This window comes from Anoplolepis gracilipes, unplaced genomic scaffold (assembly GCF_047496725.1).
Source record: "Anoplolepis gracilipes unplaced genomic scaffold, ASM4749672v1 Contig25, whole genome shotgun sequence".
Taxonomy (NCBI): Eukaryota; Metazoa; Arthropoda; class Insecta; order Hymenoptera; family Formicidae; genus Anoplolepis; species Anoplolepis gracilipes.
In genome coordinates this window covers 7,481-151,659 of record NW_027328670.1, presented here as the reverse complement: position 1 = coordinate 151,659, position 144,179 = coordinate 7,481, and the positions used below count along the sequence as shown (strand labels likewise).

The window sequence follows — 144,179 nt, the reverse complement described above, 5'->3', positions numbered from 1 at the left end:
GGTAGCGACGGCGTGTATTACGCGGGCTATCAGGGAGTTGGGCCTGAGGGTGGCGCCCCAGAAGACGGAGGCAATCATTTTCCGGCCAGGTGCTAGAGGTGTGCCGCCGAGCCTTTGGGTCATGGTAGAGGGGGTGGAGACGAAGGTGGAAAATACCTCTAAATATCTGGGGTTACTGCTGGACGGTGGGTGGCGCTTCGCCGCGCACTTTGCCCAGTTAGTTCCCCGCCTGGAGAAAGCAGCTGCCGCGCTGGGCCGTCTACTCCCGAACCTGGGAGGCCCTGACGGTCGAGTCAGGCGGCTGTATGGATGGACGGTTCACGCCATGATGCTGTACGGGGCACCCGTATGGGCCAAAGATATCAGCGGCAACCGGAGGACCTTGGGCATTTTGCACGGGGTCCAAAGGAAAATGGCATTACGGGTGGTACGTGCCTACCGTACAGTGTCGTTCGAAGCGGCGACTGCTTTGGCGGGGATTCCTCCCGTGGATCTCCTCGCGAAAATGTACACCGATGTGTACCGACGCATGCGAGGGCTCCGGGAGGCGGGGCGGAACATCGTCCCCCGGGCGAGGATTGCGGTGAGGCGGCAGCACCATAGGAAGATGCTGGAACGGTGGAAGCAGCAGCTGCTCTCTCCGTCTGGCAGAGCTGCGGGGCGTAGGGTGGCTGAGGCCATAGGGCCTCACTTAGAGGCCTGGGTGGAAAAAAGGAAGGGGGGAATGACCTTCCGTATGACCCAAATGTTTACGGGGCACGGCTGCTTCGGCGAATATCTGGACCGTATTGGGAAGGAGACTACGGGCAAGTGCCACCACTGCACTGATCCCCTGGACTCGGCGCAGCACACCCTGGAGATGTGCCCTGCGTGGGTGGAAAGCCGGGCGGAATTGTCCACGGCCGTGGGAGAGGCATAGTGAAGGCTATGGCAGAAGGGGAGGACAAATGGAAAGCGGTGGCCTCCTTCTGTGGAGTAGTCATCAGCACAAAAGAGGAGGCGGAGCGAGAAAGAGAGAGAGAAGGACGAGAGAGACGCGGGGGGAGAGAAGGTGAGACCCCTCCCCCTCTCCCGGGAATTTGGGCGAGAACCCCCAACATCAGACCCCCACCCTTGAAAGCCAACCACCACTAGTAAGTGGGCGGTCGGACCAGGGGGCCGGGGCAGGCAGTGGGGTGGACAAGGAAGTAGGACGAAGATGACGATGAAGGGGGAGACACGATTATCCCCCCCCCCCATTACGTCTCTGGTGTGGGAGAGACGCAGAGCCGGAGGTGGGTAGGAAACGGACATTCCACCTCCGTCTACTGCAATCTGGGAAGGAGAAGACCCCGGCTGGTATCCCGGGGTCGTAATAGGGAAGGGACGCTCCTGCGAGTGCTCGTTGGACCCAGGTCCAAGCGTGTGTGTGTACGAGACGGGCAGGAGGAGGGATAGTGCCGATGGCGAGGCCCTCCTTTCTGCATAAACCGTCTGGGAAGGATACCCGGGGGGGTTTTAGTGGGCATTCCGGTGCTTCCTCTATAGCGCCGGCGAGTCCCACATACCCCGGCCAACCAATACCAGGCCGGGGATGCGTAAAGGCATTTCCCCCTCGTAACAAAAAAAAAAAAAAAAAAAAAAAAAAAAAAAAAGGTTAGATTCTTCCCCGATGATGCGCCACCTTGACGTGGTGGGGAGGCTCTGTCCCGAAGCCCCGGGAAACCGGAGTGGAGGGATAGTTAAGAGCGCATCTTTAGCCGGATTTCCTCTTGGACCCCGGCTCGGGCAGGATGCATAGCACCGGCATGCATACCTGGGTGTCGGACGCGTACGAATCGGTTCCTGCTACAGACGCGACGGTCGCGGCAGAAATGATGGTGAGCGCCACATAGTACGCCGGGGGCGAAAGCCCTTAAGCCGGAGCGTGGCTGGGCGGGGGTTGAGGAGTAACGAAGACACTACGCGTGGGCCTTAGCGCGCCCGCCTGAAGAGCGTCCTCCCTTCCGGAGGAGTCCTTATTATAGATGACACCGTATAAAACGTTACGTATATTTATATATAAATGGATTGATAGCTACAATTAGAATTATGTATATGTAAGCTTATACATACTTATACACAATGCCTGCAACATTTTATGTATAATTATTAATAATTATATATAAAATGGACAAATTTCGTATATTTTCGTATAAATTTGTATAATTAGATACGACTATTTTTGTCTGATTATATATAAAAATTTTTTACCGGGTTTATAACACAATATCAATATCTGATCGAATTCATGGTTTGTCACAAATGAACTAACGAGCATTTAACTGTAAATTTACAATACTTATATAAAAATGTAACTAATTTACGGAAGATAACGTTATGCTGCGTAATATTACAAAAATTTAGATATCTTCATAAAATTTTTTTAAATATTAATGATTAAATTATACATATATTAATATTAAATATTAATTTAAAGTAAATTAAAAACTCTATTTATTTTCTTTTTTTTTATTTATTTTCATAAATACATATATATATTTTTATGTATAATTATATATAAAATATAAATATATATATGTTACGTCCAGGCCCGTAGAGAGGATGAGTCAGAGAAAGGGCGTAACAAGAACTGTTCCGATGTCAAAAGTCTTATCGACGAGTGACTCGGTCGAGCGAGCTGCAGGTTAGCAAACAAGTAAACGACGGGTGTCGTTATTACTCTGTTATGCGAACGTTCTCTCGGTGGTCCCTTTTTCGTAAGAGAATTGAATCTCTTTTACGCGGGACGGGACCTTATATGATCTTTTGCGTGGAGGGAGTGAGAGAGTTAAATAAGTTTACCGATCATTTTAATTTTTAGATTAATATTTATTCAATTAATTCTTACCATTTTACATATGATCTTATTAATATCGGCTTTAAAATTATTTGTATGAGTGTGTGCGTGTGTGTGTGTGTGTGTGTGTGGATCGCGGGTGTTACATAAGTACGGAGGTCATCAACCAGAAAAGAGGAGGAAAGAGTGCGATTCTAAAGATTTTATTCTGGTTGATATTTGTTACAATGGTTTATAATAAGAGGAAAAAAAATAATAATAAAGATTTACGAAAATGTAATATGTGTTACGGCGCGATTTCGCACACGGTCGTGTCGTCCGATCTATGGTCTCGGTTGGCTCGCGAGAATCGGCGGGTCGGTGCGATTTTAGGCATACTTAGTAAAAGAACAGGGTTGAATAAAGGAGAAAAGAGACGATGAGAAAAAAAAAACAAAACAAAAGAGAAGGAAATTAAACTTACTATTTAGGCAGATTTGTTGCGTTTTTTTTAGCTGCTGGTGTAGTTGTGGCTCCAGTTGTGGTCTTACTTGGCGGGTGGTCTTTGTTAAGCACTGACTCTAATAGATTTTAAGATGTAATCGGGACTCCCGCAGTGTAAAACGAATTGCTTGAATCAGCGAACGACCGAAAAATCTGTGCCGAATGAATCTGATGCTGTACTGTCGACTGATTTTAAATTTTTTGGTCTTCGTAATGCGCAAGTCTCCCCTTTTTATATTAAATCTTGAGGGCGTGTTAACAATTTGGGCGGGAGTATTTTTGAGATTTTGACGTGTAAAAAGCTATCGTTCGGTGAGATTCTTCTCCTCCTTATTTTTGATTGTTGCTGATTGGTGGGCTCTGTACGGCCTCTTAGGAAATTTGAAGATTCTTCATTTGGTTATCTCCTGGGATTATCCAGCTGTTTCTTTCCATTTATTTATTTAGGGGATCTCTCTATCGATCCTTTTCGGTCATTTCTTTGAACATCGATTTCAATGTTTAAAACATTTTTTTCGTTCCGCGGCCCTCTTATGACTGGTCGGGCAATTATTGCTTTATCTTTATAGGAGGTAAAGACGTGGAGCCGACAGTGCGTAGCGGCGTTATTTGTTTCTTTCTTAAGATTATGCAGCTGTGTTTGTCGATTTATTCATTTAGAGGATCTCACTATCGACCCTTTCCGGTCGTTTCTTTTAACATCGTTTTCAATATTTTAAAATATTTTTCGTCGCGCGATCCTTTTTATGATTAGTCGGGCGATTATTGCTTCATTTTCGTGGGAGGAAAAACGTGGAGCCGACAGTGCGTAGCGGCATTATTTGTTTCTTTCTTAAGATTATGCAGCTGTGTTTGCCTGTTTCGTTGTTTAGAGGATTTCGTTATTGATCCCTTCCGGTATTTGTTTAGATATCGTTTTTAGTAGGTCTAAACGTTATTTGATAATAACGGTTCTTTTCTATTGCGCGATCCGTTTTTTGTGACCGATCGGACGATTATTGTTCATTTCGTGGGAGGAAAAATGTGGAGCCGACAGGACGTAACACATATATATATATATATATATATATATATATGTTACGTCCGAAAGCAGACTCGTCTTCTTGCGACGCTCCTTTTTCTTTCAAACTTTTGACCGATCGATATATCAATTTTCTTATATAGCTGACACGGACGTAACAGTATATATAATTTTATATAATTATATATATATTGTATATATATTATATATATATATATATATATATATAAAATGTTTTAAGAACCTGCCATTAAAATATTTACCAGTCATTTCGGGAAACCTTGTATGTATAATATATGTATGTATGTATGTATATATACACATATATAATATAAAAATAAAAAATAATTATTGACTTAATTATTACTATACTACTTAATAGCAACAGTAATGGTATTATTAGTGAATTATATAAAAGATTATTTTATTAACACATTTTTTTAATAATGGAAGTATATAATATTTAATTAATTATAAATGTAATTATATATATATATATATATACATATGTGTCAAGAAATGACCAGCATCTCAGCTTTATAAGAAAATACCCGATTTTAGGGCAAAACAATTGTTTAAAAATTTGTTTAATTATTTTTATCATCAGAACTCTTTATGAAATTAATGTACATGACCAGAACTATACTAGACTGTTTTAAAATAAACAGAACTGTCGAAAATCGACCAGCATCTCAGCTTTATATTAAAAAATACGCGATTTTTGGAAAAATAATTGTTTAAAAATATTTTTAATTGTTTTTAACATGAGAACTCTTTATGAAATTAATGTACATGACCAAAACTATACTAGAACTGTCTTAAAATAAACAGAACTGTCGAAAATCGACCGGCATCTCACATTTATGTTCGAAAATATGAATTTTTTGGGTAAAATAATTGTTTAATCGTCAGAACTATTGACAGGACGTGTTTAGGCGATAGAACTCTTTTTATTCTTACTTCCCCGTAATCAGGTATTCGAAATATGGTGAGATGCTGTAAAGTGTTGTCGGAAGTTAGCATCTCATTTTTAAAAATTCGATTTTAATAATTAATTGGACGGAACTTTTGTTAAAACTTATCAGGAACTGTAGAACTATGCTGGATGCAAGTAAATATAAAGTTTATTTTTGAGATTCTAACATTTGAGATGCTAACTTCACACACCCAAGGACTGTCCGGCCAAGACCCCGAGCTGTTTGACTTGTGCAGGGCGCGGGCGGCCGTCCAACCATTTGATTGGACGGCAAGTCTGCCCCGTAACAAAACCTTAGCCGAAAAAACCGGCAAAGGAAGGGGGAGGGGCCGTGAGGACCAAACCCCCTGCCGTCCCCCTCTCCCCCAAAAAGAAAGAGAATATCCCGTTTGGATCGGCGTCCGCCCATCCTTACCCCGCAACCCCTGAGGTAGCTGTGCTACCCAAGTATAGAGAGGAAGTTACGGACGTCGATGCCAGAACTGGGAAGGAAAAAAGAAAAAGGTATGCGAGGGAGGACCCCGTATCCTTGACACAGGGAAACGCTTAAGAGGCCCAATCCCCACCTGTGAAGGTTAAGGTAGTAGAGGGCCCACGGGAGGAAGGAGGAAAAGGAAAAACACTTCTTCTCCCCTCTGTCCCCCTCCACCTTCCAACCCTGGAATCTGTAACAGAAGCGGCAACCACGTCGCCCTCACCCACCCCCACCTATTGTCTACTTACCGATTATCCCCTAGATGGGGAGGGTTGGGGGAATCTCCAGGTGGGGACAGAAGATTCCTTGAAGGACCTGATCGCCTTTAATAACCAAAATGAAGGCTAAAATCTTTCAGGCCAAACTGAACCACTGCCGCAAGGCGCAGGACGTTTTTGTCCACAGCCTCGCAGCAGAGGGTTATGGCCTGGGGGTGGCCGATTTGGGTGCGGGACGATCGGGGCTCCGTGTCCATAACATGGAGACCGAGGGCGGCGAATTCCGCTCTGGCCTCCATGTTAGAGAAAGAAGACGATTTGGTGGCCGTCCAGTGGGGGACCACCGTGGTGATGGGGTGTACCTTTTTTTTTTGACGCAGGAGAAATGCTTGATGCATACCACCACCCTCGGGAGAGGGATGGTGGTTATGTTGGACTCCCGGTGGTCCTGATCATATTGGACCACCGGACTACCAACTAAAACTCCTGCGGTGGCCTTCCGCGCGATGGAGGGGCAGGCAGGGACCCGGGACTCGCAGTTACATTACTTCGGTATCCCTGACTGTGGGTCCCCTTCGCGCTTAAGACTCGGCGACATTTGACTTTCGCTGAGTCTCCTTCCCAGATAGGACTGTTGATGTCCTACCTGATTTCTTCTATTTTTGTGAACGAGTGGGGCCACGCCGCCCGTTCACCTTCCTCTGGGACCCGACACAGGGCAATGCAGGCCCCCGCCTGCACTACCCAGGTCCCGAGGGAGAGACGCAACCGTCTCTAAAGCAGACGTTCGTCTCTGGTTGGGGGAACATCATTCCAGCCACCTTTCGTTGAGGTGTGGTTTTTATAGAGGGGCCTATTGGCCCCTCTCTTTTTTAATTCTCTCATTCGCGTTTAGCGACCATGAGGAGGGATCTTATTACCTCCTCGCCATCCTGTTTGTTACTAGGGGGGCTAATAAGGGGGAGGGGAGCACTTGGTGGAGACATCCAATCCCCAACCATGCCCCCCTCTAATGTCATCTTCTCCTTTGAGGAGAGGGCGACTGGATTGTCCCCCCTCAATTGCTCGTCAAGGCCTTAGCTTCATTGTCAGTGGGGGTAGCCGATGCAAGGAGGGACCCAAGCTCCCATCGGAGTCACTCTCCTTCTCCTGTTCCTCCTCGCTGCTGTCATCTACAACAGCCGCTGCAGCGGCCGCAATCGCCGCTTCTGCCGCCGCCTCTTCTTGTCGGCGTATGCGCTCGGCCGCCTCCTTCTGCGTCATAACTTGTTCGCAGAAGAAGGCAATCGCCTTCCAGGATCTCTCATCACCCAACATCTTTGTAACCATGGTTGGCAACGAGAGGTCGTTGCCAATCACTGAACAGAGATCACGGCGCAGCGTGTCCCACGCCGGACACTTCTCCAGCGTGTGCCGCGCCGTGTCTCTCACCTCCTTACAATGGTGGCAGGCCGTGGTACCTTCCTTGCCGATTCGATACAGGTACTCACCAAAGCACCCATGCCCGGTGAGCACCTGTGTCATCCTAAAGGATACCTCACCTCGGGCCCTGTCTAACCATTCTTGTAGACAGGGCCGGACGGCCTCAACGCGGGTTCTTTAACCCGCAGTCTTCGGGTCAGATAGGTGGGCACTCCATCTCTCCACCATAGACCGCTGGGCGTGGATCCGGATGGTCTTCTTGACCCTGGCTGGTAGAGGGCCATGACCCCTCCTGAGCCCCCTTTCCCAATTATACCGCTTCGCGTACATTGCGGTCAGGAACTCCAAGGGGGGCGAACCCGCCAGGACCGTGGCCGCCGCATGGGACACCGTGCGGTAGGCCCTTATCACCCTCACGGCCATGCTGCGCTGTATGCGTCGGAACTTGTCCTTTGCATAACGCATGGCCACGAGATCCGTCGCCCATATTGGGCATTCATACAGGGCCACCGCATTTACGGTGCCCATGTATATACGGCGGACTCAACCATCCGGTCCCCCAAGGTTTGGCAGGAGCCTACCCAACGCCGTGGAGAAGCGCTTCACCTTGGGGCAAGGACATTGAAGTGGTGTCCAAACTTCCACTCGCCGTCCAGTAGGAGACCGAGATATTTAAGCCGGTTCCCCACCGAGATAGAAGTATCTCCCACCCGGATATGAGTCCTTGGCGGTTTCCCAGAGGATTTACTGTGAAAGTAAAGAGCCTCGGTTTTTTGAGCCGCCACTCTAAGACCCATACCAGTGATGCTTTGTACCACAACTGCCACCGCTGTCTCGGCCTTGGCTGCTGTATCCCCCAGCTGCTCCCCGCGGCCACCACTAATGTGTCGTCTGCATAGCAGATGGCGTGGCAGCCACGAGGGAGAGGAAGGCAAAGGACTCGGTTGTATGTGAGATTCCACAGTAGGGGTCCTAAGACTGACCCCTGCGGAACCCCGCATCGAATTTCCCGTCGGCATTGGAGTCCGTCTTGTGTGACGAACTCCAGGCTCCTATCCCGGAAATATTGTCTATTGATGATCTCCACAAGGTAGGGAGGGACCCTGTATTGCAACAAGGCATCCATTACTCTATCCCAGGGCAGGGTGTTGAAGGCGTTTGCGATATCTAGTAATACCGCAAGTGCCACCCCGCCCCCTTCCACGGCTTCCTCCGTGAGGGACGTAACACGACTAATCGCATCCACAGTCGAACGTCCCTCGCGGAAGCCATATTGCTCCTCGTGGAGACCACCCTCTCGGGATATATGTCGAACAAGTCGTTTTGCAATGATCCTCTCAAAGATCTTGCTGACCTCGTCCAGCAGGCATATTGGTCTATATGCCGACGGGGTTCCTTCTTCCTTGCCTTCCTTGGGGAGCAGGACCAATTTAGCCTGCTTCCATTGCTGGGGGAAAGCGCCATGTCTGAGGCATTTATTAAATATGTACCTCAGACGTTCTCCCAGAAAGTCCAGTGCCCAGACCCATATCTTTCCAAGCACGCCGTCAGGGCCAGGAGCTTTTCTTGATCCTATTCTTTTGACGGCGCGCTGAAGTTCGTTGCTGGATATCTCCTCGTCCTCCTCTAGTTCATAAGGTCCCCCCAGGCCGGGACCCCAGTTGAGTGTGGACTCCTAAACCACTAGCGGGAAGAGGGTGTCCACAACATTCCTGAGGACGGGAGTATCCAGGGATTCCGTGACGGGGGGCGTGTCCAGTTCCTATACTTATTCAGAACTATTCTGTATGGACGCTCCCATGGGTCCGTGTTGAGGGATGACAGTAGCTCATCCCAACAACTGGCCCTGGACTTCCTGATAGTGGCGCTAAGGGCGCATCTTGCGGCCCTATAGGCAGCCAAGGCCTCCTCTCGGATCTCCGGGTTTCTTCTTCTGGGAATACGAAAGAGGGTGCGTCGCGCCTGGACAGAGGAGCGCCTTAATTGCGCTATTTCCTCCGTCCACCAATAGACGGCGTGACGTGGGCGGAGGACCCTGGCGCGTGGCATGGCTGCGTCGCAGACTTCGCGCATAACGCCCCGCAACCATTCCACATCCAGGTTAATGTCCCGCCTTTCCTCTCCCTCCGGGATACCCCACAAAATGGTCATTAAGGCCTCTTCTAGTTTCTTGGGGTCCAGCTTTGTGAGGGTCCACCTACCTGTGTCCCCGCCTCGAGGTGGGTGATGTACCCAGTAATGCACGGCGTCCAGGACAAATTCAATGTATTGGTGGTCCGAAAAGGTTTCCCCTCTCGAGTCACCCACCACGCGCCATCCTCGCACCATCCTCTTGGCCCCCTTGGAGCCGATCGTTATATCCACGATCGACTCCTCTTGGGGCCGGACACATGTGCTCACTCGGCCTTCGTTAATAACGTGAAGGCCGAGCGAATTCACCCACCTCACCAGGGTAGTTCCCCTGGTGTCCTGCCTCGACTCACCCAGTGCCGGAGACTTGACGTTAAAGTCTCCAGCTATTATGAGTGGATCGGCAGGGAGTATGTTTCTGACAACATCCCCCACCTGTTCAAGGAGTGAGTCAAACTGGGCAGGACTTCAACTAGGGGGGACATAGCAACTAATTATTGTTGTGGACCCCCACTTTGCTGCAACATATCCGTTCCCCTTTCCAATACATTTGAGAGGGGGGGTGTTATTTGTTGCAGCACCGACCTCGATTGCCGCCGTGCTTCTTGCATTCCCCAGCCACGTAAGCTTTGCTGAGATCTTATAGGGCTCAGCAACAATGGCCAGCCCGATGCCACGCTCAGCCAGGCTCTGAGAAAAGAAATTCTGTGCCTGACTGGCGTGGTTTAGGTTAGCTTGGAGGAACCTGACCGCCATTTATTTTGGGTGATCAAGCTCCTCCGGCTTTGCCTCTATCTGCGTACCCTCCCCATCATCTTTCGGCAGAGGGGTATCCTCGGGCTTTTTTTTAGAGCCTTTCCTTGGTACCCTCTGCTCGAGGGGTTCCCCCTCTTATCACCCCCTCTTTATCCGCGAGGACCTCTCGCATTCGGCTCGCCAACGCATCCGCCTTTTTTTTGTTGTCCGGACCCCCAACCTCAAATAGTTGGACACCGGTAACTGCCTTTCTGGCCTTCAGGCCATTAATTTCGAGACTGGCGAGATCTATACTGTCCATCGCCAGTCTCAGATTCTCCTTGTATTGGCCGGATGGGCATGTAAGCACCATCGCAGTTGTACGGGGGACTCTCCTACGTCCATTTTTCCCTCCCCTCTTTTTTGGTTGGGAGGGAGGATTGGACATCGCAGGCTTAGGTTGAGGGCCCTGTGGTTTATTGCCTGGCTCCTTTGCCTTCGCCTTAACATTCGTGGTTGCCGGAGCCCGATTGTCACCTTTTTTGGTGGTTTTTTTGCGAGCTTTACGCTCTACCACCTCCGACCATGTCTTTTTTTTCCCTGTGAGCGGGGGAGGCGAAAGTGTTGTCTTTTCGGTGGGTTTCGCCTTACCCTTGAGGGCTTGTGTCTGCCCTTCGACAGGGCAGACCTTGTCGGCCCCTTTTGGGTTTGGAGAAGGCAGCTTTTCCTTTTTTTTTGGGAGGCGGCTGGGGTCCCGCTTTCAGTGGATCTTGCCCTCCGCGGGCCTTTTCCCCTTTCCTCCTCCTCTTTCCACCCTCTCGCGGTCCCTCCGTTTTTGCGTCAGGGGCCGTGGGAGCGGGTCCCACGTGATTCTGCTCTTGTCTTCCCCGGGGATTAGAGGCCTTAGCCTCCTCTCCAGCGGTAGACGGGACAGGAAGCGGAGCCGGAACAAGCTTTTTTGGAGCAACCACCGCTCCAGAGAGCCTTAGCGTCTCCATCTGCTTCGCGATGGGATCCAGGAGTGCTAGAACTGCATCCTTTTGGTCCATCAGCTCATTATATTTTGCCCTCAGCTCCTCGGGCAGATTCGGAGGGAAGGCCTTCGATGGCCGCGGTACCCCTTTGATCGTCGATCCCGCCTGTCTTACGGGACCTGTCCTTGCCGGGGGGACTGCTGTGTCCATCTTCATATCCTCCCTTATATCCTTTTCCCCCTGTATAGGAAGGGGAGAGGGGGCAGTCCCTCCCGCTAAACAAGGAGAGGTGGGATTCCGATAATCCTCCTCATCCGACCTCACCACCAGCCTCTTCCTTCTTGTGTTCTTGGGTAATGTCCCTAGATGAGGAAGAGTATGGGGCGGGTAAAAATACAAGGGGAGGAAGAGGAGCTTTCTAGTTCGCACCTCCCTTTTCAACTCCGCATTTTCCTCCCGGAGCTTTGTCAGTTCCTTACGGAATTCTTTAAGCTCAGGGTTCTCTCCCTCCCTGATTTGTCTGGCCATAACTGTTGTAGCTGCTCTCAGCAGGACTACAGTGTCTTTGACCTTCCTGACCAGAGACCCTTTCATTCCGTTGGAGCAGTCCGCCACCTTATATAGGATGGTGGAATGCTCCATGAGTTGCGCCGCAATTACCTCGGTGGATTCCAGCAAGAGCAACTCTTCCATCTCCTTTTCATCGTTGAGGAGACGTTCCACCTCGCTGATTTAGAAGGATCCGGAAGCAGCGACTCTGCCGCCCTTCTATCTCTCTTCTCTTCTTTTCTGCGTCTTTGAGCTTCCTTCTTTTTTTGGCGCCTTCCGACATGTTTGCCGATGACCGGTTGATGGCCTTTGCCCCGTTTCTCCTTTTGCTCCTTGACTATATTTTCTGCCACCGAACTGGTGACAGAAATATTGTCATTCTCCTCTGCGATCTTATCGCGGATCTCCTCGCCATCTATGGAGTCTGCCTCCATATTCTCATCATGAGCGGAAGTCCTCTCCTTCTTGAGCCAGGAATGGTTGTATCCCAACACACGTGCAGAAAAATCTTCCGCAGCTGGCCTGACCTCGTTGTCCTTCGCACTCATCAACGGGGATGGAGGGGGGTCATGCCTCATCCCACTCGTGCTTGGAAGTGGGTTCTCCATCGTCCCTTCGGTTTCCTTCCGACGGGTGAGGGGGAGTTGGAAGTTAACATCTTCAATCCTAGTGATGCGCAACTTCTCCATCCTAACCACGTGTTCTCTGTTTGTTGCAGAGGCTAACCTCGCACTGCTCCTGTAGGGAACCTGACGTGGACGCCTAAGCGTCATCCTAACCGAAGAGGAATCTTCGGATATATCGCCCGAACGCAACGGACAGGTGGACCGCGACCAGATTCTTTCCCCAGCGTTTTTTCCCTCCTCGTTGTTATTATTTTTTTTATTTATAATATTATTTATTGATGGGTCCATTTGAAAATAATCCCACTTTCCCCTTGCAGCTCCCTCGACCAGGGTATATCTTCACCGCCGTCGAAAGCGCCCCGAAACATGACTCGTAACGCTCCCGACGAGGGGCCCCAAGTTTCCCCGGGGGGTCGAGATACACCACGGGCCGGCGGCCAAAGACAGCACCGGCACTGGATCTCAGCCCCTTACTGACCCATGGGGTTTTGACGTCCTCATGGGCTTTCAGGGGTTCTGTGTCTGACCTCGGACACTGCAAGGGGCGGCGCCACCCGGAGGGCCCCACGGACGGTTGGGACGGAGCAGCTGCTCCCCTACCCCGCCTTACCCGCCGTGGCGACCAGCATACCGTGTTAACACCCTCTCCTCGACAATCCTCGAGGAGGGCACCGGCGGTGCACCGCTTCGGAAAGGGGAACGGTCGCGATGCACCGCCGGTGGCACCCATCGCGCCGCCGGGCCCTGCCTCGGAATATGTCCGAGCGGCCCCGGCGGCAGGCCGATGCTGCACCTCCGGAGTAAGCCCTCGGCGCGCACACGGCCCACCCGCCGCTCCCCGGCCCGAGCTCAGAATACGTTCGAGTGGCCCGGGAGGCGGCCCTCCTCAGGGACGCTGAGACGAGAGAGCCAAGGCTCTCCACTAGCACCCTGAGGCACTGTTACCGGCCTGAGCTCAGAATACGTCTGAGTGGCCCGGCAACAGTCACCCCGCCTCTGTGCGCGTACAGAGAGGGCCACGTCCTTCCGCCGTTTGCACAGAAACAAAGGGTCTCTCACCCTACTGTGGGACGCTGTCTTCCCCCATGCCAGACCGCGAACGACGCAGAAGATCCCGCGCTGCCGTCCCGGCCCCAGGCACAAAAAGGAACGGCACCCACATCCCCCCCGTGGCCCCGAAAAGGGAGCTCTGAAAAGGGCTGAACCCCATGCTCGGCGGGAAAGACTGGAGCAGCAGCCCCGTGCAATGGTCTTTCCCTAACGGTGCCGTGCCACCGGGCGTTTAAATTTCGGGTTGCCGTCCCTTACCACATACGGGTCCCCTCGGAAGAGGGTTGCCCCTGCGGGGAAGTGGGCCCCGTCCCCCCAGGATGCAAAGAACTCTTCCACCCCAGGAGGAGCCCCCCCGAGACTGGGGAGCACTTCCCAGAACTTGGGGAGCAATTGTACAAAGTCCGAGGACTTCGTACTGACCGCTCTGGGCACCCAAAATGTCTTCGGGTGAGCCCTCCCACCACGACAAGGTGGCGGTCAAGGGAGGGGATGGGGGTGTACTTGCCTCTCCCTCTGGGGGAATTCAGGGAGCGGCTGGACACATTAACGGACTGGTTGGTCCGGTACAGCCGCTCCTGGCCGACCCTCACGCTGGGAACTTCAACGCATGGTCTTTAGCATGGGGGTCCGCCAGCACAAATCTCTGCGGGCATTTGGTAGAAGAGTGGGCGGCAGCAAACCGGTATTTAGCAACGACCTCCGGTTGCTAAATACCGGTGGCATGAGCACCTTTTTCCGCGGGGCGGAGAATCCATAGTGGACCTGGCTGACCCTGACCGAGAGCTAGCGGGGGACGTCGACCTGGACCGACGACCGCAAGTTGGTATTGCAACGAGTGGAGTAGTGGGCGCGCGAACCACGGAGTGAGAGGCGAGTGCTGGTTGGCGACGTGCGATTTGATTTTGTTCAAATAAATTTTATTTTCTGGTTTATGAAGGCATCGATGATATCTATATTTTGTTCTTTTTTGACATGGCCCTATGCCAAACTTTGTTTTTTATTTTTTTAATAAAGACAATTTGCGTTTGATGATTAACGTTGTTATACGTGGTTATAACAGGGCATTAAGCCGACTTAACTATTTAACTAAAATTGTAAGTGTGAAAGACCGAGTTCGATTTTTAGTTTTTGTTTACTATTGTTGTGCTGCTGTTGGATTTCGACCCGATCTGGTATCAAGTTTTGTTATCTGCGATGCGTTTAGAAACTAAGACGCATATATGTTAAAGTTATTTTCTTTTGTACTCTGGACATGGCCTTATGCTGAATTCTGTTTTGCGTTACTAAAATAAGTTGCGTTTGGTTACTCATACATTTATATCTGATTTTGACAAGACACTATTTTGAGTTTATTAATTAAGTAAATTGTAGGTGCGTTAAAACATTATCAAAAGGGTTATTTTAGTTATCAGTACCGGTTCTTTTTTTTGTGTTTATTCTTAATATTAAATTAAATGAGGATGGTACATATATCCATGTGTTAACGAGACGATAAACCAAGCAATGGGATTTGTAAGTTTGATCGGGTTAACATAGAATATGCGGTACGGCTGCGATTGGATAAAGCAGTGGCAGCAGAACAACGTTTGGCATCGCGCTGATGGTGCGAATGATCCGGGTGGACGTCGGGGTATTGTGCGCGAGCGGTGCTGTTTTCTGGCACAAGGTGCCTGGAGTCGGCATGCGATCGTTGGACGTTTGGACAAGCGAGGACCAGCGCTACTTTGATCAACCTGAGCAGACTTAAATTGGTCAAACTCGACCTGGCTAAAGTCGACCTACGCAAAAACATTAGATGGCGCGCACGCGGAAGTCGAAAAAGGGGAAATCACTCCTATAAAAGGCGAGAGCGGACTGACCTCGAGGTCAGTCGGTCGTTAGAATCAGTCGTTCTTAATAGAAGCTGGTCGGTTCGTAAATTGTAACCCGATCCTGTCTCCGTACAAAGCGGTTAATTTTGTAAATTGAAATACGCGTAACACGGAAAGACTTTTTGTAGAATTGTTGCACGATAAAGAAAGGAAAAGAAGAAGAAGTAAAATATTTAAATTCAATTCAATACTTACCTTGTTGAATACTTACTTCGTCAATTGCCTTTCTTGATCCGACATTGAGCGGACCGTGGATCGAATAGCGGTGCCGTAGACGCGAAGGCTGAAGCTAGAGGATCGTGAAGCTGTGGAGCTGCAGAAAACCTGGATATTTCGGAAAAATCCGGTCAGAATCAGTTCATTCGAAGAAGCTCGGGTCGAGTATTGACCCGGAAAATACTTACCTTTCCACTTGGCGGTTAAAGTGGATGACGACCGTGGCCTGCAATTCAGATGAGAGAGGTGTAGTGTAGGTCTTCGGGGTGTGCTCGGGTAGAGCGTCTTAATAGGCCCTATAGGGGACCAATAAATTTGAACGGTTTGGTCACAACCTAACGTAGGCCATTCCCTCCGCCCTGCGAAATGCAAGCAAATAGAGGGTCATCCTCGAGCGGGAATCGTTGTCCGATGACAGACACGTAGAGTTCCGCTCGGGGGTAGTCCCTCCACAGGTGTTCACTCGCCACCGCCAGGCGGCATGGATACTCTCTCCGCTGTGGTCCGTCCACAATCTTGTGGACGAGGACCTCCTGATGGCCATATTTCTCTCGGCTACTTAGCTCGAGAGACCGGCCGAGGGGTCGGACCTCCAGTTGGAGATGGAACGACTCCGGGGCATCATGACTGACGCCTGTTTAATAAAAACATGGTTTTTAGAAAATAATTAAAGATTTGTTCTGCTTAATGATGTGTATTAAATAGCCGCAGTAATTTGACTGTGCTAACGTAGCATAATCATTTGTCTTTTAATTGGAGGCTGGAATGAAGGAATGGATGAGATTTAAGCTTTTTAAATTAAATAATAAAAATTTAAATTTTGAATAAAAATGTTCAAATAATATTATGGGACGATAAGACCCTATAGAATTTAATATAATTTTTATTAAAATACATTAGTTTTTAAATTTAGTATAAAATTATATTTAGTTGGGAGGATTAAAAAATTTTATAAACTTTTTTAATTTTATTTAATAGATAATCATATATTTATGAAAATATGAATAAGTTTTAAAAAAAATTATTGAAAAATTAATTACCTTAGGGATAACAGCGTAATATTTTTTTTAAGATCATATTATAAAAAATGATTGCGACCTCGATGTTGAATTAAAATAAAAATTAGATGGAAAAATTTAATTATTTAGTCTGTTCGACTATTAAAATTTTACATGATTTAAGTTTAGATCGGCGTAAGCCAGATCGGATTTTATCTATAATTAAAGTGTAAATAAATTTGTACGAAAGGACTTTTTATTTGAAATTTTTTTTAAATTAAAGAATAATATTAATTTTATAAAAATTGTAGATTACTTTGGCAGAATAGTGTAATAAATTTAGAATTTATAAATATATAAAAATAATTTATATAAGTAATAATTAAAAATATTTATTATTATTTAGTTTTAAATTTATTAAATTTATTAATTTTATTATTAATTTTATTGTTAGGGATTGCTTTTTTAACTTTATTAGAGCGGAAATTTTTAGGATATGTACAAATACGTAAAGGTCCTAATAAGGTCGGGTTAGTTGGTATTTTGCAACCTTTCAGCGATGCTATTAAATTATTAAATAAAGAATTATTTTATGTTTATAAATCTAATTATCGATTATTTTATTTGACTCCTTTAATGAGATTTGTAACTATATTATCTATATGATTATTATATCCGTTTGCTACTAATTTTTATTATTTAAATTTTTCTATTTTATTAATAATTATTTTTATATCTATTGGCGGGTATTTCATTATTTTTATAGGATGGTCAGCAAATTCAATTTATTCAATAATAGGGTCTATGCGATCTGTTGCTCAAATATTATCTTATGAAGTAAGGTTTATTTTAATTATTTTAATTTTAATAATTATAAGAGAAAGATACTCTTTTTTGGATTTTTATAAATATCAAATTTATATTTGGTATTTAGTTAGTTTATATCCTTTATTTTTGTTATATTTTATTAGAATTTTGGCTGAGTTAAATCGTAGCCCTATAGATTTTATTGAGGGCGAATCAGAGTTAGTTTCGGGGTTTAATATTGAATATTTTAGGGGGGGATTTACATTAATTTTTTTATCTGAATATGGTATGATTATTTTTTTTAGATTTATTAGAATTATTTTATTTACTAATTTACTTTTATATTCTATGTTAATATTTGTTATAATTAATTTAATAAGATCTTTGATTATTTTTATGCGAGGATTATTACCTCGAATGCGGTATAAATAAAAATATATTATTAGATTTATTAAATTAATATAAACATAAATTAAAATGAAAGAATTTAAAATCATTAAAATAAAAATAAAGTAAAAATTTGAATTTAATAAAAAAATATAGATTATAGTTCATTTAAAAATAAAAAACGTTAGTGGGGGAATTCTGGCTAAATTAAAAATTAATAACAAACAAATTAAATTAAAATTAATTGAAGGAAAGTTATTACTTAAAGAAAATCTAAATGAAATTTTAAAATATATAAAAATTATAATAATAATTAATGGGATAAGTGTATAGAATATTAAATATGAAAATCAGATTAGGGTTTTAAAATAAATTAAAATTAATATTTATCCGGTTAATCGAAGAAAACATTTGGTTAATTGAAGAAAATCTTAATAAAATTTTAAAATTTATTGAATTAATTATTTTAAAGGCGGAGATAAATGCAGATGTTAAAATTATAAAATATAGTAAAAAAATTGGAGGGTTAATAAGTGAAATTATGTATAAAGGAATAATTTTTTGAATTGTTAAAAAAATAAATAATGAATATCAATCTAAAAAAATAGCTACAGAAGGGATTCATGAATGAAATGGGGGGATCCCTAATTTAATTATAATAGAGATAAAAAAATTGATTATAATAAAATTTATTTGTATATATATAAAATTATTAATAATTCAAGTTAACATTATTATTAAGGAAGCTAAAGCTTGAATGAGATAATATAAAAAAATAATTTTTTTATTTTTTAATTTAATTGATAAAAAACAAATGAATAAAAAATTATTAATTTCCATAATAATACAAATTATTAATAAATCGTATAAAAATAAAAAAATAAAAGAAAAATAAATTAAATAAGATATTAAAAAAAATTTTATGAATAAATTATGATGCATATAAATAAAATTAATTTTTTAGTTGTATTAAACTTTGAATAAATGTTGAATATTAATATTATATTTTAATGTATTATGAAGCATAAAAATTTTTGAAATTTTTTGAGATAGTTTAAATCTATTAAATATAAAAAAATTAATTTAAATGAAAACATATATAAATTATGTATGATTTATTCTATCAAAATAATCCTTTTATCAGGCATATCATTAAATAAATTTTTAGTTATTAATAAAATTTAAATAGCAAAAATAATTAATTAAATAAGAGAAAGATAAAATTTCTATATTATGAACCTAAAAGCTTAGAGAATTAGCTTACTTACTTTAATTAAATAAATATAAATTAGTATAATATTTTTGAAAATTGACTATTAATCATTAGTTAAAATTAAATATGATAAGTAAATTTAATTTAAAAAAAGGTTATAAGTAAATTTAAATAAATAATTTAAATTAAATTTGTATTAGTAAAAATAATAAAAGAATTTATTAAAATTAAAGTAGTTATAAAGATTAATTAATAAATTAAATAATAAAATATTATAAATAAAATTATTATAAAAATTGATTTTTTAAAAATAATTAGTTATTATAGAATTAAAAAAGTATAATTAGTTAAAATAAAATTCAGAGGGAGAGAGTAATTTTATTTAAATTTAATAATTGACTATTTTAATTATATGTATTTATAAAAAAAAAATATATTATTAAAATTAAAATTAAAAAACTTATCTATAAATAAAATAATTAATAATAATTAAAAATCTTATTTATATAAATTTAAGGAGAGTATTTTATAGAAAGAAAAAAAAATTAAAAATTTAAGTTTTTATTTATATATACATTAATATTATTTAATAATTATTATTTAATGTTAATAAAATATTTTAATTATTTTTATAAATATATAATTAATTATATATATTTAAAATATTTAATTAACATTAATTATTTAATATTAATTAATTAAAACTTATTAATCATTATTTTTAATTTAAAATATTAAAAACCTAAAATATATAAAAAAAAAATTATTTATTAATAAAATATTTTAATATTTTTAAATAATTATTAATAATTAATAATAATTATAATAATATAAAAAAGGGGGGGGGGAATATTATTTAATTTTTTTTTTATGTATATTATAAATTAAATTTTATATTCATATTAAATTTAAATTTAAATTATTTTTATAATTTGTTTTTAATAATTAATAAATATAATTACAAAATTAATTTTTTTTTTAAATTTATTTTATAATTTAAAGTATAAATAAAATTTTAAAAAATTATATAAAATTTAAATAATTTAATAATATATAAATTAGTATTTATAATAATTAATTAAATAAAAATTTATAATAGAAAATTATAATTTATTATTAATAAATAAAGTGCCAGCAATTGCGGTTTATACTTTAAATAAAAATAAATTTAAATAATTATATATAAATATAAAATATATAAATAAATAAATATATTTAACTAATTTATTTTTTTATGGTGAAATATGAATAGATATTAAAAGTTAAATAATTTTATTTAAATTAATAATAAAATTTAAAAAATGTATATAATAAATTAGGATTAGATACCCTATTATTTAAATGAAAATAAAATATAATTAAATATTAAATGTTAATCATTAAAAATAAAAAATTTGGCGGTATTTTATGATTTAGAGGAACTTGTTGATTAATTTGATAATCCACGAATAGAATTACTTAATTTAATTTTTATATATTGTTGTTGAAAAATTATATTAAAAGATTAATAATTTAAAAATTTAATTATAATTATAATTCAAATCAAAATGTAGAATAGTTAAGATTTAAATGAGTTACATTTAATTTAATTAATTGAAATAAATTTTTAAAGTTTTATAAATATTGAATTTAATTGTAAAGTTAAAAAAATATTTAAATTGAATTTTAATTAAAATATGTACAAATTGCCCGTCATTTTCATTAATAAAAATTTATGGAAAAAGTCGTAACAAAGTAAATATATTGGAAAATGTATTTAGAATAAAAAAAAATTTTAGTTTAAATAAAAATTTTTCATTTACATTGAAAAGATTAATTAAAAATTATTAAAATTTTATTATAATTAATAAATAAATTATTAATAATAAATAAATATAAGAAAAAATATTATAAATTATTAAATAAAATTATATTAAAAAAAAAAAAAGTTTTAGTAAAAAATTTTAAAATAATTATTTTAATTTTAATGATAATGTAATGTAAATGAAAATAAAAAAATTTTTAAAAGTAATTTTAGTTAAATGTACCTTTTGTATCAGGGTTTATTAAAAAAAATTATTGATAAATAAATTTCTCGAAAGAAAAAGAGTTAAATAAATAAATAAAATTTAATATAAAAAAATTATTTTTAATATTTATTTAGAGAAGATACTTTAATCAATTTTTTTGATATCTAATTTTTTTTTTATATAAATTTAATTTAGATATAAATTTAAATATGTAAATTTTTATTAAAGTTTAAAATAATTTTTATTTACAATAAATATATTGATTTATATTAAAAATTTATGGGATAATCTATAAATTAATTTTAAAATTTAAAAAATTTATTAATATTATTTATAAAAATTTTATAAAAATGGTTTTAAAATTTAAAATTTTTTGAAAAAATTTAATAATTTATTTATTTTAGCATAGTTTAATTATAATTTTAAAATTAAAATAAATTTAATAAATTAAAAAAATATTTTTATTAATTTAAATTAAAAATAATAACAAACAAATTAAATTAAAATTAATTGAAGGAAAGTTATTACTTAAAGAAAATCTAAATGAAATTTTAAAATATATAAAAATTATAATAATAATTAATGGGATAAGTGTATAGAATATTAAATATGAAAATCAGATTAGGGTTTTAAAATAAATTAAAATTAATATTTATCCGGTTAATCGAAGAAAACATTTGGTTAATTGAAGAAAATCTTAATAAAATTTTAAAATTTATTGAATTAATTATTTTAAAGGCGGAGATAAATGCAGATGTTAAAATTATAAAATATAGTAAAAAAATTGGAGGGTTAATAAGTGAAATTATGTATAAAGGAATAATTTTTTGAATTGTTAAAAAAATAAATAATGAATATCAATCTAAAAAAATAGCTACAGAAGGGATTCATGAATGAAATGGAAGGATCCCTAATTTAATTATAATAGAGATAAAAAAATTGATTATAATAAAATTTATTTGTATATATATAAAATTATTAATAATTAAAGTTAACATTATTATTAAGGAAGCTAAAGCTTGAATGAGATAATATAAAAAAATAATTTTTTTATTTTTTAATTTAATTGATAAAAAACAAATGAATAAAAAATTATTAATTTCCATAATAATACAAATTATTAATAAATCGTATAAAAATAAAGAAATAAAAGAAAAATAAATTAAATAAGACATTAAAAAAAATTTTATGAATAAATTATGATGCATATAAATAAAATTAATTTTTTAGTTGTATTAAACTTTGAATAAATGTTGAATATTAATATTATATTTTAATGTATTATGAAGCATAAAAATTTTTGAAATTTTTTGAGATAGTTTAAATCTATTAAATATAAAAAAATTAATTTAAATGAAAACATATATAAATTATGTATGATTTATTCTATCAAAATAATCCTTTTATCAGGCATATCATTAAATAAATTTTTAGTTATTAATAAAATTTAAATAGCAAAAATAATTAATTAAATAAGAGAAAGATAAAATTTCTATATTTAGGGTATGAACCTAAAAGCTTAGAGAATTAGCTTACTTACTTTAATTAAATAAATATAAATTAGTATAATATTTTTGAAAATTGACTATTAATCATTAGTTAAAATTAAATATGATAAGTAAATTTAATTTAAAAAAAGGTTATAAGTAAATTTAAATAAATAATTTAAATTAAATTTGTATTAGTAAAAATAATAAAAGAATTTATTATAGTAGTTATAAAGATTAATTAATAAATTAAATAATAAAATATTATAAATAAAATTATTATAAAAATTGATTTTTTAAAAATAATTAGTTATTATAGAATTAAAAAAGTATAATTAGTTAAAATAAAATTCAGAGGGAGAGAGTAATTTTATTTAAATTTAATAATTGACTATTTTAATTATATGTATTTATAAAAAAAAAATATATTATTAAAATTAAAATTAAAAAACTTATCTATAAATAAAATAATTAATAATAATTAAAAATCTTATTTATATAAATTTAAGGAGAGTATTTTTATAGAAAGTAAAAAAAATTAAAAATTTAAGTTTTTATTTATATATACATTAATATTATTTAATAATTATTATTTAATGTTAATAAAATATTTTAATTATTTTTATAAATATATAATTAATTATATATATTTAAAATATTTAATTAACATTAATTATTTAATATTAATTAATTAAAACTTATTAATCATTATTTTTAATTTAAAATATTAAAAACCTAAAATATAGAAAAAAAAAATTATTTATTAATAAAATATTTTAATATATTTAAATAATTATTAATAATTAATAATAATGATAATAATATAAAAAAGGGGGGAGGGGGAATATTATTTAATTTTTTTTTTATGTATATTATAAATTAAATTTTATATTCATATTAAATTTAAATTTAAATTATTTTTATAATTTGTTTTTAATAATTAATAAATATAATTACAAAATTAATTTTTTTTTTAAATTTATTTTATAATTTAAAGTATAAATAAAATTTTAAAAAATTATATAAAATTTAAATAATTTAATAATATATAAATTAGTATTTATAATAATTAATTAAATAAAAATTTATAATAGAAAATTATAATTTATTATTAATAAATAAAGTGCCAGCAATTGCGGTTTATACTTTAAATAAAAATAAATTTAAATAATTATATATAAATATAAAATATATAAATAAATAAATATATTTAACTAATTTATTTTTTTATGGTGAAATATGAATAGATATTAAAAGTTAAATAATTTTATTTAAATTAATAATAAAATTAAAAAAATGTATATAATAAATTAGGATTAGATACCCTATTATTTAAATGAAAATAAAATATAATTAAATATTAAATGTTAATCATTAAAAATAAAAAATTTGGCGGTATTTTATGATTTAGAGGAACTTGTTGATTAATTTGATAATCCACGAATAGAATTACTTAATTTAATTTTTATATATTGTTGTTGAAAAATTATATTAAAAGATTAATAATTTAAAAATTTAATTATAATTATAATTCAAATCAAAATGTAGAATAGTTAAGATTTAAATGAGTTACATTTAATTTAATTAATTGAAATAAATTTTTAAAGTTTTATAAATATTGAATTTAATTGTAAAGTTAAAAAAATATTTAAATTGAATTTTAATTAAAATATGTACAAATTGCCCGTCATTTTCATTAATAAAAATTTATGGAAAAAGTCGTAACAAAGTAAATATATTGGAAAATGTATTTAGAATAAAAAAAAATTTTAGTTTAAATAAAAATTTTTCATTTACATTGAAAAGATTAATTAAAAATTATTAAAATTTTATTATAATTAATAAATAAATTATTAATAATAAATAAATATAAGAAAAAATATTATAAATTATTAAATAAAATTATATTAAAAAAAAAAAAAGTTTTAGTAAAAAATTTTAAAATAATTATTTTAATTTTAATGATAATGTAATGTAAATGAAAATAAAAAAATTTTTAAAAGTAATTTTAGTTAAATGTACCTTTTGTATCAGGGTTTATTAAAAAAAATTATTGATAAATAAATTTCTCGAAAGAAAAAGAGTTAAATAAATAAATAAAATTTAATATAAAAAAATTATTTTTAATATTTATTTAGAGAAGATACTTTAATCAATTTTTTTGATATCTAATTTTTTTTTTTATATAAATTTAATTTAGATATAAATTTAAATATGTAAATTTTTATTAAAGTTTAAAATAATTTTTATTTACAATAAATATATTGATTTATATTAAAAATTTATGGGATAATCTATAAATTAATTTTAAAATTTAAAAAATTTATTAATATTATTTATAAAAATTTTATAAAAATGGTTTTAAAATTTAAAATTTTTTGAAAAAATTTAATAATTTATTTATTTTAGCATAGTTTAATTATAATTTTAAAATTAAAATAAATTTAATAAATTAAAAAAATATTTTTATTAATTTAAATTAAAAATAATAACAAACAAATTAAATTAAAATTAATTGAAGGAAAGTTATTACTTAAAGAAAATCTAAATGAAATTTTAAAATATATAAAAATTATAATAATAATTAATGGGATAAGTGTATAGAATATTAAATATGAAAATCAGATTAGGGTTTTAAAATAAATTAAAATTAATATTTATCCGGTTAATCGAAGAAAACATTTGGTTAATTGAAGAAAATCTTAATAAAATTTTAAAATTTATTGAATTAATTATTTTAAAGGCGGAGATAAATGCAGATGTTAAAATTATAAAATATAGTAAAAAAATTGGAGGGTTAATATGTGAAATTATGTATAAAGGAATAATTTTTTGAATTGTTAAAAAAATAAATAATGAATATCAATCTAAAAAAATAGCTACAGAAGGGATTCATGAATGAAATGGAAGGATCCCTAATTTAATTATAATAGAGATAAAAAAATTGATTATAATAAAATTTATTTGTATATATATAAAATTATTAATAATTAAAGTTAACATTATTATTAAGGAAGCTAAAGCTTGAATGAGATAATATAAAAAAATAATTTTTTTATTTTTTAATTTAATTGATAAAAAACAAATGAATAAAAAATTATTAATTTCCATAATAATACAAATTATTAATAAATCGTATAAAAATAAAGAAATAAAAGAAAAATAAATTAAATAAGACATTAAAAAAAATTTTATGAATAAATTATGATGCATATAAATAAAATTAATTTTTTAGTTGTATTAAACTTTGAATAAATGTTGAATATTAATATTATATTTTAATGTATTATGAAGCATAAAAATTTTTGAAATTTTTTGAGATAGTTTAAATCTATTAAATATAAAAAAATTAATTTAAATGAAAACATATATAAATTATGTATGATTTATTCTATCAAAATAATCCTTTTATCAGGCATATCATTAAATAAATTTTTAGTTATTAATAAAATTTAAATAGCAAAAATAATTAATTAAATAAGAGAAAGATAAAATTTCTATATTTAGGGTATGAACCTAAAAGCTTAGAGAATTAGCTTACTTACTTTAATTAAATAAATATAAATTAGTATAATATTTTTGAAAATTGACTATTAATCATTAGTTAAAATTAAATATGATAAGTAAATTTAATTTAAAAAAAGGTTATAAGTAAATTTAAATAAATAATTTAAATTAAATTTGTATTAGTAAAAATAATAAAAGAATTTATTATAGTAGTTATAAAGATTAATTAATAAATTAAATAATAAAATATTATAAATAAAATTATTATAAAAATTGATTTTTTAAAAATAATTAGTTATTATAGAATTAAAAAAGTATAATTAGTTAAAATAAAATTCAGAGGGAGAGAGTAATTTTATTTAAATTTAATAATTGACTATTTTAATTATATGTATTTATAAAAAAAAAATATATTATTAAAATTAAAATTAAAAAACTTATCTATAAATAAAATAATTAATAATAATTAAAAATCTTATTTATATAAATTTAAGGAGAGTATTTTATAGAAAGTAAAAAAAATTAAAAATTTAAGTTTTTATTTATATATACATTAATATTATTTAATAATTATTATTTAATGTTAATAAAATATTTTAATTATTTTTATAAATATATAATTAATTATATATATTTAAAATATTTAATTAACATTAATTATTTAATATTAATTAATTAAAACTTATTAATCATTATTTTTAATTTAAAATATTAAAAACCTAAAATATAGAAAAAAAAATTATTTATTAATAAAATATTTTAATATATTTAAATAATTATTAATAATTAATAATAATGATAATAATATAAAAAAGGGGGGGGGGAATATTATTTAATTTTTTTTTTATGTATATTATAAATTAAATTTTATATTCATATTAAATTTAAATTTAAATTATTTTTATAATTTGTTTTTAATAATTAATAAATATAATTACAAAATTAATTTTTTTTTTAAATTTATTTTATAATTTAAAGTATAAATAAAATTTTAAAAAATTATATAAAATTTAAATAATTTAATAATATATAAATTAGTATTTATAATAATTAATTAAATAAAAATTTATAATAGAAAATTATAATTTATTATTAATAAATAAAGTGCCAGCAATTGCGGTTTATACTTTAAATAAAAATAAATTTAAATAATTATATATAAATATAAAATATATAAATAAATAAATATATTTAACTAATTTATTTTTTTATGGTGAAATATGAATAGATATTAAAAGTTAAATAATTTTATTTAAATTAATAATAAAATTAAAAAAATGTATATAATAAATTAGGATTAGATACCCTATTATTTAAATGAAAATAAAATATAATTAAATATTAAATGTTAATCATTAAAAATAAAAAATTTGGCGGTATTTTATGATTTAGAGGAACTTGTTGATTAATTTGATAATCCACGAATAGAATTACTTAATTTAATTTTTATATATTGTTGTTGAAAAATTATATTAAAAGATTAATAATTTAAAAATTTAATTATAATTATAATTCAAATTAAAATGTAGAATAGTTAAGATTTAAATGAGTTACATTTAATTTAATTAATTGAAATAAATTTTTAAAGTTTTATAAATATTGAATTTAATTGTAAAGTTAAAAAAATATTTAAATTGAATTTTAATTAAAATATGTACAAATTGCCCGTCATTTTCATTAATAAAAATTTATGGATAAAGTCGTAACAAAGTAAATATATTGGAAAATGTATTTAGAATAAAAAAAAATTTTAGTTTAAATAAAAATTTTTCATTTACATTGAAAAGATTAATTAAAAATTATTAAAATTTTATTATAATTAATAAATAAATTATTAATAATAAATAAATATAAGAAAAAATATTATAAATTATTAAATAAAATTATATTAAAAAAAAAAAAAGTTTTAGTAAAAAATTTTAAAATAATTATTTTAATTTTAATGATAATGTAATGTAAATGAAAATAAAAAAATTTTTAAAAGTAATTTTAGTTAAATGTACCTTTTGTATCAGGGTTTATTAAAAAAAATTATTGATAAATAAATTTCTCGAAAGAAAAAGAGTTAAATAAATAAATAAAATTTAATATAAAAAAATTATTTTTAATATTTATTTAGAGAAGATACTTTAATCAATTTTTTTGATATCTAATTTTTTTTTTTATATAAATTTAATTTAGATATAAATTTAAATATGTAAATTTTTATTAAAGTTTAAAATAATTTTTATTTACAATAAATATATTGATTTATATTAAAAATTTATGGGATAATCTATAAATTAATTTTAAAATTTAAAAAATTTATTAATATTATTTATAAAAATTTTATAAAAATGGTTTTAAAATTTAAAATTTTTTGAAAAAATTTAATAATTTATTTATTTTAGCATAGTTTAATTATAATTTTAAAATTAAAATAAATTTAATAAATTAAAAAAATATTTTTATTAATTTAAATTAAAAATAATAACAAACAAATTAAATTAAAATTAATTGAAGGAAAGTTATTACTTAAAGAAAATCTAAATGAAATTTTAAAATATATAAAAATTATAATAATAATTAATGGGATAAGTGTATAGAATATTAAATATGAAAATCAGATTAGGGTTTTAAAATAAATTAAAATTAATATTTATCCGGTTAATCGAAGAAAACATTTGGTTAATTGAAGAAAATCTTAATAAAATTTTAAAATTTATTGAATTAATTATTTTAAAGGCGGAGATAAATGCAGATGTTAAAATTATAAAATATAGTAAAAAAATTGGAGGGTTAATAAGTGAAATTATGTATAAAGGAATAATTTTTTGAATTGTTAAAAAAATAAATAATGAATATCAATCTAAAAAAATAGCTACAGAAGGGATTCATGAATGAAATGGAAGGATCCCTAATTTAATTATAATAGAGATAAAAAAATTGATTATAATAAAATTTATTTGTATATATATAAAATTATTAATAATTAAAGTTAACATTATTATTAAGGAAGCTAAAGCTTGAATGAGATAATATAAAAAAATAATTTTTTTATTTTTTAATTTAATTGATAAAAAACAAATGAATAAAAAATTATTAATTTCCATAATAATACAAATTATTAATAAATCGTATAAAAATAAAGAAATAAAAGAAAAATAAATTAAATAAGACATTAAAAAAAATTTTATGAATAAATTATGATGCATATAAATAAAATTAATTTTTTAGTTGTATTAAACTTTGAATAAATGTTGAATATTAATATTATATTTTAATGTATTATGAAGCATAAAAATTTTTGAAATTTTTTGAGATAGTTTAAATCTATTAAATATAAAAAAATTAATTTAAATGAAAACATATATAAATTATGTATGATTTATTCTATCAAAATAATCCTTTTATCAGGCATATCATTAAATAAATTTTTAGTTATTAATAAAATTTAAATAGCAAAAATAATTAATTAAATAAGAGAAAGATAAAATTTCTATATTTAGGGTATGAACCTAAAAGCTTAGAGAATTAGCTTACTTACTTTAATTAAATAAATATAAATTAGTATAATATTTTTGAAAATTGACTATTAATCATTAGTTAAAATTAAATATGATAAGTAAATTTAATTTAAAAAAAGGTTATAAGTAAATTTAAATAAATAATTTAAATTAAATTTGTATTAGTAAAAATAATAAAAGAATTTATTATAGTAGTTATAAAGATTAATTAATAAATTAAATAATAAAATATTATAAATAAAATTATTATAAAAATAGATTTTTTAAAAATAATTAGTTATTATAGAATTAAAAAAGTATAATTAGTTAAAATAAAATTCAGAGGAAGAGAGTAATTTTATTTAAATTTAATAATTGACTATTTTAATTATATGTATTTATAAAAAAAAAATATATTATTAAAATTAAAATTAAAAAACTTATCTATAAATAAAATAATTAATAATAATTAAAAATCTTATTTATATAAATTTAAGGAGAGTATTTTATAGAAAGTAAAAAAAATTAAAAATTTAAGTTTTTATTTATATATACATTAATATTATTTAATAATTATTATTTAATGTTAATAAAATATTTTAATTATTTTTATAAATATATAATTAATTATATATATTTAAAATATTTAATTAACATTAATTATTTAATATTAATTAATTAAAACTTATTAATCATTATTTTTAATTTAAAATATTAAAAACCTAAAATATAGAAAAAAAAAATTATTTATTAATAAAATATTTTAATATATTTAAATAATTATTAATAATTAATAATAATAATAATAATATAAAAAAGGGGGGGGGAATATTATTTAATTTTTTTTTTTATGTATATTATAAATTCAATTTTATATTCATATTAAATTTAAATTTAAATTATTTTTATAATTTGTTTTTAATAATTAATAAATATAATTACAAAATTAATTTTTTTTTAAAATTTATTTTATAATTTAAAGTATAAATAAAATTTTAAAAAATTATATAAAATTTAAATAATTTAATAATATATAAATTAGTATTTATAATAATTAATTAAATAAAAATTTATAATAGAAAATTATAATTTATTATTAATAAATAAAGTGCCAGCAATTGCGGTTTATACTTTAAATAAAAATAAATTTAAATAATTATATATAAATATAAATTATATAAATAAATAAATATATTTAACTAATTTATTTTTTTATGGTGAAATATGAATAGATATTAAAAGTTAAATAATTTTATTTAAATTAATAATAAAATTAAAAAAATTTATATAATAAATTAGGATTAGATACCCTATTATTTAAATGAAAATAAAATATAATTAAATATTAAATGTTAATCATTAAAAATAAAAAATTTGGCGGTATTTTATGATTTAGAGGAACTTGTTGATTAATTTGATAATCCACGAATAGAATTACTTAATTTAATTTTTATATATTGTTGTTGAAAAATTATATTAAAAGATTAATAATTTAAAAATTTAATTATAATTATAATTCAAATCAAAATGTAGAATATTTAAGATTTAAATGAGTTACATTTAATTTAATTAATTGAAATAAATTTTTAAAGTTTTATAAATATTGAATTTAATTGTATAGTTAAAAAAATATTTAAATTGAATTTTAATTAAAATATGTACAAATTGCCCGTCATTTTCATTAATAAAAATTTATGGAAAAAGTCGTAACAAAGTAAATATGTTGGAAAATGTATTTAGAATAAAAAAAAATTTTAGTTTAAATAAAAATTTTTCATTTACATTGAAAAGATTAATTAAAAATTATTAAAATTTTATTATAATTAATAAATAAATTATTAATAATAAATAAATATAAGAAAAAATATTATAAATTATTAAATAAAATTATATTAAAAAAAAAAAAAGTTTTAGTAAAAAATTTTAAAATAATTATTTTAATTTTAATGATAATGTAATGTAAATGAAAATAAAAAAATTTTTAAAAGTAATTTTAGTTAAATGTACCTTTTGTATCAGGGTTTATTAAAAAAAATTATTGATAAATAAATTTCTCGAAAGAAAAAGAGTTAAATAAATAAATAAAATTTAATATAAAAAAATTATTTTTAATATTTATTTAGAGAAGATACTTTAATCAATTTTTTTGATATCTAATTTTTTTTTTTATATATAAATTTAATTTAGATATAAATTTAAATATGTAAATTTTTATTAAAGTTTAAAATAATTTTTATTTACAATAAATATATTGATTTATATTAAAAATTTATGGGATAATCTATAAATTAATTTTAAAATTTAAAAAATTTATTAATATTATTTATAAAAATTTTATAAAAATGGTTTTAAAATTTAAAATTTTTTGAAAAAATTTAATAATTTATTTATTTTAGCATAGTTTAATTATAATTTTAAAATTAAAATAAATTTAATAAATTAAAAAAATATTTTTATTAATTTAAATTAAAAATAATAACAAACAAATTAAATTAAAATTAATTGAAGGAAAGTTATTACTTAAAGAAAATCTAAATGAAATTTTAAAATATATAAAAATTATAATAATAATTAATGGGATAAGTGTATAGAATATTAAATATGAAAATCAGATTAGAGTTTTAAAATAAATTAAAATTAATATTTATCCGGTTAATCGAAGAAAACATTTGGTTAATTGAAGAAAATCTTAATAAAATTTTAAAATTTATTAAATTAATTATTTTAAAGGCGGAGATAAATGCAGAAGTTAAAATTATAAAATATAGTAAAAAAATTGGAGGGTTAATAAGTGAAATTATGTATAAAGGAATAATTTTTTGAATTGTTAAAAAAATAAATAATGAATATCAATCTAAAAAAATAGCTACAGAAGGGATTCATGAATGAAATGGGGGGATCCCTAATTTAATTATAATAGAGATAAAAAAATTGATTATAATAAAATTTATTTGTATATATATAAAATTATTAATAATTAAAGTTAACATTATTATTAAGGAAGCTAAAGCTTGAATGAGATAAAATAAAAAAATAATTTTTTTATTTTTTAATTTAATTGATAAAAAACAAATGAATAAAAAATTATTAATTTCCATAATAATACAAATTATTAATAAATCGTATAAAAATAAAGAAATAAAAAAAATATAAATTAAATAAGACATTAAAAAAAATTTTATGAATAAATTATGATGCATATAAATAAAATTAATTTTTTAGTTGTATTAAACTTTGAATAAATATTGAATATTAATATTATATTTTAATGTATTATGAAGCATAAAAATTTTTGAAATTTTTTGAGATAGTTTAAATCTATTAAATATAAAAAAATTAATTTAAATGAAAACATATATAAATTATGTATGATTTATTCTATCAAAATAATCCTTTTATCAGGCATATCATTAATAAATAAATTTTTAGTTATTAATAAAATTTAAATAGCAAAAATAATTAATTAAATAAGAGAAAGATAAAATTTCTATATTATGAACCTAAAAGCTTAGAGAATTAGCTTACTTACTTTAATTAAATAAATATAAATTAGTATAATATTTTTGAAAATTGACTATTAATCATTAGTTAAAATTAAATAAGATAAGTAAATTTAATTTAAAAAAAGGTTATAAGTAAATTTAAATAAATAATTTAAATTAAATTTGTATTAGTAAAAATAATAAAAGAATTTATTAAAATTAAAGTAGTTATAAAGATTAATTAATAATGATTTGAAATTATATTCGGCTCCAATATTTTCAAACATGATAAGTTATATTCGGCGATGTGAGCCCATGCGCGGATGTTGATGCGTAAAGAAACTGGGTAAAGAAATTAATTCCTTTCACGAAAGAATTTTTAATTAATACCCAGAGCACATATTTTCTAGATTCTCATTTTTGAGACCCCTAAAAAACCCGCTCTATAACCCCCCAAAGAGATGTAGACGAGAAAAAATATTCTTTACGCATCAACATCCGCGCATGGGCTCACATCGCCGAATATAACTTATCATGTTTGAAAATATTGGAGCCGAATATAATTTCAAATCATTTTTAAATCACGGGGCTGAAAAATCGTGTTCTTCGATTTATCTATCAGGAGGTTTATATAAACAAATAGACGAGTGAAGTATCGGTGTGGGGCTGAATAGCTCAGTGGTAAGAGCAGTCGCCCGGCAAGCGAAAGACTCGGGTTCAATTCCCGATTCAGCGACTTCGCCCCGATATTTTTTCTCGTCTACATCTCTTTGGGGGGTTATAGAGCGGGTTTTTTAGGGGTCTCAAAAATGAGAATCTAGAAAATATGTGCTCTGGGTATTAATTAAAAATTCTTTCGTGAAAGGAATTAATTTCTTTACCCAGTTTCTTTACGCATCAACATCCGCGCATGGGCTCACATCGCCGAATATAACTTATCATGTTTGAAAATATTGGAGCCGAATATAATTTCAAATCATTTTTAAATCACGCGGGGCTGAAAAATCGTGTTCTTCGATTTATCTATCAGGAGGTTTATATAAACAAATAGACGAGTGAAGTATCGGTGTGGGGCTGAATAGCTCAGTGGTAAGAGCAGTCGCCCGGCAAGCGAAAGACTCGGGTTCAATTCCCGATTCAGCGACTTCGCCCCGATATTTTTTCTCGTCTACATCTCTTTGGGGGGTTATAGAGCGGGTTTTTTAGGGGTCTCAAAAATGAGAATCTAGAAAATATGTGCTCTGGGTATTAATTAAAAATTCTTTCGTGAAAGGAATTAATTTCTTTACCCAGTTTCTTTACGCATCAACATCCGCGCATGGGCTCACATCGCCGAATATAACTTATCATGTTTGAAAATATTGGAGCCGAATATAATTTCAAATCATTTTTAAATCACGCGGGGCTGAAAAATCGTGTTCTTCGATTTATCTATCAGGAGGTTTATATAAACAAATAGACGAGTGAAGTATCGGTGTGGGGCTGAATAGCTCAGTGGTAAGAGCAGTCGCCCGGCAAGCGAAAGACTCGGGTTCAATTCCCGATTCAGCGACTTCGCCCCGATATTTTTTCTCGTCTACATCTCTTTGGGGGGTTATAGAGCGGGTTTTTTAGGGGTCTCAAAAATGAGAATCTAGAAAATATGTGCTCTGGGTATTAATTAAAAATTCTTTCGTGAAAGGAATTAATTTCTTTACCCAGTTTCTTTACGCATCAACATCCGCGCATGGGCTCACATCGCCGAATATAACTTATCATGTTTGAAAATATTGGAGCCGAATATAATTTCAAATCATTTTTAAATCACGCGGGGCTAAAAAATCGTGTTCTTCGATTTATCTATCAGGAGGTTTATATAAACAAATAGACGAGTGAAGTATCGGTGTGGGGCTGAATAGCTCAGTGGTAAGAGCAGTCGCCCGGCAAGCGAAAGACTCGGGTTCAATTCCCGATTCAGCGACTTCGCCCCGATATTTTTTCTCGTCTACATCTCTTTGGGGGGTTATAGAGCGGGTTTTTTAGGGGTCTCAAAAATGAGAATCTAGAAAATATGTGCTCTGGGTATTAATTAAAAATTCTTTCGTGAAAGGAATTAATTTCTTTACCCAGTTTCTTTACGCATCAACATCCGCGCATGGGCTCACATCGCCGAATATAACTTATCATGTTTGAAAATATTGGAGCCGAATATAATTTCAAATCATTTTTAAATCACGCGGGGCTGAAAAATCGTGTTCTTCGATTTATCTATCAGGAGGTTTATATAAACAAATAGACGAGTGAAGTATCGGTGTGGGGCTGAATAGCTCAGTGGTAAGAGCAGTCGCCCGGCAAGCGAAAGACTCGGGTTCAATTCCCGATTCAGCGACTTCGCCCCGATATTTTTTCTCGTCTACATCTCTTTGGGGGGTTATAGAGCGGGTTTTTTAGGGGTCTCAAAAATGAGAATCTAGAAAATATGTGCTCTGGGTATTAATTAAAAATTCTTTCGTGAAAGGAATTAATTTCTTTACCCAGTTTCTTTACGCATCAACATCCGCGCATGGGCTCACATCGCCGAATATAACTTATCATTATTAATTAATAAATTAAATAATAAAATATTATAAATAAAATTATTATAAAAATTGATTTTTTAAAAATAATTAGTTATTATAGAATTAAAAAAGTATAATTAGTTAAAATAAAATTCAGAGGGAGAGAGTAATTTTATTTAAATTTAATAATTGACTATTTTAATTATATGTATTTATAAAAAAAAAATATATTATTAAAATTAAAATTAAAAAACTTATCTATAAATAAAATAATTAATAATAATTAAAAATCTTATTTATATAAATTTAAGGAGAGTATTTTATAGAAAGTAAAAATATTAAAAATTTAAGTTTTTATTTATATATACATTAATATTATTTAATAATTATTATTTAATGTTAATAAAATATTTTAATTATTTTTATAAATATATAATTAATTATATATATTTAAAATATTTAATTAACATTAATTATTTAATATTAATTAATTAAAACTTATTAATCATTATTTTTAATTTAAAATATTAAAAACCTAAAATATAGAAAAAAAAAATTATTTATTAATAAAATATTTTAATATATTTAAATAATTATTAATAATTAATAATAATGATAATAATATAAAAAAGGGGGGGGGGAATATTATTTAATTTTTTTTTTATGTATATTATAAATTAAATTTTATATTCATATTAAATTTAAATTTAAATTATTTTTATAATTTGTTTTTAATAATTAATAAATATAATTACAAAATTAATTTTTTTTTTAAATTTATTTTATAATTTAAAGTATAAATAAAATTTTAAAAAATTATATAAAATTTAAATAATTTAATAATATATAAATTAGTATTTATAATAATTAATTAAATAAAAATTTATAATAGAAAATTATAATTTATTATTAATAAATAAAGTGCCAGCAATTGCGGTTTATACTTTAAATAAAAATAAATTTAAATAATTATATATAAATATAAAATATATAAATAAATAAATATATTTAACTAATTTATTTTTTTATGGTGAAATATGAATAGATATTAAAAGTTAAATAATTTTATTTAAATTAATAATAAAATTAAAAAAATTTATATAATAAATTAGGATTAGATACCCTATTATTTAAATGAAAATAAAATATAATTAAATATTAAATGTTAATCATTAAAAATAAAAAATTTGGCGGTATTTTATGATTTAGAGGAACTTGTTGATTAATTTGATAATCCACGAATAGAATTACTTAATTTAATTTTTATATATTGTTGTTGAAAAATTATATTAAAAGATTAATAATTTAAAAATTTAATTATAATTATAATTCAAATCAAAATGTAGAATAGTTAAGATTTAAATGAGTTACATTTAATTTAATTAATTGAAATAAATTTTTAAAGTTTTATAAATATTGAATTTAATTGTAAAGTTAAAAAAATATTTAAATTGAATTTTAATTAAAATATGTACAAATTGCCCGTCATTTTCATTAATAAAAATTTATGGAAAAAGTCGTAACAAAGTAAATATATTGGAAAATGTATTTAGAATAAAAAAAAATTTTAGTTTAAATAAAAATTTTTCATTTACATTGAAAAGATTAATTAAAAATTATTAAAATTTTATTATAATTAATAAATAAATTATTAATAATAAATAAATATAAGAAAAAATATTATAAATTATTAAATAAAATTATATTAAAAAAAAAAAAAAAAGTTTTAGTAAAAAATTTTAAAATAATTATTTTAATTTTAATGATAATGTAATGTAAATGAAAATAAACAAATTTTTAAAAGTAATTTTAGTTAAATGTACCTTTTGTATCAGGGTTTATTAAAAAAAATTATTGATAAATAAATTTCTCGAAAGAAAAAGAGTTAAATAAATAAATAAAATTTAATATAAAAAAATTATTTTTAATATTTATTTAGAGAAGATACTTTAATCAATTTTTTTGATATCTAATTTTTTTTTTTATATAAATTTAATTTAGATATAAATTTAAATATGTAAATTTTTATTAAAGTTTAAAATAATTTTTATTTACAATAAATATATTGATTTATATTAAAAATTTATGGGATAATCTATAAATTAATTTTAAAATTTAAAAAATTTATTAATATTATTTATAAAAATTTTATAAAAATGGTTTTAAAATTTAAAATTTTTTGAAAAAATTTAATAATTTATTTATTTTAGCATAGTTTAATTATAATTTTAAAATTAAAATAAATTTAATAAATTAAAAAAATATTTTTATTAATTTAAATTAAAAATAATAACAAACAAATTAAATTAAAATTAATTGAAGGAAAGTTATTACTTAAAGAAAATCTAAATGAAATTTTAAAATATATAAAAATTATAATAATAATTAATGGGATAAATGTATAGAATATTAAATATGAAAATCAGATTAGGGTTTTAAAATAAATTAAAATTAATATTTATCCGGTTAATCGAAGAAAACATTTGGTTAATTGAAGAAAATCTTAATAAAATTTTAAAATTTATTGAATTAATTATTTTAAAGGCGGAGATAAATGCAGATGTTAAAATTATAAAATATAGTAAAAAAATTGGAGGGTTAATAAGTGAAATTATGTATAAAGGAATAATTTTTTGAATTGTTAAAAAAATAAATAATGAATATCAATCTAAAAAAATAGCTACAGAAGGGATTCATGAATGAAATGGAAGGATCCCTAATTTAATTATAATAGAAATAAAAAAATTGATTATAATAAAATTTATTTGTATATATATAAAATTATTAATAATTAAAGTTAACATTATTATTAAGGAAGCTAAAGCTTGAATGAGATAATATAAAAAAATAATTTTTTTATTTTTTAATTTAATTGATAAAAAACAAATGAATAAAAAATTATTAATTTCCATAATAATACAAATTATTAATAAATCGTATAAAAATAAAGAAATAAAAGAAAAATAAATTAAATAAGACATTAAAAAAAATTTTATGAATAAATTATGATGCATATAAATAAAATTAATTTTTTAGTTGTATTAAACTTTGAATAAATATTGAATATTAATATTATATTTTAATGTATTATGAAGCATAAAAATTTTTGAAATTTTTTGAGATAGTTTAAATCTATTAAATATCAAAAAATTAATTTAAATGAAAACATATATAAATTATGTATGATTTATTCTATCAAAATAATCCTTTTATCAGGCATATCATTAAATAAATTTTTAGTTATTAATAAAATTTAAATAGCAAAAATAATTAATTAAATAAGAGAAAGATAAAATTTCTATATTTAGGGTATGAACCTAAAAGCTTAGAGAATTAGCTTACTTACTTTAATTAAATAAATATAAATTAGTATAATATTTTTGAAAATTGACTATTAATCATTAGTTAAAATTAAATATGATAAGTAAATTTAATTTAAAAAAAGGTTATAAGTAAATTTAAATAAATAATTTAAATTAAATTTGTATTAGTAAAAATAATAAAAGAATTTATTAAAATTAAAGTAGTTATAAAGATTAATTAATAAATTAAATAATAAAATATTATAAATAAAATTATTATAAAAATAGATTTTTTAAAAATAATTAGTTATTATAGAATTAAAAAAGTATAATTATTAAAATAAAATTCAGAGGAAGAGAGTAATTTTATTTAAATTTAATAATTGACTATTTTAATTATATGTATTTATAAAAAAAAAATATATTATTAAAATTAAAATTAAAAAACTTATCTATAAATAAAATAATTAATAATAATTAAAAATCTTATTTATATAAATTTAAGGAGAGTATTTTATAGAAAGTAAAAAAAATTAAAAATTTAAGTTTTTATTTATATATACATTAATATTATTTAATAATTATTATTTAATGTTAATAAAATATTTTAATTATTTTTATAAATATATAATTAATTATATATATTTAAAATATTTAATTAACATTAATTATTTAATATTAATTAATTAAAACTTATTAATCATTATTTTTAATTTAAAATATTAAAAACCTAAAATATAGAAAAAAAAAATTATTTATTAATAAAATATTTTAATATATTTAAATAATTATTAATAATTAATAATAATGATAATAATATAAAAAAGGGGGGGGGGGAATATTATTTAATTTTTTTTTTTATGTATATTATAAATTCAATTTTATATTCATATTAAATTTAAATTTAAATTATTTTTATAATTTGTTTTTAATAATTAATAAATATAATTACAAAATTAATTTTTTTTTAAAATTTATTTTATAATTTAAAGTATAAATAAAATTTTAAAAAATTATATAAAATTTAAATAATTTAATAATATATAAATTAGTATTTATAATAATTAATTAAATAAAAATTTATAATAGAAAATTATAATTTATTATTAATAAATAAAGTGCCAGCAATTGCGGTTTATACTTTAAATAAAAATAAATTTAAATAATTATATATAAATATAAATTATATAAATAAATAAATATATTTAACTAATTTATTTTTTTATGGTGAAATATGAATAGATATTAAAAGTTAAATAATTTTATTTAAATTAATAATAAAATTAAAAAAATTTATATAATAAATTAGGATTAGATACCCTATTATTTAAATGAAAATAAAATATAATTAAATATTAAATGTTAATCATTAAAAATAAAAAATTTGGCGGTATTTTATGATTTAGAGGAACTTGTTGATTAATTTGATAATCCACGAATAGAATTACTTAATTTAATTTTTATATATTGTTGTTGAAAAATTATATTAAAAGATTAATAATTTAAAAATTTAATTATAATTATAATTCAAATCAAAATGTAGAATATTTAAGATTTAAATGAGTTACATTTAATTTAATTAATTGAAATAAATTTTTAAAGTTTTATAAATATTGAATTTAATTGTATAGTTAAAAAAATATTTAAATTGAATTTTAATTAAAATATGTACAAATTGCCCGTCATTTTCATTAATAAAAATTTATGGAAAAAGTCGTAACAAAGTAAATATGTTGGAAAATGTATTTAGAATAAAAAAAAATTTTAGTTTAAATAAAAATTTTTCATTTACATTGAAAAGATTAATTAAAAATTATTAAAATTTTATTATAATTAATAAATAAATTATTAATAATAAATAAATATAAGAAAAAATATTATAAATTATTAAATAAAATTATATTAAAAAAAAAAAAAGTTTTAGTAAAAAATTTTAAAATAATTATTTTAATTTTAATGATAATGTAATGTAAATGAAAATAAAAAAATTTTTAAAAGTAATTTTAGTTAAATGTACCTTTTGTATCAGGGTTTATTAAAAAAAATTATTGATAAATAAATTTCTCGAAAGAAAAAGAGTTAAATAAATAAATAAAATTTAATATAAAAAAATTATTTTTAATATTTATTTAGAGAAGATACTTTAATCAATTTTTTTGATATCTAATTTTTTTTTTTACATAAATTTAATTTAGATATAAATTTAAATATGTAAATTTTTATTAAAGTTTAAAATAATTTTTATTTACAATAAATATATTGATTTATATTAAAAATTTATGGGATAATCTATAAATTAATTTTAAAATTTAAAAAATTTATTAATATTATTTATAAAAATTTTATAAAAATGGTTTTAAAATTTAAAATTTTTTGAAAAAATTTAATAATTTATTTATTTTAGCATAGTTTAATTATAATTTTAAAATTAAAATAAATTTAATAAATTAAAAAAATATTTTTATTAATTTAAATTAAAAATAATAACAAACAAATTAAATTAAAATTAATTGAAGGAAAGTTATTACTTAAAGAAAATCTAAATGAAATTTTAAAATATATAAAAATTATAATAATAATTAATGGGATAAGTGTATAGAATATTAAATATGAAAATCAGATTAGGGTTTTAAAATAAATTAAAATTAATATTTATCCGGTTAATCGAAGAAAACATTTGGTTAATTGAAGAAAATCTTAATAAAATTTTAAAATTTATTGAATTAATTATTTTAAAGGCGGAGATAAATGCAGATGTTAAAATTATAAAATATAGTAAAAAAATTGGAGGGTTAATAAGTGAAATTATGTATAAAGGAATAATTTTTTGAATTGTTAAAAAAATAAATAATGAATATCAATCTAAAAAAATAGCTACAGAAGGGATTCATGAATGAAATGGAAGGATCCCTAATTTAATTATAATAGAGATAAAAAAATTGATTATAATAAAATTTATTTGTATATATATAAAATTATTAATAATTAAAGTTAACATTATTATTAAGGAAGCTAAAGCTTGAATGAGATAATATAAAAAAATAATTTTTTTATTTTTTAATTTAATTGATAAAAAACAAATGAATAAAAAATTATTAATTTCCATAATAATACAAATTATTAATAAATCGTATAAAAATAAAGAAATAAAAGAAAAATAAATTAAATAAGACATTAAAAAAAATTTTATGAATAAATTATGATGCATATAAATAAAATTAATTTTTTAGTTGTATTAAACTTTGAATAAATGTTGAATATTAATATTATATTTTAATGTATTATGAAGCATAAAAATTTTTGAAATTTTTTGAGATAGTTTAAATCTATTAAATATAAAAAAATTAATTTAAATGAAAACATATATAAATTATGTATGATTTATTCTATCAAAATAATCCTTTTATCAGGCATATCATTAAATAAATTTTTAGTTATTAATAAAATTTAAATAGCAAAAATAATTAATTAAATAAGAGAAAGATAAAATTTCTATATTTAGGGTATGAACCTAAAAGCTTAGAGAATTAGCTTACTTACTTTAATTAAATAAATATAAATTAGTATAATATTTTTGAAAATTGACTATTAATCATTAGTTAAAATTAAATATGATAAGTAAATTTAATTTAAAAAAAGGTTATAAGTAAATTTAAATAAATAATTTAAATTAAATTTGTATTAGTAAAAATAATAAAAGAATTTATTATAGTAGTTATAAAGATTAATTAATAAATTAAATAATAAAATATTATAAATAAAATTATTATAAAAATTGATTTTTTAAAAATAATTAGTTATTATAGAATTAAAAAAGTATAATTAGTTAAAATAAAATTCAGAGGGAGAGAGTAATTTTATTTAAATTTAATAATTGACTATTTTAATTATATGTATTTATAAAAAAAAAATATATTATTAAAATTAAAATTAAAAAACTTATCTATAAATAAAATAATTAATAATAATTAAAAATCTTATTTATATAAATTTAAGGAGAGTATTTTATAGAAAGTAAAATAAATTAAAAATTTAAGTTTTTATTTATATATACATTAATATTATTTAATAATTATTATTTAATGTTAATAAAATATTTTAATTATTTTTATAAATATATAATTAATTATATATATTTAAAATATTTAATTAACATTAATTATTTAATATTAATTAATTAAAACTTATTAATCATTATTTTTAATTTAAAATATTAAAAACCTAAAATATAGAAAAAAAAAATTATTTATTAATAAAATATTTTAATATATTTAAATAATTATTAATAATTAATAATAATGATAATAATATAAAAAAGGGGGGAGGGGGAATATTATTTAATTTTTTTTTTATGTATATTATAAATTAAATTTTATATTCATATTAAATTTAAATTTAAATTATTTTTATAATTTGTTTTTAATAATTAATAAATATAATTACAAAATTAATTTTTTTTTAAAATTTATTTTATAATTTAAAGTATAAATAAAATTTTAAAAAATTATATAAAATTTAAATAATTTAATAATATATAAATTAGTATTTATAATAATTAATTAAATAAAAATTTATAATAAAAAATTATAATTTATTATTAATAAATAAAGTGCCAGCAATTGCGGTTTATACTTTAAATAAAAATAAATTTAAATAATTATATATAAATATAAAATATATAAATAAATAAATATATTTAACTAATTTATTTTTTTATGGTGAAATATGAATAGATATTAAAAGTTAAATAATTTTATTTAAATTAATAATAAAATTAAAAAAATTTATATAATAAATTAGGATTAGATACCCTATTATTTAAATGAAAATAAAATATAATTAAATATTAAATGTTAATCATTAAAAATAAAAAATTTGGCGGTATTTTATGATTTAGAGGAACTTGTTGATTAATTTGATAATCCACGAATAGAATTACTTAATTTAATTTTTATATATTGTTGTTGAAAAATTATATTAAAAGATTAATAATTTAAAAATTTAATTATAATTATAATTCAAATCAAAATGTAGAATAGTTAAGATTTAAATGAGTTACATTTAATTTAATTAATTGAAATAAATTTTTAAAGTTTTATAAATATTGAATTTAATTGTAAAGTTAAAAAAATATTTAAATTGAATTTTAATTAAAATATGTACAAATTGCCCGTCATTTTCATTAATAAAAATTTATGGAAAAAGTCGTAACAAAGTAAATATATTGGAAAATGTATTTAGAATAAAAAAAAATTTTAGTTTAAATAAAAATTTTTCATTTACATTGAAAAGATTAATTAAAAATTATTAAAATTTTATTATAATTAATAAATAAATTATTAATAATAAATAAATATAAGAAAAAATATTATAAATTATTAAATAAAATTATATTAAAAAAAAAAAAAGTTTTAGTAAAAAATTTTAAAATAATTATTTTAATTTTAATGATAATGTAATGTAAATGAAAATAAAAAAATTTTTAAAAGTAATTTTAGTTAAATGTACCTTTTGTATCAGGGTTTATTAAAAAAAATTATTGATTAATAAATTTCTCGAAAGAAAAAGAGTTAAATAAATAAATAAAATTTAATATAAAAAAATTATTTTTAATATTTATTTAGAGAAGATACTTTAATCAATTTTTTTGATATCTAATTTTTTTTTTTATATAAATTTAATTTAGATATAAATTTAAATATGTAAATTTTTATTAAAGTTTAAAATAATTTTTATTTACAATAAATATATTGATTTATATTAAAAATTTATGGGATAATCTATAAATTAATTTTAAAATTTAAAAAATTTATTAATATTATTTATAAAAATTTTATAAAAATGGTTTTAAAATTTAAAATTTTTTGAAAAAATTTAATAATTTATTTATTTTAGCATAGTTTAATTATAATTTTAAAATTAAAATAAATTTAATAAATTAAAAAAATATTTTTATTAATTTAAATTAAAAATAATAACAAACAAATTAAATTAAAATTAATTGAAGGAAAGTTATTACTTAAAGAAAATCTAAATGAAATTTTAAAATATATAAAAATTATAATAATAATTAATGGGATAAGTGTATAGAATATTAAATATGAAAATCAGATTAGGGTTTTAAAATAAATTAAAATTAATATTTATCCGGTTAATCGAAGAAAACATTTGGTTAATTGAAGAAAATCTTAATAAAATTTTAAAATTTATTGAATTAATTATTTTAAAGGCGGAGATAAATGCAGATGTTAAAATTATAAAATATAGTAAAAAAATTGGAGGGTTAATAAGTGAAATTATGTATAAAGGAATAATTTTTTGAATTGTTAAAAAAATAAATAATGAATATCAATCTAAAAAAATAGCTACAGAAGGGATTCATGAATGAAATGGGGGGATCCCTAATTTAATTATAATAGAGATAAAAAAATTGATTATAATAAAATTTATTTGTATATATATAAAATTATTAATAATTAAAGTTAACATTATTATTAAGGAAGCTAAAGCTTGAATGAGATAATATAAAAAAATAATTTTTTTATTTTTTAATTTAATTGATAAAAAACAAATGAATAAAAAATTATTAATTTCCATAATAATACAAATTATTAATAAATCGTATAAAAATAAAGAAATAAAAGAAAAATAAATTAAATAAGACATTAAAAAAAATTTTATGAATAAATTATGATGCATATAAATAAAATTAATTTTTTAGTTGTATTAAACTTTGAATAAATATTGAATATTAATATTATATTTTAATGTATTATGAAGCATAAAAATTTTTGAAATTTTTTGAGATAGTTTAAATCTATTAAATATAAAAAAATTAATTTAAATGAAAACATATATAAATTATGTATGATTTATTCTATCAAAATAATCCTTTTATCAGGCATATCATTAAATAAATTTTTAGTTATTAATAAAATTTAAATAGCAAAAATAATTAATTAAATAAGAGAAAGATAAAATTTCTATATTTAGGGTATGAACCTAAAAGCTTAGAGAATTAGCTTACTTACTTTAATTAAATAAATATAAATTAGTATTAATATTTTTGAAAATTGACTATTAATCATTAGTTAAAATTAAATATGATAAGTAAATTTAATTTAAAAAAAGGTTATAAGTAAATTTAAATAAATAATTTAAATTAAATTTGTATTAGTAAAAATAATAAAAGAATTTATTAAAATTAAAGTAGTTATAAAGATTAATTAATAAATTAAATAATAAAATATTATAAATAAAATTATTATAAAAATAGATTTTTTAAAAATAATTAGTTATTATAGAATTAAAAAAGTATAATTAGTTAAAATAAAATTCAGAGGAAGAGAGTAATTTTATTTAAATTTAATAATTGACTATTTTAATTATATGTATTTATAAAAAAAAAATATATTATTAAAATTAAAATTAAAAAACTTATCTATAAATAAAATAATTAATAATAATTAAAAATCTTATTTATATAAATTTAAGGAGAGTATTTTATAGAAAGTAAAAAAAATTAAAAATTTAAGTTTTTATTTATATATACATTAATATTATTTAATAATTATTATTTAATGTTAATAAAATATTTTAATTATTTTTATAAATATATAATTAATTATATATATTTAAAATATTTAATTAACATTAATTATTTAATATTAATTAATTAAAACTTATTAATCATTATTTTTAATTTAAAATATTAAAAACCTAAAATATAGAAAAAAAAAATTATTTATTAATAAAATATTTTAATATATTTAAATAATTATTAATAATTAATAATAATGATAATAATATAAAAAAGGGGGGGGGAATATTATTTAATTTTTTTTTTATGTATATTATAAATTCAATTTTATATTCATATTAAATTTAAATTTAAATTATTTTTATAATTTGTTTTTAATAATTAATAAATATAATTACAAAATTAATTTTTTTTTAAAATTTATTTTATAATTTAAAGTATAAATAAAATTTTAAAAAATTATATAAAATTTAAATAATTTAATAATATATAAATTAGTATTTATAATAATTAATTAAATAAAAATTTATAATAGAAAATTATAATTTATTATTAATAAATAAAGTGCCAGCAATTGCGGTTTATACTTTAAATAAAAATAAATTTAAATAATTATATATAAATATAAATTATATAAATAAATAAATATATTTAACTAATTTATTTTTTTATGGTGAAATATGAATAGATATTAAAAGTTAAATAATTTTATTTAAATTAATAATAAAATTAAAAAAATTTATATAATAAATTAGGATTAGATACCCTATTATTTAAATGAAAATAAAATATAATTAAATATTAAATGTTAATCATTAAAAATAAAAAATTTGGCGGTATTTTATGATTTAGAGGAACTTGTTGATTAATTTGATAATCCACGAATAGAATTACTTAATTTAATTTTTATATATTGTTGTTGAAAAATTATATTAAAAGATTAATAATTTAAAAATTTAATTATAATTATAATTCAAATCAAAATGTAGAATATTTAAGATTTAAATGAGTTACATTTAATTTAATTAATTGAAATAAATTTTTAAAGTTTTATAAATATTGAATTTAATTGTATAGTTAAAAAAATATTTAAATTGAATTTTAATTAAAATATGTACAAATTGCCCGTCATTTTCATTAATAAAAATTTATGGAAAAAGTCGTAACAAAGTAAATATGTTGGAAAATGTATTTAGAATAAAAAAAAATTTTAGTTTAAATAAAAATTTTTTATTTACATTGAAAAGATTAATTAAAAATTATTAAAATTTTATTATAATTAATAAATAAATTATTAATAATAAATAAATATAAGAAAAAATATTATAAATTATTAAATAAAATTATATTAAAAAAAAAAAAAAGTTTTAGTAAAAAATTTTAAAATAATTATTTTAATTTTAATGATAATGTAATGTAAATGAAAATAAAAAAATTTTTAAAAGTAATTTTAGTTAAATGTACCTTTTGTATCAGGGTTTATTAAAAAAAATTATTGATAAATAAATTTCTCGAAAGAAAAAGAGTTAAATAAATAAATAAAATTTAATATAAAAAAATTATTTTTAATATTTATTTAGAGAAGATACTTTAATCAATTTTTTTGATATCTAATTTTTTTTTTTATATAAATTTAATTTAGATATAAATTTAAATATGTAAATTTTTATTAAAGTTTAAAATAATTTTTATTTACAATAAATATATTGATTTATATTAAAAATTTATGGGATAATCTATAAATTAATTTTAAAATTTAAAAAATTTATTAATATTATTTATAAAAATTTTATAAAAATGGTTTTAAAATTTAAAATTTTTTGAAAAAATTTAATAATTTATTTATTTTAGCATAGTTTAATTATAATTTTAAAATTAAAATAAATTTAATAAATTAAAAAAATATTTTTATTAATTTAAATTAAAAATAATAACAAACAAATTAAATTAAAATTAATTGAAGGAAAGTTATTACTTAAAGAAAATCTAAATGAAATTTTAAAATATATAAAAATTATAATAATAATTAATGGGATAAGTGTATAGAATATTAAATATGAAAATCAGATTAGGGTTTTAAAATAAATTAAAATTAATATTTATCCGGTTAATCGAAGAAAACATTTGGTTAATTGAAGAAAATCTTAATAAAATTTTAAAATTTATTGAATTAATTATTTTAAAGGCGGAGATAAATGCAGATGTTAAAATTATAAAATATAGTAAAAAAATTGGAGGGTTAATAAGTGAAATTATGTATAAAGGAATAATTTTTTGAATTGTTAAAAAAATAAATAATGAATATCAATCTAAAAAAATAGCTACAGAAGGGATTCATGAATGAAATGGGGGGATCCCTAATTTAATTATAATAGAGATAAAAAAATTGATTATAATAAAATTTATTTGTATATATATAAAATTATTAATAATTAAAGTTAACATTATTATTAAGGAAGCTAAAGCTTGAATGAGATAATATAAAAAAATAATTTTTTTATTTTTTAATTTAATTGATAAAAAACAAATGAATAAAAAATTATTAATTTCCATAATAATACAAATTATTAATAAATCGTATAAAAATAAAGAAATAAAAGAAAAATAAATTAAATAAGACATTAAAAAAAATTTTATGAATAAATTATGATGCATATAAATAAAATTAATTTTTTAGTTGTATTAAACTTTGAATAAATATTGAATATTAATATTATATTTTAATGTATTATGAAGCATAAAAATTTTTGAAATTTTTTGAGATAGTTTAAATCTATTAAATATAAAAAAATTAATTTAAATGAAAACATATATAAATTATGTATGATTTATTCTATCAAAATAATCCTTTTATCAGGCATATCATTAAATAAATTTTTAGTTATTAATAAAATTTAAATAGCAAAAATAATTAATTAAATAAGAGAAAGATAAAATTTCTATATTTAGGGTATGAACCTAAAAGCTTAGAGAATTAGCTTACTTACTTTAATTAAATAAATATAAATTAGTATAATATTTTTGAAAATTGACTATTAATCATTAGTTAAAATTAAATATGATAAGTAAATTTAATTTAAAAAAAGGTTATAAGTAAATTTAAATAAATAATTTAAATTAAATTTGTATTAGTAAAAATAATAAAAGAATTTATTAAAATTAAAGTAGTTATAAAGATTAATTAATAAATTAAATAATAAAATATTATAAATAAAATTATTATAAAAATAGATTTTTTAAAAATAATTAGTTATTATAGAATTAAAAAAGTATAATTAGTTAAAATAAAATTCAGAGGAAGAGAGTAATTTTATTTAAATTTAATAATTGACTATTTTAATTATATGTATTTATAAAAAAAAAATATATTATTAAAATTAAAATTAAAAAACTTATCTATAAATAAAATAATTAATAATAATTAAAAATCTTATTTATATAAATTTAAGGAGAGTATTTTATAGAAAGTAAAAAAAATTAAAAATTTAAGTTTTTATTTATATATACATTAATATTATTTAATAATTATTATTTAATGTTAATAAAATATTTTAATTATTTTTATAAATATATAATTAATTATATATATTTAAAATATTTAATTAACATTAATTATTTAATATTAATTAATTAAAACTTATTAATCATTATTTTTAATTTAAAATATTAAAAACCTAAAATATAGAAAAAAAAAATTATTTATTAATAAAATATTTTAATATATTTAAATAATTATTAATAATTAATAATAATGATAATAATATAAAAAAGGGGGGGGGAATATTATTTAATTTTTTTTTTTATGTATATTATAAATTCAATTTTATATTCATATTAAATTTAAATTTAAATTATTTTTATAATTTGTTTTTAATAATTAATAAATATAATTACAAAATTAATTTTTTTTTAAAATTTATTTTATAATTTAAAGTATAAATAAAATTTTAAAAAATTATATAAAATTTAAATAATTTAATAATATATAAATTAGTATTTATAATAATTAATTAAATAAAAATTTATAATAGAAAATTATAATTTATTATTAATAAATAAAGTGCCAGCAATTGCGGTTTATACTTTAAATAAAAATAAATTTAAATAATTATATATAAATATAAATTATATAAATAAATAAATATATTTAACTAATTTATTTTTTTATGGTGAAATATGAATAGATATTAAAAGTTAAATAATTTTATTTAAATTAATAATAAAATTAAAAAAATTTATATAATAAATTAGGATTAGATACCCTATTATTTAAATGAAAATAAAATATAATTAAATATTAAATGTTAATCATTAAAAATAAAAAATTTGGCGGTATTTTATGATTTAGAGGAACTTGTTGATTAATTTGATAATCCACGAATAGAATTACTTAATTTAATTTTTATATATTGTTGTTGAAAAATTATATTAAAAGATTAATAATTTAAAAATTTAATTATAATTATAATTCAAATCAAAATGTAGAATATTTAAGATTTAAATGAGTTACATTTAATTTAATTAATTGAAATAAATTTTTAAAGTTTTATAAATATTGAATTTAATTGTATAGTTAAAAAAATATTTAAATTGAATTTTAATTAAAATATGTACAAATTGCCCGTCATTTTCATTAATAAAAATTTATGGAAAAAGTCGTAACAAAGTAAATATGTTGGAAAATGTATTTAGAATAAAAAAAAATTTTAGTTTAAATAAAAATTTTTCATTTACATTGAAAAGATTAATTAAAAATTATTAAAATTTTATTATAATTAATAAATAAATTATTAATAATAAATAAATATAAGAAAAAATATTATAAATTATTAAATAAAATTATATTAAAAAAAAAAAAAGTTTTAGTAAAAAATTTTAAAATAATTATTTTAATTTTAATGATAATGTAATGTAAATGAAAATAAAAAAATTTTTAAAAGTAATTTTAGTTAAATGTACCTTTTGTATCAGGGTTTATTAAAAAAAATTATTGATAAATAAATTTCTCGAAAGAAAAAGAGTTAAATAAATAAATAAAATTTAATATAAAAAAATTATTTTTAATATTTATTTAGAGAAGATACTTTAATCAATTTTTTTGATATCTAATTTTTTTTTTTACATAAATTTAATTTAGATATAAATTTAAATATGTAAATTTTTATTAAAGTTTAAAATAATTTTTATTTACAATAAATATATTGATTTATATTAAAAATTTATGGGATAATCTATAAATTAATTTTAAAATTTAAAAAATTTATTAATATTATTTATAAAAATTTTATAAAAATGGTTTTAAAATTTAAAATTTTTTGAAAAAATTTAATAATTTATTTATTTTAGCATAGTTTAATTATAATTTTAAAATTAAAATAAATTTAATAAATTAAAAAAATATTTTTATTAATTTAAATTAAAAATAATAACAAACAAATTAAATTAAAATTAATTGAAGGAAAGTTATTACTTAAAGAAAATCTAAATGAAATTTTAAAATATATAAAAATTATAATAATAATTAATGGGATAAGTGTATAGAATATTAAATATGAAAATCAGATTAGGGTTTTAAAATAAATTAAAATTAATATTTATCCGGTTAATCGAAGAAAACATTTGGTTAATTGAAGAAAATCTTAATAAAATTTTAAAATTTATTGAATTAATTATTTTAAAGGCGGAGATAAATGCAGATGTTAAAATTATAAAATATAGTAAAAAAATTGGAGGGTTAATAAGTGAAATTATGTATAAAGGAATAATTTTTTGAATTGTTAAAAAAATAAATAATGAATATCAATCTAAAAAAATAGCTACAGAAGGGATTCATGAATGAAATGGAAGGATCCCTAATTTAATTATAATAGAGATAAAAAAATTGATTATAATAAAATTTATTTGTATATATATAAAATTATTAATAATTAAAGTTAACATTATTATTAAGGAAGCTAAAGCTTGAATGAGATAATATAAAAAAATAATTTTTTTATTTTTTAATTTAATTGATAAAAAACAAATGAATAAAAAATTATTAATTTCCATAATAATACAAATTATTAATAAATCGTATAAAAATAAAGAAATAAAAGAAAAATAAATTAAATAAGACATTAAAAAAAATTTTATGAATAAATTATGATGCATATAAATAAAATTAATTTTTTAGTTGTATTAAACTTTGAATAAATGTTGAATATTAATATTATATTTTAATGTATTATGAAGCATAAAAATTTTTGAAATTTTTTGAGATAGTTTAAATCTATTAAATATAAAAAAATTAATTTAAATGAAAACATATATAAATTATGTATGATTTATTCTATCAAAATAATCCTTTTATCAGGCATATCATTAAATAAATTTTTAGTTATTAATAAAATTTAAATAGCAAAAATAATTAATTAAATAAGAGAAAGATAAAATTTCTATATTTAGGGTATGAACCTAAAAGCTTAGAGAATTAGCTTACTTACTTTAATTAAATAAATATAAATTAGTATAATATTTTTGAAAATTGACTATTAATCATTAGTTAAAATTAAATATGATAAGTAAATTTAATTTAAAAAAAGGTTATAAGTAAATTTAAATAAATAATTTAAATTAAATTTGTATTAGTAAAAATAATAAAAGAATTTATTATAGTAGTTATAAAGATTAATTAATAAATTAAATAATAAAATATTATAAATAAAATTATTATAAAAATTGATTTTTTAAAAATAATTAGTTATTATAGAATTAAAAAAGTATAATTAGTTAAAATAAAATTCAGAGGGAGAGAGTAATTTTATTTAAATTTAATAATTGACTATTTTAATTATATGTATTTATAAAAAAAAAATATATTATTAAAATTAAAATTAAAAAACTTATCTATAAATAAAATAATTAATAATAATTAAAAATCTTATTTATATAAATTTAAGGAGAGTATTTTATAGAAAGTAAAATAAATTAAAAATTTAAGTTTTTATTTATATATACATTAATATTATTTAATAATTATTATTTAATGTTAATAAAATATTTTAATTATTTTTATAAATATATAATTAATTATATATATTTAAAATATTTAATTAACATTAATTATTTAATATTAATTAATTAAAACTTATTAATCATTATTTTTAATTTAAAATATTAAAAACCTAAAATATAGAAAAAAAAAATTATTTATTAATAAAATATTTTAATATATTTAAATAATTATTAATAATTAATAATAATGATAATAATATAAAAAAGGGGGGAGGGGGAATATTATTTAATTTTTTTTTTATGTATATTATAAATTAAATTTTATATTCATATTAAATTTAAATTTAAATTATTTTTATAATTTGTTTTTAATAATTAATAAATATAATTACAAAATTAATTTTTTTTTAAAATTTATTTTATAATTTAAAGTATAAATAAAATTTTAAAAAATTATATAAAATTTAAATAATTTAATAATATATAAATTAGTATTTATAATAATTAATTAAATAAAAATTTATAATAAAAAATTATAATTTATTATTAATAAATAAAGTGCCAGCAATTGCGGTTTATACTTTAAATAAAAATAAATTTAAATAATTATATATAAATATAAAATATATAAATAAATAAATATATTTAACTAATTTATTTTTTTATGGTGAAATATGAATAGATATTAAAAGTTAAATAATTTTATTTAAATTAATAATAAAATTAAAAAAATTTATATAATAAATTAGGATTAGATACCCTATTATTTAAATGAAAATAAAATATAATTAAATATTAAATGTTAATCATTAAAAATAAAAAATTTGGCGGTATTTTATGATTTAGAGGAACTTGTTGATTAATTTGATAATCCACGAATAGAATTACTTAATTTAATTTTTATATATTGTTGTTGAAAAATTATATTAAAAGATTAATAATTTAAAAATTTAATTATAATTATAATTCAAATCAAAATGTAGAATAGTTAAGATTTAAATGAGTTACATTTAATTTAATTAATTGAAATAAATTTTTAAAGTTTTATAAATATTGAATTTAATTGTAAAGTTAAAAAAATATTTAAATTGAATTTTAATTAAAATATGTACAAATTGCCCGTCATTTTCATTAATAAAAATTTATGGAAAAAGTCGTAACAAAGTAAATATATTGGAAAATGTATTTAGAATAAAAAAAAATTTTAGTTTAAATAAAAATTTTTCATTTACATTGAAAAGATTAATTAAAAATTATTAAAATTTTATTATAATTAATAAATAAATTATTAATAATAAATAAATATAAGAAAAAATATTATAAATTATTAAATAAAATTATATTAAAAAAAAAAAAAGTTTTAGTAAAAAATTTTAAAATAATTATTTTAATTTTAATGATAATGTAATGTAAATGAAAATAAAAAAATTTTTAAAAGTAATTTTAGTTAAATGTACCTTTTGTATCAGGGTTTATTAAAAAAAATTATTGATAAATAAATTTCTCGAAAGAAAAAGAGTTAAATAAATAAATAAAATTTAATATAAAAAAATTATTTTTAATATTTATTTAGAGAAGATACTTTAATCAATTTTTTTGATATCTAATTTTTTTTTTTATATAAATTTAATTTAGATATAAATTTAAATATGTAAATTTTTATTAAAGTTTAAAATAATTTTTATTTACAATAAATATATTGATTTATATTAAAAATTTATGGGATAATCTATAAATTAATTTTAAAATTTAAAAAATTTATTAATATTATTTATAAAAATTTTATAAAAATGGTTTTAAAATTTAAAATTTTTTGAAAAAATTTAATAATTTATTTATTTTAGCATAGTTTAATTATAATTTTAAAATTAAAATAAATTTAATAAATTAAAAAAATATTTTTATTAATTTAAATTAAAAATAATAACAAACAAATTAAATTAAAATTAATTGAAGAAAAGTTATTACTTAAAGAAAATCTAAATGAAATTTTAAAATATATAAAAATTATAATAATAATTAATGGGATAAGTGTATAGAATATTAAATATGAAAATCAGATTAGGGTTTTAAAATAAATTAAAATTAATATTTATCCGGTTAATCGAAGAAAACATTTGGTTAATTGAAGAAAATCTTAATAAAATTTTAAAATTTATTGAATTAATTATTTTAAAGGCGGAGATAAATGCAGATGTTAAAATTATAAAATATAGTAAAAAAATTGGAGGGTTAATAAGTGAAATTATGTATAAAGGAATAATTTTTTGAATTGTTAAAAAAATAAATAATGAATATCAATCTAAAAAAATAGCTACAGAAGGGATTCATGAATGAAATGGAAGGATCCCTAATTTAATTATAATAGAGATAAAAAAATTGATTATAATAAAATTTATTTGTATATATATAAAATTATTAATAATTAAAGTTAACATTATTATTAAGGAAGCTAAAGCTTGAATGAGATAATATAAAAAAATAATTTTTTTATTTTTTAATTTAATTGATAAAAAACAAATGAATAAAAAATTATTAATTTCCATAATAATACAAATTATTAATAAATCGTAAAAAATAAAGAAATAAAAGAAAAATAAATTAAATAAGACATTAAAAAAAATTTTATGAATAAATTATGATGCATATAAATAAAATTAATTTTTTAGTTGTATTAAACTTTGAATAAATATTGAATATTAATATTATATTTTAATGTATTATGAAGCATAAAAATTTTTGAAATTTTTTGAGATAGTTTAAATCTATTAAATATAAAAAAATTAATTTAAATGAAAACATATATAAATTATGTATGATTTATTCTATCAAAATAATCCTTTTATCAGGCATATCATTAATAAATAAATTTTTAGTTATTAATAAAATTTAAATAGCAAAAATAATTAATTAAATAAGAGAAAGATAAAATTTCTATATTTAGGGTATGAACCTAAAAGCTAAGAGAATTAGCTTACTTACTTTAATTAAATAAATATAAATTAGTATAATATTTTTGAAAATTGACTATTAATCATTAGTTAAAATTAAATATGATAAGTAAATTTTATTTAAAAAAGGTTATAAGTAAATTTAAATAAATAATTTAAATTAAATTTGTATTAGTAAAAATAATAAAAGAATTTATTAAAATTAAAGTAGTTATAAAGATTAATTAATAAATTAAATAATAAAATATTATAAATAAAATTATTATAAAAATTGATTTTTTAAAAATAATTAGTTATTATAGAATTAAAAAAGTATAATTAGTTAAAATAAAATTCAGAGGGAGAGAGTAATTTTATTTAAATTTAATAATTGACTATTTTAATTATATGTATTTATAAAAAAAAAATATATTATTAAAATTAAAATTAAAAAACTTATCTATAAATAAAATAATTAATAATAATTAAAAATCTTATTTATATAAATTTAAGGAGAGTATTTTATAGAAAGTAAAAAAAATTAAAAATTTAAGTTTTTATTTATATATACATTAATATTATTTAATAATTATTATTTAATGTTAATAAAATATTTTAATTATTTTTATAAATATATAATTAATTATATATATTTTAAATATTTAATTAACATTAATTATTTAATATTAATTAATTAAAACTTATTAATCATTATTTTTAATTTAAAATATTAAAAACCTAAAATATAGAAAAAAAAAATTATTTATTAATAAAATATTTTAATATATTTAAATAATTATTAATAATTAATAATAATGATAATAATATAAAAAAGGGGGGGGGGAATATTATTTAATTTTTTTTTATGTATATTATAAATTAAATTTTATATTCATATTAAATTTAAATTTAAATTATTTTTATAATTTGTTTTTAATAATTAATAAATATAATTACAAAATTAATTTTTTTTTAAAATTTATTTTATAATTTAAAGTATAAATAAAATTTTAAAAAATTATATAAAATTTAAATAATTTAATAATATATAAATTAGTATTTATAACAATTAATTAAATAAAAATTTATAATAGAAAATTATAATTTATTATTAATAAATAAAGTGCCAGCAATTGCGGTTTATACTTTAAATAAAAATAAATTTAAATAATTATATATAAATATAAAATATATAAATAAATAAATATATTTAACTAATTTATTTTTTTATGGTGAAATATGAATAGATATTAAAAGTTAAATAATTTTATTTAAATTAATAATAAAATTAAAAAAATTTATATAATAAATTAGGATTAGATACCCTATTATTTAAATGAAAATAAAATATAATTAAATATTAAATGTTAATCATTAAAAATAAAAAATTTGGCGGTATTTTATGATTTAGAGGAACTTGTTGATTAATTTGATAATCCACGAATAGAATTACTTAATTTAATTTTTATATATTGTTGTTGAAAAATTATATTAAAAGATTAATAATTTAAAAATTTAATTATAATTATAATTCAAATCAAAATGTAGAATAGTTAAGATTTAAATGAGTTACATTTAATTTAATTAATTGAAATAAATTTTTAAAGTTTTATAAATATTGAATTTAATTGTAAAGTTAAAAAAATATTTAAATTGAATTTTAATTAAAATATGTACAAATTGCCCGTCATTTTCATTAATAAAAATTTATGGAAAAAGTCGTAACAAAGTAAATATATTGGAAAATGTATTTAGAATAAAAAAAAATTTTAGTTTAAATAAAAATTTTTCATTTACATTGAAAAGATTAATTAAAAATTATTAAAATTTTATTATAATTAATAAATAAATTATTAATAATAAATAAATATAAGAAAAAATATTATAAATTATTAAATAAAATTATATTAAAAAAAAAAAAAGTTTTAGTAAAAAATTTTAAAATAATTATTTTAATTTTAATGATAATGTAATGTAAATGAAAATAAAAAAATTTTTAAAAGTAATTTTAGTTAAATGTACCTTTTGTATCAGGGTTTATTAAAAAAAATTATTGATAAATAAATTTCTCGAAAGAAAAAGAGTTAAATAAATAAATAAAATTTAATATAAAAAAATTATTTTTAATATTTATTTAGAGAAGATACTTTAATCAATTTTTTTGATATCTAATTTTTTTTTTTATATAAATTTAATTTAGATATAAATTTAAATATGTAAATTTTTATTAAAGTTTAAAATAATTTTTATTTACAATAAATATATTGATTTATATTAAAAATTTATGGGATAATCTATAAATTAATTTTAAAATTTAAAAAATTTATTAATATTATTTATAAAAATTTTATAAAAATGGTTTTAAAATTTAAAATTTTTTGAAAAAATTTAATAATTTATTTATTTTAGCATAGTTTAATTATAATTTTAAAATTAAAATAAATTTAATAAATTAAAAAAATATTTTTATTAATTTAAATTAAAAATAATAACAAACAAATTAAATTAAAATTAATTGAAGGAAAGTTATTACTTAAAGAAAATCTAAATGAAATTTTAAAATATATAAAAATTATAATAATAATTAATGGGATAAGTGTATAGAATATTAAATATGAAAATCAGATTAGGGTTTTAAAATAAATTAAAATTAATATTTATCCGGTTAATCGAAGAAAACATTTGGTTAATTGAAGAAAATCTTAATAAAATTTTAAAATTTATTGAATTAATTATTTTAAAGGCGGAGATAAATGCAGATGTTAAAATTATAAAATATAGAAAAAAATTGGAGGGTTAATAAGTGAAATTATGTATAAAGGAATAATTTTTTGAATTGTTAAAAAAATAAATAATGAATATCAATCTAAAAAAATAGCTACAGAAGGGATTCATGAATGAAATGGGGGGATCCCTAATTTAATTATAATAGAGATAAAAAAATTGATTATAATAAAATTTATTTGTATATATATAAAATTATTAATAATTAAAGTTAACATTATTATTAAGGAAGCTAAAGCTTGAATGAGATAATATAAAAAAATAATTTTTTTATTTTTTAATTTAATTGATAAAAAACAAATGAATAAAAAATTATTAATTTCCATAATAATACAAATTATTAATAAATCGTATAAAAATAAAGAAATAAAAGAAAAATAAATTAAATAAGACATTAAAAAAAATTTTATGAATAAATTATGATGCATATAAATAAAATTAATTTTTTAGTTGTATTAAACTTTGAATAAATATTGAATATTAATATTATATTTTAATGTATTATGAAGCATAAAAATTTTTGAAATTTTTTGAGATAGTTTAAATCTATTAAATATAAAAAAATTAATTTAAATGAAAACATATATAAATTATGTATGATTTATTCTATCAAAATAATCCTTTTATCAGGCATATCATTAATAAATAAATTTTTAGTTATTAATAAAATTTAAATAGCAAAAATAATTAATTAAATAAGAGAAAGATAAAATTTCTATATTTAGGGTATGAACCTAAAAGCTAAGAGAATTAGCTTACTTACTTTAATTAAATAAATATAAATTAGTATAATATTTTTGAAAATTGACTATTAATCATTAGTTAAAATTAAATATGATAAGTAAATTTTATTTAAAAAAGGTTATAAGTAAATTTAAATAAATAATTTAAATTAAATTTGTATTAGTAAAAATAATAAAAGAATTTATTAAAATTAAAGTAGTTATAAAGATTAATTAATAAATTAAATAATAAAATATTATAAATAAAATTATTATAAAAATTGATTTTTTAAAAATAATTAGTTATTATAGAATTAAAAAAGTATAATTAGTTAAAATAAAATTCAGAGGGAGAGAGTAATTTTATTTAAATTTAATAATTGACTATTTTAATTATATGTATTTATAAAAAAAAAATATATTATTAAAATTAAAATTAAAAAACTTATCTATAAATAAAATAATTAATAATAATTAAAAATCTTATTTATATAAATTTAAGGAGAGTATTTTATAGAAAGTAAAAAAAATTAAAAATTTAAGTTTTTATTTATATATACATTAATATTATTTAATAATTATTATTTAATGTTAATAAAATATTTTAATTATTTTTATAAATATATAATTAATTATATATATTTTAAATATTTAATTAACATTAATTATTTAATATTAATTAATTAAAACTTATTAATCATTATTTTTAATTTAAAATATTAAAAACCTAAAATATAGAAAAAAAAAATTATTTATTAATAAAATATTTTAATATATTTAAATAATTATTAATAATTAATAATAATGATAATAATATAAAAAAGGGGGGGGGGAATATTATTTAATTTTTTTTTATGTATATTATAAATTAAATTTTATATTCATATTAAATTTAAATTTAAATTATTTTTATAATTTGTTTTTAATAATTAATAAATATAATTACAAAATTAATTTTTTTTTAAAATTTATTTTATAATTTAAAGTATAAATAAAATTTTAAAAAATTATATAAAATTTAAATAATTTAATAATATATAAATTAGTATTTATAACAATTAATTAAATAAAAATTTATAATAGAAAATTATAATTTATTATTAATAAATAAAGTGCCAGCAATTGCGGTTTATACTTTAAATAAAAATAAATTTAAATAATTATATATAAATATAAAATATATAAATAAATAAATATATTTAACTAATTTATTTTTTTATGGTGAAATATGAATAGATATTAAAAGTTAAATAATTTTATTTAAATTAATAATAAAATTAAAAAAATTTATATAATAAATTAGGATTAGATACCCTATTATTTAAATGAAAATAAAATATAATTAAATATTAAATGTTAATCATTAAAAATAAAAAATTTGGCGGTATTTTATGATTTAGAGGAACTTGTTGATTAATTTGATAATCCACGAATAGAATTACTTAATTTAATTTTTATATATTGTTGTTGAAAAATTATATTAAAAGATTAATAATTTAAAAATTTAATTATAATTATAATTCAAATCAAAATGTAGAATAGTTAAGATTTAAATGAGTTACATTTAATTTAATTAATTGAAATAAATTTTTAAAGTTTTATAAATATTGAATTTAATTGTAAAGTTAAAAAAATATTTAAATTGAATTTTAATTAAAATATGTACAAATTGCCCGTCATTTTCATTAATAAAAATTTATGGAAAAAGTCGTAACAAAGTAAATATATTGGAAAATGTATTTAGAATAAAAAAAAATTTTAGTTTAAATAAAAATTTTTCATTTACATTGAAAAGATTAATTAAAAATTATTAAAATTTTATTATAATTAATAAATAAATTATTAATAATAAATAAATATAAGAAAAAATATTATAAATTATTAAATAAAATTATATTAAAAAAAAAAAAAGTTTTAGTAAAAAATTTTAAAATAATTATTTTAATTTTAATGATAATGTAATGTAAATGAAAATAAAAAAATTTTTAAAAGTAATTTTAGTTAAATGTACCTTTTGTATCAGGGTTTATTAAAAAAAATTATTGATAAATAAATTTCTCGAAAGAAAAAGAGTTAAATAAATAAATAAAATTTAATATAAAAAAATTATTTTTAATATTTATTTAGAGAAGATACTTTAATCAATTTTTTTGATATCTAATTTTTTTTTTTATATAAATTTAATTTAGATATAAATTTAAATATGTAAATTTTTATTAAAGTTTAAAATAATTTTTATTTACAATAAATATATTGATTTATATTAAAAATTTATGGGATAATCTATAAATTAATTTTAAAATTTAAAAAATTTATTAATATTATTTATAAAAATTTTATAAAAATGGTTTTAAAATTTAAAATTTTTTGAAAAAATTTAATAATTTATTTATTTTAGCATAGTTTAATTATAATTTTAAAATTAAAATAAATTTAATAAATTAAAAAAATATTTTTATTAATTTAAATTAAAAATAATAACAAACAAATTAAATTAAAATTAATTGAAGGAAAGTTATTACTTAAAGAAAATCTAAATGAAATTTTAAAATATATAAAAATTATAATAATAATTAATGGGATAAGTGTATAGAATATTAAATATGAAAATCAGATTAGGGTTTTAAAATAAATTAAAATTAATATTTATCCGGTTAATCGAAGAAAACATTTGGTTAATTGAAGAAAATCTTAATAAAATTTTAAAATTTATTGAATTAATTATTTTAAAGGCGGAGATAAATGCAGATGTTAAAATTATAAAATATAGTAAAAAAATTGGAGGGTTAATAAGTGAAATTATGTATAAAGGAATAATTTTTTGAATTGTTAAAAAAATAAATAATGAATATCAATCTAAAAAAATAGCTACAGAAGGGATTCATGAATGAAATGGAAGGATCCCTAATTTAATTATAATAGAGATAAAAAAATTGATTATAATAAAATTTATTTGTATATATATAAAATTATTAATAATTAAAGTTAACATTATTATTAAGGAAGCTAAAGCTTGAATGAGATAATATAAAAAAATAATTTTTTTATTTTTTAATTTAATTGATAAAAAACAAATGAATAAAAAATTATTAATTTCCATAATAATACAAATTATTAATAAATCGTATAAAAATAAAGAAATAAAAGAAAAATAAATTAAATAAGACATTAAAAAAAATTTTATGAATAAATTATGATGCATATAAATAAAATTAATTTTTTAGTTGTATTAAACTTTGAATAAATGTTGAATATTAATATTATATTTTAATGTATTATGAAGCATAAAAATTTTTGAAATTTTTTGAGATAGTTTAAATCTATTAAATATAAAAAAATTAATTTAAATGAAAACATATATAAATTATGTATGATTTATTCTATCAAAATAATCCTTTTATCAGGCATATCATTAAATAAATTTTTAGTTATTAATAAAATTTAAATAGCAAAAATAATTAATTAAATAAGAGAAAGATAAAATTTCTATATTTAGGGTATGAACCTAAAAGCTTAGAGAATTAGCTTACTTACTTTAATTAAATAAATATAAATTAGTATAATATTTTTGAAAATTGACTATTAATCATTAGTTAAAATTAAATATGATAAGTAAATTTAATTTAAAAAAAGGTTATAAGTAAATTTAAATAAATAATTTAAATTAAATTTGTATTAGTAAAAATAATAAAAGAATTTATTATAGTAGTTATAAAGATTAATTAATAAATTAAATAATAAAATATTATAAATAAAATTATTATAAAAATTGATTTTTTAAAAATAATTAGTTATTATAGAATTAAAAAAGTATAATTAGTTAAAATAAAATTCAGAGGGAGAGAGTAATTTTATTTAAATTTAATAATTGACTATTTTAATTATATGTATTTATAAAAAAAAATATATTATTAAAATTAAAATTAAAAAACTTATCTATAAATAAAATAATTAATAATAATTAAAAATCTTATTTATATAAATTTAAGGAGAGTATTTTATAGAAAGTAAAAAAAATTAAAAATTTAAGTTTTTATTTATATATACATTAATATTATTTAATAATTATTATTTAATGTTAATAAAATATTTTAATTATTTTTATAAATATATAATTAATTATATATATTTAAAATATTTAATTAACATTAATTATTTAATATTAATTAATTAAAACTTATTAATCATTATTTTTAATTTAAAATATTAAAAACCTAAAATATAGAAAAAAAAAATTATTTATTAATAAAATATTTTAATATATTTAAATAATTATTAATAATTAATAATAATGATAATAATATAAAAAAGGGGGGGGGGAATATTATTTAATTTTTTTTTATGTATATTATAAATTAAATTTTATATTCATATTAAATTTAAATTTAAATTATTTTTATAATTTGTTTTTAATAATTAATAAATATAATTACAAAATTAATTTTTTTTTAAAATTTATTTTATAATTTAAAGTATAAATAAAATTTTAAAAAATTATATAAAATTTAAATAATTTAATAATATATAAATTAGTATTTATAATAATTAATTAAATAAAAATTTATAATAGAAAATTATAATTTATTATTAATAAATAAAGTGCCAGCAATTGCGGTTTATACTTTAAATAAAAATAAATTTAAATAATTATATATAAATATAAAATATATAAATAAATAAATATATTTAACTAATTTATTTTTTTATGGTGAAATATGAATAGATATTAAAAGTTAAATAATTTTATTTAAATTAATAATAAAATTAAAAAAATGTATATAATAAATTAGGATTAGATACCCTATTATTTAAATGAAAATAAAATATAATTAAATATTAAATGTTAATCATTAAAAATAAAAAATTTGGCGGTATTTTATGATTTAGAGGAACTTGTTGATTAATTTGATAATCCACGAATAGAATTACTTAATTTAATTTTTATATATTGTTGTTGAAAAATTATATTAAAAGATTAATAATTTAAAAATTTAATTATAATTATAATTCAAATCAAAATGTAGAATAGTTAAGATTTAAATGAGTTACATTTAATTTAATTAATTGAAATAAATTTTTAAAGTTTTATAAATATTGAATTTAATTGTAAAGTTAAAAAAATATTTAAATTGAATTTTAATTAAAATATGTACAAATTGCCCGTCATTTTCATTAATAAAAATTTATGGAAAAAGTCGTAACAAAGTAAATATATTGGAAAATGTATTTAGAATAAAAAAAAATTTTAGTTTAAATAAAAATTTTTCATTTACATTGAAAAGATTAATTAAAAATTATTAAAATTTTATTATAATTAATAAATAAATTATTAATAATAAATAAATATAAGAAAAAATATTATAAATTATTAAATAAAATTATATTAAAAAAAAAAAAAAGTTTTAGTAAAAAATTTTAAAATAATTATTTTAATTTTAATGATAATGTAATGTAAATGAAAATAAAAAAATTTTTAAAAGTAATTTTAGTTAAATGTACCTTTTGTATCAGGGTTTATTAAAAAAAATTATTGATAAATAAATTTCTCGAAAGAAAAAGAGTTAAATAAATAAATAAAATTTAATATAAAAAAATTATTTTTAATATTTATTTAGAGAAGATACTTTAATTAATTTTTTTGATATCTAATTTTTTTTTTATATAAATTTAATTTAGATATAAATTTAAATATGTAAATTTTTATTAAAGTTTAAAATAATTTTTATTTACAATAAATATATTGATTTATATTAAAAATTTATGGGATAATCTATAAATTAATTTTAAAATTTAAAAAATTTATTAATATTATTTATAAAAATTTTATAAAAATGGTTTTAAAATTTAAAATTTTTTGAAAAAATTTAATAATTTATTTATTTTAGCATAGTTTAATTATAATTTTAAAATTAAAATAAATTTAATAAATTAAAAAAATATTTTTATTAATTTAAATTAAAAATTAATAATGATAAAATTAGTATTATTTATAAAATTTATTTTTAAAAATTTGATAATAATTAATAATTTATATTTAATTAAAGAATTAGGCAAAATAAATTTATTTAATATATTTAAATAAAATTAAGTCCACCTGTTTAATAAAAACATGGTTTTTAGAAAATAATTAAAGGTTTGTTCTGCTCAATGATGTGTATTAAATAGCCGCAGTAATTTGACTGTGCTAACGTAGCATAATCATTTGTCTTTTAATTGGAGGCTGGAATGAAAAAATGGATAAGATTTAAGCTTTTTAAATTAAATAATAAAAATTTAAATTTTGAATAAAAATGTTCAAATAATATTATGGGACGATAAGACCCTATAGAATTTAATATAATTTTTATTAAAATACATTAGTTTTTAAATTTAGTATAAAATTATATTTAGTTGGGAGGATTAAAAAATTTTATAAACTTTTTTAATTTTATTTAATAGATAATCATATATTTATGAAAATATGAATAAGTTTTAAAAGAAATTATTGAAAAATTAATTACCTTAGGGATAACAGCGTAATATTTTTTTTAAGATCATATTATAAAAAATGATTGAGACCTCGATGTTGAATTAAAATAAAAATTAGATGGAAAAATTTAATTATTTAGTCTGTTCGACTATTAAAATTTTACATGATTTGAGTTTAGATCGGCGTAAGCCAGATCGGATTTTATCTATAATTAAAGTGTAAATAAATTTGTACGAAAGGACTTTTTATTTGAAATTTTTTTTAAATTAAAGAATAATATTAATTTTATAAAAATTGTAGATTACTTTGGCAGAATAGTGTAATAAATTTAGAATTTATAAATATATAAAAATAATTTATATAAGTAATAATTAAAAATATTTATTATTATTTAGTTTTAAATTTATTAAATTTATTAATTTTATTATTAATTTTATTGTTAGGGATTGCTTTTTTAACTTTATTAGAGCGGAAATTTTTAGGATATGTACAAATACGTAAAGGTCCTAATAAGGTCGGGTTAGTTGGTATTTTGCAACCTTTCAGCGATGCTATTAAATTATTAAATAAAGAATTATTTTATGTTTATAAATCTAATTATCGATTATTTTATTTGACTCCTTTAATGAGATTTGTAACTATATTATCTATATGATTATTATATCCGTTTGCTACTAATTTTTATTATTTAAATTATTCTATTTTATTAATAATTATTTTTATATCTATTGGCGGGTATTCCCCGAAATACCCGAGAGCTCAGAGGGGAAGGTTATGCCTTCGTACCCAGGGCCATCGACATTCGGTGGCAAACCTACCATCACGGCCATTCAGGATGGTACGGCAGCGAGGGAGGCGTTGGAAAGGAGATACCTCCAATTTCCAATGGCCAAAAAAACGAGCAAATGCCCTCACAACGCGAGGCATATATGCCACAGCTGCCGAGCGAGCGGGAAAAGGAGGAAACATACCGATACAGGTATAACTCCTGCTCCTAGTGACGAGGACTTGGCGTTCCCAGCGGGATCACGCGCCAGTAGCGTGGCGGGTGATCCTGACGAGTACGAAGCAGCATCGCACGCTGGGTCGTACTATGCTGGCTCGGAGGACGAGCAGTCGGACGTCAGCTCCGTCAAGAGAGGCAGAGGAAGGCCCATCACCACGGGTGAAGGGACAAGGGAGAAAAGGGAGGCAAGGGCCAGAGCGAGGGAAGAGGCCAGAGAGAGAGTGGACACGGATTGGGCCCTGGGTGCCTCAATGCCCGATGGACAGGCCTGGGAGAGATGCCGAGACAACCAGAGGGTGGCGAGGGAGATGTTCCTCCACTCTCCGACACCGGCTGTGGTGTCGGATACCATAGCAAACTGCGTGACCATTTTCAAGAGTCTGCAGGTCTCCAAGAACATCAAGGGCCCACTGGAAGGGGAGATGAAGAAGGCTGTGGCGTCCATCATGGCTGCCACAGCAGTCCTTCACGACAGAACTGTATCGTCCTCGCCGAGCAACGCTGAAGCGGAGGAACTTTGGCACCAATTGGAGCTCCTCAAAGCCGAGAAAGAAAAGGAGACGAGCGAGCTCAAAAAACAGGTGGCGGAACTCGCCGATCAGGTAAAAGTGCTGACGAACCAGCTCAGTACTCGCCTGATCGAAGAGGGAAGCATCACAAAAAGTGAAAAGGAGAAAAGGGGCAGGAACCTGAGAGGACGGAACCGCATTGAATCTGACCGGGATTCAGATTCCGACAGCGGGGAGTGGCATTCTCTCAGGCTGAGGACGCCCCAAAATGTCTCCCCAAAGAAGACCGCCTTGAGGAGGGGCGGACTATCTCCGGCATGCGTGTCCCCGGGCCTGGCTGGTGACCCCTGCATGGAGGTAGAACCGCAGGCCGCGAGCGTAATGGAGGAACAGGGGCCCCTCTTGAGTGGATCCCCTCGACCACTCCCACCGGTAACTCGCCCAACAGTCCAGGGCGACTTTGCAATCCTGTACGAAGCCCTCAATCAGCACCTACAAATAGGCGTTGACTTGAGGGAAAGGATGCTGCGATTCTTCGAAGCAACGAACGGACAAGGGGAGGCGGTCCAATCTGCTCTCCTGAACGCACATACTCAGCCGCCAATGGGGAAGGAGGCCGAGATCCCCTCGCCAACTCAGCCCAAGACGCAGGGAATGGTTCCTAAAAGCAGCCAAAAGGAAAAAGCGGCCAAGAAGGGAAAGAAGAAGGGAGAAAGCCAGGTTTGTGCTCACACCAAGATCTCTCCCCCCCCTTCCCTGCCGGTACCCGCTGCCGATGAGAGAATACCTGGAAAGAAATCTCGCCAGGATGCGGAACCCTCTGAGGCTCCACCCTCTGGCGGAGGACCATTAGGCCCGGGGCCCTTCGACAAGAAGTCGACAGACCTCGGGACATATGACCCCTCTCCGACCACGGAAACTCCGTGGAGCGTGGTGGTCGGACGTAAGGGAAAGAAGAAAGTAGGACAGACTCCCCTCCCCTCCAGAACTGTACCCGTTGCTGCGGCCAGTCACCGCCCAGTGAACAGGGTAAGCAGAAGCGTGGGCAGGTAACGGGGGGAGAGAAACCCGATAAAAGAAAAGTTCCCAAAACCTCGGCGGTCATGATAACTTGCCCAGAAAAGAAATATGGCGAAAACATAGCCGCCATCAGAAAGGAGGTAAAACTTGACCAACTGGGAATCAAGGAAGGAAGCCTCAAAATAAGGAAAGGTCTCACCGGTGCCTTAATCCTTGAGATTTCCGGTGAGGACAAGGCACGCAAGGCGGGACAACTCGCCGAACAAGGAGGGCCACAAGGCCAATTCCTGCTCCGAGCAGAAAGTGCACTGCGCACTCTGTGCTGACTTCGGGGCACCCGCGGGGCACAGGATGGGGGGCATGAATTGTCACCCCCCGAAAAAACTCAACAGGAAGAAGGCCAAATCGATTCCTCCCTCCAAAAAACCCACCCCGTCGGTAGGAGGGGAGAAGGGGGGAATCGAAAACAAGAGCCCAATTCCGTCCCTGATGGAGGTCGTTGTAGGAGAAATCCCACAAGCGAACCAAACGGCTTCAGCCGAGTCTGCGCCCGCGCCGATGGACACATCGGAGTGTCGCAAGCGGCGCGCGGACTCGGTCAGGGAAGGAAACGAGGAGGGTGCGGGGAGCAAAGAGCTCTGCTCCGACTCCCCCAAGCCCCAAAGGAAGCCACGCTTAGACCCTAAGCGTGGTAACGTGAAAGGAGACACCCTTACCCCGGGCGAAATTGAGCCCGTAGGTAATGCGCCATCGAACGCGGATGGAGCCCCCCTTCCACGGCCACGTGGTGCGGGGTCTGAGTCGACGGAGGCCCTCTCTACCGACATCAATGAGGGCCTGTAAATTCATACAGGCAAACATTAACCACGCTCAGCGGGCGCAGGACTTACTCCTGCAGACTATCGCCGAGCGTGGTATAGGACTGGCGATCGTGTCGGAGCCGTACCGACCCCCATCATACCATCCTAATTGGAGGGTGGACGGCTCTGGCACGGTCGCAATCATACGAGGATCAAACAGCCACAACCTCCCTGTTCCTTACTCAAGTCAGGAAGGGGGTATGTGGCGGTGAAATAAGGATCCATCGCGGTGGTGGCGTGTTACGCACCGCCTAGTTGGGGCCTCTCCCAATTTGAGCTGTATCTGGGGGAGTTGGAGCACTGCATACGCAGCATACTCCCCCAGGAGGTGGTGGTGGCCGGTGACTTTAACGCCAGAGCGCAAGCCTGGGGAGACCGGCTTACCATCCCCAAGGGAGAGGTCCTACTGGACTGGATAGGGGCTCTCGGGCTATGCCTACTAAACACCGGCAACGAGCCCACGTGCGACCGGCTACTGCAGGGGGCGTCTATAGTGGATCTCACTATGATAACCCCCTCCGCGGCACGCCTAAATTGGTCATGGGGGGTGGTCGACCAAGAGACTCTATCGGACCACCGATATATAGAGTTCGGTTGCACCACCCTCCAGCCCGGGAGCCCGACCGGCGGTGCGCCACCGCCGCGATGGAACTTAAAAAAGTTAGACCCGGATAGGTTGACGGCGGCCGTCCAGGCCACCCTTTGGCAACACCATCCGCCAGAGGAGGAAGTGGGGAGCCTGGTGGAGGATGTCGCGCGCCTGGTAGACTCGATCACACAGGCGTGCGACTTCTCCATGCCCAAAAGCAGGCCCCACTCGCGCCGGGCTGCGTACTGGTGGACGGAGAAAATCGCGTCTCTTCGCCGCTCCTCCGTCGCGGAGACTCCTCAAACGCGCCCAGCGCCGTGGCGACGAGGCCTGGAAAGCCGAGGCACTCAGCGACTACCGGTCCGCTCGAGTGGCGCTGAGTGTCGCATTCGCTCCTCCAGGGCGAGATCGTGGGACGAGCTCATCGCGTTTCTTGACGCCGACTCGTGGGGGCGCCCATACAAGATAGTGACGAACAAACTACGTCACTGGGCGCCTCCCGTGACGGAAACCCTCCCCTCGGGATCCCTGGACCAAATAGTCGGGACTCTGTTCCCGACTAAACCCAATCCTCGAGGTCTCGATTGGGGCAGCGCGAACACCGGCGCTGCCGAGGCCTGGTCCAGGGATCTCGAAATCACCGAGGAGGAGTTGAGGAATGCCGTCCGGGGAGTCAAGAACAACAAGGCCGTTAACCCAAACGGCATCCCAGGGCGCGTCTGGAAGCTCGCCTTGGAGGAGCCAAACCTATCCGGGTGGCTACGAGGCATCTTTAATAGATGCCTCGTGGAGGAGGAATTCCCCCCAATGTGGGGAAGAGCCAAGTTGGTTCTTCTCCACAAGGGCGGTAAGAAGGAGGGTGACCCGTCATCGTACCGGCCAATTTGCCTGCTGGACGAGGTCGGCAAAATATACGAGAGGATTCTCGTTCGCCGACTCGTCCAGCATCTGGCGCGCGATGAGGTCCCTTCCCTTCACGAGGAACAATACGGCTTCCGTGAGGGCAGGTCCACGGTGGACGCCGTACTGCGCGTCAGGGCCCTCACGGAGTCAGCTGTGGAACGCGGGAGGGTGGCGTTGGCCGTCGCTTTGGACGTGTCCAACGCCTTCAACACCCTCCCGTGGAAGGCAATCGGGGACGCGCTTAACACCCACCGCGTCCCCAACTACCTCGTGAAGGGAATTCGAGCCTACTTCGGTCACCGTAGGCTCGAATACAGGGACCAAGAGGGCCAGGGTCACACCCGTCGCGTGTACTGCGGGGTCCCACAGGGCTCGGTGTTGGGCCCGCTGCTGTGGAACCTCGGGTACGACGGGGTCCTCCATACCGCCCTCCCCCTCGACTGCCGGGTCATCAGATATGCCGACGATACCCTGCTGGTAGCCGAGGGAGACAATTGGGGGGAAGCCCTAAACAGGGCCAACGAAGAGGTGGCAGGCCTCGTGAGGGCCATAAGCCGGACTGGCCTGAGGGTGGCCCCCAGCAAGACCGAGGCGGTCTACTTCTACGACCGCCGGGCCGCTGGGGAGCCTCCCCCCACCTCCCGACTAGATGTTGACAGTACTGTTGTCCCAGTGGGGTCCCAGATCAAATACCTGGGGCTCCACATCGACGGCCGATGGAGCTTCGCGGGTCACTTTGACCGTCTGGTCCCGAGAGCACAGAAGGCGGCGGCAGCGATTAGCCGCTTGCTGCCGAATCTCGGAGGGCCGGACGGTCGGGTGCGCCGCGTCTACGCGCACACCGTCCTTAGCATACTAATGTATGCAGCACCGGTGTGGGCGAGGCGATGGCCACCAGACGCATACAGGACGCGATGCGTCGCGTCCAGCGTAGATTGGCCATTCGTCTCGTCCGAGGCTACAGGACGGTGTCGCACGCGGCGGCCACCATCCTGGCCGGACTTCCCCCCCTGCATATGGTCGCGGATTCACACAGACGTCTGTATGACCGGAAATCCGCGGCACGCATGGAAGGAGTCGCCAAGATCCCGGCCAGGATACTGGGCACTTGGAAGCTCCAGAAGAAAAAGTCCCTCGAGCAGCGATGGATCGCGTTGCTGCACGAGCGCCCCTCAACATTTGAGGAGAGGACTATATCGGCCGTCCTGCCCTGTCTGAAAGAGTGGCTGGACAGGGCGTGGGGCAACAGTACGTTTAGGATGACACAGGTGCTCTTCGGACATGGGTGTTTCGGAGAGTACCTGTACCGCATCGGACGGGAGGCAAGCGAGGCCTGCCACCACTGCGGTCACGAGAAGGACACCGCGCAACACACCCTTTAAACATGCCCAGCTTGGAGGGACGAGCGCGATGTCCTAACCCGGACTATCGGGGACGACTTGGCGCTGCCAAGCGTCGTCGTCAAGATGCTCGGCAGCGAGGACAACTGGAGAGCCGTGGCCGCCTTTTGCGAGGCGGTCATGGCCCAAAAAGAAAGCGCCGAGAGGGAACGTAGACCGGGACGGCGAGGGGAAGGGCTCCTGGCAAGAGACCCCAACCTCCCCCACCACCCGGGCCCCTCTTGCGTACGGTGACGGTCCGGCTGGTGCGACTTCCGCTGCACCCGCTGCCGTCATCGTCGCCACCAGCGACGGCGCACCCATCGACACCCATGGGAGCGCCGCCAAGATGTCAGTAAGTGGAAGGAGGGAGCAGACTGGTTCTGCTCGACCTTCCCGCCCTTACTTCCCCCTCTTTTTTGCCCTCCCTATTTAACCCCTTCCAGATGAGAGGAGGGTCGAAATTCTAAATCTCGATTCTCCCCCTCCACCCCCCATCAGGAGGAAGAGTAGACACGACGGGAGGAGGTAGTGGCCCTCCCGCCGCAGAGTAAAAGTTCGATTTGGAGAGGAGGGGAGTATAGGATATGTTCCTTTCTTCCCTCCCTCCCAGGAAGAACTCCAGTTAAGGAGTGTGGCGAGGAGAGGCTCCTGAAGTATTGCATCGCTAGTTCCAGGAGTCTCCCCTACAATCGCCGAAGATGCCACTCGTGAGGTTTTTAGTGGGTATGCCCTTAAATAGGGAGAGTCTCACATACCCCCCGGATATCCACATGCTGGGTACCGCTGGGTGCTCCTGGCACATGAGGGTTTCCGCGCGTGTGGGTGTTCCCGCCGTGCGGCGTCCCTTGGGGGGATGTGGGCATGGGCTGGCGTCCCACAGTCATGAGGCTCCATCTCGCGTGCAGGCGGCTCAGTGGGTTCTGCCCCTGAGTGCGCGCCGCGAGGGGAGCGGACGGGCCAATGGATCTCCGGAACTCCCGGACCCATCGGGCCGGGCCTCTTCCGAGCCGCTCGGACGTTTTCCGAGGACGGGGTCGGGGAGGCGGAGGAGGGCCGGCGCGGACCGCACGGGCATAGCCCAACGGCGCCGGGTCGGCCCAGCCGTCGGAGCCGCTCGGACGTATTCCGAGGCAGGGTTCGACGGCGGGACGGAGCCCGACGGTGCATCGCGACCGTTTCCCTTCCGAAGCGGTGCACCGTCGGGGCCCTCTGATGGGAGGTAACTTTCGTCAAGGGCGCGTGCAAGCTGATCGCCATGGCGGGTAAGACTGAGCCGGGGAGCGGCGACCCAGTCCCAACCGTCCATGGGGCCCCCCGGGTGGCACCACCCGCTGCGGTATCCCGGAGGTCGGAGGCCGGGAACCCCCGAAAGCCCATGGAGGCGTCAAAACCTCCATGGGTGAGTAAGGGGCCAGGGACCAGTGCCGGGGATGTATATCCCCCGGCCCGTGTCGTATGTCACCCCCCCGGGGGAACTTGAGGCCCTGTCGTGGAGTGTTGCCGGTCACGTTTCGGGATACTCTGCGGCAGGTGAAAGTATACCCTGGGTGACGGAGCCGCAGCGGGGAGCGGGAACTAACAAGAAATGGCGCCAATAAAAACAAATACGGAGGTGGGCGTAACGAGAGACACTACGAGTCTCACGGGAGGAAGAGGAAGGAGAGCCTCGGTCGGGGCGGCCGTTGGTGTCCCTGTGGTCAGGGAAACTAGATCGCTGACTGATTTGGAAAAAGCGAACTTAGACCCAGTCTTGAAAAAGATGAGGGCGAGACCGCTCAAAAAGGAGAGCAAGTAAGAAGGAACTGGTGAGGTTATCGAGGTGGAGGATGATTCCGACATTGACGGTTCGGGATCGGCCGGCTCAACAAACTCACAGAGTGATACCGGGTCCTTCCTCTTTAAAAAGAGGAAACAAGGTCGCCCGATAACTACGGGCGAGTGCGAGGTCAAGAAGACTATGGACCGGATCAAACAAGCTCAGGAAAAACTGGCTCTATTCCAATGGGTCTATGACAGGTCTGCTCTGCCAGGGAAAAGAAACAAAACCTGGGGAAAACTGAAATCTCAAAAGGAGATCGAGGAGGAACTTAAAAATTCTCCGGCAGCTGATGTCTGCGCAGAAATACTCACTGCAACACAGGCTGTGGAGAAGGTAGCGAAGGTCTCCAAAAACCTCAAAGGAGATTTCGTCAGGCTTCTTAAGGAAGCCGTGCTAGTGACTTCTGCCGGGGCAGTTACCCTAGCCAGTAGGGGAAGCATGTCCTCTGACGAAGTAAGGAGGCAATTGGAGGAGACCAAGGCTTAGTTTGAGGCCCTCATTGAGGAAAACACAAAGCTGAGAAGGGACGTCGAAGAACTGAAGGGAACGAGCGGTTCCCTTCAGCGCCAGATGGAGGAGCTGACGCGGAGAGAAACCGCGCTTAAAGAGGAGAATGCACTCCTAAGGAAAAGAGTAGAAGAAGGTACGCCCATCAGGAGGAAAGAACCTCCCCTGGAGGTGGCTCCAGGTACCCCTACCCCTGCCCCTCGTACGAGAAGCAGAGAGGGTATGGGAGTAGTTAATTACGCGGAAGAAGGCTCCAGCGAAGAGATGGAGACCGAACCGCTCCTGGAGAAAGGGGCCCCAGAAACCGATTCGGTGGCTCCCAAATCCATGGGGACAAACACATCCCCCGCGGGATCATACAAAGGAGGAAAGTTCCCAAATACAAAAGGGGAGGTGGGACCTGACATAAGGGAAGGGAAAAACCAAAGGAAGAACAGGAAAAAGGGGGCGGCGAGGAAATTGGAGGTACCGCAACCCCGAGGTAAAAAACCGCCAATCTCCCTCTCGCTCATGGAGGAGAAGGAGATAAGAATTAGGGCCAACCCCGAGGTGGGATGGAATGTGGAGGAGGTCGTGTCCGAGGCCCTTAAAGTTATCAAAGGGCGGAAGTATCTCAAGGAGGGAGACCTGATGGTAGAGGTTAGGTACGCCGAAAACCTCGCCTTGGGATCGACCTTTGTGGGAGAAGATCAGGGCCCTTTCAGAGGGCAAAAAGAAAGAGGAGCGGGAACTAAAGCCGCCATAATTAAAGGCGGAGGAGGACCAGTCCCAGGACCGTCGCGGGCAGCCGACAAGGAGCGGCTCACATATGCGGCGGCACTGGAAAAGAAAGGGAAGCTAAGGAGCGGGAAGGAGACCGCATCACCAGCACCCCCGACAACCAAGGTAAAGGGAAAGGAGAAGAGACCACCACCACCTGGACCCCCTGATGGGGTTCAGAAGAAGAAGAGAGCTGGTGCCTCCAGGCCGATAAGGGTCCCCCGCACCGCGGCGGTTGTCCTTACATGCCCGGAGGGGCAATACAGCGAAATGGTCCGCCGTGCGAAAGGACAGATCGACCTGACTGAGCTCAACATCACGGAGCTCAGGAACAGGAGGGCCCTGACAGGGGCGATTATATATGAAGTGGGAGGTGAGGGAGCCAGCCAAAAGGCTATGGCTTTTGCCTCCAAACTTAGGAAGACGTTGAAGGGGGCGGAGGGAGTTAGGGTATCCCTCCCTACCAAGACTGCGGAGCTTCTGTTTCGGGACCTGGACGATGCAGTCCAGGCCTCGGAGGTAAGGGACGCAATCGCGGAAGTCGGTGGATGTGCCCACGGGGACATCAAAGTGGGGACGATACGAAGAGCCCCCAACGGGATGGGCTCGGCGTGGGCCAAATGCCCTGCAGCTGCCGCCAATCTGGTGGCGAAAGCCGGCAGAATAAGGGTTGGGTGGGCCCACGCCAGGGTTGAATTGCTGGAGGAGAGGCCCCTCCAGTGCTTTAAATGCCTGGGTAGGGGACACGTACAGTCGAAATGCACGGCAACCGTGGAACGAAGATTCGATTGCTTCCAGTGCGGGGAGGAGGGACACCGAGCGGCGGACTGTAGAGCGGCGCCCAGATGTCCCATATGCGCGGATAAAGGGAAGCCGGCAAAACATAGGGCGGGGAGTGCGGCTTGCCCCATTGCGCAGGGTGGTCGAATGACTGGGCGAACTACCGGGGCCTTTAGTGGGGAAACACGCAGGCCTGTAGGGGAGAGCACTGGCCGGAAACCCTCCTCTATAGGGGGAAAAGGATCCTCTACAAAGGAAAAAGGACCCGACGCGGCGAAGAGGGCAATGGATGGGGGAACTCCCACACCCCGCGGCGCGTCAACACCTAGGTCGCAACCGAAGAAAAAGAGAGAGGGGGAAGTGGAGAAAAAAGCTAAAGACCTCAACAATTCCTGCTCCTCACCCCCCAACAAGCAGCTGAAGGAGGGGAGAGAAAAAATGGAGAGAAATGAGGAAACGGAGGATGTCCCCACCATCATAGAAGGGGAGAATACTCTGGAAGGAGTACCCGCCGGAACAGCGACAGCTGGGATGGTGGGCGAGACCGAGGTGAAGAAGGGAAACACAGAGGAGGACGAGGATACAAATCTCCTCACCCCAGATTACCCCCCTGAAGGAGAGGGTACAGGATGGGAAAGGGGTCCCGAAAGCCCCTCTTCTTTAAAGGGATCGGAGGCAGGCCCGAATCAAAATTTAAATAATAAATAAATGGTGGCTCGGGTCCTGCAGGCAAATCTCAACCACGCCCGTCAGGCGCAAGACTTGTTTGTGCACACTCTGGCGGAGCGTGGTTGTGGTTTGGGCATTGCTGCGGAGCCGTACCAGATCCCCGAGCACCCTTCGTGGGTGGGGGACGAGTTGGGCTCCGTAGCCCTTACATGGAGGGCGGATGCTCGCGCCTCACTTTCCGCCACATTGGTGGGCAAGGGCAAAGGGTGGGTGGCGGTCAGGTGGGGACCCGTTTTGGTCATCGGGGTCTACCTGCCGCCTAGTCTGGACCTCTCAGGATTTGCTGAGAGGTTGGACTCCCTTTCCGCTATCATCAGCGGGATTGGAGTGGGGCGGGTGGTAGTCTCTGGGGACTTTAACGCAAAATCGATGACGTGGGGTTCCCCGAGGACGGACCGCTGAGGTGTCGCGGTCGAAGAGTGGGCCGCGACACTGGATTTAAGGCTGCTGAACGAGGGAGGGATAAGCACCTGCGTACGGGAAAGGGGAGAGTCGGTGGTGGACCTTATCTGGGCCTCCCCAGCGACCCTCAACAAGGTGCTAGGGTGGAAGGTGGCCACGGAGGTCGAGACCTTGTCAGATCATAGGTACATAGTCTACGGCCTCGTGGTCACACCCGAGCAGGTGCTCCAGCGTCGACGGCTGAGAGAGACGACCTCTCCTAGGCGCTGGAGCACAAAGAAAATGAACGAGAACGCCTTTATGGCCTCGATCCTTTCGGCCACGTGGCTGGAGAGAGGAGAATCGGGAGAGGCCGATAGGGACATAGAGTAGGAAGTCGAGTGGATCCGGGGCGCCATGTCTGATGCATGTGACGCGTCAATGCCCCGGATCAAGGCTGGTCCGCAAGGCCGTAGAGCGGCGTACTGGTGGACCGGGGAGATCGCGGAATTGCGGCGGTCATCGGTCCATCAAAGGAGGAAATACGCCCGGGCCAAGAAGAAGGATAGGCCGGTAGAGGAAGTTAGAGGCCTCTACCAGGCGTACAGAGTGGCCAGGGACGCCCTACGCCTGGAAATAAAAAAAGCGAAAGCTAGGGCGTGGGACGAGCTCCTCTCGCACTTGGAAGAGAACCCTTGGGGACGGCCATACCAAATGGTGCTCGGGAAGCTTCGCAATAGAGGGCCACCGGCTACGGAGACCCTTTCCCCGGAAGCCCTGGACCGGGTGGTCGGAGGGCTCTTTCCTCAGTCTGAGGAGGAGGATACCCCCTTCCCCATCTTTGCGAGGGGAGGACCCGAATGGTCAGAGGACTGGCGGTCTCGGGGGAAGAAATGGAGAGTTGCAGGCGGAGACTCCGCGGCACCAAGGCCCCCGGACCCGATGGACTCCCTAGGAAGGCATGGGCTGGAGCCTTTGAGGTGATGGGTGGGCATCTTGCACACCTATACACGAAGTGCCTCAGACTGGGAGTCTTCCCCGAGAGGTGGAAGAGGGCCAATTTGGTCCTCTTGCACAAGAAAGGCAAGGATATGGAGACCCCCTTGTCATTCAGGCCCATATGTTTGCTCGACGAGGCTGGCAAAATCCTGGAGAGGATAGTCGCCAATCGCCTCGTCGAGCACCTGGAAAGCATCGGGCCGAACTTGGATGACCGGCAGTACGGCTTCCGCGGTGGAAGATCAACCGTGGACGCAGTACTGAGGGTGCGCGCCTTTGCGGAGGCCGCGGTGCGGGAGGGCAGGGTGGCGATCGGCGTGTCTCTTGACATCTCGAACGCCTTTAACACCCTGCCCTGGAGATGTATCCAAAGAGCCATGGCCCGCTTCGGCGTGCCGGGATACCTCCGCCGGATCATCCAATCGTACCTCAGCGACCGCTCCCTGCATTACACCAACAGGGACGCGGTAGAGGTTACGAGACGAGTGGGATGTGGAGTCCCACAGGGGTCGGTCCTCGGGCCACTCCTGTGGAACCTGGCCTTCGACGGGGTGGTAAGAACGGCCATCCGCCCCGGCTGCACGGTCGTCTGCTACGCGGACGATACGATCGTGTTAGCCGAGGGGGAAAACGGAAGGGAAGCCTCGGCCCTGGCCACGGTAGCGACGGCGTGTATTACGCGGGCTATCAGGGAGTTGGGCCTGAGGGTGGCGCCCCAGAAGACGGAGGCAATCATTTTCCGGCCAGGTGCTAGAGGTGTGCCGCCGAGCCTTTGGGTCATGGTAGAGGGGGTGGAGACGAAGGTGGAAAATACCTCTAAATATCTGGGGTTACTGCTGGACGGTGGGTGGCGCTTCGCCGCGCACTTTGCCCAGTTAGTTCCCCGCCTGGAGAAAGCAGCTGCCGCGCTGGGCCGTCTACTCCCGAACCTGGGAGGCCCTGACGGTCGAGTCAGGCGGCTGTATGGATGGACGGTTCACGCCATGATGCTGTACGGGGCACCCGTATGGGCCAAAGATATCAGCGGCAACCGGAGGACCTTGGGCATTTTGCACGGGGTCCAAAGGAAAATGGCATTACGGGTGGTACGTGCCTACCGTACAGTGTCGTTCGAAGCGGCGACTGCTTTGGCGGGGATTCCTCCCGTGGAGCTCCTCGCGAAAATGTACACCGATGTGTACCGACGCATGCGAGGGCTCCGGGAGGCGGGGCGGAACATCGTCCCCCGGGCGAGGATTGCGGTGAGGCGGCAGCACCATAGGAAGATGCTGGAACGGTGGAAGCAGCAGCTGCTCTCTCCGTCTGGCAGAGCTGCGGGGCGTAGGGTGGCTGAGGCCATAGGGCCTCACTTAGAGGCCTGGGTGGAAAAAAGGAAGGGGGGAATGACCTTCCGTATGACCCAAATGTTTACGGGGCACGGCTGCTTCGGCGAATATCTGGACCGTATTGGGAAGGAGACTACGGGCAAGTGCCACCACTGCACTGATCCCCTGGACTCGGCGCAGCACACCCTGGAGATGTGCCCTGCGTGGGTGGAAAGCCGGGCGGAATTGTCCACGGCCGTGGGAGAGGCATAGTGAAGGCTATGGCAGAAGGGGAGGACAAATGGAAAGCGGTGGCCTCCTTCTGTGGAGTAGTCATCAGCACAAAAGAGGAGGCGGAGCGAGAAAGAGAGAGAGAAGGACGAGAGAGACGCGGGGGGAGAGAAGGTGAGACCCCTCCTCCCTCTCCCGGGAATTTGGGCGAGAACCCCCAACATCAGACCCCCACCCTTGAAAGCCAACCACCACTAGTAAGTGGGCGGTCGGACCAGGGGGCCGGGGCAGGCAGTGGGGTGGACAAGGAAGTAGGACGAAGATGACGATGAAGGGGGAGACACGATTATCCCCCCCCCCATTACGTCTCTGGTGTGGGAGAGACGCAGAGCCGGAGGTGGGTAGGAAACGGACATTCCACCTCCGTCTACTGCAATCTGGGAAGGAGAAGACCCCGGCTGGTATCCCGGGGTCGTAATAGGGAAGGGACGCTCCTGCGAGTGCTCGTTGGACCCAGGTCCAAGCGTGTGTGTGTACGAGACGGGCAGGAGGAGGGATAGTGCCGATGGCGAGGCCCTCCTTTCTGCATAAACCGTCTGGGAAGGATACCCGGGGGGGTTTTAGTGGGCATTCCGGTGCTTCCTCTATAGCGCCGGCGAGTCCCACATACCCCGGCCAACCAATACCAGGCCGGGGATGCGTAAAGGCATTTCCCCCTCGTAACAAAAAAAAAAAAAAAAAAAAAAAAAAAAAAAAAGGTTAGATTCCTCCCCGATGATGCGCCACCTTGACGTGGTGGGGAGGCTCTGTCCCGAAGCCCCGGGAAACCGGAGTGGAGGGATAGTTAAGAGCGCATCTTTAGCCGGATTTCCTCTTGGACCCCGGCTCGGGCAGGATGCATAGCACCGGCATGCATACCTGGGTGTCGGACGCGTACGAATCGGTTCCTGCTACAGACGCGACGGTCGCGGCGGAAATGATGGTGAGCGCCACATAGTACGCCGGGGGCGAAAGCCCTTAAGCCGGAGCGTGGCTGGGCGGGGGTTGAGGAGTAACGAAGACACTACGCGAGGGCCTTAGCGCGCCCGCCTGAAGAGCGTCCTCCCTTCCGGAGGAGTCCTTATTATAGATGACACCGTATAAAACGTTACGTATATTTATATATAAATGGATTGATAGCTACAATTAGAATTATGTATATGTAAGCTTATACATACTTATACACAATGCCTGCAACATTTTATGTATAATTATTAATAATTATATATAAAATGGACAAATTTCGTATATTTTCGTATAAATTTGTATAATTAGATACGACTATTTTTGTCTGATTATATATAAAAATTTTTTACCGGGTTTATAACACAATATCAATATCTGATCGAATTCATGGTTTGTCACAAATGAACTAACGAGCATTTAACTGTAAATTTACAATACTTATATAAAAATGTAACTAATTTACGGAAGATAACGTTATGCTGCGTAATATTACAAAAATTTAGATATCTTCATAAAATTTTTTTAAATATTAATGATTAAATTATACATATATTAATATTAAATATTAATTTAAAGTAAATTAAAAACTCTATTTATTTTCTTTTTTTTTTATTTATTTTCATAAATACATATATATATTTTTATGTATAATTATATATAAAATATAAATATATATATGTTACGTCCAGGCCCGTAGAGAGGATGAGTCAGAGAAAGGGCGTAACAAGAACTGTTCCGATGTCAAAAGTCTTATCGACGAGTGACTCGGTCGAGCGAGCTGCAGGTTAGCAAACAAGTAAACGACGGGTGTCGTTATTACTCTGTTATGCGAACGTTCTCTCGGTGGTCCCTTTTTCGTAAGAGAATTGAATCTCTTTTACGCGGGACGGGACCTTATATGATCTTTTGCGTGGAGGGAGTGAGAGAGTTAAATAAGTTTACCGATCATTTTAATTTTTAGATTAATATTTATTCAATTAATTCTTACCATTTTACATATGATCTTATTAATATCGGCTTTAAAATTATTTGTATGAGTGTGTGCGTGTGTGTGTGTGTGTGTGTGTGGATCGCGGGTGTTACATAAGTACGGAGGTCATCAACCAGAAAAGAGGAGGAAAGAGTGCGATTCTAAAGATTTTATTCTGGTTGATATTTGTTACAATGGTTTATAATAAGAGGAAAAAAAATAATAATAAAGATTTACGAAAATGTAATATGTGTTACGGCGCGATTTCGCACACGGTCGTGTCGTCCGATCTATGGTCTCGGTTGGCTCGCGAGAATCGGCGGGTCGGTGCGATTTTAGGCATACTTAGTAAAAGAACAGGGTTGAATAAAGGAGAAAAGAGACGATGAGAAAAAAAAACAAAACAAAAGAGAAGGAAATTAAACTTACTATTTAGGCAGATTTGTTGCGTTTTTTTTAGCTGCTGGTGTAGTTGTGGCTCCAGTTGTGGTCTTACTTGGCGGGTGGTCTTTGTTAAGCACTGACTCTAATAGATTTTAAGATGTAATCGGGACTCCCGCAGTGTAAAACGAATTGCTTGAATCAGCGAACGACCGAAAAATCTGTGCCGAATGAATCTGATGCTGTACTGTCGACTGATTTTAAATTTTTTGGTCTTCGTAATGCGCAAGTCTCCCCTTTTTATATTAAATCTTGAGGGCGTGTTAACAATTTGGGCGGGAGTATTTTTGAGATTTTGACGTGTAAAAAGCTATCGTTCGGTGAGATTCTTCTCCTCCTTATTTTTGATTGTTGCTGATTGGTGGGCTCTGTACGGCCTCTTAGGAAATTTGAAGATTCTTCATTTGGTTATCTCCTGGGATTATCCAGCTGTTTCTTTCCATTTATTTATTTAGGGGATCTCTCTATCGATCCTTTTCGGTCATTTCTTTGAACATCGATTTCAATGTTTAAAACATTTTTTTCGTTCCGCGGCCCTCTTATGACTGGTCGGGCAATTATTGCTTTATCTTTATAGGAGGTAAAGACGTGGAGCCGACAGTGCGTAGCGGCGTTATTTGTTTCTTTCTTAAGATTATGCAGCTGTGTTTGTCGATTTATTCATTTAGAGGATCTCACTATCGACCCTTTCCGGTCGTTTCTTTTAACATCGTTTTCAATATTTTAAAATATTTTTCGTCGCGCGATCCTTTTTATGATTAGTCGGGCGATTATTGCTTCATTTTCGTGGGAGGAAAAACGTGGAGCCGACAGTGCGTAGCGGCATTATTTGTTTCTTTCTTAAGATTATGCAGCTGTGTTTGCCTGTTTCGTTGTTTAGAGGATTTCGTTATTGATCCCTTCCGGTATTTGTTTAGATATCGTTTTTAGTAGGTCTAAACGTTATTTGATAATAACGGTTCTTTTCTATTGCGCGATCCGTTTTTTGTGACCGATCGGACGATTATTGTTCATTTCGTGGGAGGAAAAATGTGGAGCCGACAGGACGTAACACATATATATATATATATATATATATATATATATGTTACGTCCGAAAGCAGACTCGTCTTCTTGCGACGCTCCTTTTTCTTTCAAACTTTTGACCGATCGATATATCAATTTTCTTATATAGCTGACACGGACGTAACAGTATATATAATTTTATATAATTATATATATATTGTATATATATTATATATATATATATATATATATAAATGTTTTAAGAACCTGCCATTAAAATATTTACCAGTCATTTCGGGAAACCTTGTATGTATAATATATGTATGTATGTATGTATATATACACATATATAATATAAAAATAAAAAATAATTATTGACTTAATTATTACTATACTACTTAATAGCAACAGTAATGGTATTATTAGTGAATTATATAAAAGATTATTTTATTAACACATTTTTTTAATAATGGAAGTATATAATATTTAATTAATTATAAATGTAATTATATATATATATATATACATATGTGTCAAGAAATGACCAGCATCTCAGCTTTATAAGAAAATACCCGATTTTAGGGCAAAACAATTGTTTAAAAATTTGTTTAATTATTTTTATCATCAGAACTCTTTATGAAATTAATGTACATGACCAGAACTATACTAGACTGTTTTAAAATAAACAGAACTGTCGAAAATCGACCAGCATCTCAGCTTTATATTAAAAAATACGCGATTTTTGGAAAAATAATTGTTTAAAAATATTTTTAATTGTTTTTAACATGAGAACTCTTTATGAAATTAATGTACATGACCAAAACTATACTAGAACTGTCTTAAAATAAACAGAACTGTCGAAAATCGACCGGCATCTCACATTTATGTTCGAAAATATGAATTTTTTGGGTAAAATAATTGTTTAATCGTCAGAACTATTGACAGGACGTGTTTAGGCGATAGAACTCTTTTTATTCTTACTTCCCCGTAATCAGGTATTCGAAATATGGTGAGATGCTGTAAAGTGTTGTCGGAAGTTAGCATCTCATTTTTAAAAATTCGATTTTAATAATTAATTGGACGGAACTTTTGTTAAAACTTATCAGGAACTGTAGAACTATGCTGGATGCAAGTAAATATAAAGTTTATTTTTGAGATTCTAACATTTGAGATGCTAACTTCACACACCCAAGGACTGTCCGGCCAAGACCCCGAGCTGTTTGACTTGTGCAGGGCGCGGGCGGCCGTCCAACCATTTGATTGGACGGCAAGTCTGCCCCGTAACAAAACCTTAGCCGAAAAAACCGGCAAAGGAAGGGGGAGGGGCCGTGAGGACCAAACCCCCTGCCGTCCCCCTCTCCCCCAAAAAGAAAGAGAATATCCCGTTTGGATCGGCGTCCGCCCATCCTTACCCCGCAACCCCTGAGGTAGCTGTGCTACCCAAGTATAGAGAGGAAGTTACGGACGTCGATGCCAGAACTGGGAAGGAAAAAAGAAAAAGGTATGCGAGGGAGGACCCCGTATCCTTGACACAGGGAAACGCTTAAGAGGCCCAATCCCCACCTGTGAAGGTTAAGGTAGTAGAGGGCCCACGGGAGGAAGGAGGAAAAGGAAAAACACTTCTTCTCCCCTCTGTCCCCCTCCACCTTCCAACCCTGGAATCTGTAACAGAAGCGGCAACCACGTCGCCCTCACCCTCCCCCACCTATTGTCTACTTACCGATTATCCCCTAGATGGGGAGGGTTGGGGGAATCTCCAGGTGGGGACAGAAGATTCCTTGAAGGACCTGATCGCCTTTAATAACCAAAATGAAGGCTAAAATCTTTCAGGCCAAACTGAACCACTGCCGCAAGGCGCAGGACGTTTTTGTCCACAGCCTCGCAGCAGAGGGTTATGGCCTGGGGGTGGCCGATTTGGGTGCGGGACGATCGGGGCTCCGTGTCCATAACATGGAGACCGAGGACGGCGAATTCCGCTCTGGCCTCCATGTTAGAGAAAGAAGACGATTTGGTGGCCGTCCAGTGGGGGACCACCGTGGTGATGGGGTGTACCTTTTTTTTTTGACGCAGGAGAAATGCTTGATGCATACCACCACCCTCGGGAGAGGGATGGTGGTTATGTTGGACTCCCGGTGGTCCTGATCATATTGGACCACCGGACTACCAACTAAAACTCCTGCGGTGGCCTTCCGCGCGATGGAGGGGCAGGCAGGGACCCGGGACTCGCAGTTACATTACTTCGGTATCCCTGACTGTGGGTCCCCTTCGCGCTTAAGACTCGGCGACATTTGACTTTCGCTGAGTCTCCTTCCCAGATAGGACTGTTGATGTCCTACCTGATTTCTTCTATTTTTGTGAACGAGTGGGGCCACGCCGCCCGTTCACCTTCCTCTGGGACCCGACACAGGGCAATGCAGGCCCCCGCCTGCACTACCCAGGTCCCGAGGGAGAGACGCAACCGTCTCTAAAGCAGACGTTCGTCTCTGGTTGGGGGAACATCATTCCAGCCACCTTTCGTTGAGGTGTGGTTTTTATAGAGGGGCCTATTGGCCCCTCTCTTTTTTAATTCTCTCATTCGCGTTTAGCGACCATGAGGAGGGATCTTATTACCTCCTCGCCATCCTGTTTGTTACTAGGGGGGCTAATAAGGGGGAGGGGAGCACTTGGTGGAGACATCCAATCCCCAACCATGCCCCCCTCTAATGTCATCTTCTCTTTTGAGGAGAGGGCGACTGGATTGTCCCCCCTCAATTGCTCGTCAAGGCCTTAGCTTCATTGTCAGTGGGGGTAGCCGATGCAAGGAGGGACCCAAGCTCCCATCGGAGTCACTCTCCTTCTCCTGTTCCTCCTCGCTGCTGTCATCTACAACAGCCGCTGCAGCGGCCGCAATCGCCGCTTCTGCCGCCGCCTCTTCTTGTCGGCGTATGCGCTCGGCCGCCTCCTTCTGCGTCATAACTTGTTCGCAGAAGAAGGCAATCGCCTTCCAGGATCTCTCATCACCCAACATCTTTGTAACCATGGTTGGCAACGAGAGGTCGTTGCCAATCACTGAACAGAGATCACGGCGCAGCGTGTCCCACGCCGGACACTTCTCCAGCGTGTGCCGCGCCGTGTCTCTCACCTCCTTACAATGGTGGCAGGCCGTGGTACCTTCCTTGCCGATTCGATACAGGTACTCACCAAAGCACCCATGCCCGGTGAGCACCTGTGTCATCCTAAAGGATACCTCACCTCGGGCCCTGTCTAACCATTCTTGTAGACAGGGCCGGACGGCCTCAACGCGGGTTCTTTAACCCGCAGTCTTCGGGTCAGATAGGTGGGCACTCCATCTCTCCACCATAGACCGCTGGGCGTGGATCCGGATGGTCTTCTTGACCCTGGCTGGTAGAGGGCCATGACCCCTCCTGAGCCCCCTTTCCCAATTATACCGCTCCGCGTACATTGCGGTCAGGAACTCCAAGGGGGGCGAACCCGCCAGGACCGTGGCCGCCGCATGGGACACCGTGCGGTAGGCCCTTATCACCCTCACGGCCATGCTGCGCTGTATGCGTCGGAACTTGTCCTTTGCATAACGCATGGCCACGAGATCCGTCGCCCATATTGGGCATTCATACAGGGCCACCGCATTTACGGTGCCCATGTATATACGGCGGACTCAACCATCCGGTCCCCCAAGGTTTGGCAGGAGCCTACCCAACGCCGTGGAGAAGCGCTTCACCTTGGGGCAAGGACATTGAAGTGGTGTCCAAACTTCCACTCGCCGTCCAGTAGGAGACCGAGATATTTAAGCCGGTTCCCCACCGAGATAGAAGTATCTCCCACCCGGATATGAGTCCTTGGCGGTTTCCCAGAGGATTTACTGTGAAAGTAAAGAGCCTCGGTTTTTTGAGCCGCCACTCTAAGACCCATACCAGTGATGCTTTGTACCACAACTGCCACCGCTGTCTCGGCCTTGGCTGCTGTATCCCCCAGCTGCTCCCCGCGGCCACCACTAATGTGTCGTCTGCATAGCAGATGGCGTGGCAGCCACGAGGGAGAGGAAGGCAAAGGACTCGGTTGTATGTGAGATTCCACAGTAGGGGTCCTAAGACTGACCCCTGCGGAACCCCGCATCGAATTTCCCGTCGGCATTGGAGTCCGTCTTGTGTGACGAACTCCAGGCTCCTATCCCGGAAATATTGTCTATTGATGATCTCCACAAGGTAGGGAGGGACCCTGTATTGCAACAAGGCATCCATTACTCTATCCCAGGGCAGGGTGTTGAAGGCGTTTGCGATATCTAGTAATACCGCAAGTGCCACCCCGCCCCCTTCCACGGCTTCCTCCGTGAGGGACGTAACACGACTAATCGCATCCACAGTCGAACGTCCCTCGCGGAAGCCATATTGCTCCTCGTGGAGACCACCCTCTCGGGATATATGTCGAACAAGTCGTTTTGCAATGATCCTCTCAAAGATCTTGCTGACCTCGTCCAGCAGGCATATTGGTCTATATGCCGACGGGGTTCCTTCTTCCTTGCCTTCCTTGGGGAGCAGGACCAATTTAGCCTGCTTCCATTGCTGGGGGAAAGCGCCATGTCTGAGGCATTTATTAAATATGTACCTCAGACGTTCTCCCAGAAAGTCCAGTGCCCAGACCCATATCTTTCCAAGCACGCCGTCAGGGCCAGGAGCTTTTCTTGATCCTATTCTTTTGACGGCGCGCTGAAGTTCGTTGCTGGATATCTCCTCGTCCTCCTCTAGTTCATAAGGTCCCCCCAGGCCGGGACCCCAGTTGAGTGTGGACTCCTAAACCACTAGCGGGAAGAGGGTGTCCACAACATTCCTGAGGACGGGAGTATCCAGGGATTCCGTGACGGGGGGCGTGTCCAGTTCCTATACTTATTCAGAACTATTCTGTATGGACGCTCCCATGGGTCCGTGTTGAGGGATGACAGTAGCTCATCCCAACAACTGGCCCTGGACTTCCTGATAGTGGCGCTAAGGGCGCATCTTGCGGCCCTATAGGCAGCCAAGGCCTCCTCTCGGATCTCCGGGTTTCTTCTTCTGGGAATACGAAAGAGGGTGCGTCGCGCCTGGACAGAGGAGCGCCTTAATTGCGCTATTTCCTCCGTCCACCAATAGACGGCGTGACGTGGGCGGAGGACCCTGGCGCGTGGCATGGCTGCGTCGCAGACTTCGCGCATAACGCCCCGCAACCATTCCACATCCAGGTTAATGTCCCGCCTTTCCTCTCCCTCCGGGATACCCCACAAAATGGTCATTAAGGCCTCTTCTAGTTTCTTGGGGTCCAGCTTTGTGAGGGTCCACCTACCTGTGTCCCCGCCTCGAGGTGGGTGATGTACCCAGTAATGCACGGCGTCCAGGACAAATTCAATGTATTGGTGGTCCGAAAAGGTTTCCCCTCTCGAGTCACCCACCACGCGCCATCCTCGCACCTCTTGGCCCCCTTGGAGCCGATCGTTATATCCACGATCGACTCCTCTTGGGGCCGGACACATGTGCTCACTCGGCCTTCGTTAATAACGTGAAGGCCGAGCGAATTCACCCACCTCACCAGGGTAGTTCCCCTGGTGTCCTGCCTCGACTCACCCAGTGCCGGAGACTTGACGTTAAAGTCTCCAGCTATTATGAGTGGATCGGCAGGGAGTATGTTTCTGACAACATCCCCCACCTGTTCAAGGAGTGAGTCAAACTGGGCAGGACTTCAACTAGGGGGGACATAGCAACTAATTATTGTTGTGGACCCCCACTTTGCTGCAACATATCCGTTCCCCTTTCCAATACATTTGAGAGGGGGGGTGTTATTTGTTGCAGCACCGACCTCGATTGCCGCCGTGCTTCTTGCATTCCCCAGCCACGTAAGCTTTGCTGAGATCTTATAGGGCTCAGCAACAATGGCCAGCCCGATGCCACGCTCAGCCAGGCTCTGATAAAAGAAATTCTGTGCCTGACTGGCGTGGTTTAGGTTAGCTTGGAGGAACCTGACCGCCATTTATTTTGGGTGATCAAGCTCCTCCGGCTTTGCCTCTATCTGCGTACCCTCCCCATCATCTTTCGGCAGAGGGGTATCCTCGGGCTTTTTTTTAGAGCCTTTCCTTGGTACCCTCTGCTCGAGGGGTTCCCCCTCTTATCACCCCCTCTTTATCCGCGAGGACCTCTCGCATTCGGCTCGCCAACGCATCCGCCTTTTTTTTGTTGTCCGGACCCCCAACCTCAAATAGTTGGACACCGGTAACTGCCTTTCTGGCCTTCAGGCCATTAATTTCGAGACTGGCGAGATCTATACTGTCCATCGCCAGTCTCAGATTCTCCTTGTATTGGCCGGATGGGCATGTAAGCACCATCGCAGTTGTACGGGGGACTCTCCTACGTCCATTTTTCCCTCCCCTCTTTTTTGGTTGGGAGGGAGGATTGGACATCGCAGGCTTAGGTTGAGGGCCCTGTGGTTTATTGCCTGGCTCCTTTGCCTTCGCCTTAACATTCGTGGTTGCCGGAGCCCGATTGTCACCTTTTTTGGTGGTTTTTTTGCGAGCTTTACGCTCTACCACCTCCGACCATGTCTTTTTTTTCCCTGTGAGCGGGGGAGGCGAAAGTGTTGTCTTTTCGGTGGGTTTCGCCTTACCCTTGAGGGCTTGTGTCTGCCCTTCGACAGGGCCTTGTCGGCCCCTTTTGGGTTTGGAGAAGGCAGCTTTTCCTTTTTTTTTGGGAGGCGGCTGGGGTCCCGCTTTCAGTGGATCTTGCCCTCCGCGGGCCTTTTCCCCTTTCCTCCTCCTCTTTCCACCCTCTCGCGGTCCCTCCGTTTTTGCGTCAGGGGCCGTGGGAGCGGGTCCCACGTGATTCTGCTCTTGTCTTCCCCGGGGATTAGAGGCCTTAGCCTCCTCTCCAGCGGTAGACGGGACAGGAAGCGGAGCCGGAACAAGCTTTTTTGGAGCAACCACCGCTCCAGAGAGCCTTAGCGTCTCCATCTGCTTCGCGATGGGATCCAGGAGTGCTAGAACTGCATCCTTTTGGTCCATCAGCTCATTATATTTTGCCCTCAGCTCCTCGGGCAGATTCGGAGGGAAGGCCTTCGATGGCCGCGGTACCCCTTTGATCGTCGATCCCGCCTGTCTTACGGGACCTGTCCTTGCCGGGGGGACTGCTGTGTCCATCTTCATATCCTCCCTTATATCCTTTTCCCCCTGTATAGGAAGGGGAGAGGGGGCAGTCCCTCCCGCTAAACAAGGAGAGGTGGGATTCCGATAATCCTCCTCATCCGACCTCACCACCAGCCTCTTCCTTCTTGTGTTCTTGGGTAATGTCCCTAGATGAGGAAGAGTATGGGGCGGGTAAAAATACAAGGGGAGGAAGAGGAGCTTTCTAGTTCGCACCTCCCTTTTCAACTCCGCATTTTCCTCCCGGAGCTTTGTCAGTTCCTTACGGAATTCTTTAAGCTCAGGGTTCTCTCCCTCCCTGATTTGTCTGGCCATAACTGTTGTAGCTGCTCTCAGCAGGACTACAGTGTCTTTGACCTTCCTGACCAGAGACCCTTTCATTCCGTTGGAGCAGTCCGCCACCTTATATAGGATGGTGGAATGCTCCATGAGTTGCGCCGCAATTACCTCGGTGGATTCCAGCAAGAGCAACTCTTCCATCTCCTTTTCATCGTTGAGGAGACGTTCCACCTCGCTGATTTAGAAGGATCCGGAAGCAGCGACTCTGCCGCCCTTCTATCTCTCTTCTCTTCTTTTCTGCGTCTTTGAGCTTCCTTCTTTTTTTGGCGCCTTCCGACATGTTTGCCGATGACCGGTTGATGGCCTTTGCCCCGTTTCTCCTTTTGCTCCTTGACTATATTTTCTGCCACCGAACTGGTGACAGAAATATTGTCATTCTCCTCTGCGATCTTATCGCGGATCTCCTCGCCATCTATGGAGTCTGCCTCCATATTCTCATCATGAGCGGAAGTCCTCTCCTTCTTGAGCCAGGAATGGTTGTATCCCAACACACGTGCAGAAAAATCTTCCGCAACTGGCCTGACCTCGTTGTCCTTCGCACTCATCAACGGGGATGGAGGGGGGTCATGCCTCATCCCACTCGTGCTTGGAAGTGGGTTCTCCATCGTCCCTTCGGTTTCCTTCCGACGGGTGAGGGGGAGTTGGAAGTTAACATCTTCAATCCTAGTGATGCGCAACTTCTCCATCCTAACCACGTGTTCTCTGTTTGTTGCAGAGGCTAACCTCGCACTGCTCCTGTAGGGAACCTGACGTGGACGCCTAAGCGTCATCCTAACCGAAGAGGAATCTTCGGATATATCGCCCGAACGCAACGGACAGGTGGACCGCGACCAGATTCTTTCCCCAGCGTTTTTTCCCTCCTCGTTGTTATTATTTTTTTTATTTATAATATTATTTATTGATGGGTCCATTTGAAAATAATCCCACTTTCCCCTTGCAGCTCCCTCGACCAGGGTATATCTTCACCGCCGTCGAAAGCGCCCCGAAACATGACTCGTAACGCTCCCGACGAGGGGCCCCAAGTTTCCCCGGGGGGTCGAGATACACCACGGGCCGGCGGCCAAAGACAGCACCGGCACTGGATCTCAGCCCCTTACTGACCCATGGGGTTTTGACGTCCTCATGGGCTTTCAGGGGTTCTGTGTCTGACCTCGGACACTGCAAGGGGCGGCGCCACCCGGAGGGCCCCACGGACGGTTGGGACGGAGCAGCTGCTCCCCTACCCCGTCTTACCCGCCGTGGCGACCAGCATACCGTGTTAACACCCTCTCCTCGACAATCCTCGAGGAGGGCACCGGCGGTGCACCGCTTCGGAAAGGGGAACGGTCGCGATGCACCGCCGGTGGCACCCATCGCGCCGCCGGGCCCTGCCTCGGAATATGTCCGAGCGGCCCCGGCGGCAGGCCGATGCTGCACCTCCGGAGTAAGCCCTCGGCGCGCACACGGCCCACCCGCCGCTCCCCGGCCCGAGCTCAGAATACGTTCGAGTGGCCCGGGAGGCGGCCCTCCTCAGGGACGCTGAGACGAGAGAGCCAAGGCTCTCCACTAGCACCCTGAGGCACTGTTACCGGCCTGAGCTCAGAATACGTCTGAGTGGCCCGGCAACAGTCACCCCGCCTCTGTGCGCGTACAGAGAGGGCCACGTCCTTCCGCCGTTTGCACAGAAACAAAGGGTCTCTCACCCTACTGTGGGACGCTGTCTTCCCCCATGCCAGACCGCGAACGACGCAGAAGATCCCGCGCTGCCGTCCCGGCCCCAGGCACAAAAAGGAACGGCACCCACATCCCCCCCGTGGCCCCGAAAAGGGAGCTCTGAAAAGGGCTGAACCCCATGCTCGGCGGGAAAGACTGGAGCAGCAGCCCCGTGCAATGTCTTTCCCTAACGGTGCCGTGCCACCGGGCGTTTAAATTTCGGGTTGCCGTCCCTTACCACATACGGGTCCCCTCGGAAGAGGGTTGCCCCTGCGGGGAAGTGGGCCCCGTCCCCCCAGGATGCAAAGAACTCTTCCACCCCAGGAGGAGCCCCCCCGAGACTGGGGAGCACTTCCCAGAACTTGGGGAGCAATTGTACAAAGTCCGAGGACTTCGTACTGACCGCTCTGGGCACCCAAAATGTCTTCGGGTGAGCCCTCCCACCACGACAAGGTGGCGGTCAAGGGAGGGGATGGGGGTGTACTTGCCTCTCCCTCTGGGGGAATTCAGGGAGCGGCTGGACACATTAACGGACTGGTTGGTCCGGTACAGCCGCTCCTGGCCGACCCTCACGCTGGGAACTTCAACGCATGGTCTTTAGCATGGGGGTCCGCCAGCACAAATCTCTGCGGGCATTTGGTAGAAGAGTGGGCGGCAGCAAACCGGTATTTAGCAACGACCTCCGGTTGCTAAATACCGGTGGCATGAGCACCTTTTTCCGCGGGGCGGAGAATCCATAGTGGACCTGGCTGACCCTGACCGAGAGCTAGCGGGGGACGTCGACCTGGACCGACGACCGCAAGTTGGTATTGCAACGAGTGGAGTAGTGGGCGCGCGAACCACGGAGTGAGAGGCGAGTGCTGGTTGGCGACGTGCGATTTGATTTTGTTCAAATAAATTTTATTTTCTGGTTTATGAAGGCATCGATGATATCTATATTTTGTTCTTTTTTGACATGGCCCTATGCCAAACTTTGTTTTTTATTTTTTTAATAAAGACAATTTGCGTTTGATGATTAACGTTGTTATACGTGGTTATAACAGGGCATTAAGCCGACTTAACTATTTAACTAAAATTGTAAGTGTGAAAGACCGAGTTCGATTTTTAGTTTTTGTTTACTATTGTTGTGCTGCTGTTGGATTTCGACCCGATCTGGTATCAAGTTTTGTTATCTGCGATGCGTTTAGAAACTAAGACGCATATATGTTAAAGTTATTTTCTTTTGTACTCTGGACATGGCCTTATGCTGAATTCTGTTTTGCGTTACTAAAATAAGTTGCGTTTGGTTACTCATACATTTATATCTGATTTTGACAAGACACTATTTTGAGTTTATTAATTAAGTAAATTGTAGGTGCGTTAAAACATTATCAAAAGGGTTATTTTAGTTATCAGTACCGGTTCTTTTTTTTGTGTTTATTCTTAATATTAAATTAAATGAGGATGGTACATATATCCATGTGTTAACGAGACGATAAACCAAGCAATGGGATTTGTAAGTTTGATCGGGTTAACATAGAATATGCGGTACGGCTGCGATTGGATAAAGCAGTGGCAGCAGAACAACGTTTGGCATCGCGCTGATGGTGCGAATGATCCGGGTGGACGTCGGGGTATTGTGCGCGAGCGGTGCTGTTTTCTGGCACAAGGTGCCTGGAGTCGGCATGCGATCGTTGGACGTTTGGACAAGCGAGGACCAGCGCTACTTTGATCAACCTGAGCAGACTTAAATTGGTCAAACTCGACCTGGCTAAAGTCGACCTACGCAAAAACATTAGATGGCGCGCACGCGGAAGTCGAAAAAGGGGAAATCACTCCTATAAAAGGCGAGAGCGGACTGACCTCGAGGTCAGTCGGTCGTTAGAATCAGTCGTTCTTAATAGAAGCTGGTCGGTTCGTAAATTGTAACCCGATCCTGTCTCCGTACAAAGCGGTTAATTTTGTAAATTGAAATACGCGTAACACGGAAAGACTTTTTGTAGAATTGTTGCACGATAAAGAAAGGAAAAGAAGAAGAAGTAAAATATTTAAATTCAATTCAATACTTACCTTGTTGAATACTTACTTCGTCAATTGCCTTTCTTGATCCGACATTGAGCGGACCGTGGATCGAATAGCGGTGCCGTAGACGCGAAGGCTGAAGCTAGAGGATCGTGAAGCTGTGGAGCTGCAGAAAACCTGGATATTTCGGAAAAATCCGGTCAGAATCAGTTCATTCGAAGAAGCTCGGGTCGAGTATTGACCCGGAAAATACTTACCTTTCCACTTGGCGGTTAAAGTGGATGACGACCGTGGCCTGCAATTCAGATGAGAGAGGTGTAGTGTAGGTCTTCGGGGTGTGCTCGGGTAGAGCGTCTTAATAGGCCCTATAGGGGACCAATAAATTTGAACGGTTTGGTCACAACCTAACGTAGGCCATTCCCTCCGCCCTGCGAAATGCAAGCAAATAGAGGGTCATCCTCGAGCGGGAATCGTTGTCCGATGACAGACACGTAGAGTTCCGCTCGGGGGTAGTCCCTCCACAGGTGTTCACTCGCCACCGCCAGGCGGCATGGATACTCTCTCCGCTGTGGTCCGTCCACAATCTTGTGGACGAGGACCTCCTGATGGCCATATTTCTCTCGGCTACTTAGCTCGAGAGACCGGCCGAGGGGTCGGACCTCCAGTTGGAGATGGAACGACTCCGGGGCATCATGACTGACGCCTGTTTAATAAAAACATGGTTTTTAGAAAATAATTAAAGATTTGTTCTGCTTAATGATGTGTATTAAATAGCCGCAGTAATTTGACTGTGCTAACGTAGCATAATCATTTGTCTTTTAATTGGAGGCTGGAATGAAGGAATGGATGAGATTTAAGCTTTTTAAATTAAATAATAAAAATTTAAATTTTGAATAAAAATGTTCAAATAATATTATGGGACGATAAGACCCTATAGAATTTAATATAATTTTTATTAAAATACATTAGTTTTTAAATTTAGTATAAAATTATATTTAGTTGGGAGGATTAAAAAATTTTATAAACTTTTTTAATTTTATTTAATAGATAATCATATATTTATGAAAATATGAATAAGTTTTAAAAAAAATTATTGAAAAATTAATTACCTTAGGGATAACAGCGTAATATTTTTTTTAAGATCATATTATAAAAAATGATTGCGACCTCGATGTTGAATTAAAATAAAAATTAGATGGAAAAATTTAATTATTTAGTCTGTTCGACTATTAAAATTTTACATGATTTAAGTTTAGATCGGCGTAAGCCAGATCGGATTTTATCTATAATTAAAGTGTAAATAAATTTGTACGAAAGGACTTTTTATTTGAAATTTTTTTTAAATTAAAGAATAATATTAATTTTATAAAAATTGTAGATTACTTTGGCAGAATAGTGTAATAAATTTAGAATTTATAAATATATAAAAATAATTTATATAAGTAATAATTAAAAATATTTATTATTATTTAGTTTTAAATTTATTAAATTTATTAATTTTATTATTAATTTTATTGTTAGGGATTGCTTTTTTAACTTTATTAGAGCGGAAATTTTTAGGATATGTACAAATACGTAAAGGTCCTAATAAGGTCGGGTTAGTTGGTATTTTGCAACCTTTCAGCGATGCTATTAAATTATTAAATAAAGAATTATTTTATGTTTATAAATCTAATTATCGATTATTTTATTTGACTCCTTTAATGAGATTTGTAACTATATTATCTATATGATTATTATATCCGTTTGCTACTAATTTTTATTATTTAAATTTTTCTATTTTATTAATAATTATTTTTATATCTATTGGCGGGTATTTCATTATTTTTATAGGATGGTCAGCAAATTCAATTTATTCAATAATAGGGTCTATGCGATCTGTTGCTCAAATATTATCTTATAAAGTAAGGTTTATTTTAATTATTTTAATTTTAATAATTATAAGAGAAAGATACTCTTTTTTGGATTTTTATAAATATCAAATTTATATTTGGTATTTAGTTAGTTTATATCCTTTATTTTTGTTATATTTTATTAGAATTTTGGCTGAGTTAAATCGTAGCCCTATAGATTTTATTGAGGGCGAATCAGAGTTAGTTTCGGGGTTTAATATTGAATATTTTAGGGGGGGATTTACATTAATTTTTTTATCTGAATATGGTATGATTATTTTTTTTAGATTTATTAGAATTATTTTATTTACTAATTTACTTTTATATTCTATGTTAATATTTGTTATAATTAATTTAATAAGATCTTTGATTATTTTTATGCGAGGATTATTACCTCGAATGCGGTATAAATAAAAATATATTATTAGATTTATTAAATTAATATAAACATAAATTAAAATGAAAGAATTTAAAATCATTAAAATAAAAATAAAGTAAAAATTTGAATTTAATAAAAAAATATAGATTATAGTTCATTTAAAAATAAAAAACGTTAGTGGGGGAATTCTGGCTAAATTAAAAATTAATAACAAACAAATTAAATTAAAATTAATTGAAGGAAAGTTATTACTTAAAGAAAATCTAAATGAAATTTTAAAATATATAAAAATTATAATAATAATTAATGGGATAAGTGTATAGAATATTAAATATGAAAATCAGATTAGGGTTTTAAAATAAATTAAAATTAATATTTATCCGGTTAATCGAAGAAAACATTTGGTTAATTGAAGAAAATCTTAATAAAATTTTAAAATTTATTGAATTAATTATTTTAAAGGCGGAGATAAATGCAGATGTTAAAATTATAAAATATAGTAAAAAAATTGGAGGGTTAATAAGTGAAATTATGTATAAAGGAATAATTTTTTGAATTGTTAAAAAAATAAATAATGAATATCAATCTAAAAAAATAGCTACAGAAGGGATTCATGAATGAAATGGGGGGATCCCTAATTTAATTATAATAGAGATAAAAAAATTGATTATAATAAAATTTATTTGTATATATATAAAATTATTAATAATTAAAGTTAACATTATTATTAAGGAAGCTAAAGCTTGAATGAGATAATATAAAAAAATAATTTTTTTATTTTTTAATTTAATTGATAAAAAACAAATGAATAAAAAATTATTAATTTCCATAATAATACAAATTATTAATAAATCGTATAAAAATAAAGAAATAAAAGAAAAATAAATTAAATAAGACATTAAAAAAAATTTTATGAATAAATTATGATGCATATAAATAAAATTAATTTTTTAGTTGTATTAAACTTTGAATAAATATTGAATATTAATATTATATTTTAATGTATTATAAAGCATAAAAATTTTTGAAATTTTTTGAGATAGTTTAAATCTATTAAATATAAAAAAATTAATTTAAATGAAAACATATATAAATTATGTATGATTTATTCTATCAAAATAATCCTTTTATCAGGCATATCATTAAATAAATTTTTAGTTATTAATAAAATTTAAATAGCAAAAATAATTAATTAAATAAGAGAAAGATAAAATTTCTATATTTAGGGTATGAACCTAAAAGCTTAGAGAATTAGCTTACTTACTTTAATTAAATAAATATAAATTAGTATAATATTTTTGAAAATTGACTATTAATCATTAGTTAAAATTAAATATGATAAGTAAATTTAATTTAAAAAAAGGTTATAAGTAAATTTAAATAAATAATTTAAATTAAATTTGTATTAGTAAAAATAATAAAAGAATTTATTAAAATTAAAGTAGTTATAAAGATTAATTAATAAATTAAATAATAAAATATTATAAATAAAATTATTATAAAAATTGATTTTTTAAAAATAATTAGTTATTATAGAATTAAAAAAGTATAATTAGTTAAAATAAAATTCAGAGGGAGAGAGTAATTTTATTTAAATTTAATAATTGACTATTTTAATTATATGTATTTATAAAAAAAAAATATATTATTAAAATTAAAATTAAAAAACTTATCTATAAATAAAATAATTAATAATAATTAAAAATCTTATTTATATAAATTTAAGGAGAGTATTTTATAGAAAGTAAAAAAAATTAAAAATTTAAGTTTTTATTTATATATACATTAATATTATTTAATATGTATTATTTAATGTTAATAAAATATTTTAATTATTTTTATAAATATATAATTAATTATATATATTTAAAATATTTAATTAACATTAATTATTTATTATTAATTAATTAAAACTTATTAATCATTATTTTTAATTTAAAATATTAAAAACCTAAAATATAGAAAAAAAATTATTTATTAATAAAATATTTTAATATATTTAAATAATTATTAATAATTAATAATAATGATAATAATATAAAAAAGGGGGGAATATTATTTAATTTTTTTTTTATGTATATTATAAATTAAATTTTATATTCATATTAAATTTAAATTTAAATTATTTTTATAATTTGTTTTTAATAATTAATAAATATAATTAAAAATTAATTTTTTTTTTTAAATTTATTTTATAATTTAAAGTATAAATAAAATTTTAAAAAATTATATAAAATTTAAATAATTTAATAATATATAAATTAGTATTTATAATAATTAATTAAATGAAAATTTATAATAGAAAATTATAATTTATTATTAATAAATAAAGTGCCAGCAATTGCGGTTTATACTTTAAATAAAAATAAATTTAAATAATTATATATAAATATAAAATATATAAATAAATAAATATATTTAACTAATTTATTTTTTTATGGTGAAATATGAATAGATATTAAAAGTTAAATAATTTTATTTAAATTAATAATAAAATTAAAAAAATTTATATAATAAATTAGGATTAGATACCCTATTATTTAAATGAAAATAAAATATAATTAAATATTAAATGTTAATCATTAAAAATAAAAAATTTGGCGGTATTTTATGATTTAGAGGAACTTGTTGATTAATTTGATAATCCACGAATAGAATTACTTAATTTAATTTTTATATATTGTTGTTGAAAAATTATATTAAACGATTAATAATTTAAAAATTAATTATAATTATAATTCAAATCAAAATGTAGAATAGTTAAGATTTAAATGAGTTACATTTAATTTAATTAATTGAAATAAATTTTTAAAGTTTTATAAATATTGAATTTAATTGTAAAGTTAAAAAAATATTTAAATTGAATTTTAAATAAAATATGTACAAATTGCCCGTCATTTTCATTAATAAAAATTTATGGAAAAAGTCGTAACAAAGTAAATATATTGGAAAATGTATTTAGAATAAAAAAAAATTTTAGTTTAAATAAAAATTTTTCATTTACATTGAAAAGATTAATTAAAAATTTTTAAAATTTTATTATAATTAATAAATAAATTATTAATAATAAATAAATATAAGAAAAAATATTATAAATTATTAAATAAAATTATATTAAAAAAAAAAAAGTTTTAGTAAAAAATTTTAAAATAATTATTTTAATTTTAATGATAATGTAATGTAAATGAAAATAAAAAAATTTTTTTAGAGTAATTTTAGTTGAATGTACCTTTTGTATCAGGGTTTATTAAAAAAAATTATTGATAAATAAATTTCTCGAAAGAAAAAGAGTTAAATAAATAAATAAAATTTAATATAAAAAAATTATTTTTAATATTTATTTAGAGAAGATATTTTAATCAATTTTTTTTAAATTTAATTTTTTTTTATATAAATTTAATTTAGATATAAATTTAAATATGTAAATTTTTATTAAAGTTTAAAATAATTTTTATTTACAATAAATATATTGATTTATATTAAAAATTTATGGGATAATCTATAAATTAATTTTAAAATTTAAAAAATTTATTAATATTATTTATAAAAATTTTATAAAAATGGTTTTAAAATTTAAAATTTTTTGAAAAAATTTAATAATTTATTTATTTTAGCATAGTTTAATTATAATTTTAAAATTAAAATAAATTTAATAAATTAAAAAAATATTTTTATTAATTTAAATTAAAAATTAATAATGATAAAATTAGTATTATTTATAAAATTTATTTTTAAAAATTTGATAATAATTAATAATTTATATTTAATTAAAGAATTAGGCAAAATAAATTTATTTAATATATTTAAATAAAATTAAGTCCACCTGTTTAATAAAAACATGGTTTTTAGAAAATAATTAAAGATTTGTTCTGCTCAATGATGTGTATTAAATAGCCGCAGTAATTTGACTGTGCTAACGTAGCATAATCATTTGTCTTTTAATTGGAGGCTGGAATGAAGGAATGGATGAGATTTAAGCTTTTTAAATTAAATAATAAAAATTTAAATTTTGAATAAAAATGTTCAAATAATATTATGGGACGATAAGACCCTATAGAATTTAATATAATTTTTATTAAAATACATTAGTTTTTAAATTTAGTATAAAATTATATTTAGTTGGGAGGATTAAAAAATTTTATAAACTTTTTTAATTTTATTTAATAGATAATCATATATTTATGAAAATATGAATAAGTTTTAAAAAAAATTATTGAAAAATTAATTACCTTAGGGATAACAGCGTAATATTTTTTTTAAGATCATATTATAAAAAATGATTGCGACCTCGATGTTGAATTAAAATAAAAATTAGATGGAAAAATTTAATTATTTAGTCTGTTCGACTATTAAAATTTTACATGATTTGAGTTTAGATCGGCGTAAGCCAGATCGGATTTTATCTATAATTAAAGTGTAAATAAATTTGTACGAAAGGACTTTTTATTTGAAATTTTTTTTAAATTAAAGAATAATATTAATTTTATAAAAATTGTAGATTACTTTGGCAGAATAGTGTAATAAATTTAGAATTTATAAATATATAAAAATAATTTATATAAGTAATAATTAAAAATATTTATTATTATTTAGTTTTAAATTTATTAAATTTATTAATTTTATTATTAATTTTATTGTTAGGGATTGCTTTTTTAACTTTATTAGAGCGGAAATTTTTAGGATATACATGTACAAATACGTAAAGGTCCTAATAAGGTCGGGTTAGTTGGTATTTTGCAACCTTTCAGCGATGCTATTAAATTATTAAATAAAGAATTATTTTATGTTTATAAATCTAATTATCGATTATTTTATTTGACTCCTTTAATGAGATTTGTAACTATATTATCTATATGATTATTATATCCGTTTGCTACTAATTTTTATTATTTAAATTTTTCTATTTTATTAATAATTATTTTTATATCTATTGGCGGGTATTTCATTATTTTTATAGGATGGTCAGCAAATTCAATTTATTCAATAATAGGGTCTATGCGATCTGTTGCTCAAATATTATCTTATGAAGTAAGGTTTATTTTAATTATTTTAATTTTAATAATTATAAGAGAAAGATACTCTTTTTTGAATTTTTATAAATATCAAATTTATATTTGGTATTTAGTTAGTTTATATCCTTTATTTTTGTTATATTTTATTAGAATTTTGGCTGAGTTAAATCGTAGCCCTATAGATTTTATTGAGGGCGAATCAGAGTTAGTTTCGGGGTTTAATATTGAATATTTTAGGGGGGGATTTACATTAATTTTTTTATCTGAATATGGTATGATTATTTTTTTTAGATTTATTAGAATTATTTTATTTACTAATTTACTTTTATATTCTATGTTAATATTTGTTATAATTAATTTAATAAGATCTTTGATTATTTTTATGCGAGGATTATTACCTCGAATGCGGTATGATGAATTAATATATTTATGTTGAAAAATTATTTTGCCTATTATTTTAATATATTTAGTTTTAATTTTAAGAATAAAATTCATAATAGTTATTGTTTTATTATAGAATAGAGATAAAGTGGGCTTAAGTTGTGTGGTGTGTGTGAGATTAAAAATAAGTAATTTGGAAGTTAATAGAAAATTTTGAATTTCTTTATTATGTTTTCAAAACATAAACTTATTAATCAAGATCATTAACTTATGAATTTATAATTTTTTTATTGGTTAATAGTTAAATATAAATAATAAAAATAAATTTTTAATTTAATAAAATAATATCTCAGATTTTTATTATGATAGATATAAGAATAAAATAAAGAAAATAAATAACTGATAAAATTTGACTAATTCTAATAAATGGATATTCAATTACTTGGGCTCCTGCCCAAGTAAGGAGAATAAATGTGTTTAAAAAAATTCAATATAATAGCTGGTTAATAGGATAAATTATTAATGAATTGAATTTAGGGGTTAAAAGAGGAAGGGTGTATAAGATTAAAATTGATATTAATAGGGCAATAACCCCCCCTAGTTTATTAGGGATTGATCGAAGAATAGCATAAGCAAAGAGAAAGTATCATTCAGGTTGAATATGAATAGGTGTAATTATAGGATTTGCGAGAAGAAAGTTATCAGGATCCCTAAATATATATGGATATTCTAGATTAATAATTCAAAAAATTATGATGAAAATTATAAAAGTAATATTATCTTTTATCGTGAAGTAAATATGAAATGGAATTTTATAGAGATTTCTATTAGTTTCTAAAGGATTAGAAGATCCTGTATTATGTAAGAAAAATAAATGTAAAATAATTATTAATATAATTAGAGAGAGGAAGGGTATAATAAAATGAAGAGAGTAAAATCGATTTAAAGTTGCGTTATTAATAGAGAATCCCCCTCAAATTCATTGGACGATTATATTTCCTATGTAGGGGATTGTGGAAATTAAATTAGTAATAACTGTTGCTCCTCAGAATGATATTTGGCCTCATGGCAAAACGTATCCTAAAAAAGCTGTTGCTATGGATATTAAGAAGATTCTTACTCCAATTATTCAGGTATTAAAAAGTTTGTAAGAATTATAGTATAATCCTCGTCTAATATGAATATATATACAGATAAAAAATATTGAAGCTCCATTTATGTGAATATTATGCAATAATCATCCTAATTTTACATTTTGAATAATGTGAATAATTCTGTTAAAAGCATAATTTATATTAGAACAATAATGTATGGATAAAAAAAAGCCCCTTAAAATTTGGATAAATAAGAATATTCCTAATAATGATCCAAAATTTCATCAGTAAGAAATATTAATTGGTGTAGGGAGTTTAAGTAAAGAGTTATTAATAAATATTATTAAGTTTTTATTCATAAATAAATTTTTAATTGATTTTACGTATAGTGAATAATTTAATAGAACAAACTTTGATAATAGTAAATAATGAAATTAGTAGATAAAATATTGAGCTAATAGTTATATTATTATATGGGTATTCATAAAGGTTAATAATATTTTGATAATTTATTTCATTAAATTTTAAGATTATTATTGAATCACTATAATTAAATTTATTTTTTAATAAGTTAGGTCAAGGTAAATTGAAATATATATATATCTAATTAATAATAATCAATTTAAAATGAATAATATAAGTAAATAGGGGTTGTAATTATTAAGTTTATTTTGATCATTTGAGATTAATCTTGCAAAATAAAGAAAAATAATTAATAAGCCTCTAATTATAATTAAGAATAATATAATAGAATAAATATAATTAGATTGTCAGACTGAAAGATTTATGCAAATAAATATTCTAAAAATTAAAATAGAGATAATTATTCAGATAGGGTGGATAGAGCTGTTATTAGTAGCTAGTAAAAATAAAATAATAAAAAATATTAAAAAAATTAAAATAGTAAAAGTAAGTAATTCTTTATTCATATATAAGAGGGGTTGAAAAAATTAAAGTTTAATTAAATTGAATATATTGGTAAAAATCAATGAAAATTTAATTATTTTCAAAAAATAGTTTAGAAAAAGAATATTAATTTTGGAGATTAATGGCATAAATAGATTTATTTTTTGAATTATATAATAAAATAATTATATAATTATTTATATTGATTTATTAATTTATACATATATATATATATAATTATTTTATTATTATTAATTTTTATATATAAATTTATATTAATTATTTTAATAATAATTGAATTAATAGTATTAATTTTATCAATAATTATATTTATGATTTTTAGGATATTTAATTTGGAGATTTTTATAATTTATTATTTAGTTTTTAGTGTGTGTGAAGGAGTTTTGGGATTAACATTATTGGTAATTATTGTTCGTTTTCATGGGAATGAATTATATTATTTATTTAATATTAATAAGTTTTAATTAAAAAATTAAAAATTTATTTAATATTTTATATTAAAATATTTTATAATTTTACACAAATTTATTATAATAAATATTTTTAATTTACAAAATTAATGTTTTAGTATAAACTATAGTATAATTAAATTATTCTATTATTTATTTTTTTTGAATTAATATGATAAAATTTTTATTTTTTTTTATATTTATAATTTTATTAATAAAAAATAAAAAAATTATATTTTTTTATAATTCATGTTTTATTTTTAGATTTTCATTTTTATTTAAATTTATATTTAAAGATGATATTTGAATTAGGGTGAGAATATTTATAGGGTTTGATTTTTATTCATTTTTTTTATTAGCTTTAAGATTTTGAATTTTAGCTTTAATAAAAATAGTTATTCAGTTGGAGGAGAGGAGTGGTAGGCTAATTAAAATAAATTATGAAAAATAATTGTTAATATTTGAAATTATATTATTAATTTTAATTATTTATTTTTCTTCTATAAATTTAATATTATTTTATTTAATGTTTGTGAGTTAAGATTAATTCCTATGTTTATTGTCATTATTTATTGAGGGTTAAATTTTGAACGAACCTCTGCATCTTATTATTTATTAATATATACAATATTTATTTCTTTGCCTTTATTAATTTATTTATATGAAATTTATAAGCATAATATAACATTTGATTTTAATTTATTGATAAAAAATATAATAATTAATATAGGATTTTGAGATTATTTAGTTTATTTTATAGCATTTTTTATTAAGCTACCAATTTTTATTTTTCATGTTTGGTTGCCTAAGGCCCATGTTGAAGCGCCTGTTTATGGGTCAATAATTTTAGCTGCTGTTTTATTGAAATTAGGGGGGTATGGTTTATTACGTTTTATTATAATATTTATTTTTCAAAGGAATAAGTATAGGTATGTAATTTTTAGAGTTGGGATTGTAGGAAGGTTGTTTATTGGTATTTTATGTTTAGTTGAAATTGATATAAAAAGTTTGGTGGCTTATTCTTCTGTTGTACATATAAATGTAATAATATGTTCAATATTAACAATAATAAAATTAGGATTTATTAGTGCTTATATTTTAATAATTTCTCATGGCCTATGTTCATCAGGTTTATTTTTTATAGTGAATTTATATTATGAGCGATCAGGGAGTCGGTTAATTTTTTTTAATAAAGGAATATTAAATATTTTTCCGTCTTTAAGAATTTGATGATTTTTATTATGTGCTGCTAACTTTTCTTTTCCTTTTTCTTTAAATTTTTTTAGAGAGATTTTTATAATTAGAGTTTTAATTAGATGAGAGATATCTGTTATTATTTATATAATAATAATTTGTTTTTTTAGGAGTGCTTATTCATTATATTTATATTCATATATTCAGCATGGATTTAATTATTTTGAAGAAAAATTTTCAACAATTTATTTATATAAAAGATTATATGATTATTTTGATTCATTTAATTCCTTTAATTTTAATAATTTTAAATTTAAGTTTTTTACATTAATTTTTTTAAATAGAATTTAGTTTTGTTATATTAGTCAATATAGATAATATTAATTATTAATAAATAAGTAATGTTTATTATTTATTTATTTTATTATAATGTCATTATTTAAGTAGTTTAAAATAAAATATTAATTTGTGAAATTAGTGATATAAAAAAAATTTATCTTAGATTATTATAAATTTATTCATTTTTTATAATAATTATTTTTATGTTATTTTTTTTTATAAGATTATATTTAAATTTAATAAATTTAAGATATATAATGGAATGATTATTTTTTAATTTTAATTCAATTAATGTAGAATTTTATATTTTATTTGATTGAGTCTCATTGTTCATTGGGGTAGTTATATTAATTTCTTCAATAATTATATTACATAGAATAATTTATATAGGCGATGACATATTTATTGATCGGTTTATTAAGTTAGTAATTATATTTGTTTTATCAATAATTTTAATGATTATTAGCCCTAATTTAATTAGAATTTTATTTGGGTGAGATGGGTTAGAATTAACTTCTTATTGTTTAGTGATTTATTATCAGAATTATTTATCATATAATTCTGGGATAGTGACAGTCTTATGCAATCGAGTGGGAGATATTGGGTTATTAATAAGAATTGGATTAATATTTACATTTTGAAGTTGGAATTTAAGTTTTATGGAAAATTATAAGTTAATTTTAAGAATAATTGTTTTAGCAGCAGCTACAAAAAGTGCTCAGATTCCTTTTTCTGTTTCATTACCAATAGCTATGGCCGCCCCGACCCCAGTATCAGCCTTGGTTCATTCATCAACTTTGGTTACTGCAGGGGTTTATCTAATAATTCGTTTTAATAAATATTTAATGAATAGGGGCATTGAGAAAATTTTATTATATATTTCAATTTTTACTATATTTATAGCTGGGTTGATGGCAAATTTTGAAAATGATTTAAAAAAAATTATTGCTTTATCTACTTTAAGTCAATTAGGGTTAATGATAATAATTTTAAGTTTAAGATTTAATTTTTTAGCCTTTTTTCATCTATTGACTCATGCAATTTTTAAGTCATTATTATTTATGTGTGCAGGAGTTATAATTCATTTAATGAATAATAATCAGGATATTCGATTATGTGGTAATTTAAATGAGTTTACTCCATTTACTATAATAAGATTTTATATTTCTAGATTAGCATTAATAGGAATTCCTTTTTTAGCCGGATTTTATTCTAAAGATTTAATTATAGAAATTATCTATTTAAATAATATTAATATTTTTTTATTAATAATAATTACTTTATCAATTTCTCTTACTGTGTCATATTCTTTACGATTGATTTATTATATTTATTTTGGCTCATTTAAAAATTCAAGATTTTATTATTATAAAGAAGATAAATTAATGAATTTATCGATGTTTATTTTATTAATCTTAAGGTTAATTAGAGGATCTATATTAATGTGAATATTTTTTTTTGATAATTACTTTTTATATATGAATGTAAATGTAAAAATAACTACAATGTTATTATTATTTGTGGGAGTATTATTAAGGTTGATTATGTCTATAAAAAATTTAATTAATATATTAATATTTAGTTATTTTTTTAGATCTATATGATTTATAAATTATATATATATATATATATATATGAATTTATAGTCTTATTATAATTTGTAGATTAAACACCTATAGGATAGATAAGATATGGATTGAATTTATGGGAAAGAAAATTATTTATAGGATAATAAATAGATTAGTAATTAAGATAAAATTATTTAAAATTTATATATTTATTTTTATTTCAGTATTAATTTTATTAATTATTTTTTTTATTAGTTAATTAATTTTTAAAGTAATTTATATTTAAATAGCTTAAATTTCGTAAAGCATAATATTGAAGATATTAAGATAATAAGATTTTATTTTTAAATAATTTATTTATAAATAAAGAAAAATTTATTATTTTTATAATGAAAATATAAGGTTTTTATTAATTAAACTATATAAATGAATAAAAAAGAAAAATTAACTAGAATTTTTTTATAGATTCAATATAATTATTAACAATAATTTACCTCTTTTTTGGTTTTAGTTAATAATTTTTAATTAGATATTTATTAAATTTATGAAATAAAATGAAACCTTTCATTGAATGTTGAGTTAGAAGCTCAAAAATATTATTATTTCAAAAAATAAATTTTATTCGATGTGATTCTTTTAGATTAATTGAAATTAATCAAATTTTTAGGTCGAAATTAAATGTAAATATTTACTTTAAAAGAAAATTAAGATTTAAATATTAAGATATTTAATTTTTAATTGCAATTTAAATGTTATTTATGTTTAACTAAAATCCTGAATAAAATTTATCAAGAATAAAAAATAAATTTATGAATGTAAAAAAATTATAAATTTTAATTAGTTTTTCAGTCAATTGATTTTTCTAAATATTCAATGATTAGGCCAGAAATTAGAATGAAAATGAACAATAATGAGGAAAAAATAATAATTTTATTTATAAAATATATGTAAATTAATGGGATTAAGAGAGTAATTTCAATGTTAAAAATTAAAAAGATTAAACTAATTAAAAAAAATTGAATTCTAAATGGGTGACGAGAATTAGATAGAGGATCAAATCCACATTCAAATGGTGAGATTTTTTCTCGATTTGCTAATGATTTAGATGAGATAAGTAAATTAATTAATAAAATTAGAGTTGATAGAATAATAAAAAATGTAATTATATAAATAAAAGTTAAAATTATTTATATTAAAATTTTATTAATTTTTTTAATTGGAAATTAAATGTAATATGAATATACTATATAAATTTATAAAATAATAAATTAATTTAAATTAAGTAATATTTTAGTATCTTCATCAATAAATAGAAATATATAAAAATAATCAAACAACATCTACAAAATGTCAGTATCAGGCTGCTGCCTCAAAACCAAAATGGTGAGATTTTCTGAAATGAAGAAAATTTATGCGAAGCAAACAAATTGAAAGAAATAGCGTCCCAATAATTACATGAATTCCGTGAAAGCCTGTAGCTAGAAAAAAGGTTGACCCATAAATAGAGTCAGCAATTGAAAAAGGTGACTCGAAATATTCAATTATTTGAAGGGAGGTAAAATAAATCCCAAGTATAATTGTTAATAAAAGGCTTTGATATCTTTCATTAAAGTTTTTATTTAAGATAGAATGATGCGTTCAAGTTACTGTTATCCCAGAGGATAAAAGAATAATAGTATTTATTAGAGGGATATCAAATGGATTGAATGGTTTAATGCCTAAGGGGGGTCATAATTGACCAATTTCTATGGAAGGGGCTAAAGCAGAATGAAAATAAGCTCAGAAAAAGGAAATAAAAAAGAAAATTTCTGAAATAATAAATAAAATTATCCCTAAGCGAAGGCCAATATATACATTAATTGTATGAGATCCTTGAAATGTTGATTCTCGTGTTACATCTCGTCATCATTGATATATGCATAATAATGTGCAAGGAATAGAAATTATAATTAGATAATTTAATTTATGAAATCATATAATTATTGAAATTAAGTTATTAAATAATCTGAAAGAAATAATAATAGGCCAAGGTCTAATTGATACTAAATGAAATGAATGATTTTGATGTAATTTTGTCATAATGATAATACTATAAAATTTGATTATAATTATTTATTATTTATTTATTTGAAATAGTAAAAATTAATTAAATTTCTCTTCTAAATAATGTAGAAAGAATGGAAAACACATAGGCCTGAATAATTGATACAAATAATTCAAGAATAAATAATAAAAGTTGAGAGGAGATTATAATTAAAAAAATTAAGAAATTATTAATAATTTGCCCAGAAAGATCCTAATAATAATAAAAGTAAATGTCCTGCAATTATATTTGCTGTCAGACGAATTGCCAACGTGAGAGGCCGGATAATCAGACTGATTGATTCAATAATGACTATAAATGGTATTAGAATGAAGGGAGTTCCTTGAGGGGTAAGATGAGAAAAGAAATCATTAGTGTAATTTAAAATTCTAAATAACATTATAGAAATTCACAGGGATAAAGATAAAGAAAGACAAAAACTTAAGTGACTAGAAGATGTAAAGATATAGGGGAATAAGCCTATGAAATTATTTACAATAATAAATAAAAATAAACTAATAAAAATAATTAAATTAGAATAGGAATAATTAATTAAAATTTTAAATTCTTTTATTAGAAAATTTAATAAAAAATTAAAAAATATATGTAAACGAGAGGGGATAAGTCAATATTGATATGAAAAAATAAGAAAAATAATTAAAGTTCTTAATCAATTTAGAGAAAAATTAATTCTAGTTGAGGGGTCAAAAATAGAAAATAAATTTATTATCATTTTCAAATTCATTTTTTAGGATTTGTTAAAATTATATTATTATAATAATTAATTTTTAAGTTGATAGGATAAAAATAAATAATGCTTAAAATCATAAAAAGTGAAAATATAGTTAAAATTAACATTATTGCTCATATTATCGGTATTATGTGTGGTATAAAAGAATATTTTTGTGGGGGTGAAAATATTTTTAAATTGACAATTTAATGTTTTTTAATATTAAACTAATTCTTTACATTAAAAATAGGGTGTTAGATCTATTATAATTTGACTTAAAAAGTCAAAACTTACTTTCAGTCATTTAATGAATGTAAAAATTATATTTTATATTTATTAATTATTCAATTAAAATAAAAAAAATTAGTTAAAAGGTAAGAAGTCAGTCTTTGAAGTTAGGAAAGTTTGTTGATTCAATAACAATGAGTATAAATCTATGATTTATAGCACAAATTTCAGAACATTGGCCAAAAAAAAGACCTGGTCGGTTTATAATTAACATTGATTGATTTAGTCGTCCGGGTGTAGAATCTATTTTAATTCCTAAAGATGGGACTGTTCAAGCGTGAATTACATCTATAGATGTAGTTAAAACACGAATGGGATAATTATATGGAAGAATACAACGATTATCTACGTCTAATAGACGAAATTCATTGGGGTTTAATTCATTAGTAGGAATTATAAATGAATCAAATTCAATATTTAAAAAATCTGAAAGTTCATACCTTCAATATCATTGATGTCCCATAGATTTCAGGGTAATTTTATTATTAAATATCTCATCAGTTAAATATAAAATTTTAATTGATGGGATGGCAATAAAAATTAAAATAAATATTGGAAAAATAGTTCAAATTAATTCAATAGTGTGGCCTTGAAGTATAAATCGGTCAGTAAATTTATTATTAATTATTGAAATTATAATAAAAAGAATTAATAAAGTAATGAAAATTAAAATTATTATAGTAAAATCATGAAAAAAAATTATTATATCATATGTAGGTGAATTAGAATTTTGAAGGAAAATTATTCAAGTAATTATTTTTAATAAAAGAATTTATCTTTATATATAGAGTTTAAATCTATTGCCACTAATCTGCCATATTAAAATTTTTTAAAGTTGATAATTTTTAATTAAATTGAAGGAATTTCATTATATCTGTGATTAACAGGTGGTAATTTTCTTAGTCATTCTAATGAAGGATTAAGATAGAATATATTTAAGACAAGACGTTTAGATGATAGGGATTCTCAAATTAAATATATTAAAAAAATTAATCTGATGATAGAAATTAATGAACCAATTGAAGAAATAATATTTCATGAGAGGTAGGTGTCTGGATAATCTGAGTATCGTCGAGGTATGCCTCTCACCCCTAAAAAATGTTGTGGGAAGAATGTTAAATTTACACCAACAAATATTGAGATAAATTGAATATTTAAAAAGTAATTATTTAAAGAATATCCTGTAATAAGAGGGAATCAATGAATAAATCTTGCAATAATGGCAAATACAGCTCCTATAGAAAGAACATAATGAAAGTAGGCAACAACATAATATGTATCATGAAGAATAATATCAATTGAGGAATTGGATAGTATAATTCCAGTTAATCCCCCCATTGTGAATAAAAAAATTAATCCTATAGCCCATCAAAGAGAGGAATTATAATTAATTTTTGTACCATGAAGTGTTGTAATTCAACTGAAGATTTTAATTCCTGTTGGAATTGCAATAATTATTGTTGCTGAAGTGAAATAGGCTCGGGTATCAACATCTAGCTCAATAGATATATGATGAGCCCAAACAATAAAGCCTAAAAATCCAATTGCTATAAGAGCATAGATTATTCCTAAGGCACCAAAGGTTTCTTTTTTTCCTCTCTCATTTATGATAATATGGGAAATTAGCCCAAATCCTGGGAGAATAAGAATATAAACTTCGGGGTGACCAAAGAATCAAAATAAATGTTGATAAAGAATAGGATCACCCCCTCCTGACGGATCAAAAAATGAAGTATTTAAATTTCGGTCTGTTAAAAGTATTGTGATTGCTCCGGCTAAAATTGGGAGGGATAAAAGTAAGAGAATTGCTGTAATGAGAATTGATCAAACTAGAAGGGGTATTTTATCAATTGCGAGATTTTTATGATGTATATTTAAGATTGTAGAAATAAAATTAATAGCCCCTAGAATAGAAGATATTCCGGCAATATGAAGAGAAATAATTGTTAAATCTACTGAAGGACCATTGTGAAATGTATTAGAGGCTAAAGGGGGATAAATTGTTCATCCAGTCCCAGTTCCATCATTAATAAAATTACTTAATAAAAGTAGAGAGAGTGAGGGGGGTAGAAATCAAAAACTTATATTATTTATTCGAGGGTAGGCTATATCAGGTGAACCAAGTATTAGAGGGACAAGAAAATTTCCAAATCCCCCAATTATAAATGGCATAACTATAAAGAAAATTATAATAAATGCGTGTCTAGTAACTATTGAATTATAAATTTGATCATTATTAATTAGTGCATTAGATGATCCTAATTTTAAACGAATAATTATTCTTATAGAAGATCCGATTATCCCAGCCCAAATTGCAAATAAAAAATATAGAATGCCAATATCTTTGTGATTAGTTGAATAAAGTCACTTATTCATAGTATATTTTTATTGATAATAAAATTATTTACTAAGTTTAAGTGAGATAATAATAGATATCATGTCTGATTTAAGTAATAAATTGTAAATTTATTTAAGAAAATTTTAATTTTCTGAATTACATTAAATGTGTTATAAAAATAAAAATTTTTTATATATTTTATAGTTTAACTAATAAAAATATTAAATTGCAAATTTAAAAAAATTTTTAATAAAAAATTAAAATATTAGAATTTTTAAGATTTAAAAATTTTTAAAAATTTTATTGTGTAAACTTTGAAAATTTAAAGTTTAAAAATTTAACTTAAAATCTTAATATTTAAAATTTATTGATTAAGTGGGGTGAAAATTATATATCTAATTTTAAAAAATTGTATACAAACTAAATTGAAATTATAATTAATGAAAAGATTAAGCTTAAAATCATGAAAAAAATAAATAATCTATATGAGTGGGAAAATTTATATATGTATATTGGTTTATTAAAAAGCTTAATTTTAATTGAATAAAAATATATTATTAGATTTATTAAATTAATAAAAAACATAATTTAAAATGAAAGAATTTAAAATCATTAAAATAAAAATAAAGTAAAAATTTGAATTTAATAAAAAAATATAGATTATAGTTCATTTAAAAATAAAAAACGTTAGTGGAGGAATTCTGGCTAAATTAAAAATTAATAACAAACAAATTAAATTAAAATTAATTGAAGGAAAGTTATTACTTAAAGAAAATCTAAATGAAATTTTAAAATATATAAAAATTATAATAATAATTAATAGGATAAGTGTATAGAATATTAAATATGAAAATCAGATTAGGGTTTTAAAATAAATTAAAATTAATATTCATCCGGTTAATTGAAGAAAACATTTGGTTAATTGAAGAAAATCTTAATAAAATTTTAAAATTTATTGAATTAATTATTTTAAAGGCGGAGATAAATGCAGATGTTAAAATTATAAAATATAGTAAAAAAATTGGAGGGTTAATAAGTGAAATTATGTATAAAGGAATAATTTTTTGAATTGTTAAAAAAATAAATAATGAATATCAATCTAAAAAAATAGCTACAGAAGGGATTCATGAATGAAATGGAAGGATCCCTAATTTAATTATAATAGAGATAAAAAAATTGATTATAATAAAATTTATTTGTATATATATAAAATTATTAATAATTAAAGTTAACATTATTATTAAGGAAGCTAAAGCTTGAATGAGATAATATAAAAAAATAATTTTTTTATTTTTTAATTTAATTGATAAAAAACAAATGAATAAAAAATTATTAATTTCCATAATAAATCAAATTATTAATAAATCGTATAAAAATAAAGAAATAAAAGAAAAATAAATTAAATAAGACATTAAAAAAAATTTTATGAATAAATTATGATGCATATAAATAAAATTAATTTTTTAGTTGTATTAAACTTTGAATAAATATTGAATATTAATATTATATTTTAATGTATTATGAAGCATAAAAATTTTTGAAATTTTTTGAGATAGTTTAAATCTATTAAATATAAAAAAATTAATTTAAATGAAAACATATATAAATTATGTATGATTTATTCTATCAAAATAATCCTTTTATCAGGCATATCATTAAATAAATTTTTAGTTATTAATAAAATTTAAATAGCAAAAATAATTAATTAAATAAGAGAAAGATAAAATTTCTATATTTAGGGTATGAACCTAAAAGCTTAGAGAATTAGCTTACTTACTTTAATTAAATAAATATAAATTAGTATAATATTTTTGAAAATTGACTATTAATCATTAGTTAAAATTAAATATGATAAGTAAATTTAATTTAAAAAAAGGTTATAAGTAAATTTAAATAAATAATTTAAATTAAATTTGTATTAGTAAAAATAATAAAAGAATTTATTAAAATTAAAGTAGTTATAAAGATTAATTAATAAATTAAATAATAAAATATTATAAATAAAATTATTATAAAAATTGATTTTTTAAAAATAATTAGTTATTATAGAATTAAAAAAGTATAATTAGTTAAAATAAAATTCAGAGGGAGAGAGTAATTTTATTTAAATTTAATAATTGACTATTTTAATTATATGTATTTACAAAAAAAAATATATTATTAAAATTAAAATTAAAAAACTTATCTATAAATAAAATAATTAATAATAATTAAAAATTTTATTTATATAAATTTAAGGAGAGTATTTTATAGAAAGTAAAAAAAATTAAAAATTTAAGTTTTTATTTATATATACATTAATATTATTTAATAATTATTATTTAATGTTAATAAAATATTTTAATTATTTTTATAAATATATAATTAATTATATATATTTAAAATATTTAATTAACATTAATTATTTAATATTAATTAATTAAAACTTATTAATCATTATTTTTAATTTAAAATATTAAAAACCTAAAATATAGAAAAAAAAAATTATTTATTAATAAAATATTTTAATATATTTAAATAATTATTAATAATTAATAATAATGATAATAATATAAAAAAGGGGGGGGAATATTATTTAATTTTTTTTTTATGTATATTATAAATTAAATTTTATATTCATATTAAATTTAAATTTAAATTATTTTTATAATTTGTTTTTAATAATTAATAAATATAATTAAAAATTAATTTTTTTTTTTAAATTTATTTTATAATTTAAAGTATAAATAAAATTTTAAAAAATTATATAAAATTTAAATAATTTAATAATATATAAATTAGTATTTATAATAATTAATTAAATGAAAATTTATAATAGAAAATTATAATTTATTATTAATAAATAAAGTGCCAGCAATTGCGGTTTATACTTTAAATAAAAATAAATTTAAATAATTATATATAAATATAAAATATATAAATAAATAAATATATTTAACTAATTTATTTTTTTATGGTGAAATATGAATAGATATTAAAAGTTAAATAATTTTATTTAAATTAATAATAAAATTAAAAAAATTTATATAATAAATTAGGATTAGATACCCTATTATTTAAATGAAAATAAAATATAATTAAATATTAAATGTTAATCATTAAAAATAAAAAATTTGGCGGTATTTTATGATTTAGAGGAACTTGTTGATTAATTTGATAATCCACGAATAGAATTACTTAATTTAATTTTTATATATTGTTGCTGAAAAATTATATTAAAAGATTAATAATTTAAAAATTTAATTATAATTATAATTCAAATCAAAATGTAGAATAGTTAAGATTTAAATGAGTTACATTTAATTTAATTAATTGAAATAAATTTTTAAAGTTTTATAAATATTGAATTTAATTGTAAAGTTAAAAAAATATTTAAATTGAATTTTAATTAAAATATGTACAAATTGCCCGTCATTTTCATTAATAAAAATTTATGGAAAAAGTCGTAACAAAGTAAATATATTGGAAAATGTATTTAGAATAAAAAAAAATTTTAGTTTAAATAAAAATTTTTCATTTACATTGAAAAGATTAATTAAAAATTATTAAAATTTTATTATAATTAATAAATAAATTATTAATAATAAATAAATATAAGAAAAAATATTATAAATTATTAAATAAAATTATATTAAAAAAAAAAAAAGTTTTAGTAAAAAATTTTAAAATAATTATTTTAATTTTAATGATAATGTAATGTAAATGAAAATAAAAAAATTTTTAAAAGTAATTTTAGTTAAATGTACCTTTTGTATCAGGGTTTATTAAAAAAAATTATTGATAAATAAATTTCTCGAAAGAAAAAGAGTTAAATAAATAAATAAAATTTAATATAAAAAAATTATTTTTAATATTTATTTAGAGAAGATACTTTAATCAATTTTTTTGATATCTAATTTTTTTTTTTATATAAATTTAATTTAGATATAAATTTAAATATGTAAATTTTTATTAAAGTTTAAAATAATTTTTATTTACAATAAATATATTGATTTATATTAAAAATTTATGGGATAATCTATAAATTAATTTTAAAATTTAAAAAATTTATTAATATTATTTATAAAAATTTTATAAAAATGGTTTTAAAATTTAAAATTTTTTGAAAAAATTTAATAATTTATTTATTTCAGCATAGTTTAATTATAATTTTAAAATTAAAATAAATTTAATAAATTAAAAAAATATTTTTATTAATTTAAATTAAAAATTAATAATGATAAAATTAGTATTATTTATAAAATTTATTTTTAAAAATTTGATAATAATTAATAATTTATATTTAATTAAAGAATTAGGCAAAATAAATTTATTTAATATATTTAAATAAAATTAAGTCCACCTGTTTAATAAAAACATGGTTTTTAGAAAATAATTAAAGGTTTGTTCTGCTCAATGATGTGTATTAAATAGCCGCAGTAATTTGACTGTGCTAACGTAGCATAATCATTTGTCTTTTAATTGGAGGCTGGAATGAAGGAATGGATAAGATTTAAGCTTTTTAAATTAAATAATAAAAATTTAAATTTTGAATAAAAATGTTCAAATAATATTATGGGACGATAAGACCCTATAGAATTTAATATAATTTTTATTAAAATACATTAGTTTTTAAATTTAGTATAAAATTATATTTAGTTGGGAGGATTAAAAAATTTTATAAACTTTTTTAATTTTATTTAATAGATAATCATATATTTATGAAAATATGAATAAGTTTTAAAAGAAATTATTGAAAAATTAATTACCTTAGGGATAACAGCGTAATATTTTTTTTAAGATCATATTATAAAAAATGATTGAGACCTCGATGTTGAATTAAAATAAAAATTAGATGGAAAAATTTAATTATTTAGTCTGTTCGACTATTAAAATTTTACATGATTTGAGTTTAGATCGACGTAAGCCAGATCGGATTTTATCTATAATTAAAGTGTAAATAAATTTGTACGAAAGGACTTTTTATTTGAAATTTTTTTTTAATTAAAGAATAATATTAATTTTATAAAAATTGTAGATTACTTTGGCAGAATAGTGTAATAAATTTAGAATTTATAAATATATAAAAATAATTTATATAAGTAATAATTAAAAATATTTATTATTATTTAGTTTTAAATTTATTAAATTTATTAATTTTATTATTAATTTTATTGTTAGGGATTGCTTTTTTAACTTTATTAGAGCGGAAATTTTTAGGATATACATGTACAAATACGTAAAGGTCCTAATAAGGTCGGGTTAGTTGGTATTTTGCAACCTTTCAGCGATGCTATTAAATTATTAAATAAAGAATTATTTTATGTTTATAAATCTAATTATCGATTATTTTATTTGACTCCTTTAATGAAATTTGTAACTATATTATCTATATGATTATTATATCCGTTTGCTACTAATTTTTATTATTTAAATTTTTCTATTTTATTAATAATTATTTTTATATCTATTGGCGGGTATTCCCCGAAATACCCGAGGGCTCAGAGGGGAAGGTTATGCCTTCGTACCCAGGGCCATCGACATTCGGTGGCAAACCTACCATTACGGCCATTCAGGATGGTACGGCAGCGAGGGAGGCGTTGGAAAGGAGATACCTCCAATTTCCAATGGCCAAAAAAACGAGCAAATGCCCTCACAACGCGAGGCATATATGCCACAGCTGCCGAGCGAGCGGGAAAAGGAGGAAACATACCGATACAGGTATAACTCCTGCTCCTAGTGACGAGGACTTGGCGTTCCCAGCGGGATCACGCGCCAGTAGCGTGGCGGGTGATCCTGACGAGTACGAAGCAGCATCGCACGCTGGGTCGTACTATGCTGGCTCGGAGGACGAGCAGTCGGACGTCAGCTCCGTCAAGAGAGGCAGAGGAAGGCCCATCACCACAGGTGAAGGGACAAGGGAGAAAAGGGAGGCAAGGGCCAGAGCGAGGGAAGAGGCCAGAGAGAGAGTGGACACGGATTGGGCCCTGGGTGCCTCAATGCCCGATGGACAGGCCTGGGAGAGATGCCGAGACAACCAGAGGGTGGCGAGGGAGATGTTCCTCCACTCTCCGACACCGGCTGTGGTGTCGGATACCATAGCAAACTGCGTGACCATTTTCAAGAGTCTGCAGGTCTCCAAGAACATCAAGGGCCCACTGGAAGGGGAGATGAAGAAGGCTGTGGCGTCCATCATGGCTGCCACAGCAGTCCTTCACGACAGAACTGTATCGTCCTCGCCGAGCAACGCTGAAGCGGAGGAACTTTGGCACCAATTGGAGCTCCTCAAAGCCGAGAAAGAAAAGGAGACGAGCGAGCTCAAAAAACAGATGGCGGAACTCGCCGATCAGGTAAAAGTGCTGACGAACCAGCTCAGTACTCGCCTGATCGAAGAGGGAAGCATCACAAAAAGTGAAAAGGAGAAAAGGGGCAGGAACCTGAGAGGACGGAACCGCATTGAATCTGACCGGGATTCAGATTCCGACAGCGGGGAGTGGCATTCTCTCAGGCTGAGGACAACACAAAATGTCTCCCCAAAGAAGACCGCCTTGAGGAGGGGCGGACTATCTCCGGCATGCGTGTCCCCGGGCCTGGCTGGTGACCCCTGCATGAAGGTAGAACCGCAGGCCGCGAGCGTAACGGAGGCACAGGGGCCTCTCTTGAGTGGATCTCCTTGACCCCTCCCACCGGTAACTCGCCCTACAGTCCAGGGCGACTTTGCAATCCTGTACGAAGCCCTCAATCAGCACCTACAAATAGGCGTTGACTTGAGGGAGAGGATGCTGCGATTCTTTGAAGCAACGAACGGACAGGGGGAGGCGGTCCAATCTGCTCCCCTGAACGCACATACTTAGCCGCCAATGGGGAAGGAGGCCGAGGCTGAGATCCCCTCGCCAACTCAGCCCAAGACGCAGGGAATGGTTCCTAAAAGCAGCCAAAAGGAAAAAGCGGCCAAGAAGGGAAAGAAAAAAGGAGAAAGCCAGGTTTGTGCTCACACCAAGATCTCTCCCCCCTTCCCTGCCGGTACCCGCTGCCGATGAGAGAATACCTGGAAAGAAATCTCGCCAGGATGCGGAACCCTCTGGGGCTCCACCCTTAGGCGGAGGACCATTAGGCCCGGGGCCCTTCGACAAGAAGTCGACAGACCTCGGGACATATGACCCCTCTCCGACCACGGAAACTCCGTGGAGCGTGGTGGTCGGAAGTAAGGGAAAGAAGAAAGTAGGACAGACTCCCCTCCCCTCCAGAACTGTACCCGTTGCTGCGGCCCAGTCACCGCCCAGTGAACAGGGTAAGCAGAAGCGGGGGCAGGTAACGGGGGGAGAGAAACCCGGTAAAAGAAAAGTTCCCAAAACCTCGGCGGTCATGATAAATTGCCCAGAAGGAAAATATGGCGAGAACATGGCCGCCATCAAAAAGGAGGTAAAACTTGACCAACTGGGAATCAAGGAAGGAAGCCTCAAGATAAGGAAAGGTCTCACCGGTGCCTTAATCCTTGAGATTTCAGGTGAGGACAAGGCACGCAAGGCGAGACAACTCGCCGAACGTGTTAGAGAGGTGACTGGGGACAACGAAGGGGTGCGAGTCACGTGCCCCCAAAAAATGGCCGACCTCCGCATTTGGGGGCTGGAAGACTCCATTACCCGGGCGGAGATTGTTGCCGCAATCTCCGGAGAGGGTAAGTGCGGGTTCTCGGACGTCAAAGTGGGAGCGTTCGTGAAGGCCCCCCGCACCGGCCTCAATACGGTGTTGGTGCAGTGTCCAATAGACGCGGCCAACAAATTGACACAGATGGGAAAGGTACCGATATCGTGGTACAAATTACCCATCAAGCTGTTGCCGCGGCTCCCCCTTCGATGCTTTAAGTGCATGGAGGAGGGGCATGTGCAGCAACAGTGCGGCAGCGACCAATCCTGTGCCAACATGTGTTTCCGCTGCGGCAAGGAGGGCCACAAGGCCAATTCCTGCTCCGAGCAGAAAGTGCACTGCGCACTCTGTGCTGACTTCGGGGCACCCGCGGGACACAGGATGGGGGGCATGAATTGTTGCCCCCCGAAAAAACTCAACAGGAAGAAGGCCAAATCGATTCCTCCCTCCAAAAAACCCACCCCGTCGGTAGGAGGGGAGAAAGGGGGAATCGAAAACAAGAGCCCAATTCCGTCCCTGATGGAGGTCGTTGTGGGAGAAATTTCACAAGCGAACCAAACGGCTTCAGACGAGTCTGCGCCCGCGCCGATGGACACATCGGAGTGTCGCAAGCGGCGCGCGGACTCGGTCAAAGAAAGAAACGAGGAGGATGCGGGGGGTAAAGAGCTCTGCTCCGACTCCCCCAAGCCCCAAAGGAAGCCACGCTTAGACCCTAAGCGTGGTAACGTGCAAGGAGACACCCTTACCCCGGGCGAAATTGAGCCCGTGGGTAATGCGCCATCGAACGCGGATGGAGCCCCCCTTCCACGGCCACGTGGTGCGGGGTCTGAATCGACGGAGGCCCTCTCTACCGACATCAATGAGGGCCTGTAAATTCATACAGGCAAACATTAACCACGCTCGGCGGGCGCAGGACTTACTCCTGCAGACTATCGCCGAGCGTGGTATAGGACTGGCGATCGTGTCGGAGCCGTACCGACCCCCATCAAACCATCCTAATTGGAGGGTGGACGGCTCTGGCACGGTCCCAATCATACGAGGATCAAACAGCCACAACCCCCCCTGTTCCTTACTCAAGTCAGGAAGGGGGTATGTGGCGGTGAAATGGGGATCCATCGCGGTGGTGGCGTGTTACGCACCGCCTAGTTGGGGCCTTTCCCAATTTGAGCTGTATCTGGGGGAGTTGGAGCACTGCATACGCAGCATACTCCCCCAGGAGGTGGTGGTGGCCGGTGACTTTAACGCCAGAGCGCAAGCCTGGGGAGACCGGCTCACCACCCCCAAGGGAGAGGTCCTACTGGACTGGATGGGGGCTCTCGGGCTATGCCTACTAAACACCGGCAACGAGCCCACATGCGACCGGCTGCTGCGGGGGGCGTCCATAGTGGATCTCACTAAGATAACCCCCTCCGCGGCACGCCTAAATTGGTCATGGGGGGTGATCGACCAAGAGACTCTATCGGACCACCGATATATAGAGTTTGGTTGCACCATCGTCCAGCCCGGGAGCCCGACCGGCGGTGCGCCACCGCCGCGATGGAACCTGAAAAAATTAGACCCGGATAGGTTGACGGCGGCCGTCCAGGCCATCCTCTGGCAATACCATCCGTCAGAGGAGGGAGTGGGGAGCCTGGTGGAGGATGTCGCGCGCCTGGTAGACTCGATCACCCAGGCGTGCGATTTCTCCATGCCCAAGAGCAGGCCCCATTCGCGCCCGGCTGCGTACTGGTGGACGGAGGAGATCGCGTCTCTTCGCCGCTCCTCCGTCGCGGCCAGGAGACTCCTCAAACGAGCCCAGCGCCGTGGTGACGAGGCCTGGAAAGCCGAGGCACTCAGCAACTACCGGTCCGCTCGAGTGGCGCTGAGTGTCGCCATTCGCTCCTCCAGGACGAGATCGTGGGACGAACTGATCGCGTCCCTTGACGCCGACCCGTGGGGGCGCCCATACAAAATAGTGACGAATAAACTGGGCGCCCCCCGTGACGGAAACCCTCCCCTCGGGATCCCTGGACCGAATAGTCAAGACTCTGTTCCCGACCAAACCCGATCCTCGAGGTCTCGATTGGGGCAGCGCAAACACCGGCGTTGCCGAGGCCTGGTCCAGGGATGTCGAAATCACCGAGGAGGAGTTGAGGGATGCCGTCCGGGGGGTCAAGAACAACAAGGCCCCTGGCCCAAACGGCATCCCAGAGCGCGTTTAAAAGCTCGTCCTGGAGGAGCCAAACCTATCCGGGTGGCTGCGAGGCATCTTTAATAGATGCCTCGCGGAGGAGGAATTCCCCTTAACGTGGGGAAGGGCCAAGCTGCTTCTTCTCCACAAGGGCGGTAAGAAGGAGGGTGACCCGTCATCGTACCGGCCGATTTGCCTGCTGGACGAGGTCGGCAAAATATACGAGAGGATTCTCGTTCGCCGACTCGTCCAGCATCTGGCGCGCGATGAGGTCCCTTCCCTTCACGAGGAACAATACGGCTTCCGTGAGGGCAGGTCCACGGTGGACGCCGTACTGCGCGTCAGGGCCCTCACGGAGTCAGCGGTGGAACGCGGGAGGGTGGCGTTGGCCGTCGCTTTGGACGTGTCCAACGCCTTCAACACCCTCCCGTGGAAGACAATCGGGGACGCGCTTAACACCCACCGCGTCCCCGACTACCTCGTGAAAGGAATTCGAGCCTACTTCGGTCACCGTAGGCTCGAATACAGGGACCAAGAAAGCCAGGGTCACACCCGTCGCGTGTACTGCGAGGTCCCACAGGGCTCGGTGTTGGGCCCGCTGCTGTGGAACCTCAAATACCTCGGGGTCCTCCATACCGCCCTCCCCCTCGACTGCCGGGTCATCGGGTATGCCGACGATACCCTGCTGGTAGCCGAGGAGGACAACTGGGGGAAAGCCCTAAACAGGGCTAACGAAGGGGTGGCAGGCCTCGTGAGGGCCATAAGCCGGACTGGCCTGAGGGTGGCTTCCAGCAAAACCGAGGCGGTCTACTTCTACAACCGCCGGGCCGCTGGGGAGCATCCCCCCACCTCCCAACTAGATGTGGACGGTACTGTTGTCCCAGTGGGGTCCCAGATTAAATACCTGGGGCTCCACATCGACGGCCGATGGAGCTTCGCGGGTCACTTTGACCGCCTGGTCCCAAGAGCGGAGAAGACGGCGGCAGCGATTAGCCGTTTGCTGCCGAATCTTGGTGGGCCGGACGGTCGGGTGCGCCGCGTCTACGCGCACACCGTCTTTAGCATACTAATGTATGCAGCACCGGTGTGGGCGGGCGAGGCGATGGCCACCAGACGCATACAGGACACGATGCGTCGCGTCCAGCGCAGGTTGGCCATTCGTCTCGTCCGAGGCTATAGGACGGTGTCGCACGCGGCGGCCACCATCCTGGCCGGACTACCTCCCCTGCATATGGTCGCGGATTCATACAGACGTTTGTATGACCGGAAATCCGCGGCACGCAGGGGAGGAGTAGCCAAGATCCCGGCCAGGATACTGGGCACCTGGAAGCTCCAGGAGAAAAAGTCCCTCGAGCAGCGATGGATCGCGTCGCTGCACGAGCGTCCCCCAACATCCGGAGAGAAAACTATGTCGGCCGTCCTGCCCTGTCTGGCGGAATGGCTGGACAGGGCGTGGGGCAACAGCACCTTTAGGATGACACAGGTGCTCTCCGCACATGGGTGTTTCGGAGAGTACCTGTACCGCATCGGACGGGAGGCAAGCGAGGCCTGCCACCATTGCGGCCACGAGAAGGACACCGCGCAACACACCCTCCAAGCATGCCCAGCCTGGAGGGACGAGCGCGACGTTCTAACCCGGACTATCGGGGACGACTTGGCACTGCCGAGCGTCGTTGTCAAGATGCTCGGCAGCGAAGACAACTGGAGAGCCGTGGCCGCCTTTTGCGAGGCGGTCATGGCTCAGAAGGAAAGCGCCGAAAGGGAGGGTAGACCAGGACGGGCGAGGGGAAGGGCTCCTGGCAGGAGACCCCAACCTCCCCCACCACCTGGGCCCCTCTTGCGTCCGGTGACGGTCCGGCTGGTGCGACTTCCGCCGCACCCGCCGCCGTCATCGTCGCCATTGGCGACGGCGCACCCACCGACACTTACGGGAGCGCCGCCGAGATGACAGTGAGTGGGGGGAGGGAGCAGACTGGTTCTGCTCGCCCTTCCCCTTTTTACCTCCCCCTTTTTTTGCCCTCCCTTTTAACTCCCAGATGAAATGAGGGTCGAGATCCCCAAAGTCTCGACTCCTTCTCCCCACCATCGGGGGGATGAGAAGACACGACGGGAGGAGATAGTGGCCCTTCCGTCGCAGCGTCAAAGTTTGATTTGGAGAGGAGGGGAGTATAAGATATATTCTTTTCTCCCCTCCCTCCCAGGAAGAACTCCAATTAAGGAGTGCGGCGAGGGGAGGCTCCTGAAGTATTGCATCGCTAGTTCCAGGAGTCTCCCCTATAATCGCCAAAGAAGCCACTCGTGAGGTTTTTAGTGGGTATGCCCTTAAATAGGGAGAGTCCCACATACCCCCCGGATACCCACATTCGGGGGGGATGCGTAATGCATTTTCCTCACGTAAAAAAAAAAAAAAAAAAAAAAAAGGTTCCTCCCCGATCTTCCCCGATGATGCGCCACTGTGACATGGTGGGGAGGCTTTGTCCTGAAGCCCCGGGAAACCGGAGTGGAGGGATAGCTAAGAGCGCATCTTTAGCCGGATTTCCTCTTGGACTTCGGCTCGGGCAGGATGCATAGCACCGGCATGCATACCTGGGTGTTGGACGTTTACAAATCGGTCCCTGCTACAGACGCGACGGTCGCGGCGGAAATGATGGTGAACGCCACATAGTACGCCGGGGGCGAAAGCCCTTAAGCCGGAGCGTGGCGGGGCGGGGGTTGAGGAGTAACGAAGGCACTACGCGAGGACCTTAGCGCGCCCGCCTGAAGAGCGTCCTCCCTTCCGGAGGAGTCCTCTTCAGAAGAGCCGAACGGATGGAGAGGCAACCGATGCTGATCGGGCTCCCCGGGTGCCGATCCTGAAGTGAGGCTTACGCGTCGCAAATCCCAACAAGACGGGAAGCGAGCGGTCGGGGCGCGGCTTCTTGGGGGGAGGCGGACCTACGGGTGCCGACGAGCCTCCCGGGACGGTCGCGCTTCCGGGCCATCTCGGTGTCGGGGGATCCGCCTGCTCCTCGGGGATTGCGGGTTTGGCCGGAATCGCTTTGGTCGTTGTAGGGTAGTCGCAACCCTACGTTGCAGGGTTCGGGTTGGACCCGACCTGTTGGCTTGACAGCAGGGCGAGGCATCAGGGGGCCGCTCACCCCTGATTCGGGTTTTGATGGTGGGTGTTGGAGGAATTTTCGGCTGGATTCGAGTCCCAAAGTCACCAAACACCGCAACAGGGGTCCTCTTTCCTCTGTATAGGAATCTCGAAAGACGGATCGGTTAACAGGACGCCCGATGTAAGTTGAAGGACCGCAGTCCCGATGCTATACACGGTACGCACAAGGGTCCGCCTTCCCCCTCGTATAAAAACGCGGAGGCGAGGACACGGTTTAGGAAGCCCGATGTGGGTTGAAGGACATTACCGTCCCGATGCTACACACGGCTCGAACAGGGGTGCGCCTACCCCCTGTACAAAACACGGAGGCGCCCGGTGCAGGGTGTCTATCAGCATGCGATGGCACTCTGCCTCTAGATATAAGGTAGTTCTTCACCTTACAATGTGGGTGCGGGCAGAACCTTAGCAGTTTGTTTCACGTGGAAACAATCCTTGAATTAGCGATGTAATACTTCAGGAGCTTCCCCTCGCCACACTCCTTAACAGGAGTTCTTCCTGGGAGGGAGGGGAGAAAGGAACATATCCTATACTCCCCTCCTCTCCAAATCGAACTTTTACTCTGCGGCGGGAGGGCCACTACCTCTTCCCGTCGTGTCTTTTCTTCCTCCCGATGGGGGGTGGTGGGGGAGAGTCAAGATTTAGAATCTCGACCCTCCTCTTATCTGGGGGAGGGTTAAATAGAGAGGGCAAAAAAGAGGGAAAAGTAAGGGGGGGAAGGTCGAGCAGAACCAGTCTGCTCCCTCTCCCCACTTACTGTCATCTTGGCGGCGCTCCCATGGGTGTCGATGGGTGCGCCGTCGCCGGTGGCGACGATGACGGCGGCGGGTGCGGCGGAAGTCGCACCAGCCGGACCGTCACCGGACGCAAGAGGGGCCCGGGTGGTGGGAGAGGTTGGGGTCTCCTGTCAGGAGCCCTTCTCTTCACCCGTCCCGGTCTACGCTCCCTCTCGGCGCTTTCTTTCTGGGCCATGACCGCCTCGCAAAAGGCGGCCACGCCTCTCCAGTTGTCCTCGCTGCCGAGCATCTTGACGACGACGCTCGGCAGCGCCAAGTCGTCCCCGATAGTCCGGGTTAGGACATCGCACTCGTCCCTCCAGGCTGGGCACGCCTGAAGGGTGTGTTGCGCGGTGTCCTTCTCGTGACCGCAGTGGTGGCAGGCCTCGCTTGCCTCCCGTCCGATGCGGTACAGGTACTCTCTGAAACACCCATGTCCGGAGAGCAACTGTGTCATCCTAAACGTACTGTTGCCCCACGCCCTGTCCAGTCACTCCTCCAGACAGGGCAGGACGGCCGATATCCGTTTTCCCCCTCGGCTAACACGATCGTTTCGTCCGCGTAGCAGACGACCGTGCAACCGGGGGGGATGGCCGTCCTTACCACCCCGTCGAAGGCCAGGTTCCACAGGAGTGGCCCGAGGACCGACCTCTGTGGGACTCCACATCCCACTTGTCTCGTAACTTCTACCGCGTCCCTGTTGGTGTAATGCAGGGAGCGGTCGCTGAGGTACGATTGGATGATCCGGCGGAGGTATCCCGGCACGCCGAAGCGGGACATGGCTCTTTGGATACATCTCCAGGGCAGGGTGTTAAAGGCGTTCGAGATGTCAAGAGACACGCTGATCGCCACTCTGCCCTCCCGCACCGCGGCCTCCGCAAAGGCGCGTATCCTCAGTACTGCGTCCACGGTTGATCTTCCACCGCGGAAGCCGTACTGCCGGTCATCCAAGTTCGGCCCGATGCTTTCCAGGTGCTCGACGAGGCGATTGGCGACTATTCTCTCCAGAATTTTGCCAGCCTCGTCGAGCAAACATATGGGCCTGAACGACGAAGGGGTCTCCATATCCTTGCCTTCCTTGTGCAAGAGGACCAAATTGGCCCTCTTCCACCTCTCGGGGAAGACTCCCAGTCTGAGGCACTTCGTGTATAAATGTGCAAGATGCCCACCCATCACCTCAAAGGCTCCAGCCCACGTCTTCCTAGGGAGTTCATCGGGTCCGGGGGCCTTGGTGCCGCGGAGTCTCCGCCTGCACCTCTCCATTTCTTCCCCCGAGACCGCCAGCTCCTCTGACCATTCGGGTCCTCTCCCCGCAAAGATGGGGGAGGGGGTATCCTCCTCCTCAGACTGGGGAAAGAGCCCTCCGACCACCCGGTCCAGGGCTTCCGGGGAAAGGGTCTCCGTAGCCGGTGGCCCTCTATTGCGAAGCTTCCCGAGCACCATTTGGTATGGCCGTCCCCAAGGGTTCTCTTCCAAGTGCGAGAGAAGCTCGTCCCACGCCCTAGCTTTCGCTTTTTTTATTTCCAGGCGTAGGGCGTCCCTGGCCACTCTGTACGCCTGGTAGAGGCCTCTAACTTCCTCTACCGGCCTATCCTTCTTCTTGGCCCGGGCGTATTTCCTCCTTTGATGGACCGATGACCGCCGCAATTCCGCGATCTCCCCGGTCCACCAGTACGCCGCTCTACGGCCTTGCGGACCAGCCTTGATCCGGGGCATTGACGCGTCACATGCATCAGACATGGCGCCCCGGATCCACTCGACTTCCTGCTCTATGTCCCTGTCGGCCTCTCCCGATTCTCCTCTCCCCAGCCACGTGGCCGAAAGGATCGAGGCCATAAAGGCGTCTTCGTTCATTTTCTTTTTGCTCCAGCGCCTAGGAGAGGTCGTCTCTCTCAGCCGTCGACGCTGGAGCACCTGCTCGGGTGTGACCACGAGGCCGTAGACTATGTACCTATGATCTGACAAGGTCTCGACCTTCGTGGCCACCCTCCACCCTAGCACCTTGTTGAGGGTCGCTGGGGAGGCCCAGGTAAGGTCCACCACCGACTCTCCCCTTTCCCGTACGCAGGTGCTTATCCCTCCCTCGTTCATCAGCCTTAAATCCAGTGTCGCGGCCCACTCCTCGACCGCGACACCTCGGCGGTCCGTCCTCGGGGAACCCCACGTCATCGATTTTGCGTTAAAGTCCCCCGAGACTACCACCCGCCCCACTCCAATCCCGCTGATGATAGCGAAAAGGGAGTCCAACCTCTCAGCAAATCCTGAGAGGTCCAGACTAGGCGGCAGGTAGACCCCGATGACCAAAACGGGTCCCCACCTGATCGCCACCCACCCTTTGCCCTTGCCCACCAGTGTGGCGGGAAGTGAGGCCGGAGCATCCGCCCTCCATGTAATCGCTACGGAGCCCAACTCGTCCCCCACCCACGAAGGGTGCTCGGGGATCCGGTACGGCTCCGCAGCAATGCCCAAACCGCAACCACGCTCCGCCAGAGTGTGCACAAACAAGTCTTGCGCCTGACGGGCGTGGTTGAGATTTGCCTGCAGGACCCGAGCCGCCATTTATTTATTATTTAAATTTTGACTCGGGCCTGCCTCCGATCCCTTTAAAGAAGAGGGGCTTTCAGGACCCCTTTCTCATCCTGTCCTCTCCTTCAGGGGGGTAATCTGGGGTGAGGAGATTTGTATCCTCGTCCTCCACTGTGTTTCCCTTCTTCACCTCGGTCTCGCCCACCATACCAGCTGTCGCTGTTCCGGCGGGTACTCCTTCCAGAGTATTCTCCCCTTCTATGATGGTGGGGACATCCTCCGTTTCCTCATTTCCCTCCATTTCCTCTCTCCCCTCCTTCAGCTGCTTGTTGGGGGGGTGAGGAGCAGGAATTGTTGAGGTCTTTAGCTTTTTTCTCCACTTCCCCATCTCTCTTTCTCTTCGGTTGCGACCTAGGTGTGACGCGCCGCGGGGTGTGGGAGTTCCCCCATCCACTGCCCTCTTCGCCGCGTCGGGTCCTTTTTCCCTGTAGAGGATCCTTTTCCCCCTATAGAGGAGGGTTTCCGGCCAGTGCTCTCCTCTACAGGCCTGCGTGTTTCCCCACTAAGGGCCCCGGTAGTTCGCACAGTCATTCGACCACCCTGCGCAATGGGGCAAGCCGCACTCCCCGCCCTATGTTTTGCCGGCTTTCCTTTATCCGCGCATATGGGACATCTGGGCGCCGCCCTACAGTCCGCCGCTCGGTGTCCCTCCTCCCCGCACTGGAAGCAACCGAATCTTCGTTCCACGGTTGCCGTGCATTTCGACTTTACGTGTCCCATACCCAGGCATTTAAAGCACTGGAGGGGCCTCTCCTCCAGCAATTCAACCCTGGCGTGGGCCCACCCAACCCTTATTCTGCCAGCTTTCGCCACCAGATTGGCGGCAGCTGCAGGGCATTTGGCCCACGCCGAGCCCATCCCGTTGGGGGCTCTTCGTATCGTCCCCACTTTGATGTTCCCGTGGGCACATCCACCGACTTCCGCGATTGCGTCCCTTACCTCCGAGGCCTGGACTGCATCGTCCAGGTCCCGAAACAGGAGCTCCGCAGTCTTGGTAGGGAGGGATACCCTAACTTCCTCCGCCCCCTTCAACGCCTTCCTAAGTTTGGAGGCAAAAGCCATAGCCTTTTGGCTGGCTCCCTCACCTCCCACTTCATATATAATCGCCCCTGTCAGGGCCCTCCTGTTCCTGAGCTCCGTGATGTTGAGCTCAGTCAGGTCGATCTGTCCCCTCGCACGGCGGACCATTTCGCTGTATTGCCCCTCCGGGCATGTAAGGACAACCGTCGCGGTGCGGGGGACCCTTATTGGCCTGGGGGCACCAGCTCTCTTCTTACCCCCATCAGGGGGTCCAGGTGGTGGTGGTCTCTTCTTCTCCCCCTTCTCCTTTCTCTTCATCTTGGTTGTCGAGGGTGCCGGGGATGCGGTCTCCTTTCCGCTCCTCAGCTTCCCTTTCTTTTCCAGTGCCGCCGCATAGGTGAGCCGCTCCTTGTCGGCTGCCCGCGACGGTCCTGGGACTGGTCCTTCTCCGCCTTTAATTATGGCGGCTTTAGTTCCCGCTCCTCTTTCTTTTTGTCCTCTGAAAGGGCCCTGATCTTTTCCCACAAAGGTCGATCCCGAGGCGAGGTGTTCAGCGTACCTAACCTCTACCATCGGGTCTCCCTCCTTGAGATACTTCCGCCCTTTGATAACTTAAGGGCCTCGGACACGACCTTTTCCACATTCCATCCCACCTCGGGGTTGGCCCTAATTCTTATCTCCCCCTCCTCCATGAGCGAGAGGGAAATTGGCGGTTTTTTACCTTGGGGTTGCGGTACCTCCAATTTCCTCGCCGCCCCCTTTTTCCTGTTCTTTCTTTGGTTTTTTCCCTTCCCTTTTGTCAGGTCACACCTCTCCTTTTATATTTGGAAACTTCCCCCCTTTGTATGATCCCGCGGAAGATGTGTTTGATCCCATGAGTTTGGGAACCACCGAATCGATTTCTGGGGTTCCTTTCTCCAGGAGCGGTTCGGTCTCCATCTCTTCGCTGGAGCCTTCTTCCGCGTAATTAACTACCCTCGTACCCTCTCTGCTCCTCGTACGAGGGGTAGGGGTAGGGGTACCTGAAGCCACCTCCAGGGGAGGTTCTTTCCTCCTGATGGGCGTACCTTCTTCTACTCTTTTCCTTAGGAGTGCATTCTCCTCTTTAAGCGCGGTCTCTCTCCGCGTCAGCTCCTCCATCTGGCGCTGAAGAGAACCGCTCGTTCCCTTCAGTTTTTCGACGTCCCGTCTCAGCTTTGTGTTTTCCTCAATGAGGGCCCCAAACTGAGCCTTGGTCTCCTCCAATTGCCTCCTTACTTCGTCAGAGGACATGCTTCCCTTACTGGCTAGGGTAACTGCCCCGGCAGAGGTCACTAGCACGGCTTCCTTAAGAAGCCTGACAAAGTCTCCTTTGAGGTTTTTGGAGACCTTTACTACCTTCTCCACAGCCTGTGTTGCAGTGAGTATCTCTGCGCAGACATCAGCTGCGGGAGAATTTTTAAGTTCCTCCTCGATCTCCTTTTGAGATTTCAGTTTTCCCCAGGTTTTGTTTCTTTCCCCTGGCAGAGCAGACCTGTCATAGACCCATTGGAATAGAGCCAGTTCCTCCTGAGCTTGTTTGATCCGGTCCATAGTCTTCTTGACCTCGTACTCGCCCGTAGTTATCGGGCGACCTTGTTTCCTCTTTTCAAAGAGGAAGGACCCGGTATCACTCTGTGAGTTCGTCGAGCCGGCCGATCCCGAACCGTCAACGTCGGAATCATCCTCCACCTCGATAACCTCATCAGTTCCTTTTTTCTTGCTCTCCTTTTTGAGCGGTCTCGCCCTCATCTTTTTCAAGACCGGGTCTAAGTTCGCTTTTTCCAAATCAGTCAGCGACCTAGTTTCCCTGACCGAGGCTCTCCTTCCTCTTTCTCCCGTGAGACTTGTAGTGTCTCTCGTTACGCCCACCTCCGTGTTTGTTTTTATTGGCTCCATTTCTTGTTAGTTCCCGCTCCCCGCTGCGGCTCCGTCACCCAGGGTATACCCTCACCTGCCGCAGAGTGTCCCGAAACGTGACCGGCAACACTCCACGACAGGGCCCCAAGTTTCCCCGGGGGGGGGGGTGACATACGACACGAGCCGGGGGATATACATCCCCGGCACTGGTCCTCGACCCCTTACTCACCCATGGAGGTTTTGACGCCTCCATGGGCTTTCGGGGGTTCCCGGTCTCCGACCTCCGGGATACCGCAGCGAGTGGTGCCACCCGGGAGGCCCCATGGACGGTTGGGACTGGATCGCCGCTCCCCGGCCCAGTCTTACCCGCCATGGCGACCAGCTTGCACGCGCCCTTGACGGAAGTTATCTCCCGTCAGAAAGCCCCGACGGTGCACCGCTTCGGAAGGGAAACGGTCGAGATGCACCGTCGGGCTCCGTCCCGCCGTCGAACCCTGCCTCGGAATACGTCCGAACGGTTCCGACGGCCGGGCCGACCCGGCGCCGTTGGGCTATGCCCGTGCGGCCCGCGCCGGCCTTCCTCCGCCTCCCCGACCCCGTCCTCGGAAAACGTCCGAGCGGCTCGGAAGAGGCCGATGGGCCCGGGAGTTCCGGAGATCCATCGGCCCGTCCGCTCCCCTCGCGGCGCGCACTCAGGGGCAGAACCCACTGAGCCGTCTGCACGCGAGATGGAGCCCCACGACTGTGGGACGCCAGCCCATGCCAGCACCCACATCCCCCCGAGGGACGCCGCACGGCGGGAACACCCACACGCGCGGAAACCCTCATGTGCCAGGAGCACCCAGCGGTGTGTCACGGGCGGGGAGCAGTCCTCCCCCAACGGTGCCGTACCACCGGGCGATTGCACTCAGGGCCGCCTACCCCTACCAGCGATTGGGTCCGCGCTTTAGACCACCCTCAAAGGGGTAGGCGCAGTCCCTAAGGGCGTCGCTGGGCTCCCCTTGTACCCTTACTAAGAGTACGGTGCGCTCTTAGTTCCCCTTCCACCCCGAAGATTCACCCAACTTGGCCGGAGCCGTGTGGGTGTTCCATGGAGTTTCAGGGTTAAACCTCCTCACCACGCCAAGGTGGCGCACGACGAGGAGGAACCTTTGTTTTTTTTTTTTTTTTTTTACGTGAGGAAAATGCATTACGCATCCCCCCGGAATGTGGATATCCGGGGGGTATGTGGGACTCTCCCTATTTAAGGGCATACCCACTAAAAACCTCACGAGTGGCATCTTCGACGATTGTAGGGGAGACTCCTGGAACTAGCGATGCAATACTTCAGGAGCCTCTCCTCGCCACACTCTTTAACTGGAGTTCTTCCTGGGAAGGAGGGAAGAAAGGAACATATCCTATACTCCCCTTCTCTCCAAATCGAACTTTTACTCTGCGGCGGGAGGGCCACTACCTCCTCCCGTCATGTCTTCTCTTCCTTCCGATGGGGGGTGGAGGGGGAGAGTCGAGATTTAGAATCTCGACCCTCCTCTCATCTGGGGAGGGGGTTAAATAGGGATGGCAAAAAAGAGGGGGAAGTAAGGGGGGAAGGTCGAGCAGAACCAATCTGCTCCCTCCCCCCACTTACTGTCATCTTGGCGGCGCTCCCATGGGTGTCGATGGGTGCGCCGTCGCCGGTGGTGACGATGACGGCGGCGGGTGCGGCGGAAGTCGCACCAGCCGGACCGTCACCGGACGCAAGAGAGGCCCGGGTGATGGGGGAGGTTGGGGTCTCCTGCCAGGAGCCCTTCCCCTCGCCCGTCCCGGTCTACGCTCCCTCTCGGCGCTTACTTTCTGGGCCATGACCGCCTCGCAAAAGGCGGCCACGGCTCTCCAGTTGTCCTCGCTGCCGAGCATCTTGACGACGACGCTCGGCAGCGCCAAGTCGTCCCCGATAGTCCGGGTTAGAACATCACGCTTGTCTCTCCAGGCTGGGCATGCCTGAAGGGTGTGTTGCGCGGTGTCCTTCTCGTGACCGCAGTGGTGGCAGGCCTCGCTTGCCTCCCGTCCGATGCGGTACAGGTACTCTCCGAAACACCCATGTCCGGAGAGCACCTGTGTCATCCTAAACGTACTGTTGCCCCACGCTTTGTCCAGCCACTCCTCCAGACAGGGCAGGACGGCCGATATAGTCCTCTCCCCGGATGTTGGGGGGCGCTCGTGCAGCGACGCAATCCATCGCTGCTCGAGGGACTTTTCTCCTGGAGCTTCCACGTGCCCAGTATCCTGGCCTGGATCTTGGCGACTCCTCCCCTGCGTGCCGCGGATTTCCGGTCATACAGACGTCTGTATGAATCCGCGACCATATGCAGGGGGGAGTCCGGCCAGGATGGTGGCCGCCGCGTGCGACACCGTCCTGTAGCCTCGAACGAGACGAATGGCCAACCTGCGCATCGCGTCCTGTATGCGTCTGGTGGCCATCGCCTCGCCCGCCCACACCGGTGCTGCATACATTAGTATGCTAAGGACGGTGTGCGCGTAGACGCGGCGCACCCGACCGTCCGGCCCACCAAGATTCGGCAGCAAGCGGCTAATCGCTGCCACCGCCTTCTCCGCTCTTGGGACCAGGCGGTCAAAGTGACCCGCGAAGCTCCATCGGCCGTCGATGTGGAGCCCCAGGTATTTAATCTGGGACCCCACTGAAACAACAGTACCGTCCATATTTAATCGGGAGGTGGGGGGATGCTCCCCAGCGGCCCGGCGGTCGTAGAAATAAACCGCCTCGGTCTTGCTGGGGGCCACCCTCAGGCCAGTCCGGCTAATGGCCCTCACAAGGCCTGCCACCCCTTCGTTAGCCCTTTTTAGGGCTTCCCCCCAGTTGTCCCCCTCGGCTACCAGCAGGGTATCGTCGGCATACCCGATGACCCGGCAGTTGAGGGGGAGGGCGGTATGGAGGACCCCGTCGTACCCGAGGTTCCACAACAACGGGCCCAACACGGAGCCCTGTGGGACCCCGCAGTACACACGACGGGTGTGACCCCGGCCTTCTTGGTTTCTGTATTCGAGCCTACGGTGACCGAAGTAGGCTCGAATTCCCTTCACGAGGTAGTCGGGGACGCGGTGGGTGTTGAGCGCGTCCCCGATTGCCTTCCACGGGAGGGTGTTAAAGACGTTGGACACGTCCAAAGCGACGGCCAACGTCACCCTCCCGCGTTCCACAGCTGACTCCGTGAGGGCCCTGACGCGCAGTACGGCGTCCACCGTGGACCTGCCCTCACGGAAGCCGTATTGTTCCTCGTGAAGGGAAGGGACCTCATCGCGCGCCAGATGCTGGACGAGTCGGCGAACGAGAATCCTCTCGTATATTTTACCGACCTCGTCCAGCAGGCAAATCGGCCGGTACGATGACGGGTCACCCTCCTTCTTACCGCCCTTGTAGAGAAGAACCAACTTGGCTCTTCCCCACATTGGGGGGAATTCCTTCTCCGCGAGGCATCTATTAAAGATGCCTCTAAGCCACCCGGATAGGTTTGGCTCCTCCAGGACGAGCTTCCAAACGCGCCCTGGGATGCCGTCCGGGCCAGGGGCCTTGTTGTTCTTGACCCCCCGGACGGCATCCCTCAACTCCTCCTCGGTGATTTCGAGATCCCTGGACCAGGCCTCGGCAGCGCCGGTGTTCGCGCTGCCTCAGTTGAGACCTCGAGGATCGGTTTTCGGCGAAAACAAAGTCCCGACTATTCGGTCCAGGGATCCCGAGGGGCGCCCAATGACGAAGTTTATTCGTCACTATCTTATACGGGCGCCCCCACGGGTCGGCGTCCAGGGACGCGATCAATATGTCCCACGATCTCGCCCTGGAGGAGCGAATGGCGACACTCAGCGCCACTCGAGCGGACCGGTAATCGCTGAGTGCCTCGGCTTTCCAGGCCTCGTCGCCACGGCGCTGGGCGCGTTTGAGGAGTCTCCTGGCCGCGACGGAGGAGCGGCGAAGAGACGCGATTTCCTCCGTCCACCAGTACGCAGCCCGGCGCGAGTGGGGCCTGCTCTTAGGCATGGAGAAGTCGCACGCCTGTGTGATTGAGTCTACCAGGCGCGCGACATTTTCCACCAGGCTCCCCACTGCCTTCTCTGACGGATGGTGTTGCCAAAGGATGGCCTGGACGGCCGCCGTCAACCTATCCGGGTCTAACTTTTTCAGATTCCATCGCGGCGGTGGCGCACCGCCGGTCGGGCTCCCGGGCTGGAGGGTGGTGCAACCGAACTCGATATATCGGTGGTCCGATAGAGTCTCTTGGTCGACCAATTTATGCGTGCCGCGGAGGGGGTTATCATAGTAAGATCCACTATGGACGCCCCTTGCAGCAGCCGGTCGCACGTAGGCTCGTTGCCGGTGTTTAGTAGGCATAGCCCGAGAGCCCCCATCCAATCCAGTAGGATCTCTCCCTTGGGTGTGTCACGTCCAGCGCCTCCGCTTGACACCAGTCGCCGTCCGTTGACTCCATACGTCACCTGTTAAGTAGACATAGTAAGCGTTAAGCACCTATAAAATTCTTTTATTTATATATATATATATATATATATATATATATAGTTATTATCAAAAATAGATTAAGCCGATAAATAACTTTTATTATGTTTCCGGCTAGAACATCCTTTTTTTTTTCTTTTTCTTTTTCTTCTCTTTTCTTGTTTTATCCCCATCACTGGTTCTCCCCTATCACCTACCTAAAAACGAAGGAAAATAATTAATTAGTTGTCCAATGAAAATTCTTACCTATTTTCCGGCCACCCGGTATATCACCTTCTGGTCCGCCTCCTCAGCACCTGAAAAAGGGAAGAGAAACGACCCACCAAGTCGGCCAAACATCTTAATTTTATTATAATTACCCATTTAGTTTTGTCACTCTAGTTGCAGTACCTGAAAAATAAAAAGGAAACATAATATTAAGTACGCGTCAATAGAATAACGTAAATTAAGTAATAGCGATAATATAAACCAATGTTCACTCCACCTCGTCATCATCACTCTTACTAAACACAAACATACACGTACACATCACCATAGACACACGCATCGAGAATTAACCACCACCCGGTATAACAAAAATATAAAGTAAATCTATATAACAAGCTAAAATCACGCAAGGAAAGAGATCATAACTGCGAATAAGCGGAAATACAACTCCCGATACATGTTCACCTTAATAAATTGACACCCGGTATATAAACTAACATTGTCACATTATCCAAACATTAGTATAAAATAGTGTTTAACAACCGACCGATTCATTTGGTTAAATTCCATAAGCTTCATATAATAAACTCCGATCGGTACTTTCGGGACACCCTGTATATGAACTTTCATTAATTATTAAAACTGAGCAAGCCAAGTAACTCGTATGTGCAATTGCAACTTCCTATGCACAGTCTAAATCACTTTTCTCAATATATCAAAAGTTGTCGCAACATCAAAAAGCACCCAATTTTTAACGGTTTAAACATCACATAAAAAACCCGCTCAGTGACCTTAATTAATTATTTCCTGGCGCCTTGACTCATAAGGAACCAAAAAAGGTAGCAACTTATAGAGCTACAGCCCCGCCATAAAAAGTTAAGCGCACATTGTTATAGACCCATTTTACTTCAGGAACACCTCATATTTTCAACTTTAATAAGTCATTTATTTTAATCTGCACCTCCAATATATAATTATGCCTTCATTATTAAATGCAGTTTTATATCCCAAAGCCGAATTAATACCACAATAACGTACATGTCTAATGATTCTGTCACCCAAATATAATAACTTGTCAATTTTACTCATATTCCACCGCAGCGCAGTGATTTCAGTAAATTCAAATTTTAACAATAATAAAAGATTCGATCAAACCCATCATCTGCATAATAATTCCTTACCATAAATCCAATTTGGTTTGCCAATAAAAATCCGGTCAGCTATCATTTATAATTATTTCATATATCAACCATGGAGATAACTTGGTGCATGCACATATACATATATATATATATATATATATATATATATATATATATATATATATGCGACTCGCTGCAGAAATCATAATCCACAGATGTTTTAAAGGCAAATTATAATGACCTGACAAGAACTCCTCGAGGCTCAGACAATATTTAAGTGATCAATTAAAACCAATAATAATTAAAATGAACCACTCATGATAAATATATATATATATACATATTATAGTGAAAACAATATAAATATCCCATAAAGAGTTTAAAACGAATAAAGCTCTGGAAGATAACTAAAGTTAAATAGTCACACTCAAATATATACAATTACTTAATTAACTCTTACTTATACAAGGTGTCTGAAATAACTTGAACATGATAATATTCTCAAAAACCTCTTTATCATTTTATTGAGGATGAATGATAATTACAATATACATATGCATAATAAACAAAATGACCATACCTATATATACGGTGGTACGATAATACACACATCATACACTACATAAACCAAGTATAAACGCATAATGAACACCCAGAAATAATTACATAGATACACGCTCCTTAACAAACACACCATAAAATTATATAACAATAGTCACCTAATATACCCGGTGATACAAAAGTACGCGCGTTATAAACTTATCATCTACACAATGTTTAATCAGTATCTGACTATTATAGACATATTATCCACCCAGTAACACGCAAATACACACACTCTATAAATAATTTATATACATAGTGACACATTAGTACGCACAAACGAAGCACTCTCAATAAACCTATTATAAACTTATTACAGGCATATTCATATATTAACATACACATAATCAATGTATCATATACATGGTAACGCAATAGTTTCGGATCTTATAGCTAATTCATACATATTCCATGCGTATCATTTAAATTACACACTCAACCTCTCACAATATAAACTTGTTTTAAATTTATGCATTTATACACACTTACACACTTCTCATCCATTCATTGTAAATATAACACGGCATATTACATGTGCATTTATACCATTATTACTTATATATATATATATATATATATATATAACTTTTACTACTAGTTATAATAATATACATACATATAGTTATATAATAGCGAGTTTAACGTCTGTAGACTAATTTAGACCTTGTAATCCACGAATAACCTTATGCGACATCATAGATAATTGTTAATTAATAAGTTAATTAGCAAAATGCTCTCATATCTCTACAATTATCTAAGTACAACGGTATAATACAATGCGACGATAAGTAATTAATCAGATAAGTTATCGTAACGCTAGTAATAATTGCGATATATCTAGAAATAACAATATAGATATTATATTATAATGCTAGTCCCGAAGCTTCTAGAACATTCAGGAACCGCCGGATCACGTGAAAATTTCGGACAAACACCGTGACCGCTTACTATTGCCCGGCGCGTGATACCCGTGACAAACAAGCATGACCAGGATCGGACCACGTTGCGCGCGCTACAATTCAGAAGGTGGGAGCCCTCAGCGACCACGGGTATATAAACGGGAGCACCGTGTGCTCAAGATACAGAGTATTCAGTTCTCGCCCAGACAGTTCAGATCATTAGAGTATTCAGTTCTTGCCCAGACAGTTCAGATCATATTGAGTATTCGGCTTTCGCCCCGACAGTAAAATCTGTTGTACGGTTCGTTCCGACCATTCAGTTTTCGCATAATCACTATTCGATCAGCAGTCAATACTCGATTCATACAGTACCCAGTAAATTCATTGTACGTACAGACAGTCATTCATACGATTTAATAATCGGTTATCCTTATAACATTCGATCATACATACGCTCTCGCAAATTTTCGCACAGTGTAATTAATATTATATCTTCGAATCAGTGTTTTCTAGTTCATTACTCGGTATTATTCACACAAAATCATTAACTCAAAGAGACTTCGAGACTAGCATATCGCGAATACTATTAATTAGCCTTCAGTTTCTTACGTTTACTGTCGTATAAATTTATTCTTGATTAATTGTATCCACTGTCACTATTATACTTCCTTTCTCTTTTTCGATTTCCACGGCGCTCACAATACATATCGAATTCTATCTATCACTTTTAAAAACATTTTATCTTAATTTTCATTCGCAGTGAATTACTTCTATCAACAATATAAGCGTATTATCTTTTCCTCTCCAGGCAATTATTAATGCCGCCTATCTATAATATCGTTTACGCGTCCGAAACCAGTCTGCGCGTGAAATCATAGTCAAAGGAAAGTTCTATTAACTAATGTTGTAATACTAATATTGTAGATCCACATTCTCGTGTACACCCGCGTGACAGTGTGTTCCCCAGTGGTTCCTGTAACACATAACAATTTAGTGAAGTGAGTACGTAGTCGTAATTATTAAGATATATTCGTGTAATCATTAATCATATTGTCTACGTGTAATTACTCGAAATATACATACTTGTGTCAGTTCGCGGCCCCTGTCCATTCCGGGCGTCGGTCATCTTTTCGGTGTCAATTCTTCTCGCCGTTAACCTCTCGCGTCTATACCTGTAAATATAAAGACAAGCTTTCTATTCTAATTTTAATATTGAAATTATCGGGCAAATTAGTGCTACTTATCTGACGAGGTCATCCTTCCTTCGAGCCTACGTCGGGCTCTCTCTTTCATCCTGCGGCGACGCGCGCCTCCTCCAGGGCGTTCTTGTATTCCTTATAGCTTCTTCCTTTATTTTTTTTTTCTTTTCTTTTTCCTTATCCGCTCACCAGTGGCAAGGTCCGCGACGTCCGCCTTGACATACCCAGAGCCTCAGATATCTGTAACTTATAATCGAAGAGATTAATATTTTATTCAGACGTCTTCATAGGGAGTGTCATTAGACAGAGAGCGATAACCATCCTTACCTACACCGTAGGGCGCCTCCTCCAGGGCGACCTACATCCTTCCTACGTAGCGCGCCTCTTTCAGGGGGATTCTACGTCCCTTCTAGCAGTGCGCCTCTTTCAGGGCGGCTCTGCCTTCATCCTTCGTAGTGCGCCTCCTTCAGAGCCGGACTACCCCTATCTAGGTCGCACGCCTCTCTCAGGGCGAACGACTCTCACCTCCGAGGAGCGCCTCTTTCAGGGCATTCCGCCTCCTAGCGTGCAGCGCGCCTCGCTCAGGGCGATCTGCCTCCTGTCAGTCCACGAACCGCGCCTCTCTCAGGGCGTCTCTCACAATTCCTCCGATCGCTCTTCTTGGTCTGAAATATAAAATAAATATTAAAGTAAACTCATTAAGGCTCACCCTGTCCCCGCAACTCGTCAGATAAGGTCAAGTCAACTCGTTTACCAATTTACTTTAACGCGTATGTTTTTTTCTTTTTCCCTTTTCATCACTCGCGTTACTATTGCTAACCCCAGTCTATTCCCCTCCGCGTATTCAACTATGGCGTTGATTATGATTTCGCTTACCTTCTTAGCTGCGTCATGGGTCGGTCACGTCGAGCAGGGCGTGCTCATCAATTGAAGCGCCTCATCCGGTCACTATACCAAGGCGGCTCCTATCTGACGGTCCGAACAGCTGCGTCTCTACCAGATAGTCAGAGCCCAGCATCCGTCGGGTACTTCACTTACCCTCCACCGGGAAACCATACATCGGAGTCGTCAACCCCTGACCCGTTACACGACGCTGTCACTCCACCGGCATCCAGTAGCGGGGTCGTCGCTTCCTCACATAGGCCCTTACCGCCTATCGAATACCGTCCGTGACCCGTGCCCCGCAGTTGATAGACTTCGGGATTACGCAACCGAGGATCATTTCCTCCCAGGCTTTCTTCGGGCGAGTATGCATCCTGCCGGCCGCTGAAGCACCTATCAATTCGCCTCCCAATACCCGTCCGTAATTTAGTTGTCTAATCGTCTTGAAAATATAATATAACTGTATATATATGTTTAGTATAAAATAATGATAAATACATAAAAATTAGTATACGTAAACAATCTGTACTCATTGTCTACTCACTTCACATCCTCCCTATTATCCATTACGTCCCGACCTCTAATTTCCGGTGCACCGCTACGCTGATCGTGACAGGTTTACCGCTCGGCCACCGCGATCCGCGTACACCAACCACCGCAACCGCACCTCGCTCGCGAACGCAGAGGACGTAACAACTGGTGACAGCGGTGGGACGTAACAGGGGTGGTGAGCCGGTCTCCCCAGGCTTGCGCTCTGGCGTTGAAGTCACTGGCCACCACCACCTCCTGGGGGAGAATGCTGCGTATGCAGTGCTCCAACTCCCCCAGATACCGTTCAAATTGGGAGAGGCCCCAACTAGGCGGTGCGTAACATGCCACCACCGCAATGGAACCCCATTTCACCGCCACATACCCCCTTCCTGACTTGAGTAAGGAGCAGGGAGGGTTGTGGTTGTCCGTACCGCGTACCACCGCTACCGTGCCAGAGCCGTCCACCCTCCAGTTAGGGTGTTTTAACGGGGGACGGTACGGCTCCGACACGATCGCCAGTCCTATACCACGCTCGGCGATAGTCTGCAGGAGTAAATCCTGCGCCCGCCGAGCGTGGTTGATATTTGCTTGCAGAAATTTACAAGCCCTCATTCACGTCGGTAAAGTTGGCCACCGTCGTTTCAGTCCCCCCTCCACAGGGCCGTGGAAGGGGGGCTCCATCTGTGTCCGGTGCCACATTACCCACGGGCTCAGTTGCGCCCGGGGTAAGGGTGTCTTCTTTCTCGTTGCCTCGCTTAGTTTTACCTAAGCGAGGCTTCCTTTGGGGCTTGGGGGAGTCGGAGAAAAGCTCTTTGCCCCCCGCACCCTCCTCGTTTCCTTCTCTGACCGAGTCCGCGCGCCGCTTGCGACACTCCGATGTGTCCATCGGCGCGGGCGCAGACTCGGCTGGGACCGTTTGATTCGCTTGTGGGATTTCTCCCACAACGACCTCCATCAGGGACGGGCTTGAATTCTCCTTATCGATTCCCCTCTTCACCTCTCCCGCCGACGGGGTGGGTTTTTTGGAGGGAAGAATCGATTTGGCCTTTCTTCTTGTTGAGTTTTTTCGGGGAGTGGCAATTCATGCCCCCCATCCTGTGCCCCGCGGGTGCCCCAAGATCAGCACATAGTGCGCAGTGCACTTTCGGCTCGGAGCAGGAGTTGGCCTTGTGGCCCTCTTTGCCGCAGCGGAAGCACAGGTTGGCACAAGATCGGTCGTTGTTGCATTGCTGCTGCACATGCACTTAAAGCATCGGAAGGGGAGCCGCGGCAACAGCTCGATAAGCAACTTGTACCACGATATCGGTACCTTTCCCATCTGTACCAGTTTGTTGGCCGCGTCTATCGGACACTGCACCAACACCGTATTGAGGCCGGTGCGGGGGGCCTTCACGAACGCTCCCACTTTGACGTCCGAGAACCCGCATTTACCCTCCCCGGAGATTGCGGCAACAATCTTCGCCCGGGTAATGGAGTCCTCCAGCCCCCGAATGCGGAGGTCGGCCATTTTCTGGAGGCACGTGATTCGCACCCCTTTGTTGTCCCCGGTCACCTCTCTTACACGTTCGGCGAGTTGCCCCGCCTTGCGTGCCTTGTCCTCGCCGGAAATCTCTAGGATTAAGGCTCCGGTGAGACCTTTCCTTATCTTGAGGCTTCCTTCCTTGATTCCCAATTGGTCAAGTTTAACCTTCTTCCTGATGGCGGCCATGTTCTCGCCAT

At 33.1% G+C, this 144,179-nt stretch overlaps 3 protein-coding genes and 5 pseudogenes across 3 annotated transcripts; 3 read left to right on the top strand and 5 right to left on the bottom strand.

The window, feature by feature from the left end:
• Positions 1 to 7,590: 7,590 nt before the first annotated feature.
• Positions 7,591 to 7,941, bottom strand: LOC140675815 (uncharacterized). Its single transcript, XM_072910411.1, has one exon. It carries the CDS (start codon positions 7,939 to 7,941, stop codon positions 7,591 to 7,593), a length of 351 nt encoding a protein of 116 aa, XP_072766512.1.
• Positions 7,942 to 77,061: 69,120 nt separating this feature from the next.
• Positions 77,062 to 77,856, top strand: LOC140675814 (uncharacterized). The gene is made up of 2 exons (XM_072910410.1): positions 77,062 to 77,372; positions 77,526 to 77,856. Exons 1-2 carry the CDS (start codon positions 77,062 to 77,064, stop codon positions 77,854 to 77,856), a joined length of 642 nt encoding a protein of 213 aa, XP_072766511.1.
• An 8,851-nt stretch (positions 77,857 to 86,707) lies between these two features.
• LOC140675813 (uncharacterized) lies at positions 86,708 to 87,058 on the bottom strand. Its single transcript, XM_072910409.1, has one exon. It carries the CDS (start codon positions 87,056 to 87,058, stop codon positions 86,708 to 86,710), a length of 351 nt encoding a protein of 116 aa, XP_072766510.1.
• Positions 87,059 to 94,127: 7,069 nt separating this feature from the next.
• Positions 94,128 to 102,406, top strand: LOC140675812 (uncharacterized; annotated as a pseudogene).
• A 213-nt stretch (positions 102,407 to 102,619) lies between these two features.
• On the bottom strand, positions 102,620 to 103,723 carry LOC140675819 (cytochrome b-like; annotated as a pseudogene).
• Positions 103,724 to 106,560: 2,837 nt separating this feature from the next.
• LOC140675817 (NADH-ubiquinone oxidoreductase chain 5-like) lies at positions 106,561 to 107,877 on the top strand (annotated as a pseudogene).
• A 1,258-nt stretch (positions 107,878 to 109,135) lies between these two features.
• On the bottom strand, positions 109,136 to 110,958 carry LOC140675811 (cytochrome c oxidase subunit 3-like; annotated as a pseudogene).
• Positions 110,959 to 112,503: 1,545 nt separating this feature from the next.
• On the bottom strand, positions 112,504 to 118,822 carry LOC140675810 (cytochrome c oxidase subunit 1-like; annotated as a pseudogene).
• Between the last annotated feature and the right edge of the window lie 25,357 nt (positions 118,823 to 144,179).

Bases quoted from the DNA above. Each gene is read 5' to 3' on its own strand.
- LOC140675815 (XM_072910411.1), bottom strand. From the start codon at position 7,941: ATGGGCACCGTAAATGCGGTGGCCCTGTATGAATGCCCAATATGGGCG.
- LOC140675814 (XM_072910410.1), top strand. From the start codon at position 77,062: ATGGTGGCTCGGGTCCTGCAGGCAAATCTCAACCACGCCCGTCAGGCG. The intron at 77,373-77,525 runs GTTGGACTCCCT...ACTGGATTTAAG, and splicing joins CTCTCAGGATTTGCTGAGAG to GCTGCTGAACGAGGGAGGGA.
- LOC140675813 (XM_072910409.1), bottom strand. From the start codon at position 87,058: ATGGGCACCGTAAATGCGGTGGCCCTGTATGAATGCCCAATATGGGCG.